At 40.9% G+C, this 144,179-nt stretch overlaps 1 protein-coding gene across 3 annotated transcripts; it reads left to right on the top strand.

Annotated features, from left to right (window-relative positions):
* Positions 1-27,586: 27,586 nt before the first annotated feature.
* LOC131246180 (oxysterol-binding protein-related protein 1D) lies at positions 27,587-115,851 on the top strand. Of its 3 annotated transcripts, none has more exons than XM_058246086.1 (9): positions 27,587-28,527; positions 38,176-38,532; positions 83,512-83,599; positions 102,006-102,484; positions 103,714-103,869; positions 104,405-104,713; positions 110,452-110,796; positions 112,646-112,809; positions 115,511-115,851. In XM_058246086.1, exons 1-9 carry the CDS (start codon positions 28,063-28,065, stop codon positions 115,581-115,583), a joined length of 2,436 nt encoding a protein of 811 aa, XP_058102069.1. In that variant the 5' UTR covers positions 27,587-28,062; the 3' UTR covers positions 115,584-115,851. The 3 variants fall into 3 exon arrangements, with proteins under 3 accessions (XP_058102069.1, XP_058102071.1, XP_058102070.1); XM_058246088.1 differs by lacking the exon at positions 115,511-115,851 and adding an exon at positions 113,334-113,549 and having other exon boundaries at positions 27,588-28,527; XM_058246087.1 differs by lacking the exon at positions 115,511-115,851 and adding an exon at positions 113,331-113,549 and having other exon boundaries at positions 27,588-28,527.
* Positions 115,852-144,179: the final 28,328 nt, after the last annotated feature.

Raw genomic sequence — 144,179 nt, 5'->3', positions numbered from 1 at the left:
CGTACTGTGACCGACGCGGATTCTAGATAGGAAAGAACAGGTGATGCGCAGTAAGGTTATCTCACCAGCGAAGGTATTATGGACGCATCATACTGAGGAAAAGGCTACTTGGGAAACAGAAGCCGAGGTTCGCAAGAACTATCCTCAGATTCTCGAGGAGTATGAAAAGGTACTAATTTTGAGGATAATTTTTTTTAAGGGGGTAGATTATAACGTCTCGAAAAAATCCATATAAAGACCCAAGTACCACCTCAGGCAGAAATCACTAAGGACCAAACCCATTAGAAATTAGACGAGAATTAACTAAGTGTTAAACTAGATTATCTGTGAAATTAGCTCTAACCACTTTAAATACGAACTACAAGACCCAAAACTAGCAGAATCGCTAACGCTACATTATCTAGAAACCTAGGATCAATCTCTAAACATAGTCGCTCTTGGGAGCACACCGAAACTCCGTATCGGACCTGGACCGCACGTCGAAAGTCTAATAACCGCAAAACTATACAGTTATGACCACCTTAATGGGCTTAACAACGATGCCAAAAATCAAATCCAAATAGTATCCAGAAGCGTACAACTTGAGCCCGGAGCAAAGTGTGTGAGAAACGCGAATATCTTTAGAAAAGGGACTCAAACTTAAGTGAATTGGGCCGTTCACATGTGGGCCAAATTTAAGGTTCCAGACCGTCAGATTCTGACCCAACTACACCCTCGGATCAGGAAAATTTTTCAACACAGGTCAGTGTACTTGTGGCCCTGATCGAGTGATGATGACCGTTGAACTGAAACTGGTCCGCCGCGGTTGATCCGTAAATCTGATCGAATCGAAAACTTAACCTGACCTAGATCCAATGTCAGGGAACTTTTTTCCAACCGTATGCAAGAAATGGGCCTCCAGATGAGCTCCGTTGGACCAAAACAGCCACCCTTTGGCTATATCCTAAGTATACCATGGCCTTGGGGCTATTGAGATCAGTTCTGGGCCTATATAAGACCCTTTACCCACCCCTCTCTCATTCCATACGAATTTCTAAACCCTAGGAGAGAGAAGAGAGAAAAGAGGAGGAAAAGGTGAGGAGAAGTGAGAGAGAGTGAGGGATAGTTGTAAGGATTCATCCCTGCCGCTCCACGTGCCGAATCATCTTACCCGTATCGCTATTCCGATGATTTCAACTCTATTCTTGGGTAAGAAATCCTAACCCTAATCTGTTTTAGGGATCTAAATAGAGTGAATGGTGAAATAGCTAACCTATTTCATGATTCAGGTTGCCGTTGTGTCGTAGACAAAGGCGTAGCATTTAAACTGAGTTCGTTACGAGTTTATCGACGGAATGTGCGGACTATAAATGTTTAAGTTATGGTTTTTAAGGCTTTCAATGTTAGTTAATGATTTATGACTGACTTGATTACTATCATATATGCCTGGATCCGATGTTTTCCGTATATTACATATATACGTAAACTAGGTTGATTTAAATGCATTCCATGTGTTTGTTGAAATGTCTGAATGATTATGGAATTATGATTTGTGCTTGTTATGATTGATGTTTGGGAATACATAATTGTTGTTTGTGTGGCAACTCCTGTGTGGAAGGATTTGCTATAGTATGTGTTTTAACTAATTTATTACATATATGTAATATGCGCAGCCTAAGTGTTTGATAAACTGCCTGAATGAGAAAATGTTTGTTGTAATGCATTTAATAAGGGTGTTAAGATAGGATTCTCGATCCCCTTATTTATAGTTACAGATTCTTTTATGTAACCTATCTTACTACTATGTGACTTACGGATAAAATGCCTATGAATGATAACATGTGTAGCATGTGTTTTGTTGAAATACTTAAATAAGATTTATATTTAGATTTGGTTGTCACATACTGTCTTTGACTATCACATGCGAATGTTATTGGTTAGAGTGTGATTGGGGCTACGATGTAGTCCAGGAGATCGGCAATGGATTACGATCAGTGGTCGAACTGTTTTCGCCATGTTGGACACGTTCAATGTATACGAGTCGTACACTATTTGTCGATAGTGGTTAAGCCACGCAGAGTGCTTATGCGCTCCATGTCAATTAATTCAACGTACGCTCGTACTAGTCGAGCTTGTTAGGTAACCCGATTGGGCCAATGTATGTTCACCATGTATGAATGTTACCGCTTGAATCTAAGGTCCAAACTTACCAGTGAAATGCCCATTTAACCTTGGAACCTCGATCCACTAAGACTCATGAGTCGGGCATGGTGGTATGGGACACTGTGGTCGAGTTGTCGGCCTACGCTAAGGTGACGAGCCTTTCCCGTAGTGACCTCGAGTATAAACTAAGGCCTACACTGATGGTGAAGAGCCTCTTCGTAGTGACCTGAACTTGCCTGTCCACTACTTTTCAAATCAGGGGTGACGTTACCCTATAACTTGCCTATCGTATGTAAATAACTAGGATTGACGACCCTAGATGGATCATCATTTGGGTCAAATGATGTAAAGGAGAGGTACCTTAGCTTCCTAAACCTGCTGTATGAATAAGCCTAATTAAGAACTTAGCTAACCACGTATATGCACCGCATTTACATGTGCCTTTGGCGTTGGAGTTGAGCACAAAGGAAGGGGTGCATACCGCGATCGTGAGATGATGTCGCAGAAAGAGTGCAGGCAAGGGCATGCATCATTATAACATATCATCCTTGCATTAACTAGAGTACCTAGGAATACTTGTTGTATTGCTTTATCATTACTGCTTTATTGAATTGATAACATGTTAACCTTTGCCTTATAGCTCCACTGAGTTGATCACTCACTCCCACTATGGGACGGTGTTTTAAAACACCAACCAGACTCTGTTGTAGTTTTAGGTGAGGACGAAGCTTACGAGATGGAGCCTGTCTTTTATGATAACGAGGAGTTCTCCTATTTGCAACTCTCGGGCGGGTCTTTGTAAACCTGGAGTTGCGTCACTAGGGCTACAGGGATATGGATTTGAAGATATTACACTTTATCATTTTGTATATTTTGGAACCAAATATGTAATTAGTTAACCTAGTATCATGTTCATACTGTAGGGACTTACATCCACTTATATGTTTTATATACTTATTATAGTCTTCCGCTTACGTAATTTAATTGTCTCTGGAGTATGATATGCTGTTTTAGTATAATCTCACTCATGTTTAATGCACTAATACGGACAACATTTAATCATCATTATCTATATGCATAAGTGATGTGTTGGAACTCAGGTGTTGAGCTTGTGCTCGACCCCCGATTTTCAGGGCGTTACAATATTTTTATACATCTTGCCCTATTTCTAATCAGACTTTGGGCTTAATTAGTGCACACTTGAGGCCCACCCCGGTTGGGTTTTTATCAGATCAATATTTATAGTTAATTGTTGGATTTCCTTAGGCCCTTTTGTCTTGGAACTTTCTAGATAGGCTCCCTGACCTTTGGGCCTATATTTACTACTTATTGTGATGGGCTTGTGGGCCGTAATATGCAAGTAGTTAGGCCCTTAGTTGCCCACCGAAATAACCTTGTACTTGGGCCAAGTTGTGAGGCCCAACTCACTTGAATTAAGTATAAGGATTACCCTCATGGTTAGATTATCAAGCTGCCCATTAGGCCCACCACAATATGTGAGTTTATGACCTTTATGTCTGGGCCCAAACCTTGCTTATGGGCCCACAATGTTGCCTATGAGTTGGGCTTTGTTTGATTGCCTACTAGGCCCATGATTAGTATAATCCTTGGGCTTTGATTCATATTTTGTTAGAGGCGGACTACCTCTTGAGAACCAGTTGAGGTTGGATGTCCTCCTTGGTGATCCTAAGGTAGGCCCATGGGTTTCTATAAGTGGTTAAAGGCTCACCGTAGACCCTTATTAAGACTGTTCATCCTTCTAGGCTCATATATTGTATTCTTTAGCCTTGTGGGCTACCCCAATCTATTGGGCCCCCACTTGAGGATTTCTCGTTAGAGTATCTGTCTATATATCCAGACTTGATCCCTCCTTGGGAAGGAGGAGTGTATTCCACGTCATCATCACCGTATGGCGCACCCATTTCACCCTCATGACCCATATGCATCATTGAGTAGCTGGATTGCATTATGTGTGGTCATTGGGTTGATATGATAGAGGGATGAAGTTTTTCCCTCTTGTGCACATTGAGTGCTTGGAGCTAGTGCATGATTGGTATGCGTGATTCATGCATCTGACATCGCATCTCATGGATATTATCGCCCTTGCTTCACCAAGGCCCTGCCTCCACAGGTATATTCGTGAATGGCTGTATGTGGACACCAGAAATATATTATTTGAGCATTTGGGGTGCATAGGATATCCCTAGGTGAAAGCCTCTAAACCTTCAAGGTACCTGGAAGACGCCTCAATACCGTGACCGAGTGGAATTTATGAGCGCCCGAGTGCCTTACACCGTTAGGTCGGGTCTCTCACTGTCATGTAGTCGATTGAGATGGGATGTAGCCTTATTCACTTGAGTAAGTGGGCATTTCTAGGCTGAGTCTGACCAGCTCATGAGTGGGTCCGCTACCGTCGAGTCACGCTGATGATTGGCTGTCCATAGGCGGGTAGTGAGGTCTCCTACGCTCATTTGATTGTGTGGTCTTGCAGAGCGACAATCATCCTGCAGTGTACTTGACCCTGGTGGATTCTTTATGATGGAACTATACTTGATATGTGGTTTGGATATGAGGACTGACATTACTTCGCATTGCATTTGCATCAGCTACATAAGCCTTATATTGCATCACCTTGGTATGGCGCCTAGTACTCATGTATTGTATTACATAGCCTTGGAACGACTTACTGCATTCATAGTTTGGCCTCAGTACGGCTAGTGATATTGGTATCATTCATTGTTCCTTCTACATCCTCCCCTATATTCTTCTAAGCAACGTTGTCACACACTTACACCTCCCTCTAAGCTTTCTATAAGCTTATGCACGATTGATGCGTGCAGGTGATTCTATATCGGCGCCGTAGCAGAGGAGCTTTGGCGAGTGTTGTGGATCTGTTGCAGACCTGTTCTTCCTTCCTTTCTATATCATGTATTTCTTTTTTAGCCATATATCTGTAAGGTTTAAATTCATATTGGATTTTGCAGTGTGTTCCTTGGTTTATTTCTGAGAATTACTTGCTATGATCTTGGGTGTGCTCGATTTGGTTTGGGATTATGATATGGAAATCCACCTTATAGGTCCTGGGATCGGAACCTGAGCCAGGAACCTAGAATGGAGCACTATGGAGGCTGTTGAGGCCAGAACCGGCTATCGGATCACTTGTGGGTCCGGTCACCGAGTCCGGGGCGTGACAATCGGCGTCTCAACCATCTATGATCTATCTACGGATACTTGTTCTTTCTGTGGAAAGGGAAAAAAGCGAGTGACTCCGGATCAGGTCGGATCGGATTCCGGATTGGATCGGTTCGGATCCACCCTGACCCAAATTCGATTCGAAATTCATTCGGATCTGAATTACCCAATTCGATCCTGACCGATCCAGACCATCGGATCGAGTTAGATCGAGTCAGATCCACCAGATCGGATCTGTTTTGCCCAGCTATAAGTAGATGCACGAGCAGCCACTGACATCTCTGCGCCACTTCAAGCACCAGTCGACTCACGAAAAACCAAGCAATATCCCGAGCAGCTGAGCCATGTGCCCTCCCACACCTTGGAAACTTCCACGCTCGCCGACTCTGACTTGTGTCGCGGGTTGGGGAAGAAGAGTCATGGAAAGGCTGTCGATGCGGTAACCGTGAACAAGGGCTCCTGGGAGGCCGAGCTCCTGGAGATCCGAGGATAAATCGAAGACATCTGACAAGCTTATCGCACCCGAGTCCCGACCTCAGTCGATGCTATGTTGGAAGAGACAAAGCTACCATTCACCGATGACATTATAGCATCTCTGCTTCCACCGAGGTTCCGGATGCCACAAATAGTTCCCAACTCTGGAACCACTGATCTGTCCAAGCATATAGAATCTTTCAGGGTGTAGATGGAACTACAAGGAGCAATCAGTTTCATTATGTGTTGAGCGTTCTCCCTAACTTTGTCAGGGACTGCATGAAAATGGTACGGGCAATTGGAGCCAAAGACCATCAACTCCTTTATTCAACTTAGCAAGGCTTTCATCACTCATTTCATCAGTGGTAAAGATAGGAAAAAGCCATCAACCTACCTCCTGACAATCACTCAAATGAAGGATGATCTACTAAGAGATTACATCGTCCGTTTCAACGTTGAAGCTATCCAGGTAGACAATTATTCCGACCAGATAGCTTTGTCTGCCGTGGTGGCCAGTCTTAAACAAGAAAAGTTCCTCTTCTCTATTGGTTAGAAACCCCTGAATACCCTCACCGACCTACTTAACCAAGGTAAAAAATATTTCAAGGCCGAGGAGTTCTTTAGTTCACAAAGAGCTACTTGAGGAGGAAACAACTCAGCTAAGGATAGGAAGCAAAGGGAAGAAGGGGAGCCATCTGACGCTAATGCTAAAAGAAAGTAGGAGGAAGCTGGGCTGAGTAAGAAAACCTAATGATCGAGCTGAACCAATCAACCAAGCTCGGTAATAAGGCTCATCGACCGACCTCTACCTCAAATACTAAGGGACTGATCGACTAAAAAACATGGAGGGTAAACTCTTACCTCACCCATGGAATGTTGATCATTTAAAGATCTACTACCCATAAGGAACTCCGACAGGTGAAACGACTGTGCTCGACTAATCACCTCGGTAGAAGATAATCATGTTCGACTATGAGAAACCTCCCTCAGTTAAAGGGAAGATGGTCCTCTCCTTTATTTTTACTGTTTAATCTACCATCGTACATCTCGCTAAATCAGGACATGATCAATAAGTATAACTTACAATTATGAACATAGATTGTTGTAGACACCCCACCCTAGTGCGATAAGCTGATTGAGTTTGAACCAATGGATGGTCAACCAAAACCCTTACCCTAGAGACCTAAACCCTAGGAACCCTAATCCTAAATCTAGAACTCGACCCAACTCAACCTAGGCAATCCAGTGAACCTAATCTTAAACCCTAAAACCCTATAGCCTTGAGTTAACTTGACGAGTCGGTTCACCCAATCAACTCATTGAGTTAAGTCATCCGGCTAAGCTATTTAGTTCAATAACCCAGTCAACTCACCTAGTTAAACCCAAAACCAAGCCCGAATTAAAGCCCCAAATCGAGCCCAATCGGAGTATAATGAGCAACCTCAATGCAACGTCCTTCACAACAGAGCCTCCATACGAGTGATGGAGGTGGCCCACCGAATGAGGAGTTCTAAGTGTGGATCAGTGGTTACTAGCTTGCCACCAGCCATGTCTCTCTTTGGGCTGGTGTCCCTCAAGCATGTGGAGTCTCTTTTTTATAGCCCATAAGTGTGTGGCTGGTGTGTATTTACTCCAACGACCATCTCCTTTCCAAAATTTACCCTTTTACCACTTCATCCAACACATGAGATGATGCCATGTGGTAATCTCCAATCCTAGCCCTTCAATGACCTTTTGTGTAAGGCCCATATCCTAAATCGTACCATTCCATAGGCTTCCGCGGTCCTCCCGGTCGAATTCCGGCAACCCGCGACCTGTAATCATCGTTTGCGCGCAACCCTAAGTAACATCCTAAAGATCTAAGTCGACTCGACTCGAAACTTGTACCTTAGCGACTGCGCCGTCACCGTGGTTCCAACGCCGCATCTCATGCGTCGATGCGATACCCAGACCAGGAGTTGTGGGCCCGCATTGCGAATTCCAAGAGAATCTCTACAAGCCATCACATCAATCAATCACCTCAAGTCAAGTACACATCCTATCACAAGTACAAGTAACCTATACCCTACCCATCTCTCTCCCATTCCTAAAGTCAACTCTCTCTCTCTCTCTCTCTCTCTCTCTCTCTCTCCACCCATCCCTTCCTTACACCCATCACCCATCACTCCACCTTTTCATCCCATCACTTCTCTCTCTCTCTCTCATTTCTCTCTTCACTCTCAAGCAACCAAGAGACCAACGTCCAAGCTATTCCAAAGAGCTAGGTGTGACCCACTTCTTACCCCCCCCCCCTCCCCCCCAACATCTCACCATCCAACCATCCTAACTTCATCATCCTCCATTAAAGAAGGAGCTTAGGAGATTAGCATTCCAAAGAGCTAAAGACAAAGGCTAGTTGGTGGGTGATCGTAGCGTAGGACCTTGATTTGTATGTAGGGCCCACTTGTGGTGGGACCCATCTTGATGTTTGTGTTGTAACGAAGAGGGGCCCATAGTGGTGGGGTCCCTCTAATGTGTCAATCTCTCTCTATCTCTCTTTCTCTCTCTCTTTTGTGACAGAATGTGGCCCACTTGATCTAGACCGTCCATGTGTTGGGCCCCATCCCGCTACCATGGGTGAAGTAAGAACACAAATATCAGTTGATCCAAAGCTTAGGTGGGCCACACTCTCATGGACCACATCTCGCCACATGTGGACCCACCATGATGATGTGTTGATCCACACCGTCCGTTGAAGCCAGGACGGTGGGACCCACGTAGCCATGTAGCTGTTGTATTACGTCAAGTGGGACCCATGCAGCTAGGAAGCTGCTGTACTGCACATCAGCAAGCTATGTGGGTCCCACCTGAAATTTGGATCTATCCCATTCTCTTTGAATGTGTACGTGGGACCCAGCCTAATATTTGGGTTCTATCCTCACCATCCAACTGTATGGACGGTGGGATGCACCATGATATATGAGTATTATCTCCACTGTCTAGTGGTCTGGACAATGGAAACCACTATGATGTAAGTGCTTTATCTGCACCGTCTATCTATGGACCCCACCTGACGTGTGTTGTGTCCAGCATGTGCACGTGGACGCCACTAGATGTATGTGTTGTATCTACATACCGTCCATCCACAGTGGGAGCCCACCTTAATGTAAGTATTGTATATCAGCACCGTCCTTCACTGGACAGTGCTGCATGGGGTGCATCGTGATGATTGTTGCAGCCACGCCGTCCATCTGCCAGGAACGGTGGGCCTCCTTTTGATGCATGTATTCTATATCCAGTCGTCCATCATCTGGACAGAGGGCCAGCAGCCCACCACTGCTGCTTTGACGTCAGTGAGGCCTATGGGCCTGATCATGAGTTATGTGTTAGATCCAAACCGTCCATCCAATCAGCGAGCTCGTCTTAAGGCCTAAGACAAAAAAAATGAGGCAGATCTATCAGGTGGACCACACTGCAAAAAATAGTGAAGAATTGAACGCCTACCATTGAAATCCTTAGGGATCACAGAAGTTCTGGATTAATATAATATTTATTTTTCCTCTAGATTCAGGCCCTTATAACCGTATGAATAGATTGGATGGAAAATAAATGTTATGGTGGGCCGTGGAAATTTTAAGGGTGGAAATCATTATCTCCACTGTTATTTGTGGTATAGTCCAGATGATCTTTCGATATGATTCATTTTTGGGTAATGCTCTAAAACGATCTCTAAAATAGATGAATGGTGTATATGGCGAGGCCCATTGGTGCGACCCGTGGATGTGGCCCACTTGATGTATACGAGGCCCATTGGTGCAACCCATGTGATGAGGCCCACCTTGATGTATTTATGGCCATCCATGAGGCCCACCTTGATGTATTTGTGGCCCATCCATGAGGCCCACCTTGATGAATTTGTGGCCCATTCGTTAAGGCCCACCTTGATGCAATTGCGGCCCATTTGATGAGGATCGATGTGATATATATTAGTCCATACGATGAAGCCCACTTGATGTATATGAGGCCCATTGATGCACCCCACTTGATGTATATGAGGCCCATTAGTGCAGCCCATTGATGCGGCCCACTTGATGTATATGAGGCCCATTGGTGCGGCCCATGTGATGTGGCCCACCTGATGTATATGAGGCCCATTGTGATGTATTTGAGGCCCATAGGTTAAGGCCCAATGTGATGCATATAAGGACCATGAGTGAGGCCCAATGAGATGTATATGAGGCCTTTGTGTGGGGCCGAATGTGATGTATATGAAGTCCATTGTGATGTGTGATTCTACCATGATGTATGTAATAATGTTTATAGCAAGCCATGCCTTGGGAGCAATGATGGTTTGACGTCCACATTGTAACTCTCCCTAGGGCCCATTATTAGGCCCATACTTGTTATGTGTAGGCCGTCTAAGCCCATCTTCGTTATGAAGATAGTTCATCACCATATAACATGCTTAGTATAAATCCATGATTCATGCCCATACGCATCATACGTATGCTTGATATGAGGAGTGACTGATCATAGCATATGTCATTGGGGAGATTATTTATGGGACTTACTGATAGAAGTTGCCACATGAGCGCGCAGTACACACAGGATTGCTGTATGACTGGACTATGTAATTAATGCATCTCGCATCTGTGTGATATAATTATTGTATGCCCTAACGACATCAGGATTGTGGCCTCCACCGACATATCATGGATGACATATTCAGACACCAAAAATATTGTTACTAGCATCAGGGCGTCATAGATGTCCCTGCGTGAAAATCCCTAAACCTGATGGTACCAGAGGATGACTCCAACGTCAAGAACGAGTAGATACATGAATGCACGAGGGCTGTATACCAGTAGGTCGTGTCTCCCACTGTGTCATAGTCGGTTGAAGAGGGGTGTGACTTTACCCACTTGAGTGAGGAGGCAATATCTAGGTTGAGTTTGACTAGATTGAGGAATGGGTCCGCTATTAACGAGCTGGGCCCGATATTGGCAGGCGGATAGTGAGGTCTCTTCCACTTACCTAATTGTGTGCTCGGATAGGGGTGGCAAGCTAGCGTAGAGTGTACTAAACTCCAGTGATTGTCCAGTGTGAGAATTGTACTGATATTTGATGCTCTAGTGATAAGTTGCATTGATATATAGATTCAGATGAGAACTGGTATGCTTGAGTTGCATCTCGCATCGCATGACATTGGTATGGCCGACATCATTCATGCCTTGCATCGCATGACCTTGATATGGCTAGTAGTATTCATAGATTCACCAGCATATTCCGCATTACTCAGATATTGCATTCTAAGCACGCTTATATTGCATACATACTCTCACCACCCTTTAAGCTTTCTATAAGCTTATTCACGATTGTTGAATGTAGGTGACGCTAAAACGCCACAGCAGCATTGAGATTGGAGCGTGCAGCGGACTTTTAGAGCTTCCGATTCTGTTATTATATTTCCCTTTATACACATTGTACCTTAAAGTTTTTATCATAGTGAATTTTGTGATGGTGTCTTGGTTATTCTTCGCGAGTTATGCTTATGATTATGCTTATTACAAATCAAATTCATGTTAAAAATCCTCCTTGTAGGATCTCAGGATCGAAACCTGGTATATGGGTGCCATGAGCCGGGAATGGGGTACTACAGAGGCTATCGGCACCGAATTCGGTGATTGGGAATTTTGTGAGCTCGGTTTCCGAGTTTGGGGCGTGACATTTTGCCCTTGGACATTGCAGAAATTATAAGAAATCTGAGTTTGGGGGATATTTATTGTCATGCCCTAAACTCAGAAACCGGGCTTACAAAATTTCCGATCGCCAAATCTGGCACCGATAGCCTCCGTAGTACCCCATTTTCGGCTCCCGGCACCCATACACCAGGTTCCGATCCTGGGATGCTACAAGGAAGATTTCAAATCATCAGTTTAATTATAATGAGCATAACCAAAAGCATAACCCACGAACAATAACCACAAGAACACCATCACAAAATCCACTATGATCAAAAACTTTTGAATACAATGCATATGAAAGGAAAATACAATGTAACGAAAGTAACAAAACTCCATAAGCTCGGCTGCACGCTCCAACTACCGCGAGATTATGGTTGCGACTGCGTCCTGGCATCACTTGCACGCATCAATCGTGCATAAGCTTATAGAAAGCTTAGAGGGTGGTGTAAGTGTGTGCGTAATATAAGCGTGCTCAGAATGCAAGGTCAGAGTAATGCGGAACATAGTGAGGGGTACATGAATGCAATCAGTTGTACCGAGGCTATGCAGTGCAAGATATGAATGCTATCGGCCATAACACGGCTATGCGATGCGAGATGCAACTCAAGCATGCCAATCCTCATCATATATCAGTATAGTTCTCATTCTGGATAATCGTCGAGGTTCAGTATACTCCAAATGGTACTGTCACTCTCCTAGCCGCACAATCCAAGTGAGCGTAAGAAACCTCACTATTTGCCTGGCCAATAGTCTGTCAATACCTATCCGGCACGTCGATAGTGGACCCATTCACGAGCTGATCAAACTCAGCCTAGTATTGCCCCCTACCCTCGGGCGAGTAAGGCCACACCCCTTTCCAACCGACCACGACACAGTGGGAGACGCGGCCTCCTGGTATTCGGCCCTCATGCGCTCATATATCCACTCGGTCTCGACGTTGGAGTCATCCTCTGGTACCATCGGGTTTAGAAATTTTCACCCAGGGACATCTATGGCGCCCGTATGCTAGAACCAAACATTTTCGGTATCCAATCCAGCCACCCACGATGTGTCTGTGGAGGCTATGGCCCTGATGTCACTAGGGCATACAATGAGCACAATCACACGAATGCAAGTGCATGAATCATACCATCAGACATGCAACAATCCTGCGCGTACCGCGCGCTCATGTAGGGCAACTCCGCCTATCAGGGAGTCCATAAACCATCTACCCGAAGGCATGTGTAATGATCAGTCAATCCTCACATCAGGCATACATATGATGCGTATGATCATGAATCATGAATCTATACTAAGCATGTTATGTGGTGATGGGTTCTTATCAAAACGAAGATGGGCCTAGACGGCCTACACATTACAGGTATGGGCCTATTAATGGGCCCTAGGGAGAGTGACAATGCGGACATTTAACCAACATCATCCTTGCAATGTGGACATCAAACCATCATTGCTCTCAAAGCATAGCCCGCTATAAGGGTCGACACATATACCATTGTGGAATCACACTACAATGGGCCTTATGTACGTCCTGTTGGGCCTCAACCCAAGGACCCAAATACATCAAATGGGCAGCATAGCATGGGCCCCATATCTATATCAAGGTGGGCCTCAACAACGGGCCACAAATACATCAATATGGGCCTAATCACATGGGCCCAAAATACATCATATCAGGCCTTAAGTGGGCCTCAAATATATCAAATCAGCCTCATCAAATGGGACCTAAATAAATGGGCTATACCAATGGGCCATACCAACTACATACATCAGCCGTTATTGGAGATTATTTTAGAGCATTATAAAAAAAATCATGTCTAAAGATCATTTGGACCATACCACCAATGGCAGTGGTGATATTGATTTCCACTATTGAATCCCAGTGGACCCCACCATAGTACTTATTTTCCATCCACTCTATCCATAAGGTCATAAAAACTTGGATTAAGAGAGGAATCAAATATCATATTGGTTCTAAAACTTCTGCAATCCCCAAAAGGGTTTCAATGGTGGGTGTTCAATCCACTGCTTTCTGTGGAGTGGTCCACCTGATAATTAGATCTGCCATATTTTTAGTCTCAAACCTTAAAATGATGTTTTAAAAATGGTTGGAAAGATTGGATGCAACACATGCATCATGGTAGGGCCCATAAAGGCCCACCATCATATATATGCGTGTATATATATATATATATATATATATATATATATATATATATATATATATATATATATATATATATATATATGTGTGTGTGTATGTATAAATATATCTATATATACACACACACACACACACACACACACACACATGCACTCACACGAGGTGCAGCCCCCACACCTGTGGTGGGTCCCATATAAATGAACGGCATGGATGAAACATATCCCTCATGGTGGGGTCCCCCTGCCGTCTAGCAGCCACCTAAATTGGCTGGACGTCCCAGGTAAAACACATACATCTAGGTGGGCTCCACCGTCCACGGCAGTGGATGGCATGAAAAACACTTACATCACTGTGGGCTCCACGTGGGGCCCACCATAATGTTTATAAGCCATCCAATCCATTCATAAGGTCACGCAGACCTGGATGAAGAGTAAAAACAAATTTCATATTGATTCAAAACCCCCGTGCTGACCCAAAAGGGGTCCAATGGCAGACGTTAAATCTCCACTGTTTCCTGTGATTTGGGCCACCTAAGCATCAAATTGGCCTAATCTTTGGAGGGGTCACAGCCCTAAGGGGGCCCATAAAAATGCACGGTGTGGATGTGTGTTACACATCATGGTGGGGCCCACGGCTGGGACCCAATGGTCCCAGCTGTCCGTCCGCCAAACGCCGCAGGCAGCGCATGCAACTCTGGTGTGTCAGTGGCAGTAGCAGGCATTGTTGCCTATTGTGTGTGTTTTTTTAAAAAAAAATCAGTAATTTTACGGTTTTTCTTATTTGGGGCCCGTGTCTTGAGAATCCACTCCGCCCATTGAACTCTATGGCCCATGACGAATCAAACGAGTCCAATATGCAATATTTTTTTGGCTGGAAGAGACATCAACGTGGGTTTTAATGGTATTACCGCTATTTCCTATGGTATGGCCCATCAGAAAATGGGATCAGCCATATTTTTCAGCTCAACGCCTAAAATGGGATGGAGAATGGAATGGATGGCGTGGATTAACTTCATACACTAAGGTGGGGCCTACATGAGCGGCTCACCCCAAAAGTAAAATTTTTTTTTTTTTGCTAGCTCGTCAGTATGGGAATGTCAGTACACGCACCTCATGTTACCCGCTGCTAGCACGTCCAGTGTCCAGAGACGCTGGACGGCATGGATAAATAGGGTAGCATGGTGGGTCCCACATGTACATGGCCCACCTGTTTGGATCCCCTAATACTTGTGTTTTCCTTCCATCTGGGCCCGCTAATGGGCTGGATGGTGTGGATCCAACACATTCACCCGATGGGTCCCACGTGAAATATATGATTCATGGTGGGCCACACTCACCCCTTTATCATCATCACCATTCAAAGAGAGAGAGAGAGAGAGAGAGAGAAACGGTAATAGAGGGGGGGCCCGCCACTATGGGCCCCTCATGAACATAATACATACATCATAATGGGTCCCACCAACAAGTGGGCCCAAAAGTTGAAATTAACAGTGGATCACCCACCTTTAGACCTTCTTCTTGCTCCCGTAGGCTTGTAAGCTCCCATACTCGACTTTTAACGGCGGATGATGGAGTTTCTATGGTGGGGATGAGAGATGTGGGGGTGGGAAAATGGGTCACACTTGTTGCTCTTGAAATTGCTTGGGAAGGTTGGACGTATGGAGCTTGGGAGAGTAGAGATAGAATGAGGGAAAAAGAGAAAAAAATATATTAAAGGGGATGTGTGATGTGGGGGTTGTAAGGAGAGGTATGGGTTGGGTTGAAATGTTGGTAAAGGAGGAATGGTGAGGGGAGAGAGAGAGTTGACTTATGGAAAAGGAGGGATGGGTGTTGTACTTGGGGTATGGAGTGACTTGACTCGTACTTGACATTGATTGATTAATTGATTGATGAGACATATCGTAGAGATTCCCTAGATATTCGCAACGCGCGGCGTTTCTTCGAAAAAAACACTGGCCTACATCTCCTGGCCTGGGTATCGGTTCAGTGCGCAAGTCACGGCGTTGGAATCGCGGCGAAGGTGCGGTCGCTATGATACAAGTTTCGGTTCGAGCCGACTTCGGTATGCGGGACCCGACTTAGGATCACGTGCAAACATCGGATATGGTGTGAAGGTTGCCAAAATTCGACCGGAATGACCGCGGAAGCCAACGGAACAGTACAGACTAGGATACGGGTCTTACTTTATATGACCTCATTTCCTTCCCATTTCCATCGTCAAGTAGTGTGGGAAATTATCCACTCCCATTTTGAAGCCTCATCATCCCTTGGGGATTTAGACATCTAATCATCCCATCCCTCCACCGAGGAGAATGAGAGTGAGAGAAAGAAGTTCAGCCCTGGTCTAGCTTAGACTAGCTAGAGTTTAAGTCTCTTGAGCCACTTAAGTCCTAATCTGAGCCACTCGATCTAGCCTCTGCGATATTACCGTCCATCCAACCATTCAAGCTTCAGTCAATTGTACCTAAGTTCGAGCATTAGCAATATGTAACACTCATTCTCTTCTCAACCCCCTTTCTCCTCAAATATACTATCATTGTATTATATTTCATTATTTTCTCGTATCTAATTAGAGGACATATTCTCTGTGGCTTGCCGATATAAATCAAAGTATGCCTACCAGAAACCCAACCAATTAATTGTCATTTTATCATAAGCATCAATATAACATCAAGCATCCTACACATTACATTTCCACATACATTGCACTTAGCACTCGGTCAGTTCAAACATATGCTCTACGGCTTACCGATATAATCGAACCCTGCTCATCAAAAATTAAGACTAATTAGTCATCGTCACCATTGCATTGCATTTCAATATTTTGTGTGTAAGAATTAATCTTATTCCTTAGAAGCTAGTCAAATCTTGTGAAGTAGAGACCGTACATCTGTACAGACAGAGTGAGTGCCTAACACCTTCCCTCTTAATAACCGTGGTCCCTTATTTAGAATATCTTTAAGCAAAATCAAGAGTCATCTTAGGGCTAAGGATCTTTAGATTCTCAACCCTAAGCATTTCTACAAGGTCTAACCGACCATAGATTCAAATAATTGGTTAGTGGCGACTATGGTCAAACATAATACCCTCTTAACCCTAAAATTCCCTGAGAGAGAGAGAGAGGCACCTCGTGGAAAGTGAGTAGATTTCCCCACCTAGGATCCAATGTCCACAATTGCATACGACCTCCTTTCAATCTCTACCACGTCTTCCATGATTTTAAATATTTTACATCAGGTTTCAACTTATTTATGGCAGAAATTATTACAGTGTTGTTTTTTGCATGTACTAATTCATTATATGTTCTCCGATGGGCAAGTTCTACGTTGTATTCATGGGCAGGAAGACATGCATCCTTTACCATTGGGAGAATGTCAGAGGTAAGTGATTGGGTATTTAGGTAACAATTATTGATCTTACACCACATACAAGGAGGCCCATGCTGCATAAGAGGCAGAATTTGGCCCATGGATACTGTTTCAGCATAAAATTTTATTCCACTGGTGAGTACTTATGCAGATAGATTGAGGGTTTATCTACATGTTGGTGGTTGTGTTCGTGTTCTGATTTGCGTTCAACATGATTAGTCGATTCTAAGCTAGGATCGCTTTATCTGTGTGTGGTTTCATTTTAAAACTGACTATATGTGTTGGAGATTAGTTATTTTGGATTTTTTTTAATTATTATTTTTACATTATTACTAGTATTAGCATGATATGGTATGGGGCAAACTTTTGTTTTCTTTTGCTACAAATAGCCTGACTCATGAAATGGCGTATAGGTATATAACCCTATACGATATGGTTGATCGGGGCCCAAGATGATGATTCAAAGTGGTCCCTTCTCATTCATGGTGTAAGGTGTAATTGATAGCTGTAAGAGTGGCGATGATAGAAATAGATGTTGTTTCATATCCAGTCCGTTGAAAGTGCTATGAAATGGTAATGCAAGTCATGATCTAAAGCTTAGTGGGCCACAAAAGCATTAGATGATCCTGTTGAAAGCATTAGGGAGGTAGAGTAGTGATCGAGTATTTGTTGAGACAAGTTTGAACTGACATGTATGAATTGATTGTATATATGGACAAATAATGACATGGTGGGCCATTCAAAATAAAACAATAGGAAGTCAATCCCCTCTACTTAAGGGTGTATACGAATCAAGCTAGCTCGGTCAACTCGCTTGAATCGGCTCGAAAAATCTCGATTCGACTTAGTTCGAAGCTCGAAGTTGAGTTCAATCCGAGTCGAACTGGTTTTTAGAGCTCAAAACTGAGTTCGAGCTGGCCCGAGCTCGATTTGATACACAACTCGATCACAGCTCGACTCGGATCAACTCGATTAGGTGGTATAAAAAGAAAAAAAATCCTATAATTACTTTACCCTTTCCCTTTTGTTTGAAAAAAAATTGCCCGCCCGACCAGCGACCCTAGCCTCTCTCTCTCTCTCTCTCTCTCTCTCTCTCTCTCTCTCTCTCTCCGCTCGTTGTGCTCGACCAGAGACCCTAGCCTCTCTCTTTTTCTAGCCTTTGCTCAACCAGCGACCCTAGTCCTTAACCTCTCTCTCTCTCTCTGCTCGACAAGCGACCGACCCTTCGCCATCGCCCTGCTCGGTTGTCTGCCCATCCATCGCTCTGCGCTATCTGGTCTCCGGTTATCCCTGCCTAGTCGTCTGCTCTGCAGCCTGCTACTCGCCCTCCTCTTGTCGCCACTCGCCAGTTCGGCCGTTGCTTGCCCTGCTCGCCGGTAAGCACTTGAATCAAACTCCATTTTTATAGCATTTTAATTTATTAATATTCTTTATATATTATAAATATATATAAATATATATTATATATAAAAACAATAAATAAAAATATATTATATATTATTTATGAAATAAGAAATTTATAAACAGTAAATACTTATAATACTATATAGAATTATAGATTATATTATAATTTTATATTAAGAAAATCATATATTATATTTATATATTACATATAAATGTGTGTATGGATTGATGATTGGTTGGATGGATGAATGGATGGATGAATGAAAATTAAGAGGGATGGATGGATGATTGGTTGGATGTTTGGATGGATGGGAGATATTAATGGATGGATTATGGATGGGAGGAATTGATGAATGCATAGATGATTGGTTTGGTTGGATAGTTGAATCATGGATAATAAATATATTATAATATATCAATATTATTATATATATTAAATTAATGTTATATATTATATAGATTATATTATATTCTTATATTATGAAAACCCTATATTATATTTATATATTACATATAAATATGTGAATGGATGGATGCAAATTGGGATGGATGGATGGGTGGATGGATGGATGATTGGTTGGATGTTTGGATGGCTGGGAGGTATTGATGGATGGATGTGAGGGATTGATGGATGGATGGATGATTAGTTTGGTTAGATGGTTGAATCATGTATAATAAATATATTATAATATATCAATATTATTATATATATTCAACTAATGTTATATTGGTAATCATATGACTTAATGTTATTATTAGACTAGTTATCATTTACAATTATTTGATTTTGAATGTTGCCTATTCCCCATAGTAAAGTAATGTTCGTTTTAGTGTTATTTTATTATTATTGCTAATTGTTAATTTGTAATTGTTAATGTTAGGTTTTCAATATTAATGTTAAATTAAATTAATTTAACATTAATATTAATGTTATTCTTATTGTTATTGTTAATTTAATTAGTGTTGTTGTTATTTCCAATTTCTTATTATTTAATCGATAGGTAATAGCATCATTTTTTAAAAATATTTTATTATTGTAGTGTAGAATAATCAGTTGCCCATTTGAGATTTTTTATGTTGTCAGACATGGATTCAGTGTATTTTTTTATGTATATAAATTCTCAAATTGTCTCTTTTGGACAGTTCAATGTTGGATAGATAATAATGTTTTTATCTATTCTAATTTAAATGCACATGCTTGTTTCGTTTCGTCTCTCCTAATTTTCTCCGGATATATTTTTTATATTTATTTTCTCATCAAATATCCACACTTAGTATGGATACTTGACATGTGAATTAAATACAAAATTAATATATTCTGGAGAGATAAGAGGAGATGCTGCTAAAATTCTAGCGTGACATTTAAATTGAATAATGAAAGCATTACAATTTATGCAACGTTGAATGAATGACTAATTTAAACACTTAGAAAATTATTAAAAATTTAGATGATATTTATACACACATGACATGCCACGTGTGTTAATAATAACCTAAATGTTAGTTTCATGTCTTTATATTTAATTATTTAGAGATTGCTAGTGAGGATGAAGTCTCAACTACCCTTGGTGCCGGTGCGTCAGCCACATCTCCTCTTATTATTGAGAGAGAGGGGTCTTCAGCTGTAACTGCAATTAAAGGAAAGAAACGATTAGCTGCGTGGGATAATTTTAAAGAAATTCTAATTAATGATGTGGCTTATATCAGATATGTTCACTATAAAGCTCTGTACAACAAAAATCACGGGGGGTCGATGTTCACAACCCCAAGTGAAGGGTCGTGATGTAGCAATAATCTCGGTGAGACTGAGGTTGAATCCACATGGACTTATCTCCTGTGTATTTTGAAAGTAACTAGAACTAGAACTAGAAGAAGATATGAATCTAAATCTGAATTAATTGAGAGAGTAATTGTGATTAAAGTGATTAAAACTAACAAATTCAAATGTGGTAATTAGGGTTTCCAAGGATCCACTTGTAGAGATTAGAGAGTCCTCTTACTTGATTCAAGTCATACAATTGAAATTGAAGTCCTATCCTATCCAATTGGAAGATATACAATTAAGATTAACTTGAACTTTCATTGACCTAATTCTCAATGGAGGAGAATTGTGATAATTGGAAGATATTCTATTACCAAACCATGCCCATGAGATGATGGCTAATAACAGGATTTACTAATCCCACAATCTCAAAATTAGGAAAAGAAGATACTCAAAGCTATTACAGATCTACTGTAATTTGAGTTACAATAAACCATTAAGAACTGAAAATATTCCTTTAAAATCAAACTAGAATCAAACAAGGTTCAACATAAACATGAATCAAAGTAAAAGAAACAGCCCACCACGCTACAAGCTTCACCTCTTAGCCCTAGCTAAGAGGTTTAGCCAACCATAGACATGATTGAACTAAAATCTCTTAAGAAAAGCATAAAAACAACTAGGGAAAAGGAAGAAAAACTCTTGGCGATGACTTTTCCATCCTTTTGTTTCACTCTTTAAACCCTAGAAGATGTTTAGGAACATCTTAGGGACTCCTATTTATAGTTTTCTAACTACAACTTTCGCACCAAGTTAGAAAAATTCGGAAACTGCCTCAAATTTACACAGTCCGTGTGCTATCTGCGTAACCTTAGATGAATCGGGGAAAACCTTTGACTGGTCGAGGATAACGGGAAATTAGAGGATTTTGTTGCTGGAGTTCGAGTCGAGAAACCTTCGGCTAGTCGAGTAGGAGCCTTAGACTGGTCGAATGAGGGCCTAAACTAGTCGAAGCAGACGGATTTTTAGGGTTCATTTTCTTCACTTCAAGTCTTCAATTCTCTTCATTCCTCACTTAGTTTTCTTAGATTTTTGGCATGTGAATTGTTCATTTTTGGTCTCATAAAATCCATCATTGACCTTGGTGATTCTTGGACGTTATATCCATGCTTTTAGTATCCTTTTCAATCCAAGCCTTTAAATTCACCTTGCAACAGAAACATAATTAAAATATGACATTAAACATCATCATGTTCATAAAATCAAGTAATAAATGGGGTCCAATATGCAATATTTGACTCTCAATAGTCGACTACTCATTTAAATAGACATAAGCAAAGTTGTTCAAAGAGACCAAGAATTCCACTTCCAAGCCAACAATTATTATCATTTAGAAAGTTTGAATGAGATACTTCTTAAGGTAAAATTTTCACTCATAAGTTTAAAAAGAGAGAAGCTGAAGGAGTGTTATGTAAGACTTTTGATCATTGATAAACAATCATTTAAAATGATAGAAAGTAAATTTTTCATAGGATATAATAAATTCCTTAATCCTCATGTTGAGAATGTCCCCCGTGTTACTGTGAAGAGGAAGTGCATGGAGATGTATACAGGTGAGAAAATGAAATTGAAAGTAGTTTTGGCATTGATCTTAACAATAAGTTTGACTTCTAATATGTGGATGCCGTCTAATCAAAGAAAGAAATACATTTCACCGGCTGCATACTATGTTGATGAAAATTGAAAACTTTGCAAGAGAATGTTGAACTTCCGCCACCTTCCACCTCCTATACCGGTTTGATTATTTCATATTACATTTATAATTGTTTACGAGATTGAGGCATTGAAAATAAAATCTCTTCATTGACTTTAGATCATGCTTTAACAAATGACAGTGTAATGTCATTCTTACATAACCAGTTCAAGGCAACCGACAATTTATTTTTAAGGAAAAAATATTTCAAGTTCGGTGTTGTACATACATACTAGGCCTAATTGTATAAGAAGGGCTGAAAATAATTGACTAAACTATAGAGAATGTGAGAGATAATGTAAGAAGTATATAAGGGGCTCATCTTCAAGATTGAGTATATGGAATGATATAGTTTAACGTTTGAATGTGAAGTCTTAAAAAACGTTGAATTTTGATGTATGCACACGTTGGAATTTGACTTTTGGAATTTTGAATTCAGCTAGGGAATTGAAACTTACATTTCTGGAATATGCAGCGTGTGATAGAACGTATGCTTAGTTGCCTACTGAAGAAAATTAGAGCAAAGCAAAAGAAGTTCAAAAGTTTTTAAAAGTTTTTTATGACTGCATGAAAATATTTTCTTTAAATAAGTTTCCCACAACAAATATGTTTCTTCTAGCTGTTTAGAAGATTAATGAAGCTTTAAGAAAAAGTGCTAATGAAGGTCTAGATTTTATGCAACTTATGACATTTGACATGCAAATGATGTTCGATAAGTATTGGGATGAATGTCATTTGTTAGTGTCCTTAGCGGTTGTTTTTGATCCTCGGTGTAAGATGAGTTATGTTAAGTTCATCTTTATGAATATTTATTCTGATGAAAAAGCAGTAACTGAAACCTTGAATGTTCATGACGCAATCGAAGCATTGTACAATATATACACAACCACAGGATCCACACCAAGTGATAAAGAAGTTAGATCGCATGGTGCTACAAGTTCTGACACTATGCTCGACGATGAATACATGTCTTTCTTAGTAAAAGAAAATATAAACACCGAAACAAAAGAATCAGAGTTAGACTTGTATCTCAAAGAGTTAGTCGTAATGCGGCAGGATTCAGACTTTGATGTTTTAGAGTGGTAGAAAATGAGAGTTAGTGAAGAAAAATACCCTACACTATCAGCGGTGGCACATGATATATTGTTAATTTTTATTTCAACGATGGCATTAGAATCTGCTTTTAGTACAAGGAGTAGGGTCATGAGCAAGATGCACTGAATATAGTTGAAGCATTAATTTGTACACAAAATTGGTTGCGTTCGAGTTGGGGAGGTAAAAGTTCTAATGTTTATAAGGAAGATGATGAGAAGAATGAGTTTCAAGACGCAGCACATGCAACAACAATAAAATGAATGGAGTTAGGTTAACATTTCTTGTTAATTTATGAAAACATGAAAATGATGTAATATGTACTTTTTTATTTTACGTTATGTTGATGGATATTATAAGTGCAATGCATCAATGACTTTTTATTTATTTATTTTCATCCATATAATACTTTTATTTTATGTCATATTTCATTATTGCTTTTATATCTCATATAAATATTTATTTTATCATATGTTTTCATACTTCATTATTGCTAGAATACTAATTTTTCCAACATAATATATAGATATGTCTTCAAGTGAACCATCGACCGACGTTTGGGACTATGGTTTCTTAGTCTATTCTCCAGAGTCTAGAAAATTGAAGATTTTGTGTCATTTGTGTTGGGCTAAGTTTGTTAATAAAACTAATCAGCTCAGGTTACATTTATCATGTCAGGGTGGAGATGCAAAACCATGTCTTAAAGCCCTAAAAGAAATTCAACTTATTTTTCAAGCACTTATTAATTTGAACAAAAAACCTTCCACTCCCCCATCAAAACTTTCTAAGGCAGAAGAGGAGGTAGATTATTAGCATTAGAAGAATAACAATTCTAACTCGCTTTAAATTGTAGTATTTAAAAAGCTTCTACACATCAATGATGTCCTCCAAGACAATATGATGTCGAAGTAGGTTTAAGCTACACAAATAAAAAGAAGAAGAGTAACAATTCATCTAAGTTTCTCTCTAGTCTTGGTGCGTTTTACAGGGCATTGAAAACTACATATGAATCTGCTCATAAAAAAAAGTTTAAAAAATCTAATTCAAACTATACAAGAGGACAATAAAAAGCTATCTCCACCTTCTAATTCGGGAGAGGTAAACAGTACGTATACGAAGAATTGGATAACAACTCGAGCTCGACAAACGAATTTCCTCTATAGTAGTAATTAGTCTTCCGTTTGTATTTTATTTTTTATTTTTTGTTTTATTGTGTTATTAAATGTTATGTACAATTATAATTTTAACTCGATACTTTCGAGTTCCGACATTGAACATGATCTCATCACGAAAACTAAACTCGAACTCAAATTCGAAAACTCGAAAACTTGAAAACTATAACTTGAACTCGGCTCGAAAAATTGAACTGAAACCCAGCTCGAAAGCTCGAGCTTAAACTTGGCTCAAACTAGTCCGATCTACTGACCGAGCCGAGTCGAGCTGGACATGATGGCTCGATCACCGAGCCGAATCGAACACAAGCTGGGCATGCCTGCTGACCGAGCCGAGTCAAGCTGAGGCTAGCTTGACTCGGTGCACACCCCTACCTCTACTTCGTGTGGTGTGATCCATGTGTGCCTTGATCCCCTTTGCTTCATGTGGTGTGATCCATATGTGCTTTCATCTCTGGCATATTCTATGGATTATAGTGTGCCTTTTTGTATGCCAATGTAGGCTTGGATATACTTTAGTTTTCGGGTCCTACCCTAAACCTGTAGGACGGCTTAGAACGGAAGGAAATACATGACAGTGGCCCTCGTTGTCAGGTTTATCACTCACATGGTTTGATACGAGGATACATAGAAACCGCGTCCACAAAAAGTCCACTTAGAAAAATTCGAGTTGACCAGATATGGTGGAGCACTGATTGGGATTAAAATCATGCTCGGTGCTTTACCAAACACCCCTTATATGCCACAATCATAATCAATGACCATCCACATTAGCCTATATAAACGCCATTGTAATAAGCTTGTAAGCCACCAAGTTCCACCTATAACTCCCTGACATTGCATTTATTACATGAATGCACCATACAACAATGCAAACCATAAATCCAAACACACCCTTACATACTCCTCGTTCCATGCACCATGAGATCATCCATTGACTAACTAGATTCGGACTACATAGTGTTGAACGTGAGCAAATTAGGTGTTACTCGGGTAACACCCACTAAGGTTGTGTATCCATGCCGTCCATCCCTTTTTTTTTTTTCCAGCCCATTGTAGGATGTGATCCTAAAAATTAAGCAATTTAAATCTCAAATGGACCACACCATAAGAAACAATAGTGATTGAACGCTCACCAGTAAAAAATTTCCAAAGATCATAGTAAGTGAATCCATAGTAGTTATTTGCCATTTGACCCATTGATAATATCAATAAGATGTCGATAAAGGGGAAATAAAATGTTAGATTGATCTAAAACTTTTGTGGCCTATAAAAAGTTTATAATAGTCATTTACCACCTTTTCCAATGTCATGGTCCAAGTTCAGACTGATCCAAAACTTCTGTGGCTTATAAAAAGGTTTTAATGGTTGTTGATGTAGAAATCTGATCCATCTTGCCTCACCTCTTGCGAGTCGTTGAGTACCTGCAATTAATGAGGAACAAGAGAATGCACTTAGAGCGCTGGTTAAGGCCAAGGATCCTTTAATGCCTAAGTCAGACATATTGACTGACAATAGGTGTAGTATAATCGGTATATTTGTATATAATCAGCTCTAACTTCAAGAATATATTCGACTTCCCCTCAATCGGCATAATCTTCGGTGAAGATCTCGGGAGGTAATCCCACCCGTATACGGAGAAGATTCTTCTTTCTACTACGAGGTCGAGGTCGGTATTTGAGGCCGACCTCAGAGTCCGAGGTTTATGGTCGAGGCTAACCTTCGAGGTTGAGGTCGTCCATTAAGACCAGGGTCGGTACCTGATGTAGGTATCCAAGGGCCAAAGTGACAACTGATGCCAATGTAGAAAGTAGTCGATACCAAATGTCGGGGTGATTTTTCGACCCTCAAGTAATCCATAATCATCAAATATGGGTTGCTCGGCTCATCGTTTCATATATTTGTTTAGCTTCATTTTACCCATAACAATAGTCATTCACCACTTTTTCTATTAGCATGGTCCATGTAAGATTTGAATTTACTTAAATTTTGGTTGGATTTATCCAAAACTTTTGTGGCTTATAAAAAGTTTTTAATGGCCATTCACCACTTTTTCCAATGTCATGGTCCACGGGAGATTTGGATCTACTTAAATTTTGGGACAACATAATTAAAATAAGATGAAAAAAATGAACGAAGGGTGCCGATATACTACATATTGATGATGGCCCAACCATACTGTATGTATTTTACCATGTCATCCATTCATTTTGCTGCTCATTTTTGTGCATGAGTTTAAAGGATGCATGTTCAAAGCTCACGTGTACTACACCGCTTAAACAGTGGATTGAATGCCTGCCATTGAAAACTTTTTGAGACTACATTCAATCTCATATTTGTGTTTTCTCTGCGTCTATGAACAAGTTAGAAAGGTTTAAACCATAGGCAACATTACCTTCCAATGGTGTAGTTTACTTAAGCTTTAGATTTACCTCGTATTTAGGCTCATGACTGGACCGAGGGGATGAAACACATGCATCACGGTGGGTGTCGTGTTCTACACCAAGCAACGGAGTCATAGCCAACGTCCCGCACTCGATTATACCGCGCAGCCAAAAGGCGCAAAGTCAGCCTGTACAGCAATCGTCATGTAGAGGAAGATGATAGATACGGTTGAGCGAGCCAAGTATGCACCAAATCTGCAGCGTCGCATATCGATCGGGACCGTTTACCTAGTTTCCCCTAATATAGATGTAATTGTTCCAAAATAATCATTCATCATATGATCCTGTCCAACCGATCAGTGGCCTTAAAGAGGAATGGATGGATGGGATTGCTGAAGATCAGTGACTTTTTGGAAACAAAGGCCACCGATGACTGGTTTCACAACGTGGACGGGTCCGGTTGCTGCATCATCCGGCCACGTGTACTGTGGAGAGATAGATGATGGCTCTACCATTATTCCGGTACATGTACTCTCCCATACATTCTCGGATTGGGTTTAACGGTTGCTAGGCGGCATCACATGCACACAATAATTCAAAATGGACTGTCGAAATTGTGAATTCCCACCTATACGTGTCATAAGCCAAAGATTACATTGATTCGATATTTCAATTAGCCAAATGATGGACATGAATGGATGGTGTAAATGTAATATATCCAACGGTCCTAATTCAAGCGATTATTTCCACGAGTCAAAGGTTCCTTCAATCCATCTAGGTTTTGGAGTACAAACTAAGTCCAGTGGGTCCCTATGTTTGGACAGTTTAAGTTTGGTTCCTGTGTGAAAACTGTCCGATCCTATGTGCCTGCGTATCAACCATTACTGTACTCCAGAGTATCAAATGATTCCTCATTGCATTAAAAAACGAAAAAAAAAATAAAGAAAAAAGAAAAAAGAAAAAAAGAAAAAAACACAAACAAGGCTTTATTAAAAGAATCCGGTGAGCGCTCTGAAGCCTAACCTACGCACACACCTTCTCAGCTCCCCGAACTCTACAGTCTACTGCTACTGATCAGCGTATTTAATGGATCTGTTGCTGCAGCAACAGCCTTTTTTATCGCCTGCAAGCTTAATTACAGCCAACTGCAACTACACCGGCACCCACTCATAACTCTCTTCTTCTCTCGTCGATTCTCGTGCGTCCGATCTTCCGATCCCCATTTCCTGCATCCCGTCTATGTCATTTCCGGAACACCTTTTGAGGTGGCCCGCGCTCTCCATCTCCGATCCGAAACCTACACATCTCAAATGTAACAGCCCGATACTCTCTATCCGCTACACTTTGAGATCGTTTCGGTTTCGGCTTCGCTTCTGATATCTTCCTGTCTCTCTCACTCTCTCTCTGCATTTCCTTTTTATTGATTTTCTCCCGAGATGAATCCTCTCTGCTGCATTGCGCCCGTCTCGCTCGATCGCGGAGACCGTGGCAATCCCCCGCCGTTGATGTTCGACGGTTCCGTTAGGAGTAACGGTTTCCGTCAAGTCCCGTCGACTGCTGACACGGAGCCTGCGGCGAATCGCGAGACGGAAGAGGCGGCGTTGGCAGTGGCAGCGACAGAGGGGAGGGATTCGAAGGGGTGTTGCAGCAACAATGGCGTCATTGCCGGGATTCTTTACAAGTGGGTGAATTACGGGAAGGGGTGGCGGTCGCGGTGGTTCGTGCTGCAGGATGGGGTGCTCTCGTACTACAAGATCCATGGGCCTGACAAGATCTCGGTGGGGGCCGCGAGCGAGAAGGGCGTCCGGGTGATTGGAGAGGATTCGTTGCGGTACATGAGGAAGCATGCAATGCGTGCGTCCACCAAGCGGTGGAAACCTTTCGGCGAGATCCATCTTAAGGTTCAATTTTTGGATTTTTTTCTTCCTTTCTTTTGGTTTTATTTTTATTTTCTGTTGATTTGAATGCTTGATGTGAAGGAAACGTGAGGAATTTAGTTTCATGGAAGGAAAGAGGGTGCTGGCTGGTTTTTGCTGTGTATTGTTTCTAAGAAATGGGAATTGATATTTACATCCACCATTTTTTGGTATATGCACCTTTTTTTTCACCCTATTTTGGCAATAAATGGTACAATGCACATGAGCTAACTAGCTACTTCAACTCAATTAGGGCAATAGCAGAGAATTTTACGATTCTCTAGCTGAAAGTTCGTACAATACTGTTCACGTTTTCGGTCTGCTCAAGTGGGGCACATTCTTCAGTGATACAAAACTGTAAATATTACACGAACAAGTATGGTGGTCCATGCACAAAAATCTTCCAGATGGAAAAAATCCTAAACATTTAAACAGGTGGCTAGAATAAAAAACAAATTTTTTTTTTTTTTTGAAAAAGAAAACACCTTGATGGAACGAACTATATAATGGTTCTGATTCAAACACCAAAGGAACAAATACTTATAGCTAGGGTCTTCCAATCTGGGAGATTTTTGGTGCATGGGCCATCCACAGTGAGTTCCCCCATATCAATGTTTAGGATCAGTGAATATGAGCCTACATGTAAAAACAGAAAGGCTGGACATAGTTTTCAATCTTTCGGCCACATCATTTATAGTACCTTTGTTTGTCATGATCCCACTGTTTACACCTTCTTTTGATACATCTACCATTTTTCTGCTACCTCTGTTCATACATTAGCATGACTGGTTACTATGTATTACTGTGAGTAAAAGAGAGGATGCATCTATCAAAGTGGAAGGATTTGAATAATGGCTTCCATGACGAATGTATCTGTAGGTATTGGCGCTGTATCTCTACTACATATAATGTCAGGAGCAAGGGGCAAAACTTTCCATCAATTAGTTTTAAAAAAGCACTATAATGTTGGGTTATTAAAGGACATGAGAGGGGTTTTAGTTGAAAAGAATGGGTATTTAAGTAATTCTATAGAGCCATATGGCCATCTGGCGTTCAGAGGCTCTTCCTTTCTTTTGCATTGAGAAGAGCTTCAATGCACTGGTGGGGTATGGTAATTATCGTATGCTAGAGCTTATGTTTGTGACATTCAACGGTGAATCGGTTGTCTTCTTGCACCATACATCCAAATAATAACCATTGATTTGAAACTTAGGTGGGAAACACCATGGGAAGCAATGTAAAATCATGCCTTAATCCTATATATTCACATAGTTTTGCTCACTTATGTTTTCAAATGGCCTTTGTTTGGGATGTCCCTTCATCTTGCTGGGGCTTTTCTGATGATTAGTAACATAAACATCATGGTGGACCTCACATTCCATCTGCAAGTTTCATTGGTGGGCATCACCTCCCCATTGTCTCCAATTGTTCCCTTTGGCATGGGCCACTTGAGCCATGGCTCAAATTGGGTATGGGATAGGCAAAGTATTCCAAAATGGTTATGTGACGGTTGTTACATAGCAATAACAGTGGTAGCCGTTACGCGTTAAAGGGCCGTAATAGCTGTTATGGAAAAATGGCCCGTAGGCCAAAACATGTTTAAAAAAGAGAGGCTGTTATGGACGTTACGACTTGTGTCGTAATGGTAATGATGGTGGTTGTAACGGTTATGGTTACCGTTGTGGAATACCTTAGATATTAGCCTAACATGGGGAAGTGTGATGCAGGATAAGTAATCACTTGCTCGAAAAGCTCAAACTAATAGAGTGCGGCGAATCAATCCCTTTATCTCATAGCACAGGCTCCACATCCCATGGGTTAGGTCCTCGACCGAACCCCCCTCATGGGCCCCACATTACATGGGTCTTGCCTCACATGAGTCACCCGCTTCACACGGGCTGCTTGCCTTGGGTGTGCCCTCGCATCTAGAGCTGTACATGAGTCGAGTTAGCTCGGTTAGCTCGCTCGATTCGACTCGGAAAAGCTCGACTTGCCTCGGCTCGAAATTGGATTCGGATTGAGTATCGAATCAGCTCAGTGACTCGGTTATTTTGATGTGAATGTTGCTCGCCGAGTATTTGATGAAATGACTCAACGAAGTGTTGGCAAGGAAGGAATGGATATACGTCGGCTGTTTGATTTTAATGTTGCTCGCTTGGGTGTTTGATTTTGATGCTGCTCTCTAGATGTTTGATGAAATACCTGTAAAATATTGTTACTGTTTTACATTTTGTGAGAAATTGAAGATGCATTCTACCTGTTTGAGAAAATCCCGTACAGGCTCGAACTGGCCCAAGCTGTTGACTGAGCTTAGTTGAGCTAGCAAGATAGGCTTGAGGACTGAGCCGAGTTGAGTTCGAGCTAGGGTTAGCTACTGGCTGAGTCGAGCCGAGCTGTGCCAAACTCAACTCGATTTGACTCGTGTATAGCTCTACCCGCATCCCATAGGCCACCTCACTTGAGCCCGGTGTGAAAATGCCCCTGCATTAATCACCCTTTGGTGAGGAGTCTCGTGAAATTGGATGTAGTGTAGGATACTATGGCTACACGCAAGAGCTTGGCGGAGAAAGAAGGGTACGTCCTTTTTTGGGGGGGGGGGGGGGGGGGGGGTGAGTAGGACCAAATAAAATTTATGCCCATTTAAACACAATTATTTACTTAAACTAATTTTCAATTTAGCTAAGGCAATTAACTCTAAGGCTTCCAAGCCAATAGAGGGTCCAATCACATACACTACAAATCATATTCCTACGAGGCAACTAATCTATAAATATGATGGTGTACATGTGTTTGTGGGATGTGCAAACTATCAAATCATTACATTCATCTAATCATGCATACATATAATTCATCAATTAATCACATAAGCATAATTAAATAAGTGCTCAAATGACAATCCCAAACACAAGCTTGTATAGTGGTTCGATTTTCCTACTCCACTCCCGGAGGACGGACGCAATCTACGAGTGTACTGGATTTCACTATCGGATGTTTTAAATCAGGTTCACCTTTAACCTTTATAAGCATACTGATGCAGGACGGTCTAAACTAGAATGCATGTGTGAGCACATAAATTATCCAGAGAAATAAACTAAGAAAATCAATTAAAATATTTACATTTCACATCATAGTAAAGATAATAACAAAGGAAACATGCGATGTTTGCAAACCATCATTACAATCCTGCAGTACCGTATTCAAATCATGCGTGGATTGGATTCGGCGAGGGATGAGACCTCCCGATCTTGCATGGTTTCAATCCAACAATCAATGCAGCCTCTCTAGTCCAGGAAATCAAAGGATTTCTGGAATAGGGATGGTCGGAAAATTTGAGAGAGGGTCGGGATCAATTCTTAGATTTTTAGGGTCTATAGCAATCAAAGAATACTAAGCATAGAATGAGAAGAAGAAGACTTCTATCGGAGGCTCCTGCAAGAGACTTGAATTAATTTTGTATTGGCTAACTAACAATTTCGGTCCTAATCCAAAGACCTACGTTTGCTCTCACCGGAGGCTCGCACAGAGATTAACATGTACACACCCATGTCCGGTGGCCTACACAAGGACTTATAAATGTACTTACCCGTGTTGGTGGCGATACTGTCCTACACAAGAATTTATGCGAGTTTGGGTAACAAACTCTACACTCAATCCTACACAAGGAAGGAGTGTGCAGACTCGTACAATTTGACAACTTGTCGAATTAAGCTCCTTTTGTAGCGCCTTCTCGGGTTGCTTGATCGATGATCTCCCGTGCTCCAATTAACTCCCCTTTTGCTCCCCTGATCGTGATGCCGATGCGTTGCCAATGCTTCAGCTCCAAGATGAAACACTTTGCATGCGATGCTCTTTTGAGGTGATCAAGGTGATGAGAGGTGGGTAGAATCTCATACAATTAATGCGAAATTGAATTCCTAGGGGATTCTCCTTCATGGACCCTGTAGAGGTTGATAGACACTAGGATTTGCCAATAGAATCTATGTCTAAACTTTAGAGAAGGCTTGAGACCATGATCTTCTTGTAGAGGAGCATGGAATGCTCATTAGAGTGAATAATCACTAAGAAGAAAGCATGAATCTCAATGGGATAGAGCTTACGAGGTTCGGTAGAGCTTGGAATGCAGTAAAGTCTCTAAAATGCCAAAATCCATCATTTGCCTAAAGATCCGAATGCAATATATATAACAAAAATGCTCTAATGGATCTCTAATGGTTAGGCTCGATCAATCGAGGCAGGTCAAAAATAGTCCAGAGAACTTGCTGGACTGTTTTGGCAATGTTCGATCAATCGAACTTGTGTCTCGAGTGCCCATACTAAATTATATTTGGGCCAATTGATTGCTGAACTTTTTTAGCCATGTTCGGTCGATCGACTCGATTGATCGATATTCGCTCGAGCACACTACTAAGACTGCTGGTTTTGGGCTGTTTGATTTCTAGCAGCTCGGGACTTCTATAGCCTATCTTATCATGTTTAATTAAGACTCCTAAGGCTTAGGGATAATCAACAAGCTATACCTATTAAGGTTGAGATCATCTAAAGGTTCAAGAGTTGTTTTGGGTTAAGGTTAGGGTTACCAAGGCACCTCATTTACCTTTTCTTCACTTCCTCTTCGGTCTTCATGTGTCTTCGGTCTTCAGCTTCCAAGGGCTCAACCGACTCCTTTGACACACAGACGCATGCGATTGACAAACAATGTGCACAAATCAATAACTAACATCTCGAACACGAGATCTCCTGCTCTGATACCACTTTGATGCAGGACAACTAACCACTTGCTCTAAAAGCTTGAACTGATAGTGTCTAGCGAATCAATTCCTTTATCTCATAGCCTAGGCCCCACATCTCATGGGTTAGGTCCTCGTCGAACCCCCCTCATGGGCCCCACATTACACGGGTCTCGCCTCACATGGGTCGCCCACCCTGAGTGTGCCCCCGCATCCCATAGGCCACCCCACTCGAGCCCGGTGTGAAAATGCCTCTGCATTAATAAAGTGCATCCAAGAACTTTTTGTTTTCTGCACAAACAACAACACATTCAGGAGGTTGAACTTTTTTAGGATTTTCTCTCTCGGTAATAGAATGCCTTCTCCCCGAACTCGTACATTTTTCATTCCAATCTCATTGCATTCATTAGTTCTCTTTATACAAATGGCCTTAGAGGTCTTTATATAGGCCTAAATACAAGAGAAAGATCTAAAGTGATCTTTCAAATCTAGATTATACTAATTTAGTTCCAAATCATAATTAAAGGTAAAAATTAAATTTCAAATCCCAAAAAGGAAATAACTTTTGCTAGAGATTCTAAATTGTAAAAGATCTTCCCCAATTAACCAAAGGTTTCAAGTATGGGCTGTTTTACAGCCAGCCCAGCAATCAAAGGTAGTCCATCTGATGTTGATGTAGCCTAGATGCATCAATCCCCTCAGCTTTGAAAAACTCATCGCCAAGTTGATAGTCGGTATCAATTGTTGGATTGACCTTACTTTATAGTGTGTCATCCTTTGCTTCGGTGGCAGTTCATGGTGAAGGCCAATGCGTTGGATCAGCACTCCTTGCATTGGATGGCGTTGTAGATGATGCCACCTCGTGGTTTCCACATTCTAGGCATCGGCTCCCACTTGTACAGTAATGGAGTTATGAGTCTATTGGCTCCTTCTTGACATGGTGTTCCTCTTGTTGCCATTGATATTCAATTTATTTATTCTGATTGTTGCTAGGTTGAGGCTAACATGTCCATCTCTACTTTGACATACACGTAAATGCGCTAGTTCTACCAATGAGCTGCTCATCTCTTCCTCCACTAATCTAACTGTTGGTCTGTTGTTTGTTGCATCAACTAATCCATCCATTGATCCATTTATAGATTCATCTATCAATCTGCTGGCAGGCTATTCACATGTCTATTCTTGTATTGTGGTGTTTTTGCACATGCCATCACTCAGATCTTCAAACACTTAAAATGAACTTGGATTTTTCCTCTTAAATTCTCATATTCTTTGTAAAACTTGAGCATCTCAAGTTTTATATCATAAAGGTAGTCATGATCTTCCAATTGATCGTCTCTTCTACCATGAGGATGATCGAATGAAACACTGTTGGAACCGTTAACATCCGATACCAGGGCGTTGCCACCTTCTTGTGCGTAAGAGGCACTCCCTGATCTTGTGTTGGCATTGTCAAATTATCCAATTGACTAAAACTGTTGTGGAGATTTCCTTCCATACTTTCATATCTCCTCTTTTTTTTCTTTTGCTCAAAGACATTCCATTCTTTGCCTCCATTTATCTCTCATACAAGCCCATGGCTGAACTTGTTCTAATACCAATTAGACGTATGATGGATGGGAAAAAACTTCAAAGGAGGAGAATGGATTTTTGCACAAATGATGTGGTTGGCATTTTTTTTGTTTAGGATTTTCTCCCTCTGCAAGAGAATATCTTCTCCCCAAAATCACTCTGTTTTTCATTCCAATCTTATTTCCATTGAAATATTAAATTTTTTTGAAGATTGAAATATTAAAATATCTTCGAATGGCTAAAAAGATAATAAAATCTTAGAGGTTCTTCCCAAAATAACCAAAATATATTTAGTAGGTGCTGTTTAACATCCAGCCCCACAATCGAAGGGGGTCCATCTGATGGTGATGGATTTCCTAGATGCGCCAATTGTCATCATCAAAAGAAAGGTTACATTGAGTTTCATTTTTAAGTATCTGAAATCCAATAGAAAGGCGCCTGAAAGCGTTGTGATTGACAATAATAATAAAGAATCAACTGCTAGATTTTTTAATATATCCATGTATTGGTCAATTAATGAATCTATTGATTGATTGGCTAGCATCCGAATGAAGACGAAGCTGATTGATAGGGTGAGAAATTTTTTGATGTTCATGTTGACAACTTCTAAGGAGATAATTAATTTGGGATAGAACCACTGGTCTTGTTCCAGTGGTGACCACTTCTATGGATCAAAGGCTCAGAGCAAGATGGATCACGATTAGTCTGGAACCACTGGCCACAGTCACCAATCAAGCTTTCAAGGCTAAGAAATCCACTTAGAAGTGAAGTCTGATGCCTTGGACCTGGAGAATTGTGAAGAAGCAAAAGCAGAAGTGGATGATCTACAACTACAACATTCCATGTAAGCGATGTAGATCGGATGTGTTGGATTGCATCATCACCTCATACCAAAGTCCCTGAAGGAGCCCTATAAAGGAGGATCATGGAAATGTACCAATGTAAACTTTAAACTTGAGGACAAGTTTTATCTAAGCAAAGGGGAATGATGCATGCAAGTCACGTAAGCTACACGAACTAAAGATCAGACCTCCTGATCCAAGGTCTAGATTATCCAACCATCTAGATTGATGATTTTGAGCACTTCGAAGGTCCAGATTGATCTGATGGAAGATCGATGGTTTTGATGGATGGCATCATCTCACTAATGTGCATCTTTGGAATCGTAACCACTCCATGTTATGGCCTATTGAATAGATTTTCCAAGATGGTGCATGGACCTATATTTTCCTCTACTCAATCTTGACTTGCAATTTTTAATGTTGGATGATATGTTCAGCGTGAATTTGCCTTCCAACAGTTGCAAGGAATGAATGGACAATCCGGATTGGTGGTTGTCTGACCCATGTATCATTTAACAGCTTTAGGGACGTTGGTAACATCCTGATGAAGTTGGGGATGTTAGCATTTCCAGAATATTGATTCTCTGAGATGGTGATTGGGCCTACTTACCTTTTTTCTTTTGCTCGTTCTTAACTATCCGTTCTCACGCTCTTTCTTGGATGGTTGGGATCATCTAATGTTTGTGAATTTGGTACCATAGCTTTCCAAAGTGGTATGGAACAAATGGGCAGTCCAGGTCAGTGATCGTTTAACCTACATATCACTTAAAAGCATTAGGGACGTCATTAATGTCCTGTTGGTGGGGACATTAGCATTTCGAGTTACATATATGTATAAGTCTAAGCTTGTTCCTTTGGTTGGCATAATGTTTAATAATCTTGTCCTCAACTCTCTGGAAATGAGATTAAAAAAGAAAAAAGAAAAAAGAAAACTCTGGAAATGACCTGTCGTATGAAGAAACTTCAGTTACATTTGGTACTACAAGGACGATCAACCGGCCTACATAGATTGCCAACCCCCTTGATGGAACAACTAATTTTGTTCATGGGTTACCTTTGTGTAACTGCGCGGGCGTGTATGTCTCAATTGGTAACTCTTACAGTTGGCAAGGTTCCTACCATTTGTGTTGTGGGGGATCTATAATTATCGAGTCTCTTTTCATGGGCAGTTGGTGAAAACGGTGGATTGAAGGTTGTTCTATCTAGGAGGATGCCTATGGTGGTTGTTTTAGGGGGAACTTGAATGGTTATTTTCACTCTGTCTCACTGGTTAAATCAGAGGTGGTGCTTGAAAGATGTTTCCATTTTTTAGAAATGTGGGAGGATCTCCAAAACTTCAATCCTTAGTTTCAGGATTCTTCTAACTAGGTGCCACTCCCGCATCGAATCTGTAAATCACACTTTGGACTCTCACTCCTGCTTCCACTTTCTACCCTTCTATACTTGTTTACATCTCAAAACAGATGCTTCCCTGCTCCCGCACTCGAATCTGTGCTTCTCTCAATGGCCGATGCTTGCAACTATACTATATCCCCTTGAGACCGAGTGATTGGAGCTTTGCGGCACTTCACAGCTTTGTCCTGTTAAGCTATAGAGACAAGGCTTAGAAAGCTGTGGATCTTTTAATTCTGAATGGCAACAACATATTTTATTTAAAAGAGAACAATTTTTATTAAAAAGGAACTAAGAGGTACTCAGAGTCTAAATAAAATACTGAGATGAGAGATTGCCCAGCTAGAGAAGTGAACCCAATTCGATTTTGTAACAGAAGGATCTATTATTTCTTTCTTTCATATCGAACTAACCCTTGCTAATAGACATAGAGTCCAGATAGCCTTTACCTTTTCCTTTTCCTTTTTTTTTTTTTTTTTTTTTCCACCTTTGCATTCTTCATGCCGTGCTTGGAAGGAAGAAACTTATGCTACTTGACATAACCCACTTGATCTCAAAGAGATCCATGAAGCCCCACCAAACCTTGGATGGGTAGCTACAATGCATAAAGGGGCGCTCCATGGTCTCCATGCACTGAACGTAAAGACTGCATGCATTGATTCAGTTTCTGTTTTGCAACTGGTTTACTGTAAGGACCCTATCCACATCCAACAACCAGCTGAAAGAGATCACCCTTGGTGGACCACGGTACTGATGAACACAGTGGGGGTCACCGGCTGTCCTTCATCTCCCTCGTAAGGATAGATTAGGACTTGATCGAAAAGGTCCTGTTCCTTTCTTAGGATCTTTCCTCTTCCCTTGGGCTAATTCCACCAAGAAACATAGGAGGTGAGCAAATTTCTTGATTTCTGCCATCCTACAACGAGGAGCTCAAACATCATGATTGATGGTCCCATTTCATGCTAGTAAACCCAAGTTGTGTAATGTTTATATGCACAAGAACACTTTTATAGTGCATGTAAAAGACCAAACTTTCAGTATATTATTATCAGCCTCCATTTTCTTACAATTTAATAAGCATAAAGTTATTCTGCTGTCAGGTTTCTTCAATTCGTTCGAGTAAGTCGGATGATAAAAGGCTTTCCATATTTACTGGCACGAAGACTCTTCACTTGCGATGTGAATCTAGAGAGGATCGGGGTACATGGATTGAGGCTCTACTGGCTGCTAAAGATCTTTTTCCTCGAGTTCTGACAAGCAGTGATTTTACACCTTCTGAGGATATCATTGTTTCAACGGAGAAGCTACGATGCCGATTACTGCAGGAAGGTCTGAGTGAAGCAGTTGTTAAAGACTGTGAATCTATTATGCTATTCGAGCTCTCTGAGCTGCAAAATCAGTTGAATTCTCTTCAACGAAAGCATATTGTCCTTCTTGACTCACTTAGGCAGTTAGAGGTATTGCCATTTGTTTCATTCTTGATATTTTGATGCTTCTGGTTAACAGCATGGATGGGTATCTGGATACTGTGATATCGTTCTTTGAGAGGGGATTTGCCTAAATTGTGTTCATGCATTTGAATCTTGTATAATTCCAGATTTGTATTCTTGGTTCCATTATTTATACTTATTTGTATTTGTTATGCTTCAACTCCTCTTCTCCTTGCATATTGCTATGATTGTACATGACCTGTCTATATCTTTTCCTTATGGCTTCCTGTTTCCAACATCATTTATGAAATGTTTTAATAGGCTTGTTCTAGGTAGATTTACACTGGAGTTCAGAGTATCATCTATTCATTGCCACATTAAGGTTGTACATCTCTAGAGATATTTTATGGATGCGATAGTGAAGTTCTGATGGCTAGAAATAGCGGCTAAGAATTTAATAGTGTAAAGTAGTAGATGTTCTCACTATGCTTTTAAATTGTTGCCTGAGGTGATAGAAGTCATTTTGCCAAAATCCTTTTTTTTTTTTTTTTTTCTCTTTTTTTTCAGTTTTGGTCACATATTTGAAGCAGTTCCAGGTGTTGATCGGGCCCTCTCTGAGATGCTGACCACTCATCAATCTAGTGTTTCGGTCCATTTTGTGAGACAATCTATAATATAGATGTATTTTTTCTGTAGCTTAGATTTCTTGGAGAATGTTATTCATTCGTTTCAGTCTGTTGCTTTAGACGATAGCACATTTTGTTCAATGCATATTTCTTGTGTGCAATGAATATTTGCTTTTAGTCATGGTTGCATAAATATTTAAAACACAAAATGCTACTCACCCTTTATCAAGGACTGATGTTTTTGCTAGACATAGTTTTTTTTTTTTTTTTTTTTTTTAATTATTTAAAAAAGCAAATAATGATGAATTTTATTGATAGAAAGGAAGAATCGTAGTTCCAGATTACGAAGCTGGGAAGAGCTCAACGACACCAAAACACATAGCTACCACAAAGAAACACACTAGGTTAACAAATGAGTTTGACCAGGTGTTACCCATATCTGCGGTAGATGCCTCTGAATCTTTTCGATAAGCGATTATGAGGGAGTTGGAATGAGAGATCTTATGTTTTTGCCAAAGATATTTGAGACACTATAAATTATAATCACCATCTTAGCTTTCTCTCAGCAGTTGGGATCGGCTTTTAATAGGTAGATTGACAAAAGTTTAACAATAGAATGCCAATCATACATCAACCTTGTGCTTTTATCCGGGCTTTGCTACTGGCCATGCTAGAGGCTCACACTAATAACACTTGCAAGCTGGCACAGTGCCATTGAATATAATCTGTAGCACCACTAGTACACACATCCAAAGGGCACGTAAGCTAAATAGGATCACGAAGGGGCAGTGGCCTGCCTACTGAGCATGAGGCACACACACATGGATAGTCATGCTCAAGTAGTTGGCTGCTCAAAATAGTACCCTCAAAATAGTAGGGAGTTTGCCAATATCTGTTTACTGAACACCACTCACATGCACTCATGGTTGTGCCGTAAAGGCCATTACGTAAAGGTAACAGTGGCAACCGTTACATGTTACGGGGTCGTAAAGGCCGTAACAACCGTTATGGAAAAAAAATGACCCATAATTGCCGTTAACGACATGTTATGTCCCCTATAAAGGCCATAACAACCCCGTATGATGCAGGACATGAAAATTAAATATGATATGCAAGATTTCAGGCTTTAGATCAAACTAATTCAGAAACATGCACATAAGATTTCCACATCCCACACGAAAGTTCAAACATTCAAACAAGGGAAATCTGTGCAGGTCCAGGCCTACACATGCTAGGGCTGAATCAATAAAAATTATTAACCAAACGATATTTGAAGGAAAGTGAAAATCATCCACACATGCACAACAATCAGTCCCTAATCCAAGGGATTCACCAATTTCAATTCAGAAAACCCTAGGATTAGAAAAGGGGCAAATAAACTGAAAGTATTGCAATCTAGGGTTAGTGTTAGGGGAAAGAGGTATGAGAGGGGTAAAATAGGCGAGAAATCTGAACCTGGAAATAGTCCCCGTGCGTTGACAGCGGGCCAGGCCTGTCACACGTGCGCAGGGGCTTGGTTGCACGTGCGAGGGGGTCCCACACCTGGAAACCGACTCCTTGAGTTTGGTCGGCCAGGGGTGGACTCCAAAACCCCCAAGTTTCGGGTCGATCGGAGCTACGGGCTGCGTGTGGTGCTCCGCCGAAGTTTTAGCCCTCCCGCAGGGCCATATTCTGGAATCTTGTTGAAGAGAGGAAAATTGATGCAATAAAGGACATTTGTAGCGCAGATGATTGTGGGAGATGAGAAGGGTGGATGGTAGAAGATGAGAGCGAATTGGGATAGATGTGGCTTCGCACCACATTAGTTTGCCCTTCAAAGAAGGGAGGGCTTCGCACCCAATTAGGTTTTCATAACTCGGAAAGGAACAGGAAAACGCATCAATTTTTATTAATCTTTATTGAATAAAAAAACTACAAGGGGTGCCTATTTATAAGAAAACCCTATACCCCAAAACTCGCGCCATGTGTGCAACCTATTACTTGGCGATGAAGTAAAATAAAATAAAAACTAATCAGAGAAATCTAAAGCGTCCATGATATTCTAAATAACATTAATAAGTAAAACCTAAAATATAAGATTAATCAGACTAGTGGGCCACGATCATGAGATCCCATGATGGGCTTTACTTGACTACCGGGCCCACTCCAACGAACCAAAACTCAGTTTTCTAATTAGGAGGCCCTTCCTGGACGTCGTCATCGATCCAGATCGATGGTGGGGCCCTCCGTCTTCTTGCGTGCGTGCATGTGTGGGAGATGTCCCCATCACCGTAATTGTCTGTTATGGGGAATATACAAGTTTTTCATACTTTTTAATCAACATTATGGGGTAAATACATGTTTTTGGGTGTTTTTTTTTTTTTTTTTCAATAAAAAGAGACCGTAATAGCCGTTACGGGGGCCGTAACAGCCGTTACGACCCGTATCGTAAAGGTAACGGTGGTGGCCATTACGACCACCATTACAGAACACCCACCCCGCACCTTACCCAACTATTATGCACTACTCACAGAGGATTTTGTAAACAGTTATAACCTAGAACATGCAGTTCCGGATGAGCTTGCTATGTGTTTTTGGAAACCATAAGTAACCAAGAGTAAAATAAAATAAGTCCTGTACAAATTTCTGTAAAACCTTTCGTTTTGAGTTAAATATTAGAGTAGAAATAGGTGATAAATTATCTTCCTTTGATTTTAGCTTAGCAACTTTTTAATAAAAACATATCTAAGATTTTAATGGAGCAGGTTTCAATCTTCATCCTAATTGAGGAAATGGTGATGAATCGCCTCAAGGGATAAAACTAGAGGTGTGACTTCAAGATCCAATAAGCATCTTTGCTAGGAGGATCAAAGAGATGGTTCAGTTAGAGGCTACAACAACATTCGTGAAGAAGAGTGGGGGAGATTGCATTTCTGTACTGATTTTAAAGGCAAATATGGAATGCTTTCTCCAGGGGAGGGGACAGTCGATGGCAGTTCGATGCTTCCTCTCGTAGGAGGGGAGTCCAAAGGGAAAGGGGTTGATTTTCCGAGCATGGATGTGTAATTAGATGACAAAAGAGAAGATGCTTCTAAAGTTTGGATTCCGGCTAGTAAGGGGAGAAAAATAACTCAGCTCAAGGGTAGGAGGAAAGGTTTCAATCCACTTAGAGAGCTTCCCACTCTTTTTGTGGATCGGTTCTCAGAAGAATGGATGGATTTGAACTTCTCTCGGGTTTTCGGCCTCTTCGGTAAGGTTCTCGCCGTTGCTATCCCTAGGGTAAAAGGATCTTCAGCAATTAAAGTCTTTGCATTTGTAAGGATGGAGAATGTTGTTTGATCTCTTCAAAGCCATCTAGGGCTTAAATGGTTGGAGATTCAATGGCAAGGAACTTAGGGTTCAAGTAGTGCATTATGGTCTTTCAAAGGCGAACAAAGAAAAAGCAGGATGGGGAGAGTGAGGCTCTGGTGCTGGAAGGAGAACTGGCATTCCATTGGACCCTCTATCTTCCGCATCGCTAGCGAGACCGGTAGTAGAAGGTAAGGTTACTAGGGGGTCTTCGGGCTCCTTTTTGGAGGCTTTGGTGGGGAGTCCCCCTCTTTCACTTCCGCCTTTGGTTGGGATCACTGAGGCTTCCCCCACTTCTCATTTGTTGTCGGAATGTCCCCATTCGTTCCCAGTGTCCTTGTTTGAAGGGTTTAGGATCTATTGTTCAAGTCCTTCCTAGTGTGTTGTCTAAGGCTTGGGAGGGACTTCAAAGGAGCTTGGTGGTATCCTTGAACCTGGGTTTCTTCTCCCTGTTGGATTTGGAAGTCCAGTTTGATCATTTATGTAGTTTGGGGTCGAACGATATACTCCTCAATCAACTTAACCCATCCTTTGTTTCGGCCTCATTGTTCCTAACAGAGAAAATTGATAAAGTTATCTTCACTATTCAAGTACATTGTGTTGGTCCGGTGGTCTCCATTTGTAAATGGGTTGATTGGTCTATTTTTGGGTTTTCAAACGTTTGGTTGCAGTTCTTGGATCTTCCTTTAGAACTTTGGTCTTTTGAGTTTTTTCTCACCTTGGGTTCCTGTATTGGCGAAGTCATTGTCATCAACTAGTCTACTGAGAAGTGGTAGGAGCTTTGCTTGGCAAGGCTATGCATATGGCTTAGAACCTTGGTGCGGGTGTTGGAGTTCATTAAGATTCTAGTGGGGGGTGTTTCTTTGTCTATCAAGGTGGTGTGAGAAGGTTCTATTGGTCTTGCTCCTTGGCCTAGGGATCCTTGCCCCCTATCAATGGCGGATTCCAACCATCTTCTTTTGCTCTGGTCCTCGGTGGGGTCGTTGAAGGAGCTCTGATGCTTGTGTCCTGTGGGCCACTTAGGAGCTGCCCTCGTGTGCGAATCGTCTTTCCCCAGGCATACTTGCAATCTTGCTTGGAGAGCTAGTTAGTACACATGGTTGGTTGGATCGCTTGCCCTTAAAATAGTTGTCCTCCCGCCATTTTCCACTCCTCAGCCTGCTGACTTTCTGTCCTTGGGTGTTGATAAGGATACATGGATGATCGAGATTCCACATTCGTTATAGCTTGCTGATGCTCGGCTCCAATCATTGCCACGTAAGGATAACTCATTTTCTCATCCCGATATCTCACCCATCTCGTCTTGAGTGCAAGAGCTAGGTGGCCACCCCTCTGTTGAGTGTGGCCTCTCCTCTCAACAGTTGGCTTGCACGATATTTGCTCCAAATTTGATCGCTTTTAATGCCCTTAGCTGGCCATCCTTATCGAGGCTTACCTCGAGTAGATACGTTGCCATGTGGGGGTTGGAGAATACCGCTCAACGCTCTCTTGTCAGTAGTGTGCCAGTTAAGGCTCCACGTGTCGAGTCTCCCTTTAATTCTTCTGAGGTGGTGGATCAGAGGTGGGAGGCTTTATAGGTGGAGTCTATCCTCCCTTTCCTTTTGTCTCCTCTAGAGATGTTTCATACTCCTCTTTCCTTGGTTACTCTCATCGACCATTCTAGCTTTCGTGTTGGTTTGGAGGAGTCGAGTCATCTTCTAGTGGAGGTTGGTCTTTTGGCGTTGGTAGCTCTCCCCCCAAATTGCTCTCATACAGTCTGCTATCTGGATGGGGAGACTTTAGAGGCGATGGAGTTGGGTTCTTTAGCCTCGGATATGCTTTTAGATGCTCCTCTTTTTGTTTAGATGAGGTTTGAGTCCCGTTTGGTAACGTTCTTCCTCTGTGTGCACTACTTGCTACCATTAAAAAGGAAAAATGGGTCCAGGATGCAACCTGCCACGTCGGCAGACTGCTTGGGGTCTTTTTTCAGGGACATGGATGAAGACTATATTGCCCTGTTCCATCTAGTTGTTGAGAGGGGTCATCAGGTATCCTCGGTTATGTTGCCTAGAGGTTTTCCTAAATTGCTCAAGGGGAACATAGAACTAGTTAATTTGGGGGTGTGATTTAAGATGGTTTGGTTGAGGCCATCCCTCATGATGAGAGAAGGGGTAGAGGGGTCAGACTGTTTTCTAAATGAAGATTCTTTGTGGAACGTTGTGTATTAGTTGAGACTTGGGACGAGATGTCTTAGTGGGAGGAAAGTATACAATGTAATCACCTTGGTTTAGAGCTCATACTAAAAGGTGTTCATGTTAGAACAACCTTGATCTATGTATGACTCTGGATCCACTCGTGTGGATGCACGACTTCTCATGATAGTATATATAGATTTAGTTGCTTATGTCAGTCTTATGGTAAACACTATTTGGTTCAACATAATGCATGCTAATCAGTTTAGTTGATTAATATAGAAGGGAAGAAAATGGAAGAAAAAGTGTAGGGGAGAATGAGAAGAGTAGAGGATAGGATGAGAACGTCCCTCCTATTTCTCTTATATTTTAGTGATAAAAAACCCTAAGTACTCCTACGCATTAAGAAATAAGGGTAAACACATAAATAAGACTAAACACTATGAGTAGGTCATGTTTGTTAACTCGCCCATTTAAGCTGGAGCATAGATGTAGTTGATTCCAAACTTTCAAGTAGACTAATTGTGATGAGAGCCTTGGTGAACACATCAAGAAGTTGATCTTGAGATCAAACATGTCATGTAGAGATTTCTCTAATGGAGACCTTTTCACGCATAAAGTGACAATCAACTTCAATATGCTTGGTTCTCTCATGATAGACTGAATTTCTTATAATATGGGAGGCCGCTTGGTTGTTACAAAATATCTTCATTGGTAGGTTCCCTGTAAAACCCATTTCCTACAACAGTTTTTTGTTCCATACAAGGTCATTTATGGTATGAGTAGAGTTGTTCACGAGTCGAGTTAGCTTGGTCAGCTCGCTCGACTCGACTTGGAAAAGCTTGGCTCGCCTCGGCTCAAAATTAGATTCCGACTGAGTTGAGCTGGTTTTTAGAGCTTGAAAAAAATTCGAGCCGAGTTTGAGCTTGGCCAAGCTCGACTTGACCCGAATCGAACCTCAACTCGAATCGATTCGGATCGAATCGGCTCGGTGACTCGGTTATTTTGATATTGATGCTGCTCACTGAGTGTTTGATGAAATGACTCAACGAAGTGTTGTTTCGGGTGCATACATTCTTCGCGGGATCGGCTGGTGGTGAGGAAGGAATGGATACGAAACAAATCACTACAAAAAAAAAAAAAATACATTATAATACTGGCCTCATATCTTGATTTTGATGCTGCTCGCCCAGTGTTGGTTGAAATACCTGTAAAGTGCTATTTCTGTTTTGCATTATGTGAGAAATTGAAGATACACTGTGTGTTTGAGAAAATGTCGCATAGGCTTGAACTCGGCTCGAACTAGCCCGAGCTGCTCACCGAACTGAGCCGAGCTGGCCAGTTAGGCTCGAGGACCGAGCCGAGTTCGAGTTGGGGTTAACTACTGGCTGAGTCGAGCCGAGCTGTGCCAAGCTCAACTCGATTCTACTTGTGTACAGATCTAGGTATGAGCCATCGCCCTATATTTTGCTTCAATATTTGATTGGGCCACAACATTTTGCTTTTTTCTTTTTCATGTAACCAAATTTTCTTCCACATGCACAATATCCAGTAGTAAACCATCTATTGGTTAGAGAGCTTGCCCAATCTGCAGAAGAATTCTCCATGACTTGAAGATGATTATTCCTTGTGTAGAAAATTCCCTGGTTGGAGCTCTCGTGAGATACCATAGCATCCAACAATTGCATCCATGTGAGGCACCTTTGGAGAGCTCGTAAACTGGCTAATCACACTCACAACTTATAATATATTTGGCATGTAAGCTTTGAGACCTATCTTCTATAACTTCATGAATCTTTAACCACATCTCCCTAATCACCAAGGGCCTGTTTGGATTCGCGTATTAGGGTGTATTGTATTGTATCCGGTTACTTTTCATGTATACGTTCGATGATTTTCAGAATACATCCAACTCAACATGTCATTAACCAATGTTTGGATAGGAGGTATTGTTTGGGCAAGTATACAGTTTCTTGTACAGATCAATTTTTGGAAATGACGTATGAGGGCCACATGTTAGAAATACAAGTTGTCACCAGACATTGCCATTGATCTCTTCTTGGATCTGCCATTGGGGCCATCATCTCTACGACCCAGCATCATCTTGATCTGCATCACCATCCATTTTTACAGCCATGGCTCCCAAAGTCCATCTTCCAAGATCTATTCTCATCAGCACCAGATTCCTCTGTCCACAATTGAAACCATCACACCAAGCCACATCTTCTCCCGAATCAGCAACCATGGAACCCTTTAGTCTCACAATCACCATTCCTGTTGCATCACCTCTTATCAGCCCAAACATAGCACCACTGCCAAAAAACCCATCTCATCCTGGCACAAAACCATTGACTGCCGCTGCAAACCATCTATCTCCAACGTGATCGACGCCCTCCCATCGGCCCCATCTCCACCACCATCAAATCATCTACCAGATCAGTCATCCATTGTTGCTTGTTTCCTTGCCTTCGTCCCTCTATGCATCTTGTAGGAACCAGCAATCTCATTGTCAGTATCACCCTTGCAATCCAAACCCATCACCACTAGAACTACAAATTTGCCACTGTAGCCCCTGGAGCTGCCGCCACTCTTTTGTTTATCGCACCTCTGTTTCTAGCCAGTTTATAGCCACGGCCAACTCTGTCTCCCCTGAGTCCTCTTCCGATTCGTTGGACTTTCTACAACGTTTTGAAATTCGCATGCATGTGAATACTATGCATTGAATAGGCTGTACAAGTGTCATTCCAGACGTTTGACAGTACATTACAATCGCTGCGATTTTTTGGCTCCATGCTGTATTCGCGCACATGGAATTCCACCTTTTTCAACTCCGAACCAAACATTGTACATTTCACATCAAGCCCCTTAATACCATACAATACACCCTAAAACGCGAATCCAAACAGGCCCCAACTAGTTTATGGTTAGATCCACGTTGTATCAAATAGCTTAGTACCCAGAAGGCCATTCTTTATGAGCAAATCCTAAATATATTTTTGTTGAGACAAATTAATTCTTTCATTTGATATGACAACTCCTTATGAAGAAAGTGTTGAAGATGATCTAGATCTCTCTTTAGAAAGTGACTTTGAAGATGCTTGTTAAGTTCTTCAATCCCCATATTGTCATTCCCTGTAACCACTTTATGATAAACATATACAATTAACACAATTAGACTTGAGGCGGCTCTTCACATGGAGATGAAATGATTAACATGACTTTGAACAAAACCATAGTTCAATACAACCTTATTGAACATATCAAACCATGCACACAGTGACTGCTTCAACTCATAAATTGCTTTTCTCAGTTTACAGACCTTACTTGACTCCCTTCGAGCAATGAACTCAGGTGGTTGTTCTATATAGACCTCATTTATGAGATCATCATGAAGAAAGACATTTTTGATGTCAAGCTGGAAGATGGGTTGACTATGATTGATGGTCATTGAAAGAATAACACGAACACAATTAAGCTTGGCAACTAGAGAGAGTCATAGTATAATCAATGTTGACTCGCCAAGTGTCTGAGTATACTTTGTGAGCAAGTGAACTTTCAATCATTCAATTGTGCCATCATGATGAAATTTAATGGTATACACCAACCGACAACTAACATTACGTTTACTAGCGGGAAGACTGGTTAGCTCCTAAGTGTTATTTCAATAAAGTGTAGTCATTTCGTTTTCTGTCGCCTACTTCTACCTCTCATGTGATAAGGCTTCAGGAACAAAATGAGATGACAATGATAGGGCAAATCTACAAAAAGTGGAAGACAAGTACTGAATGAAATATATTTGGAGATAGGATGGTTAGTACACACACGTTTACCTATCCTCAAAGCAATAGGAATATTAGATGAATGAGGAGATATAGGAGGAGGCACTGGATCAATAGGCTTGGAAAAAAAAATGGCGGATAGCACATCATGATTGGCCGTACTGTCCTTTAGTTTTTATCATGAGTAGACTTTAAAAGGCCAGTGGAAGTAGGCGACGCGATAGTGTCTTCTTCAACAGGAACATGCACATGTACTGATGGTGAGGCTTCCAAGTCAAGAGATTTACATGCTTTTGAGAAGAATGGAGTGGACTAAGAAAAAGATCACATCCGTGCATACAAATTATTTTTGAAGTGATTAGAATGTAACATCTATAGAGAATGCTAGTGTATTGTATTTATTGTGTGCCCTTTTAGTGTAAGTGCATGTGCACACTTCCTTATTCCCCTGCAGTGTACTATATGCTTTTTCATAATAAAATATTATGTGTTAGGGCATGCAAGCCTAACACATCATCTCTCCCAAACTCTCCTCCTCTCTCAATATTCTCATCTCTTCTTCACATTATCCTCATCAAATCTTTTTCTACTACATCTGCAACCCTTTTGCCTTCTAGAGCACCCAACAAAAATGCATTTAATAGCTCTTAAGTAAAAAATCTACCATGATCGCTATAAAGCCCGTCTTGTTGCTAAAGGTTACACCCAGACTCATGGTGTGGATTACTTCGAGACATTTTCTCCAGTTGCTAAGCTTAATTCAATTCGTGTTGTGCTCTCCTTGGCCGTTAATTTATCATGGCCCTTGTTTCAGCTTGATGTTAAGAATGCATTTCTCTATGGGGATCTTGCAGAGGAAGTTTACATGCATCAACCTCCTGGCTTTGTTGCTTCTCACAACCCTGATCTTGTATGTCGGTTGAAGAAGGCTCTTTATGGACTCAAACAATCTCCACGTGCATGGTTTGAAAAATTTAGTCAGGCTCTCTTGGAGTTTGGCTTTGTTCGTAGTTATGCTGATCATTCTCTCTTTATATGTCGTCGATCGACGGGCATTATGGTTCTCATTGTCTATGTGGATGATATTGTTTTGTCCGGTGGTTATTCTGCTGGAATGAGGGAGGTCAAAGATTTTTTGAAGACCAAGTTTGAAATCAAGGATCTTGGTCCTCTTCGCTACTTCCTCGGAATTGAAGTTGCTCGCTCATCATCCAAATTGGTCTTGTCACAATGAAAATATGCGCTTGATCTTCTCATGGAGACCGGCATGTTAGGGTGCAAGCCTGCTACCACTCCTATGGATACTTCACAGAAGCTTCGACCAGATGATGGTCCTCTCCTTACTGATCCCGAGATGTATCGATGACTTGTAGGCCGGCTTATTTACCTGACTATTACTCGCCCAGATCTGTCATTTGCAGTGGGGGTTCTTAGTTAATTCATGCAAGCTCCCTGTACTTCTCATCTCACGGCTGTTTACCGCATACTTCGGTATTTAAAATCAGCCCCGGGTCTTGGCCTCTACTTTCAGTTGCATGGTCATCTTCATCTTTCTGGCTATTCCGATGCTGATTGTGCAGGTAGTACTTTTGATCGCCGCTCTACATCCGGCTTCTGTACCTTCCTAGGTGGCAATCTTATAACCTGGAAGAGCAAAAAGCAGCCAGTTGTTGCCCGGTCCTCGGCTGAAGCTGAATATCGTGCTATGGCTCATGCGACATGTGAACTTGTGTGGCTTCGCAATCTTCTTGAAGAACTTGGCTATCCTCCTTTGGGTCCTATTCCTCTTCACTGTGACAATCAAGCAGCCATCCATATTACTCGTAACCCAGTTTTCCACGAGCGAACCAAGCATATTGAGGTTGACTGTCACTTTATTCGGGAGAAAGTCGCTTCTAAGGAAATTGTCACTCCTTTTGTTCGATCTGGGGATCAACTTGCTGATATTCTTACAAAAACCTTGAGTCGAGATGCTCTTCATCGTGTTCGTGACAAGTTGGGCATGATCAACATCTATGCTCCAACTTGAGGGGGAGTATAGAGAATGCTAGTGTATTGTATTTATTGTGTGTCCTTTTAGTGTAAGTGCATGTGCACACTTCCCTATTCCCCTGCAGTGTACTATATGCTTTTTCATAATAAAATATTATGTGTTAGGGCATGCAAGCCTAACACATCATCTCTCCCAAACTCTCCTCCTCCTCTCTCAATATTCTCATCTCTTCTTCACATTATCCTCATCAAATCTTTTTCTACTACATCTGCAACCCTTTTGCCTTCTAGAGCACCCAAGAAAAATGCATTTAATAGCTCTAGGATCTAATTTATCATGGCCCAACTCCAATTGATGAACAAAGCATACACATTTAAAAACCTTGGGAGGCAAAGAAAACCATGGAATATCTGAAAATAAAATCTCATGAGGCGAATTAACCCACTAAAATAGTTGAGGACATTTGATTTATTAGAAAGCATGCTGTTAGAACTGCATCACTCCAAAAACTTTTGGGAATATTCATATGAATCAATAAAGCATGTGCCCCCTCAAGCGAGTGACGAATTTTCCATTCTACAACCCCATTTTGTTGTGGAGTGTGTGAGTATTTGTGAGATAGAAGAGAGGAAGATGGATTAGATAAGAAATAAATATGCTTTGATGCCATGTAGATTAATATAGAAGAGAAAAGAAAGAGAAAAACGGAAGAAAAAATGTTGTAGAGAAGAGAATCAGAAGACTAGAGCACGAGGTAAAAATGTCCCTCCTCTCTCTCTCTCTCTCTCTTTCTCTTGTCTGTGTGTATAACATTATCGCTGATTTTCTGTCAAGGTTACCACGACCAACCCCACCGATAAACTCTCAACCATATTCCTCAATTCATCCTATTACCTTTCCCTCTATATGTCCCCTAGAATACATCCAGCATCTCCCTGAAGAAGTCTGTGAAAGTATCGCTCATCTCCTCTTTGAAAAAAAAGAACCCATAATCTCTGCCACTTTCTAGATATCAACCTCTTTAGAAACAACCTCGTGTTTGAACAAATCTCCCATCCTGAGTATCCATATCTTACTCTCATGAGCCACCACAACCTTTACCATTGTCTCAAAGAAGCTCTGTGTTTTCTGTGGTACCTCTTTTAAGCACATACAATTGCCTTTATCTTTGATGTTCCACGATTGACAACATACTTCCTTCAGATGCAGCTTGGACATCGCATGCATCGAGATGCTACCAATACAATGAAATGGTTAAGTTGGTTTCATTCTCTCCACACACGGAGACAAATGCTTGACGACCATTTCGAGTGCTATGTACAAATCACCTTTCATAATCCACAAGATTTCATCCAACCTGAAGGTGAAAATGCAAGCTTCTACGTTCCATTCCTTCCTCAAAACAGGCGAGCCATTGTTCAGGCATGACAACCATTTATTTTGGCCCAACCTTTCCGCATATACAATGGTGCATGGAATGAATTCAAGCAATTAATGTGTACTCTCAACAATGTTCAAATCAGTGGCATTCCTACACAAATATTGATTTACCCATTTGCAAGCAATTACTATGAAAATCAACTCAGCAAAATAGAAGATTTTCTTGAAAGGCATGGCCAGTTGGCTAACGTTGATGAAGCCCTGAGTTCTCTATACGCTGGAATTGGCACAGAATCTTCTAGCTCAAACAAAGAATGATTATTCGCCAGCTCACTCCATAAGCAATGGACTTCACAACTTGATAAGTCCGCCACACTCCAGTCCAAATGCACCAGTTAAAAAGCTATGATACCGATAAAGCAGTCCCCCCACTATTAAAGATAAGCTCGCTAGCTATCCCACACTGTTCGCACTTCACAAGGTCCGTTGATGCGAACATCAGGCCATTCAAAGTATATCAACGCAGGAGGCGTGCATTACCCGTGTCAATGTGGTTGGATGACGGATACAGGTCGGGTCGCTAGAGGTTGAAGACCTTACACATGTGTTCGTGACATGTGTAAGTTGCTTATAGGAGACACTTGGACCGTTGGATCGCGAGGATGGTGTGATCGGACCGTTGGATCGTCACGGCCCACCTTCATTACACCACCTTCACAGCGCTATCATCGAGGCCCATCGGGCATTTTCAATTTGCATTTAGTTTATGAACATTTGACTTATTTAAGTTTTGAGACAGTTTGTGCACAATTTTGTGCAAATTTCTTTTTTTTGAAACTTTTTTTTAATAGGGGTATTTTGGTAATTTTATGCAATTACGAATTTATAAGGGTTGCCCTAAACCCATAGCATGTTATGTTAGGTTTATGAAAAAAAGAGACCTTTTTTGCTTTTGACGATTTCGTCTTCGACTTCTAGTGATTGGAAGAGGGCGTGAGGCCTAGGTAAACGATTTCTCATCCCCTACTTCTTTCTCCTTCTCTCTTTTCTCAAGATACTCTTTTCTTTAACCCCAGTCTCTTCCTTTTCTCTTAGAATCTTTAGATCTAGAAGCCAAATCTTGTTTCTTTTTATCTAGATCATTAGATCTCAAAAGATTTTCATCCCCCCATAAAACCCATCACCCAAATCTAAATTTGAAGAACCACCATTTAAAATTTTTTTTTTTTTTTTTTTTCTGAATTTTCCAGATTTCCCAATCTAGGAAATTCCTATTTTTCTGGATTAAAAAATCCACTTGGATCGTTAGACGGACCTATTGCAAGACGAAAGTTCTATCTTTCGTTGGATCCAACTAAATTCAGATTTTAAGATTCAATATTTCGTGTTTGTGATGGATGGCCCTAATCAATACTATATTAACCTTATTTCTTTCTTGTGTTTATGATGTATAAAGCAGGCTGATATTTATTTGTTTTTTAAAGATTGCATGAATCTGCCCTTTCAAATACCATGCTCATTTAAGGTTGGATTAGGCCGTCCTACATCAATTTTTGGTATCAAAGCTTAGGTTCTTGCATTGGGTCGTCTTAGATCAAGTTATCAAGAGTCTAGAGTTTTATTTTATTTATTTTTCTAAGGTTTCATGCATCGCATATAGAGTCTAGATCTGAAATTTTCAGATTTGCATTAAAAAAGAAGTGTAAATCTGAATTTTTCCACATTTGCATCATTCTAAAAGTTAGGATCGTCGTTGTCCATGGTCTTGTGTCAAAACAATCTCCTAGAGTCGTGTTTTAGAAAACCTAAGTTAAGTCTTATTGTGTATGCCCACTTGGACTGGTAGAGGATTTGTTCTACACCTGATTTTCAATATGGAACAGTTGACTGAGATGATGAACAAGATCAACCAACGTTTGGCCGCCATTGAGGCACAATCTAGGAACACGAATACCCGTATGGATCAGATAGAAGCATCCCTAAGAGAAATCTCCGACATTGGAGGGGATGAACAGTCTCACGTAGGGGGAGTTGTTGAGGAACGGGTAGGAAATCGTGGTAGAGGTCGTGGAGCACGTGGCTGAAGGGTAGGACGTGGAGGGGCGCGAAATCCGCTGCCCGCTGTCGAGTATCATGACCGTTATGATGTCGATGAGAGGGTCTTAAAGAGTGTTAAAGTAGATGCTCCTAGTTTTGATGGGCGTCTTGACCCAAAATCATTCCTTGATTGGTTAGCGGACATGGACCATTATTTTGAATGGTATGAGATGGCTGAGAACCGACAGGTGCGGTTTGCGAAAATGAAACTTGTGGGTCAAGCTAAATTGTTTTGGACAAATATGGAGCATAGGATCGAGAGATCAGGTGTCCCAGTCGCACATTGGGTAAAGATGGAGTTATTAAAGGAAAAATATCTTCCTCTCTCTTACCGTCAAAAGCTCCTAGATCAACGACAAGCATTACGGCAAGGATCTATGTCAGTTGCAGATTACATCGCAAAATTTGGGGAGTATATGATGCGGTGTGATATTCAGGAAGATCCCTTAGTGACGCTGGTGCGTTTCAAGGTGGGTCTTTGCATGGATCTGCAGCGTGAGCTTATGACCCATGCAGTGAGTGACTTGGATCAGGCTTACCAAGTTGTACAGGAGTTAGAGCTTTACCTAAAGTCTTCTGTCATGAGGCGCTTTGAGTCCCGAGACTCTACTGTTAGATCTGGTTTTCAGGGAACCAAACCTAACATTGGAAGTCAGCCTAGGGCGCAGGCTAGTGCACCGCCTAAGCCTAAGGATGATAAGGGCAAAGGTGTCATTGGTGCCAATCCTTGCAGTGGTAGTCACTTGAGATGTTATGAGTGCGGAGGTACATTTCATTTCGCATACCAGTGCATGGCAAAGACTCGCAGGAAAGCCTTAGTCATAGACGAGTCAAATGAAAATGCGGATGACATGGGTGATTATGAAGCTGAGGAATATCACCCAGAGATAGGTGCTAGCGATTATGAAGAAGAAGAACCAGAGACTGCACCACTAGCTGTAGTTAGATGTGCTTTAGCGCAGGCCAAAGAGAGTGATGATTGGCACAGAAGCACAATTTTCTACATGTTTATCAAGAGCGGTGACAAAAATTGCAAAGTCATCGTGGATAGTGGTAGCTGCACCAACGTGTTCTCAGCTAGCACAATCACTCGTTTGGGTTTGAAGTCCATCCCTCACCCTCAACCCTATAAGGTTTCTTGGGTTGACATGTCTTCTATGCCTGTGTCCCAGCAGTGTTTAGTCCCCATCCAAATCTGTTCATATAAAGACATGTTGTGGTGTGATGTTTTACCTATGGATGTAGGTCACATCATTCCAGAGAGGCCGTGGTTATACGATAGAGATGTCACAATTTTCGGTCGCTCGAACGTGTGTACATTCACGCATGAGGGCAAGAAAATCAAGATTAATCCGTTGCACCCAAGAGCCACATAGACAAGGCTAGGGATGTGAAAACGAGTGAGTCAAGGACGGATGTGAGGAAATCTATTCCAAAGTCTCTACATATCATAAATGCAAAAGAGTTTGAGAAAGAGACAGGATGATTTGATGGTGTACGTCCTAATGGCTAGGGAAGTTACACCCGAGGTTCATGTAGAGTTACCCCCTGAGGTGACTTCGGTTCTTGAGGAGTACAGTGATGTATTCCCTGAGGATTTATCGGATGCCTTCCACCTATGCGGGACATCCAGCATGCCATTGATTTCGTCTCGGGGTCTACTTTACCGAACCTTCCTCATTACAGGATGAATCCTGCAGAGCATGCAGAGTTGCATAGACAGATAAATGAGCTCCTGCAAAAAGGTTTCATCCGTGAGAGCATGAGTCCGTGTGTCGTACCAGCGCTATTAACGCCAAAGAAAGATGGTACGTGGCGGATGTGTGTGGATAGTAGGGCCATTAATAAGATCACGATCAAGTATCAGTTTTGGATACCGAGGCTTGATGATATGTTAGACATGATGGCCAGATCCACCATTTTTTCCAAGATAGATCTCAAGAGCGGGTATCACCAGATACGCATACGCCCTGGAGATGAGTGGAAGACAGCCTTCAAGACGAAGGATGGGTTGTACGAGTGGTTGGTCATGCCCTTTGGCTTGACTAATGCACCCAGTACTTTTATGCGTGTGATGACCCAAGTTTTGAGACCCTTTATGGGGAAGTTCTTAGTGGTTTATTTTGATGACATACTCATATATAGTACCATTAAAGAGCTGCATCTCGACCACTTGAGGCAGGTCTGTAGTGTCCTGAGGGCGGAGAGGTTATGTGCGAACCTTAAGAAATATTCGTTCTTCTCTGATAGGGTTGTCTTCTTAGGGTTTATAGTGTCATCTGTAGGGATGCGAGTAGATCCAAAAAAAGTCAAGGCCACAGTTGACTGGCCTGAACCACGGAACATACATGTAGTGAGAAGCTTTCATGGCTTAGCCACATTTTATCGTCGGTTCATTCGAGGGTTTAACACTATTATGGCTCTCATTACTGATTGTATTAAAAAGGGAGAGTTCATATTCAAAGATATTAAGGGCAAGATGATAGAGGCTCCCGTCATGCGTCTTCCAGATTTTTCTAAAGTCTTTGAAGTAGCGTGTGATGCTTTAGGCCTAGGTATAGGAGGAGTACTAAGCCAAGAGGGTCATCCAGTTGCCTATTTCAGTGAGAAACTGAATGAGGCAAAACAAAAGTATTCCATTTATGACAAAGAATTTTATGCGATAGTGCAATCGCTACGTCATTGGTGCCATTATCTTCTACCGTAAGAATTTGTCTTGTTTTCTGATCACGAGACTTTGAGGTATTTGAATTCCCAAAAGAAGCTTAACCCAAGGCATGCCAAGTGGGCTGCGTTTCTTCAGGAATATTCATTTGTCCTGAAACATAAAGCCGGGATCGAGAATAAACCAGCCGATGCCCTTAGTAGGAGAGTGACATTGCTCAACTCCTTGAGTGTAGAAGTTGTCGGGCTTGAGCAATTGAAAGACGAGTATCCCATGTGTCCAAATTTTAGGGGAACATACGTGTCACTCTTAGGTGCCTAGCATAGTTCGGGTGAGTTCGTGCTGAAAGATGGTTTCCTTTTCAAAGGAGACCGACTTTGTATTCCCCGCACTTCCCTCCGGGATTTCCTTGTTTGGGAGCTTCATGCTGGAGGTATTGCTGGCCATTTTGGTTGAGATAAGACCATTGCCCTAGTGGAGGATCGATTTTATTGGCCAAGTCTTAAGCAAGACGTAGCCAAAATTTTAGGGCAATGTCGAACATGTCAACTGGCAAAACAGAAGAAGCAGAATACTGGACTGTACACGCCATTGCCAGTACCACACGCACCGTGGCAAGACATCAGTATGGATTTCGTGCTTGGACTTCCCAAGACAATTAAAAAGCACGATTCCGTTTTTGTGGTCGTGGACCGTTTCTAAAAAATGGCTCACTTTCTCCCTTGTTCTAAAACCTCAGATGCATCCAACATAGCCAAGATTTTCTTTGAGGGGGTAGTTTGATTACATGGTTTGCCTAAGACCATAGTGTCAGACAGGGATGTGCGGTTTACTAGTTATTTTTGGAAGACATTATGGCATATGATGGGTACGAGACTCCAGTTCTCGTCTGCATACCATCCTCAAACTGATGGCCAAACTGAGGTTGTGAATCGAAGTCTCGGAAATCTACTACAATGTTTGGTGGGTGAACACATTAAAATTTGGAACTTAGTCTTGCCAGTCGCCGAGTTTACATATAATAGTTCAGTTCATAGGTCTACGGGTATGAGTCCATTCGAGATTGTTAGTGGTTATAAACTTAGACTACCCATAGATTTGTTACCTATGTCAGTCACTCAGAGGACCTCAGAGTCAGCCGATGCATTTTCCCATCACATTCATGAGTTGCATGTAGAGATTAGGAGACGGATAAATGCTAGTAATGAACAATACAAAATTTCAGCTGACTTACATTGTAGAATTCAAGAATTTAATGAGGGTGATTATGTAATAGTTAGGATGAGGCCAGAACGGTTCTCGCAAGGTACCGTTAAGAAGTTACAAGCACGCAGTGCTGGACCATTTAAGATTCTGAAAAAGATTGGGTCCAATGCGTATGTGATAGATCTTCCACCTCGCATGGGGATTAGTTCAACATTCAATGTGGAGGATTTAATGCCTTGTTCAAGCCATCCCATAGACCCTAATTTTGTTCTACACCATTGGCCAATTTCTGAATTTTCTTCCCAACCTACACCACCTATGCCTACTATACTTGAGATAAGAGAAGAAATTGAAGGAATTGTGGATGAGCAAATTGTTTCCACTCGAGACGGTGGATTTCAGAGGTACTTAGTGAAGTGGAAGAACAGACCATCATCCGACTGTACATGGTTGACAGAAGCAGAGTTGCAGCGACTAGATCCAGATTTGTTAGAAAAGCACAAGAGTTTTATCTCGCTGGAGTCGAGATCTTCTCAGCCGAGGGGAGTTGATGCGGACACCAGGCCATTCAAAGTATATCAATGCAGGAGGCGTGTATTACCCATGTCAATGTGGTTGGATGACGGATACGGGTCGGGTCTCTAGAGGTTGAAGACCTTATACATGTGTTCGTGACGTGTGTAAGTTGCTTATAAGAGACACTTGGACCGTTGGATCGCGAGGATGGTGTGATCGGACCGTTGGATCGTCACGGCCCACCTTCATTACACCACCTTCACGACGCTATCATCGGGGCCCATCGGGCATTTTCAATTTGTATTTAGTTTATGAATATTTGACTTAATTAAGTTTTGAGACAGTTTGTGCACAATTTTGTGCAAATTTCTTTTTTTTTTTGAAACTTTTTTTAGTAGGGGTATTTTGGTAATTTCATGCAATTACGAATTTATAAGGGTTGCCCTAAACCCATAGCATGTTATGTTAGGTTTATGAAAAAAAAAGAGAGCTTTTTTGCTTCTGACGATCTCGTCTTCGACTTCTAGTGATTGGAAGAGGGCGTGAGGCCCAGGTAAACGATTTCTCATCCCCTACTTCTTTCTCTTTCTCTCCTTTCTCAAGATACTCTTTTCTTTAACCCCAGTCTCTTCCTTTTCTCCTAGAATCTTTAGATCTAGAAGCCAAATCTTGTTTCTTTTTATCTAGATCATTAGATCTCAAAAGATTTTCATCCCCCCATAAAACCCATCACCCAAATCTAAATTTAAGAACCACCATTTTTTTTTCCTGAATTTTCCAGATTTCCCAATCTAGGAAAATCCACTTGGATCGTTAGACGGACCTATTGCAAGACGAAAGTTCTATCTTTCGTCGGATCCAACTAAATTCAGATTTTAAGATTCAATACTTCATGTTTGTGATGGATGGCCCTAATCAATGCTATATTAACCTTATTTCTTTCTTGTGTTTAGGATGTATAAAGCAGGCTGATATTTATTTGTTTTTTAAAGATTGCATGAATCTGCCCCTTTCAAATACCATGCTCCTTTAAGGTTGGATTAGGCCGTCCTACATCATCCGTACCCTGAGAAGCTTCGGGATTTCAGCCTTCTTGAAGTCTGCCCTCAGCCTGTCTATAAATAAAGGATTTCTCCTCCTTCAAAAGGCAGAGAAGTTAAGACTGTAATACTAAGAGTTCAGTGTTGAGTATCTGTTATCTTCTAATCTGTTGTGTGGTAGTTTGCTACTGGTTGTGTAATTACATATGTTCAGTGTAATACATAGTTTGCTACTGAGTTGTGTAATACATATGTTTTGAGTCTATGATATCTGTGATAATAGCTATCGTTGGGTTTATCTTGTTCATGTTCCTTTGTATGCAAAAAAGAAAAAAAGAAAGAAAAGAAAAAGTGGATAGATGCAAGGAACCGGAGTACTTCAAGGAATTCGCCATGTCTGCGGGTTGTGTAATTCAAAAGAAAATATAGCTATCTTGTTCATGTCATCATATTCACACACATCCCGCCAGTTGTGTTGGTTTTGCCATTGACGTCGAGCATTATAGTGAGCTCCACTTGGATCGTTGTCAAGCGGGGCCTGAAAAATCAAATTGATTTCAGGCAATGGAGTTGGAAAGGTGGTATTAGCCAGGGATGCCGACGGATCAAATCAAGTTTCAATAGTGTGATCTTTTCTTCTGATAAATAAAGGCATATCATTTTGGATGACTTGGGATGCCTCATATACCTTTTCATAATTAGTAATCCAGCTATCCGGAAGAATTTCCTTGAATTGAGAATTAAAAAGCTGCTGTGGAACAAATGTACACCTGGGAACCTCATTATTTTCCACTGAAATGAGGAGAGCATCTTGATGATTTTCATGACCAGGAATTGGTAAATCAAGGGCATGGTTTTGAAGCCGGAAGGCCACTTGGTAATGGAGAGTGGCGGCAATGGTATTTTCTATCTGTGGGGTACCCGTGAGCTGAAACTGAACTTTTAGAGCATAAAAAAGATGAGGATCTCTAAAAGAGAGATTGAAACTTGGGTACAATGTTATGAATGTGGTGCCAACGTTGAGGGTTGTTTGAACTGTACCAATGGAGGCATGTTGATATTCTTTGAAACGAGTGTCAAGCAAAGCAATTCTTGCTACAACCGGAAGACCTTTTCGACCATGGAAGGTGAGAGCTAGTTTCACAGCTCCAAAATGGGGATGTGTATAAACATCCTTTCATTTAGGATAAAGCTCTTTTGGATGAGTAGTACTAACGAAAGATTCAAGCTGGTTGGCAACAATTGGACATTGATCAAATTTGGAGGCTAAAGCATATTCTTTTATGAAAGAGGCTTTGGGAGATATAAGCCTTCGTAGAGTAGTTTGGACATTATTTTTAGGTTTTTCAAACACCAGATAGGGATTCGTTACAGGGTACTCAATTACTGGAATTTTAGATAACTCATGATACTTACCTTCATACAAGTATTCTAACTTAAGAGGCAGAATAAGAGGGAAATTCTGAGACTAAGGAAGAAGAAGATGAAGCTATAATTTTCTAAGTGCTAGTTATTAGTAAACTTAATATTTTTGCTATAAAGGGCTCATGGAAGAATTAATGCTGTAAATGATAGTGTGTGAAATGTAAGACTGTTAAGTTGGTGGTTTATCCTACGGCTCTCGGCCAACAAAACCCGAAAACAGTCTTATAAGTAATAAACAGAGAATGCCTTTGATCTTGTCTCATGATCGAAAAGATCAAATTATACACAAGTACTATGCATTCAGTTGTTCCTTCAAACCTAGTGTTCTGATACAGAAGATCCCATGGGAGGGCAACTGTAGAGCATACTAATCAAGGCACCATAATAGAGCCTACTAATCATAGTACAATATAATTGAGACATTTGAAGAGTATAACAAGAATTAAGCGTAATAATAACTAGCAAATGAACTTACTTACACATGGCTCTGATACCAAGATACAACATACAAAGGAACATGAACAGGATAAACCCAACGGTATAAATACACACACACACACACACACAAAATACCAGAGTACTCCTAAACATTAAGAAATAAGACTAGGTGGGTTGTACAATTGTACGATCCACACTCATGTTCGCTAACAAGTTCCATTGTGATCCAAGATGCATAGGATTTTTTCTCTTAGTGTATCATGGAGTTCGTAAGTGAATTGGGAAGGTGTCATATGATCAAGTTATGATCATGGGATAAAAGCATGATATAGATGTGATAATTGTGAAATTGATGTTTTTCGTAGTCTAGTCCTAAACTATGGTTATCTACCATCATTGAAAGTTGGGGTTTACCATTATAGAGATTTAGTGGACTTTCAAGAGAGGATTAATATGACTCCTTAATCTTCTTCGTTATTGCTATGAAGTTTCGTTCAACACGTGGGCTTTAGGTTCATGCGCACAATTGATTTTAGAACAAGTGGGAGATTGTTGGAGTTGTGCCCTGGAAAACTGTAACACCTTGATTCTCATAACCTGAGGACGGTCGCTCGAGTACGAGAACCCGAGGGTTCTGTCATGAAGTAAAACTACCATTCAACTAATTTCCAATACAATCCATAGCAACAAGATATAACCATTGTATAAACTAACCAAAGGAGTTCAACACACGTGAATAAAGGTAAAGGAGTAAAGCAAGATCCCATAGCAGGGGATTTTTAATTACAATTCCCAAAGCAAGCAAAACTAAGATAATGTCTGAAAGCATAAAAATAGATAATTCCTATATCATCAGTGGAGCTCTATCGGCTCAACCAGGTCAGCATACTGTCCTTCCTCTCCATACTCCTCATCAGCTACACCAGGGGTGTCGCCATAGGCGCCGTCTTCCTTCGTCATACTTGTGTCTATTTGGTCCAACCATACCATTGGGTGAGTGAAAACTCAGTGAGAATTTCCCTCATAGATTCAACCATAACACATCATTCCAAATTAGGTTAACAATTCATATTTGATTCATAGGACAATATAACTACGTATGCATTTGCATGAATGTATGAATGTATGTTCAAGTCATAGATCTGGTTATGCACATCCAGCTGTCAAAATAAAAGATCGCCCGAGGTAGATAAACTACTTGGAAAAGGCCATAAAGGTGAGTGCTCCCAAGGATGACCTGACTCCTAGAATAATACACGGGGTACGCCCGATGAGTGTCCGATCCCGGAATAGCCTCATATAAAATAAGAGCGCCCAAAGTGACTCAAATGCACAACTCTAGTCATTTAACTGATCTAATAGTAAATTGAGCAGAATGTGGCTTACGTTAAACACTCGGAAAAGCTCACATGTCATGCGTGAACGTCATGCATCATGATACTTACGTACATTCAATAGAATTTACAAGATTATTCTCATAGACATGATCAAGGTTCAACTGAGACCCATAAACGTAGTACATCATATTAAGTTCTCACAACATCCCACCAAAGGTGGCATTCCACACTTAGGCCTCAACCTACAACTTTGAGAATAGATGGGAACATCAAGTCATATGTCGTTATTTGGTTGAATGTAACTCCAAGTTGGACTATTACTAATATGACTTGGAGAGTACAATACCAAGTCCTAATCACATGTTTGTCACACATAGAGATCAAGTAATTAGACATTTGCATATTAACTCATTCTCAACATAACCAATTAAGAATGAAAGGAATAGCGTATTAGTTCAAGACTCGATGATGCACATTAGCTTCAAATCAAAAATGGTTCTAGCATATGAAATGAATTATGGAGTGAATTTACCAATTAGATAGAAGCAAGATTTACTACTTCTTAACATACTTAATGAAATGTACATATAACTAAGCAAGTCTAGGTATGGGACCAAGAGTATGATGTGAATTTCTACAAGAATAATAAGATATGAATATTTCCACATGGTTAGTGAAATTATTTCAAGGGAAGCAAGACTAACACATGCACAATTAATCTTTCTACAATTTAAAACTTAACACTATCTTAGAATTCAGTGTAATGAAGAAGCTATGGGGGATATCCCTCACTTAGATTGGAAGTCCCTCGTGTTGTGAGATGTGGGTGCAAGGATCCTAACATTCCAAGCGAATGTATAATTAATCTTCTAATTCCCACAATCTACTAGCTATATGAACTTAGACCTTTACTTACTTGATCGAACCGATTGCAAGTAGGAGTGCCTTCTAAGGTAAAATAGTTGTTGATTGTACCTGAAGGAATTGTCATAAACACTAGTGAGTCGGGACTGAGTTGACTCAGTTGGGACTTTCAATCTGTAATGAGTTGAGTAGTCTCAAGAGTCTAGTCTGCTACAAGGCCTGATTTATGATTTAATTAAATCTAACGTTGCTCACATCATACACGGATGATTGGAGTCCCCTAACTCGGTCGGAAAAACTGACCGAGTCAGTCTATTAATGAAAATCGAGTCGACCCAGTCAGGTAAACTGGTCGAGTCAATTTGCCATTGAACACTGAGCTGGCTCCGTTGGGAAAAACGGTTGGGTCAGCCCTTAATCGGGCGAGCTTTGGTTGCCTGAACTAGGTTTAACCAGGCGATATGCTCCCCAGGCCCAACCGAGTTGGGATCCATCCACCTGACCGGTTCCTGAGTCGCTGACTCGGTAGAGCCACCATGCAACCGGTACTGCAACCTTTTGCAACTGGTAACCCAGAGCACGACTCACAGTGCCGGTCCCAGTTCTAGGAGGAAAACCGGCCATTGCCATGGAGGCAGTTCGGGTTTTGCACATTGGAATAGTGCAGGAATGGAGCTGAGTCACTCAACTCGTAACTGAGTTGAGGTGACGGTAGGCGTAGTCAGCCCAAACAGAGATGTTCATCAGTAGAAGAGGATTGAGCATTGAAGGTTACCTGATTCGGGACAATCCTTAGTTGCTGACGGAAGGCTTGGGATGATCGACAACACCAGCAAATGATGCAGCTGGCCGTTGATTGGAGAGCGACTTGGCCGACCCAAAACGAGCTGAAACAGCTGCTGAAAACGGTCTCCAGCAGCCACTCTCTTTCCGATCTCACCCACGATTTCCAACCTCTCCCTTCTAATCTCCCTCTTCTCTCTCCGCTTCTTCACCGAACTGAACGAATCAAGCTGAGTCGAGTTGTTACAGTGGCATGCAACTCGCTCGGCTGCGCTCCTCCATTCTCTCTTTCTCTCCTATCCTATTTCTTCTCTTTTTCCTTCCTTGAAAGTCGCCCTAACACAAGGCTCTTTATAGCCGTTTCCTATTCTGGAAACATTCGTAGCTAATCAGAAGGGATTAACGTGGAGTTTAACAAAGAGGCGTCGGGAAACCCATCATCAGTGCTCTCACAAGGCTCTGATCACATGTATGGGCCCAATTAACATTCACCGATGGGTTTTAGTGGAATGGGCCACACGGTGGACGTTTTAGATGGGAGAAAATGTCCACCCATCAAGATCCATTAACATTGGTCAGATCAGGGAAGATGACCCGACGATTATGGTGAAATTGAAATCAGTGGTTGATTCAAGGATTGGTGGCCTTTAACTGGTTTGGATGAACCTCAAGAGGCTTGTGGGGTCCATTGTGCAGTGATAGATGGCTGAGAAATTGCACACCATTAGCCATATTTAGGCAGTTTGTGTCGATCCATCATCTCGTCCAGTTCTCTTCAATTTCTTAGCAGGCTCTGAGATTTTGAAAGGAAACCTAACGTCGACGACTGAGATGCGTTTTAGAGGGATATTTATCAGCAAAGGTTGGCTGAGATGGATAGTTCCCATAAATGGGATGATTCTTTCCGCCATTAGCTGATGCCATGGCATTACCGGAAATGGAGGGGGTAACGGTGCATTACATGTTGTATATGCACAAGGTCTCGAGCTTACCTGGCTGTCCGGATCGCCAGGTGGAAGTGCGTTTTAGGAAGCTTCTTCATCCAGACGTCGCGTTGGGGTGGTCTCGTTATTCCGTTGCTTGGGCGTCCCAGCGGCCCACACGATTCTAATCTCGACCTAGGTTATGGTCGATGGGACTATCAGATCACGATAGACGGTTTGGATCAGATGAGAACAGCTCTGATTACTTACGATGGTGGCCCATTTAAGGTTAGGCGGACGGTTCTTTTCAAATTCCGCGTGCGGTGAGAAATCGGGTGAAATCCCATCTATTTTGGAATTGTATCGGGTCATACTCTGTTTGACCCGGTTGCTTGGTTGGTGTACAGCATGTGCAGTCTATCTACACACGCGCACGGGTTCGATGTGGGGTCCACTTGGAGTTCTAGGTCGATCCACGCCGTCTATCCGTCTTGAAGGGTCCCTAGACACCTAAGGTTGGAGTTCTGGTAAGTTTTGACTGTTTGGGATTGGGTTTTGAGTTGACTATTCCTCATACAGGGCTTGTGGATTTCCCTGGGCTGAGGATCGGCCCACTTTTGTTTCTGTAGCTACTGTACTTAGAGATTTTTGAGTGTTTGATCGTTCTCGGTTATACAGTTTTATTTATTTACTTATTTATTTATTTACTTATTTATTTATTTATTTTTTAAGTTTAAATTCACTATGAGGATTTTGAGGGTTGTCACAAAAACCAATGTGAACCTTACCCAATTGTGATGTGGATGTGATATCGATGATCTTAATTGTAGATCATGATGACCATGGGTCTTCGGTACTCGTGTGATTATGCCATAGTTAATATGCACGGGTATCAGTTAAAAGTTGGATTAATGATTTGAATGGGATATCTCGGCTGATATCGTCAAGACTTAAAACATTGTGTATCGGTTATCGCACGTTATATATCGTTTGTATTGGGTAATTTATCGCACTTTTTGGGAAACATGGGGAAACATTGGGAAAATGGTTGAATTTTTCAATGAAACTTTAGGGATTGTTAAAAAGGACCTTAATACATACTTTTAAATCATAAATCTTAGAAAAGAAACGCATGTAATATGTTTTCTTTGTATAGAGTCCTAAGCTATGCGCTGTCTGATTGAACTAATGCAATTATATTTAAATTGAATGCATAACATTTAGAGTGTATGTGATGATCATTTAATCAAACACTCCTAAATACTTAAAAATTAGTCTCACAGTTGGTTGAAGGGAAGTTAAAATTTTAATTTTTTTTAAATTAAGAATTATTTTTATTTTCGAAAATTGTCAAGGACTTAACAAATCAGTAGATCAACCCTCATACATTCTTGATTTCATGTTTGGAGTGCAACATTGCAAGCAATTTGGGAGAGATTGGGAAAAAATTGAATATTTCCAAAATTTCCCCAAATGGGATCATCTACGCTCAAAATTTAAATATAGAGTGTATGTGATGATCATTTCATCAAATACTCATAATTACTTCGAAATTAGTCTCAATTGACGGCTGGTTCAAGGGAAATTTCGAAAAAAAAACAAACATGGTGAACATGAAGAACCAATGTGGATATCGAAATCAAAGCTCCAACTAGGGTTGTACACGATCCAAGCTGGCTCGAAAAGCTAGCTCGGCTCGGCTCGATCACGCTTGCCTTGACTCGGCTCGAACGACGACTCGAGGCGAGCCAAGCTTCATTCGATCATAGTGGATCTTGACTCGACTCGAACTCGGCTCAGCTCGAAGCTCAAGCTCAAGCTCTGTTTGACTCGAATATATATTATATTATATTTAAAAATAAATAAAAAAAGAGTTAAAACTTACACCCTACCCTACCCTACCCGTCCGTCCCTTTCTTACCCATTCCTTTCCTTACCCAACCCTCCGCACCCGAGCTCCTCTCTATCCCTCTCTTGTGGCCAAGCTCCACAATCCCCTCCCATCTCTCTCTCTCTCTCTCTCTCTCTCTCTCTCTCTCCACTTGGCCACTCCCCCGAGCTCGACTTAGTGCCTGCCCGACTCATCTTAGCCGTACGGCTTGCACTGGGCCACTCGCTCGAGCTCTCTTTCTCTCTAAGCACCAACAACAAGGTACCTTTATAGCTTTATCTAATATTTTATATATTATTATTATTATTATTATTATTATTAATTGAATATTTGATTTGGGAGTTGGGTCGGGTGTGGGTTGGGTCAGTTGGGTCGGGTGGCTAGGTTGAGTCGGGTGTCGATTGAGTTAGGCTGCTGGGTTGAGTCGGGTGCGGGTTGGGTGCTGGGTTCGATTGGGTTGGGAGTAGCTCGACTCGACTCGAGGTAAGCTCGCCTCGACTTGATCCACTAGCTCGCCTCGAGCTCGACTCGAAAGGTTTGGCAAACAAGCCAAGCTCCAATGGTAAGCTCGAGGCCGAGCTCGAGCTTGAGGAGAGCATGGACGAGTCAAGCCAAGCTTGGCCCACCTTGACTCGACTCAGCTCGATGTACAGCCCTAGCTCCAACTCCATGATTTTTCATGCAAAACATGAAGAACCAATGTATTTGTAACCATTTGACATTGATTTAACATAATTTCAACAAAAAAGGATCAAAAATTAAAAATGTTCACCGGATTGAACACTACCTGTGCGTTTTGTATCACATGGGTGAGATACAAGATATATTGTGGGATATATCGGTCGATATCGTTGGTATTTAAAACATTGGGCCACACCACATGAAGTTAGAGGTTTTAGGCATGATTTTACATTGCTGCATATGTGTGGTGCACCCGAGTTTTGGATTGGCCTGATTACAGGGCTTAGAGTGAAAATGAGGAGGAAACATGATGGTTGGAGTGGGTGTCATGGGGTGCACAGATGACAGTGATGTATGCATGACAGGGCATTCATTTCTATGTTAGTTGCACCCTCGCAAGCCTATAAATACGTTGATCTAAAATTCAGGTGGGCCACACCTTGGGAGGGAATGTCCACCATTAAAATCTTCTAGATGCGTGGCGTCCATTGTGGTGTGTATATGCTAGGCAATCTATTAATCAGCTGTGCTCCACTAGGATTAAGGGAACAAAATCAGGCATTTCCAGAATTCAGATATGCCATTCCAGATGAACTTGAACGTTTTAGGCCTGCCTTTTTCCCCCTTTTCATAGGTAAGTTGGACTTGAACCCAAGACCTAAATGCTGAAATGCAAGCTGTCTACCAGTGAGCTTATGGCTGTTACCTTTTCTCTCTTAAAGATTGTGTTTCGTATCTCCCAGTTTACATGGTGTTACCTATTCAAACGCTCTTCCAAAGTTGTAGGCTGGATCAAATCAATCCAAAGAGATTTTTATGCAATGATCAAGGATGCCTATAAATTTCACCTTGTGCATTGGGAAATTGTATGCAAGCTGAAGAAACAAATGGACTAGGAGTTAGAAGCATAAGGCAAATAAATACTGTACTTTTGGGTAAATAGTGGTGGGTAATTGGTGATAGGCAGACAGTGCTTTGGAAAAACATTGTTGCTTCCAAACATGGTATCTTGCATTTGTTGTGGTCCAGGTGCGAAATCAATGTCATGAATTGTAGGAAGGGATCTGCTTTGTGGTCAACAATATTGTTCGTAAAAAGCCTATTTTGAAGTTCATCAGATCTAGAGTGAGAGAAGGAAATAGAGTTTTGTTAATGGTGTGGGAAGTGGGAACTCTTTGGCAGCCATGTTTGAGCCCTTGCTAGGGGCATATTTTGAATGTGGCAAGTTAGTGCTGGACTTCTCTTGTATCGCGAGGAAGTAGTCTGGGCCCCTTGTTTCAGAAGAAATTTGCACGAGAGTGAATTTTCTGGTGCAATTGTTGGTGCAATTGGGAAAAAGTCTATGTTCCATCATCTGTTGAAGACAAGAATTTGGGAAGTGACAACATATGATATGTTCTCAGTTTGATCTTTCTATGAGGCATTTGTGGCATCTAGTGTTCGTAATATTGATACTATCGGCTGATATTATCGTTATAGCTGGCCAGCCATACGAAAGCCCTTAGAACTCATTCAGAAATGCAAAACAAATACGGAATTCTGTGTATCGTGAGATATATCACAAAATATCATGCAATATTGCCAATATATCGCAATTTACCGTGATTTTTAATTGATTTTATACATAATATCGTTGATATTTGTCACCCCTGGTATCGATAAAGCAAGCATCATTTTTGGCGACATGAGGCAAAATCCTCTCTACCACCCCACAAATTCCAATATATATATATATATATCTATAAGAGAGAGAGAGAGAGAGAGAGAGAGAGAGAGAGAGAGAGAGAGAGAGATCTTGCGGAGTGTCCTTCGACCGGATTTGGTGGGCCATTTGTCGAGTGCTCCGGATCAGGTAAGAAAAGCTCAAAACCTTTTTTTTTTTTTTTTTTTTTTTCTTTCGGAGAGAATCGCTTTGAAAAAACCAGATTTCGGCCGAGGTTTTGGGGATTTGGGTAGGGATTTGAAAAAAAGATGAAATTTGGGTGAGATTTGTAGGGACTTGCAGAGCCTGCGACTTTAACGGAGAAGAAGATGAGGTCCTGAGAGTTTCGTCGACTCTCTCCCTTAATTTAAGGAGTGGATTTGGTGCGACTCCGGTTGCATTTAAGATGGTGCGGCCCTTATGGTGGGGCCCACCTTAATGTATATATTTTATATCCATTTTGTCCATACGTTTAGAGAGATCAATTTAGGTCATGATACAAAGAATGAGACAGATCCAAAGCTCAAGTGGACCCCATCATGGAAAACGGTGGGGATCTAACGCCTACCATAAAAAACTTCTTGAGGGCCATAAAAGTTTTCGATCACGTTGATATTTGTGTTTTCCCTTCGTCCATATCTGCCTGGACTTATGAACAGGCTGGATCACAAATAAACATCATGATGGGCCCCTAGGAAGGTTTCAAGTTTCAACGATGATTGTCACTATCCCCGTTGTTTTCTATGGTGGGGTCCACTTGAGCTTTGGATTGGCCTTATTCTTTGGCTCATGCCCTAAAATGATCTCTCCCAATGGATGGATGGTGTGGATACAACACATACATCATGGTGGGGCCCACAGTTAGGGTCCCACTCACATCGCTCCTCCGTGTGTAGCACAAACTAGGGAGTACCCTAACTTTGTGCGGAAGCGGATTTCGGAAGTTCCTGCACTGGGAACGTATGTGGGGCCCACCATGATTTTTGTGATGAATCCACCTCGTCCATCCGTTTGCGCGATCATTTTAGGACATGCGACCAAAACTGAGACGAATCTAAGAGTTAAGTGGGCCATACGAGAGGGAAACTGGGAAAAGAAATTCCTACCGTTGAAACCTTTATAGGCTCCAGCTTGATGTTTAAATGACATCCAAACCATTTATAAGGTTATTCCCACTAGGATGAGCTGAAAACACTAAAAGCTTAGCATGATGATACAAAACTTTGTGGCCATACGAATGTTTCAACGGTGGTTGCTCAATCCCCACTGTTTCCTCTCATGTGGCCCACTTGGCTCTTAGATTCGGCTCAGTTTTGGCCGTATGTCCTAAAATGATCATGACAAATGTATGGAGGAGGTGGATTCATCAAAACATCACAGTGGGCCCCATCTAGGTTCCTAGTGTAGGAACTTACTGGGAAAGGATTTCGCAATAAATCCGTGTTCACTCTGGGCGCAGTTTTGGTGGATTCCTAACGTGGGGCCCACTATAATGTATGTGCCTTACATCCACACCATCCATCCATTTTGAAAGCTCATTTTCGGGCATGATCCAAAAATGAAGCAGATCCAATTCTTAGGTGGACCATAATGCAGTTAACAATAGTGATTAAATCCCCAACATTAAAATTTCATGGGGTCCACCGGAATGTTTATTCGCCATCCTACCTGTTGGTAAGGTCAGAAAGACCTGAATGAAGAGACCATAAAAATATTAGCTTTATCCAAAGCTTTTGTGGCCCATGAAAAGTTTTTTAAGGTCGATTACCATTGTTTCCTGTATTATGGTCCACCTGAGATTTGGATTTGCTTTAGTTTTGGGACCATGCCCTAGAATGAGTTTTAAAAACATATGGACGGCGTGGATATAAGTAAAATAAATCACAGTGGACCCTGCGATCAGGGATCTCACCCACCTCGGTAGATCAAGGATCCACTGAAGCTACCCCCAAGTCCGTAGGAAGCGGATTGAGTGCTGAGTAATTCAAACCATAGTAAACTGTGGGGGCCACTGTGATTTATGTATTTTATCTACTCCGTCCATCCTGTTGAGGAATAAAAATAGAGATTCAAGAATGAATAAAAAGAAAGATTAAGAAGAAGAACAAAGAAGAAAATCAGAAGAAAAGCTGAGAAGAAAGAACAAGGAAAATGATGAAAGAAAAATAAAATTCATGGTGTTGCGCAGGTGCGCGCAACACCATGCCATTGTGCCGGTCAGCGCAACGGCGTTTTTGTGTAGAAAAGATGGACGGTTGAGATCTAGTAATAAGTGGGCCCCACAGCACGGATATTGAGGGTTTGCACGTGTGAAGGCCTATGAATACCCCACTCCCCCTCTCATTTGGACATGGCGAAGATTACAAAGAACATCAGAGCTCTAGAGAAGAAGAAGACTTTAAAGGTATCAGGAGGAGAAAGGAGGAAGAAGAAAGAGAAGGCTTTGTGCCGGACCACGCAACAAGCATGGTGTTGCGCGGGCCCGCACAACACCATGGTGTTGCGCGACAATGAATATAAGGAGCCGAAATGCTGTCAAAATGATCGGATGGAATCAGGTCTTCTCTCCATATAGGAATATGAGCTCAAGAAGGAGATATAAGATGATCATATCCGCACAACATTCCTCTCAATGAGATGAACAAATTACAAGGAGTCAAAATGCTGCTGGATTTGATATCCAAACTCTTTCTATACTTGTATTCTTGAATATTTTATTTTGGAATCAAGGGAAATCAAAGGATGTAAATGAACTCAGAATGAATAAATATGATGATTGTTCTCTTTTTATTCTCTCTGTTATGATTAAATAAGATACTCCTCCAAATCAAATGCATTTGTTTCTTGTTGAAACAAAATGGTGACTCCACTGGGGATTATTGTCTTATTTAAGATTAACATAGAGAAAGTTTCGAGAACTTTATCGAAGTTCGCAGTTTTACCGATGCCAAAATGGCGACTCTCAACGGGAACATCCTCCCCTTCATCTCTAAGATAGAATATTTTATCATTCAAATACTAATTTTGATTTCATATTGTTGTTCGAAGGTTATATAAGGTGAAACTTTAAATTACGATCAATGGCAAATGCAACAAAGAAGACGAATTTTTACTTTACAACGACCGGATTTGTGGTAGAATATGCAATGAATCAACTTGTAGATTAGGAAGCTCATTCTATTTTAAGCAAAAACAACAAACCCCGAATTATGGCCGGAGTCATAACTGCTTTGCCACTGGCACAAGAAAACAATATCGATTGGGTTGTAGTATCATCTCGAAGAACAAGGGCCCGAAATGCAGCAATTGCCAGGATGAATTCATCTCCACAAAGTTAGGGGCCAATAACATGGAATACAACTAAAACTAATCCTGAACTCGCTCCTTTGGCTTTGTACCTGGGGAAATATCTCCCCTCTTTGACATCACAAGATTTCCCAGCACTGCCTGTTATGAAGACTCGATGGATGAGAAAAGAGAAAGGCAAATCACCGATGAATAATATAGTTTCTGTGTCACCTCAAGATATGCCTCAGCAAGAAATATCGCAGTCGGGTGAATTCTGTGAGAGTACGGAAGATTTGAACGGGACCCCTCTCTCAATAAGCCCTATCATACCCAGATACGCTACTCCTATGACTGCCTCTTCAGACAATGCGGAAGCCGCCGTATGCGTGGCAGAAGCTAGCAAGGGCCCTCCACCAAGTGTTGACGAACGTATGGCTGAAATGGCCAAAGCTCAAAGAACCCTAATGGAAGAGTGTCAAAGCCTTCGAAAAGCTTTGGCTACTCTCGCTCATAATGTGGCTCAAGCGACGGCTCTGCCAGTAATGGCCGCTATGAATGAATAGGAGCAACCACCCGAGGGTTCATTGCCACATAGAGCAGGATTGCACGGGTTTGCTCCAGTTACTAGAGCGTTAACGCAACAAGAGATGCGACAGATGGTTGTAGAAGTCGTCAGGGAGCGTGAACATACTGAGAGATTCCGATACAGAACATCGTATCTAAGAGAAGTAGAAGATGTTCCATTCCCAGCAAACTTCAAACTACCAGACTTTCAGAAGTTTAATGGAGATGGGTCTCCAGAAGAACATCTCGTACACGTCATCACCACCATGGGGAACTTCTCTACTGTTTCACAATACTGTTTACGGCTACTCAATTCTTCCTTGATAGGTAAAGCATTTCTCGATGATATTCTAATCTGACACTGGAGTCGATAAGAACTTGGGAACAAATGCAAGACGCATTTATATCCAATTTCTTCTCATCAGATTGCGACGTTAGCATTGCAAAATTGGCCTTTGTCAGACAGAGAAAATGAACCTGTGGAAAAATTTATCGACAGGTGGAAGACTTTTGGGGCTTCATGCAGGCAGCTGCCAGAAGAGAGAACAAGTAAACATGTGTTTGAATTCTATGGAGCTAGGAATTGTCTTCGGGCTCACAAGTGCTAATATAAAGACTTTTCGAGATCTTGCAATGAAAGCACATGCATTAGAATTGATGGCCAGGAAAATGCCAGCATTTCAGATCAAGACGGAAAGAAGAGGATCGAATAGATCAATGGTGAATACTGTTGATCGAGAAAAGAAAAGAAATACCTTTTACAATAAGCGAGAAACAAGGAAGAGGGAAGATTCGAATCGTTATAAAGATCGAGTAAATGATAAGCGGACTCGATCGTACGACTATCATAAAGAATACGATTTCGAGAAAGAAGACGTTATACCAATGATGGAACAATTACTGGTCATCGGGACCATTCAATTACCTCAGCCTAGATGTCTAGAAGAAGTTGAAATGACTAAGGAAAAGAAATATTGCCGTTATCATTGTTATGTGGGACATCCAACGGAAAATTGCTTTACACTAAAGGACATGTTACAAAGGATGATAAAACAAGGTGAGATAATGATGAAAAAGAATGAGAAGCGAGACAAGAAAGTGATTATGAATACAACATCTGCAAGAGATCTGTCGAAGATCTGGAAAGATAGAGGGAAGATTGCTGCGACAAGAGAATGGCCGGTTGCGATAAATTTCATTAAAATTTCTTGTTATCGTTCGCGATTTGCTAAATCATCCTCTAAAGAAGTTAGTTTAAATGATTTAGTTTCTATTCACTAGAAAGAGGATGAGTCGGTAGAAGAATTTATTAATTGATGGAGAGTACTGGGGGTATCGTGTTTACAGTCGATAAAAGAAGAAAGAGAACAAATCAAATTATGTATAGAATGTATTAGGCCAAATATTGCATTAAGTCTTGTCGGTCCGAATATATAGACGTTTCAAGATCTGATCGAGAAGGCTTGCAGTTTCGAAAAGATTAGTGCAAAAGTGGTTGATTTTTATATAAGCCAACTGTCCCAAAATTTTAAGAGAAATTCGGCCAATACGATCGAAAAAGAAAGAAAAATGAGGAATCGACAAGATGGGTGAAGAAAATCTGATAAAGGAGATATGAACAAGCCTGCGGCTAAGAAAATAAAGAAATAATTCGGATAGTCCAAGAGCTATGGAAGGTATTCGTTCGAAGAAGATGATATACTCCCTATGTTAAACAAATTGTTGGCAGCAGAGAAGATCAAATTGCCATGGCCAAAACGTCCAAAGGAGATGAAGAAAATAAGTGAAAGTGACTACTGCTATTATCATCGTTTCCTCGGACATCGAACTGAGAATTGCTTCAACCTAAAGAATATATTACAAGAAATGGTTGATAATGCCGAAGTAGTTATAAGGAAAGCATATGACATAAAGGAGGAGATAAGAGCACACAGGCCTGATTGAAGCGATTTTTTTCCATATCTTCATAATCGGGATGCAAAGCTATAAGACAAATATATTCATGAAACTGGGGGGAAATTTTAATCTCAGATATTCCGTACGCAATGATAAGGCATCAGTATATCTGTCAAAATTCGCTGCATCAAGATATATTCTCTTAAGATCACTGTGATTTTGATTATGAAGATTATCGGTACAATACTTCCTAATCAAAAGGGGGCTAGACATGAAGAATAATGGAATAAAATCAAAAGGGAGTGCCATGTATTCGTTCCCAAACATGAATGAATATAAGGGTAGATTATCAAATATATAAAGTTCAGGCGTATCAATCCGATTACTGGTTATCGTCAAACGCCGATGATGGTTGTTGTTAAACGCCACTGACATTATCGTACCGCTGATGTTATCGTCAAACGCTGGTGATGATTACGGTTAAACGAAGATGATGATGATTATTGTCAAGCGGATGGTATCGCCATTGCTAATCACTACCGACCACTATTAAAAAAAAGAAGAAACCATTATAATCGAATTAATATCATCGGCAGGTTGATGCACTATTTTGACTACAAATATTATCAAATACATTATCAACAATGCCGGTGTATCATGTCGATTTATTGGTTATAGCTAATTATATAAGCCCTATGATAGCAATGGCGATTCGTCAAATATTTTACGATCAACATTTCAGCGATATATCAATTATCAACTCACCATTCATGGCAGTGGAATAGGCTTATATGGCCAACCACATGTAAATCTTACGACAGCGATGGCAATTCATCATTTATGGCGGCATAGCCAAGCCTTTATGGCCAACTACGCATAAGACCTACCATCATTGACAATATATAAAATTATGCGAGCAGTAGTGAGAAGCCAGTGGCCTTAAAAAGCCCGCGAAGGCCATCACATGCTTAGACCCATGCGGGCAGCGGATGAAGCCAATCACTACCAAAAGCCATAAGCGGCCAAAGGTAGGAGCTTAATCATGCGTGGGACCAATGCCGTCTATATAGCTTCTGACAGCGTCACGAGGGATGGTGAGAGAAAATGCCCTCTTGTGAATGGGTCCGACCTTGCAGCCGAAGAAAAGCGGGTTGTAGTGTGTGCTCTTTGGCTTGTCCATAGATAGGTCAACCATGCATCAGACCCCCCAGATTCCTGTTTGATTCCAGTAGAAACTCGTGAGGATGGGTTTTTAGCCTCATTGATGGACTGGTGACCTTGAATTTGGTACCCTAAGGTAGCCTTGCGAGCCCTGTGAACTTTAGAGAGTTACTGCGGCCAACCCTGTGCGTAAATCCCACCGAGTTCATGGCCCCGGTAGCTTCATTGGGCCCCTCTAATGGATTGCGGTTTGTGGACTCCCCGACTATGATAAATCTAGCGAACTTATGAGAGTTACAGAGATTGTTCACGTAAGACCCTGACTCTGATTATTTGAGAGTCCAAAATTATGATTGCTCCACTACTCATGAGCTTAAACTGTGTGTGAAAGTGTTCAGTCAAGTTAAGTCAAGTTCAGTCCAATTAAGTTAAGTTCAGTTGTGTCCAGTCATGTCAAGTCAAATCAAGTCCAGTACAGTCAAGTAAAGTCCAGTCAAAATATGTTTAATCAAAAGTATACCAGCTCCACTGATCAAGAGCTTAAACTACGTGTAGCATCAAAATGCTGTAGATATATATGTTCGCCTATTCTACTTAAGATATGCTCAAATATGCAATTGCCTGATATGATGATATAAGTCATGAAAATTTCAAATATTGATTAAAAAGAGAAATAGAAATGTATTTTTCTTTAACAGGTACAAATCGCAACAACAGTAGATGTATTCGGAATGTTTACAATATTCTATTCAAAAGTTAAATCTTCTGGATCAACTATTAGTCTTCGATGATAATATATTTATCCTTTTGACGAGAGCTATGGGATTTTTCTGTCTCTTGTTTCTTTGAAGATGAAGGAAAATTCTCTCGTAAAATTCTCAGAGGCGGTAGAGAATGAAATCGCAAAGGTTCATCATCTTCTTCTGGAAGGTTTGATGACTTGAACATATTCTCCGAATTACTCAAAGGAATTCCAAAAGCTATCCATCCTTCAAGGGTATCATTAGGCTTTGCTTCATGAATAGTATCTTCTAAAGAAATTCTTACACAAAGTTGACTGGACAGGGGGCATGATTTGTCTCTTCAGAGTAACATATGCTTTGGTCTTTCTGATAACTCCTTAGCTGTGGCGGAAGAATGTGTATGGCATAATCTATTGGATAATATCTATGTACCAGGTAGTGTTGATGAGCCCACCAGCGCATCCATGAATAAGAAGTATGGACTGGATAATCATAGCCAGGGCTTTAGAAGCGAGATCCAGTATTGACGTTTAAGAGTTGTCTCCATATCAGAGCCCAATTATAGGGCCCGATGTCACAACTTCTCATGGGTCTTGTGACAATGTCACAGGTCTCCGGTATTGTTTGGTCCAAACCAAATTGACGAGCAAATCTGCTCGGGTGATATGGTTCACGCTAGAATGTGCTACCTTCTCTCAGTGGAAGAGTACTAGATCTGATAGAAACGAGAAATGAATGTTCGCCAAAAGAGATGGAGTCATCATCCACGACTTCTATACCTTCCGAATGGCTGGTGAACGGAATTTGATAAAAGTCGATAGGATCACTATCCTCTATCTTTCGAGTGACCCAACCGTTCGACTTCTCAATCATCTTCCTTAGTTAATAATGCTAAAGGGGGAGCCGATGAGGGTTTCAATATGCTCTTCCAGAGTCAGTAAAGGTCTAAGGGAAGTACACTCCTAGCTAGCCTATAAAGAAATGCCAGGGAGCACAAACCGGAAAAGATTTGATCGTTGAATCTCCAGGACCAGAGATGACGTCCCCAAAAGCATGATACAAAGAGCACAGAACTGGAGGAGCTGGCGAATATTTCTGACCCTTCGCCATTGCACCCGCGACTACAAAGAGAGATGGTCTGATGACATCCATCTGTTCTGAGTCGGGAAATATCACTAAACTCAGCCAGTAAGCTAAAAAAGCGGCTAATTCGCAAGAGCTGTATTTGGTAGTATTCTTAATATTCTCATGAATAATCTTGAGCTCCCGATGATTATGGCCTGCAAAGCTGTCAAAGCAAAATAATATGGTTATTAGAAGAAAGATGAAGACTCGCAAAGAGAAGAAGAAAGAATGAAAATATACCGTAATTTTTGAGAAAAGTGAGCAAGCCATTCAAGAGAATTAACGTGCTCAGGTTGAGGGAAGTTGGCCAGTTCTTTGAAGAGTTCAAGTGTGGTCTTTGAAATCTCAGATTTATTATCTCCTGCAGAGATAAGAGCAAATTCTTCATTTGAAGGAACATAGGCATCGAAGATATTGCCCATGATAGGGAGACTTGATATGCAAAGAAGATCCCATAAGGTTATACTCATTTCGCCAAAAGGAAGGTGAAATGAATTGGTGATTGGGGACTAGTGATTGAGGAAACCCCTGAAGATAGCTGCATCTTCGTAAAAATGTTTTGATGTGGCTATGATTGCATTGAAGAGGTTAATCTGTTCCAGGATGGCAGTATGTTTTCGAGTAATGGCCTGAGCCCAAGCACTATAAAGATCTTGAGGATATAGAAGACCGTTGGCTGGAAAGTCGTCTGTCCTCCAAGTTGTATGACTGTTGAAGAACTATTGCTGAGCGGTTTCGAAGAAATGAGTAGGGAATGGCTGATGAGGATTATGACATGGACTCAAAAATCACATTTTATAGATCATGTCGACCTTCTGATGAGATTCATTTCCCTCCAAACGTCCTTCTAGAATTCTTGGTTCCCTCATAATCCAATTATCTATGGAAACTAGATTTGTTCGGACCATTTGGTCAACTGGTTCATTGTGTAGAATCGACCAATGATGCCACAAATTGATTGGGATAGTGATTATCTCATTCTCAGAAGGATCATGAAACTTCAAGACATGTTCATTTATCTCAACGCAATCCCAAGTGTGTTGGAAACTTTGCTTAGATCTTGAAGAAGATGAATCATTCTTCTTTCTTGAAGACGAAGCCTTTGAGTGTTTGCATATTTTCTGGACGAAGATGATTGCGCAGGAGCGCACAATGAACAATTGTTGCGCGGGGGTGCGCAAGAGGGAGTTTGTTGAAAGGAGGAGGATGTGTGTTGCGCAGGGACACGCAAACATAGTGCTTTGTGCGGGGAGTCACCAAATGGACAGAGCTTCCGCAAAAATTGAATGGATGAAAATGAAGAGTTGGCTCTGGTATTTATAGAAAATTTGGACCCGATTGGTGGACCCGATTGAGTCATTGTGCGAGAGCGATAGGTGGTAGTTACGCAAAAGCATGAAAGAAAACATATTGATCCTACTTCTTCATCCTAGAAAGGATAAACAAAGGATCAAGGGGGCATCTGTTGAGGCATAAAAATAGAGATTCAAGAATGAATCAAAAAGAAAGATTAAGAAGAATAACAAAGAAGAAAATCATAAGAAAAGCGGAGAAGAAAGAACAAGGAAAATGATGAAAGAAAAATAAAATTCATGGTGTTGCGCGGGTGCGCGCAACACCATGCCATTGCGCGGGTCCGTGCAACGACGTTTTTGTGTAGAAAAGATGGACGGTTGAGATTTGGTGATAAGTGGGCCCCACAACATGGATATTGAGGGTTCGCACGTGTGAAGGCTTATAAATACCTCACTCCCTCTTTCATTTGGACACGACGAAGATTACGAAGAAGATCAGAGCTCTAGAGAAGAAGAAGAAGACTTTGAAGGTATCAAGAGAAGAAAGGAGGAAAAAGAGAGAGAAGGCTTTGTGCCGGATCGCGCAACAAGCATGGTGTTGCGCGACAATAAATATAAGGAGCCGAAATGCTGTCAAAATGATCGGATGGAATCAGGTCTTATCTCCATATAGGAATATGAGCTCAAGAAGGAGATATAAGATGATCACATCTGCACAACATTCCTCTCAATGAGATGAACAAATTACAAGAAGCTGAAATGCTGCCAGATTTGATATCTAGATTTGATATCCAAACTCTTTCTATACTTGTATTCTTGAATATTTTATTTTGGAATTAAAGGAAATCAAAGGATGTAAATGAACTTAGAATGAATAAATATGATGATTGTTCTCTTTCTATTCTCTATGTTATGATTAAATAAGATACTCCTCCAAATCAAATGCATTTGTTTCTTGTCGAAGCACATCCATTTTATTAGATAATTTTAGGGCTCGAGCCCAAAAAAGAAGCATATCCAAAGATCTAGTGGAGCACACCATAGGAAACAGTGTGAATTTAAGGTCTTCCATTGAATGTGGTGTGGTCCATATGAGATTTGAATCTGCCTAATTTTTAGGATTATGGTCTAAAATTATCTAGGAAAATGGATGAATGGAGTGGATAAAAAACATACTTTATGGTGGGGCTCACAGAGCACCATCCAATACATATTGGCTATCGACAACGTCAGTAGGCAATCTGCATCCTGCCAGTCACATCATTGATAGGTATGTTTCTCAATTTCTAGTTCTACTATTTCTTTTGCTTTTGAACAAATTGGTTGTGTTTTCATACATATTTTGATACATTTATAAATGTTATGCATTATATTTGAATATAGATGCCTTAGTTCGGTAAGACAGCATAGCTTAGGACCCTATACAAAGGAAACTTATTATATGCACTTTTTTTCTTCTTTTTCTTCTTCTTCTTCTTCTTCTTCCTTTTTTTTTTTTTTGAGATGTTATGTTTTAATAGTGTATTAAGGTATTTTTTAACAATCCCTGAAGTTCATTGAAAAATTCAACCATTTTCCCAATGTTTACCCATGTTTCCCAAAAAGTGTGATAAATTACCCGATACAAACGATATATCCCATGCAATAACCGATACATATCTGTATCCCAAGGGTGTGATACATTGCACGATACTGATATTTCGAACATTGGTGGCATCATCATATTCTTGCTCCAAGGTGGCCCAAGTTTGGTTTTTGGGGTCCCTCAAAAAATAATTGGATTCTGTTGGACAGTTTCCATTGATAAGATACTAATGTTGGCCACTTAATAAATTGCGGCATTGCTGGTATTGAACAGATGCATGCTGTGTATAAGTTAAGAGGATTTTGTTCCTCACTTTCAATTGCTTTTCATATTTTATTGGAAAGTTTGGTCTAAAGATGCTGGGAAAATTGGTTTTGTTGGGTTATGCCATCCTCTGTGGAGGCCAGTTTCTTGGAGAAATAGGGGTTTTGGGCCAATTTGAGCTCATTATGTGCAAAATGCAGCATTTGGATTTTTGGTATTGCTACAAGTTCCACTGGTTGGGGATATGGAAACAATATTGATATCGTTGATAATATCACCAATAACCAGAAATGCAGGAAAACATGGGAAAAACAATGGAATTTTCAGGGAAACTTTAAGAGAAGCTAAAATACACATTTGCATTTTTAGGAATAAAAAAATTACAAAAAGAATGCATTCATAATAAGTTTACATTTAATGGGGGGCTGAAAGCATGTGCTATCGTAAGAAATCATCCAAGCCATCCCATCTAACCATCCAACCATCTCATCAATCCATCCAACCTTCCATCCAAACGTCGATCGATATTTTAGAATATCGACAACACATGATATTTCGCCGAGAAATCTTCGACAACTGGAAAGGAAATGAAAGATTGTGGACTCGATACCCCCCCATGTAGCGATAATGATAATATTATAATATTATTGTCTACAAATTGAACATTGCATACGGCCATGCGCCCATAAAAAAATTTGAAATGTAAATTTTTTAATAAAAAGATTTTCGGTGATATTGATACATTACACTTGTGATGCAAGAGACACCTGGAATTTACACAATCGAAAATATTGGCGATACAATGGCGATATCGATACGTTGGCAATACAAGCAACACTTGGAATTTACACAGTCGAAAGTATTGGCAATGTCAATACATTGGCCTTTTTTTTTTTCGAAGGATTACATTGGCCATACTTAGCGATACATCATCGATACCTGGGATTTCTAATACTACCGGTGTTATCGGTTTCGCTACCAGTTTTATCGGTATCCCTGAGCTGGAGATGCATATAATATTGGGGATACTTGGAACAATGGAAAAATGACATTGCAAGCAGTTTTGTTGTCACTCTGCCTTGAATATTATGGCAAGATTTTCCATCGAAGCTGTAATGAAGATAAAGTCGTTGATAAAGTTTTCAGTTTGATTCCAGAATGTTGCAGAGGAAATAGTAAATTCAGCAGGATCCTGCTCAGCTTTTTAGATTGAACTGGCAAGAGGTCATTTTGGGAGGCTTTGGGCCATCCTCTCTTCAGTTGGATGGCGCCTGCTGTTGGCTGGGATAAACTGTAATTTTGATGGTAACTTGGTGGGTAATCCTGGTCCAGCGGCTGTTGGTGTTCTTTTCAGGGATCAATCTGGTGTGTAATTGCCTGAATTTTCTGGTCCTCTGGGCTACCACAACTCAGCTGTGGCTGAAGTGGCGGCATTACTTCAAGGATTATTCAGTTGCTTTGTCTGGGCAGTGGCGAACCAGTTGGATGAAATTCTTCCCATTTTTGCTAATCGAGCAGTAGCCTTATCCCATGCTTGTAGAGGTTAATTGTGATGCATAAAGTTTGGCACAAGGTTACCTAAAACACAGAACCCCCCATATTTTCCATTCCGGATGAAGTGTACCGTATTATGGGTCATTTGCGATTTGCGATGCTGATCGCTATTTTTAGCAACCCGAAGTTATGGTCTTTATTCTTACTATTGATTAGGTTAATGCAAATTTCTTTTTACGATGTAGAGATTTATACCTCTATTTATTTAGTTATTAGTCATAATATAACACTAAGAATGTGGGGTCTATAATAATAACATTCATACATAAACTGCAATTTGAGTTCATATGTGGAACTATATGTATTGGAGTGACACCCATGATCCTACCCCTAGCGTATCACGTATTGGCGGAGGTAGTGTATCATGTACCTGTTCCCGTACCATGTTCCAAAGTGGCCCATGATCCAGGAAACCTTTGTTTGGAAAGAGAGGGGAGTGCTGGAGAGTTGATTTGCATTAATGTGTTGATGTCATCTTGCATACTTGTGTAATAAATTCTCTGGTAGGTGCTTATGCAGTTTTGGATGTGATTGCATGAACCTATTGTTTTCCATCATATCCACACAAGCATGCATCAATTGCTCATGTTAATCAGTTAATGCTGTTTGTATGATTATATCCAACAAGCAGGTCACTAAAGATCCACTGTTAAAAAATATTCATGTCTCTGTGTTCTTGTTTTGCAGACAGAGAAAGTAGAGCTGGAAACTACTGTTGTAGATGAAACAAAGGAGCGGGAATCTTATATAGGACAAGGGAATGGAAGATTCAGTGGTCAGTGAGGCATAATAGATAACTAATGACTCTGTGATCTGTCAAATGATTTGTCTACAAAATTTTTGTCCACTGTCATATTTGGATACTCTTAACTGATTATATTCAATTTGCTCAAACAATGCTTATCAAGTTTTTGACTGTTATAAGCTCCTTATAAATCACAGCGTTAGACATATTACCAGATCTGACACTAGTTCTTATTAATGCAGTGCCTGTGTATCTGTGGGCGTCCCAAATTTTAAACTGTCTTGTTAAGTTTGTGTCTTATTGGAAAGAAAGGAAGTAAGGAACAGAAGAACTTTTGACAAAATAGGAGCATTGTTAAAGGTAATAAAGAGAGAAATTCAAGGGATGTCTTGGGCTGGGCTATGCATAATCCAGAATTCAGGGTGGTGTCATTTTCCGGCATTCTTAGCGGATTCCTTCAGTCAGGATGCTTCTCAGGCCCATTTGCATCCTTTTTTTTTTTTTTTTTTTTTTTTTTTTCTGGGAATTTTTATCTGCTGAGTGGGTAAGTTAAAGTTTGTAATTCTGGGTGGGATGTTTTCTCACCATCTTTCTTGCTCCTTGGTGGTTGTGTTTGCTTTTCGTTAATTTAATAAATTTGCATTGCCATTCCATAATGAAAAGGCTCGGATGAGTTTTGAACGGTACTCAAATTTGCATGTGCTAGTCAAGCAGTCAGCTGCATTTTAATCACTGTAGCATGTGTTTTGAACTTCCAAGTTACATGCAGTACATCTCATTATGAGATTTGATGTTCTGGGTAATTAGATTGAATCCTTGTGCAGTTTGAGTGGTTGAGCCTATGATTCAAATACCCGAGAAATCCAACTCAATTTGATGGCCTGCCGGGTTGGGTCAACTCAAAGACTTGATCGATTCTTTGCATGACTCGACTTGATATTTAAGGATTTAAATTAAAATATTAGGGATATGTGTTAGTATTTACAATATGATAAATAATATAAAATAGCAAAAGACAATAACAACAACATGTTCGGTGCACTGGTTTGATACCTTGGTTCTCTTAGGAGGGGTTTGGTCTTCGAATCTCTCACACCAGTGTTTGGAGTATTAGTATCATTATGTGTATCGATAACCGGGGATATGGAAACATGTATCCATTTCGCCGATATTATCGGCGATACTTGGAAAAATATCGCTTTCTGAGGGAAAAATTGGGAAACTTTGGGAAAAATGTGGAATCTTTTTTAGTGGAACTTCAGGATATGTTAAAAGACACATGTTTACACATCTAGCAATGAAAATATTGCGAAAAAAAATATACATAATAAGTTTTCATTTTATAGGGTCTAACCATATGTTGTTGAAAAAATAGTATAAAATAAATATAAATTATTAAATTTGTAGCCCCATTGTTAATATATAAAATTTCCATATTAATTACTAGTGAAAAACATATTTTCCAATATAAAAATAGAAAAAATAGGATTAATTTCCCTCAATTTTCACTTAAATGTTAATTTTTTTGCCGCAAATTAATGTGAATGCATAGACATGGATTTTCATTGCAATCCATCTTAACATTTGAAAAAGAAGTTTCTATGGATTTTTCATCACCTTTGAGTTCTGGCCAATCTTTGTTTTGAGTCGAGGCTTCTCCCCAGATCCAAACTTTTGTTCAATGAAAACCAAGGGTGATCGAAATCACCTAACGAAAAAATTCCAAAAAACAAAAAGTGCAAAAAAAAATGTAGATTTTTTGGTTTTTGGAATATTTCCAAAATTTCTTTCAATTTTTGTCTATTTATGGACGTTTCCGTGGTATCAGGGATATTATGGTTGGTATCGGGGATATTATTGATGATATCGCTGATGCTAGGGAAGTTTTAAAGGGATTCTTCTCAAAATATCATTGATATTGATAATATCACCAAAAATCACTGCTATTATCGAAAATATAAGCGATATTGGAAAATTTTGAACTTCCAGCAGTTTCGGTATCCCTGACTTGGCAATATCGATAATATCACGGATATTTGGAACACTGCTCCCACCACCATAATATTTTTAATGTTGCTTGACTAAGTGAGTTACTAGGCCAAGTCATTGCTAGTTGCATCGAGTCGATTCAATGAGTCTCTATAAAACTCGCCGAGTCACATTTGAAATCATGTTTCTGTTGGCTCTATTTTATGGCTGCCTTTAAATGGTCTAGAATAGGAGAATTTGAGTGTATGTGGCGAATATGAACAAAAATATTTTTCCATATGAATATGTACGTCTTTACCTTATCACAAAAATCTTATATTGTGATAAACTCCCAAGATGAAGGGGAGTTTACTTTGTAAATGGAAGTTTGTAGAGAAACAGGCTATGGTACTTGAATTAATTACTTGTTGGAACTTGAATTGAGGGTTTGTTAATGGACAAAAGTTTAACTTTATGAATGGCATTTTATAGAAAGAGGGGCTATAACAATTGTTTAAATTTCTTATTTTGCTAAATCTTGAGGTGAATAATCTTTGAATTGTGAATAATCCTTTTTTTTTTGGTTTTTGTTTTTGTTTTTGATAAATCCTGTATTGTATTAGAAAGAGTAGTAGTTGGTGCTTTTGAATCTTAAAGAACCATTGAGATGAGGGAGGAGCACACGCATATTTTGAATGTAAGATCATTTTTTCCTTGTGATATTTAAGAGGTGTAAATGGCATAGAAGTTTGTAAAGTCGGATGAGTCACCTTCGGCACCTTCGACGTGGTCAAATTGGGCTGATCCACCGCTTGCTTGGCCGAGTTGCGACTCAACTCAAGACTAGGGGAGTTGGTCTGAGTTACCGAGTCTTAAATCCATGAGCTCAAGAACAATGGGTTTAGTGTCCTCAGCAACCCTAGAAATCGAAATGGACTTTATTGATTGTTGATTAGAACTTGGTCTTTAGCAACTTTTATTGATGAATGGAACAGGGTCAGGCGACCCATTATGTATGTGCTTGAATCATGTGATTGGAAACTTGGATATTTTAATAGGTTGTAGGGATTCCATTATGGAATTTCTTAAGGTCCTTGGGGAAGAATGAAGTAGACATAATGACCCAGATGGGTTATTGGAGAGTTGATGCTTCATGATTATTGAGTACCCAAAAACTCCATGACCACCCAACGAGTTTTGGCAACCCGGAATCTGTCTGTGGTCATCTCATGTGACATGAACCGATGACAAGTTAGGATGGATTAATCTCCACCATCAGGCATTCAGTTGCTAGCGCATTCACACCTGGGAGCAATGTTGTCGAATCGCATATGCGATCATGTGCGATCGCATATGCCTATGCGCACATGCGATCGCACAATCGCATATGCGACCACATATTTTTTGTTGTTTGTTTGTTTTGAAAAATAAAAAAAAATAAAAAAAGATGGAAAAATTAAAAAAATTGTAAAAAAGAAGAAATTAAGGGTAACTTTCCTAAGTTAATAAATAACTATTTTTACATATTTAAAATATATTTGAGAGAAATAAAATCAATTAAACAATGAATTAAATAACAAGTGCTTGAATCTTGATCTTTCAACTTCCAAGGGAGGGAATGTAGGGGAGAGAGAGAGAGAGGCCACTTGGAAGTAGGAAACATGAGAGAGAGAGAGAGAGAGAGAGAGAGAGAGAGAGAGAGAGAGAGAGAGAGAGAGAGAGAGAGAGCACTTGGAATTAAGAAATGTAAAAGAAGAATAAAGCAAAAGAGTTTTGGAGTGAGAATATTGCAAATGGGGGAGGTTTGGAAGCCTTCTTATAGACAATTTTTTTTTTTTTTTTTTTATACAAAAAAGAATAAAATAAATAATGTGCCAACATATTTTCGCATATGTTTTTTTTTTTTTTTTTACAGAAAAGAATAAAATAAATAATGTGCCAACATATTTTCGCATATGCAACATATGCGATCGCATATGTGCCAGATCGCATATGCCATGATCGCATATGCGATTTGCATATGGATATGCGCATATGCGGTCACACATGACAACAATGCCTGGGAGTATGGACATTCATCTATTGATCGGTACTAGTTCTAGGCTTTATTGCATGAATCACATCCTGTCCTAGCCAAAAGTGATCATTATGCTTGGATTGGATCGACCGGATCATGCATTAGCTTAAGTCTTCCTCTAAACTGAGATTGCAGAGCGACTTCACGGTATTTAATATGTTAGCTTTTTGCACTGTTTGATGCTATATTAGTGGCTGACAAAGGTGTTATTGGATCCGCAATTTAAGATCCAGTTGCAGCTCGATGTACTTCAATAAGGGATCCACCTGTCATTGGGGGCTATAATTAGTAGCAATCTTTAGATGCTTCATCAAACTCATATTAGCTGGTCAACGTCTTTATATGTTTTCAAAAGGTTTTATGATGAATTTCAACCATTGGATCCTTTATTTTCTCCGAAAATTTGATTTTATCTAGCTTGATGAAAATTTTCAGTCAGATTTGCTAACGTCCATTTTAGAGCTTTGCATTGGGTTTTAGATTTTTGGATTGGATCCCACAATATGTGGATGGACATCGGTCTATGTGGGTTTGTGGTGTAGGCCGTAAGGGCTTTTGATGATGTAGGACATATATAAGTCTATAGGGTAGTGGAAAACCAAAACAAGTGCTCTCGCAAAATCCTAGCTCCCCTTGTATATAAAATCCTACTCCCAAGGGGAATAGGACCAAGCCTAAATTGTCCTCCTTGTCCCTTGCATGGGACATCCAACACCCAGAGAGAGAGAGAGAGAGAGTCCATGGTGGGCCAAGGGCCTAAAAATCAGGCCAATCCACGAATTAGGTGGGCCACACCATAGACAACAGTTGAGAGTGGATATCCACCCATTGAAACCTTCATGATCGTTTATAGGGCCCACTAAGATGTGGTTTAGAAATCAAGTCCATCCATTGTGTGTCCCACTTGGATAAGGGGTCACAACAAGTTTACGCCATATCCAAAACTCAAATGTGCCCCAACAAGTGATTTTAGATGTTTTAGGGCAGGATTTCACACGTTTGTAGATGGTGTGGCCCACTTGTGTTCTGGTGGGGACCCACCAAATGCACAGTGTGGATGTCTGATACACATCATGGTGGGGCCCACAGAGCTTGACCTCATCGGAAGCTCCCATGAGGTCGACCTCATAGTATCATCTCAGAGCTAAGGATTTGGTGAGCACGTTGAGCTTCTGAGTTTACATACTCTGTCGGGACTTCTTTGGGGGCAAATTTCTCTCCATCTATATGTTTCATTTGTTTGTGGAATACAGGATTGCTCGCAATATGTGTTGCAACTTGGTTATCGCAGTAAAAGTGAAATTGCCCTTTCATTACATAATCACAGCCTCTGTTGAAGGGATTGGACCCATATCAGTTCACATATTGCGTGTCCCATAGCTCTGTAGCGTAAGATCTCCTACGTCAATTGATGTGTCAGATTTGATAGGAATGAAGGGCCGAGATGATTATCAGATTTGGTCCATTTCAAAGCTCTAATACCATGAAAAACAGTTCAAGGTGGAGTGTTTTACAGGAACTGATTTGCTGCCCAATGAAAAGAAAAGAACGGGGGGTGGGGGTTGTGCTTACATTGCCACCTCACAGCCCTAGCCTTTTATTGATTGTGTTACCGTGTACAGTTTGCGTGTGGCCTTTAATGGGCCTGTCATGTAGGCCTGACCCAACAAAACCTACTCCACTTCTTCAGTTTATTCATCTTAGTTACATCAATTATTCAACCATTTGCTATTTTTCTTTCAACATCTTTCAAACTGGAGAACGGTTTTTCTGGTGTGTGTGAAGACACAACCTTTGTAAAGCTACTAATAGAAGCAGAGGCACAAGCCTGATGAGAGAATTTTGAGAAGAGGGAGAATGACTGATAAACGATCTAAGGTTTTGGATCGTATTGACAGGGTCGTTGAGTAGAGCAATATGGGTGAAAGTTTGAGGCTACCATTACATGTGTGTGACAATAGATGTTTAAGGTGATCGGTTCATCTGTTGGGGTGGTGATGCAGATTGATCGACGATGGTTTGTAGAGAAATTTTCATATGAGAATGTTCAAGGTGCTGACATATGGGAGTTTACCTACAAAAATATTTGTGTTGCTGATTGTAGATGGTACAAAATACTCTATGAGGATAAGAGGAGAAGGGGAATCATCTGGAGAGGTGGGAGGACTCTTGAGGGAGGTAGGATGACCTTTGTTGGAAAAAGAATGAATTTTGAAGATCGTTGTGGATTGGAGTGTCATTGTTGGAATGGAGAGATGCTTATCAGATGAGCTTAAAGGAGGAGATGAGGTAGCAAAGGGAAGGCAGGTAGGATGCATATGAGCATTGGTGGCAATGGGAAGGGAGGCTCTCATCACCAAAATGTGGAAACCGACAATGGTAAGGTGGAGAGGTGGTGCTACTAGGTAAAAGGCATCGAACGAAAGGGGTTTGCAGATCATCGTAGCGTGTATCCTTGATGAAAATATTTGAGGACAGGTGTCTATAGGAATGAAGACGGGTAAGGCAGTATGTTACCTGCCACTTTAACTTTTTTCTTGAAAGAGAATTGACTTTTATTAAAAATGTAAAAGAAAGATATAAAGCAACAAACGGAAGAGATGATAAGACATCAACTAATCAATACAAATACCCCGGCAAGTATCCTCAATTGAGTCCAATGTGCAATCCGCAAGCGCGCAGTTTGTTTGAGCCCATTCAATCACCTGCACTTAGCCTTGAAGTCTCTATCACATAACCTGATTTGTGCGATATTGTCATGTAGTTATGTTCAAACAAAATAGGCAAAATCTCAGCAATCAAGGTAACGCCTAGTGTTTTAAATAGCTACGCTGTGTAGCATGTAGTTTACGTATGCTGCACGCAAAATAGACTATGCTACAAGCTACATAGTACATCACAAGTTATTTTTCACGACAACATTAAAATCAATTAATGTTTTCATAATTGGTTACATTTTTGTATTTTCAATAAAAATCAATTAATCTTTACAATGCTTTTAGTAAAATAATATAAGTAACAATGTTAAATCAGTTTCGTTGCTCTTTGTTTACCGTTATATTTAATCATTGCCTTTTCATATTTCCTTAGGGTGTGTTTGGTTGCACCAATTATCATGATTTTTTATTTTTTATTTTTTAATTTCATTATTAATCAGTCTAATTCGGTGCAGAATATCATGAATTGGTGTAACCAAGTGCAACCTTGATTAAAAATATAGAAGTAGCGTGTAGCTTACGCCTCACGCTTCAGAGGGGTGAACGCTATGCTACACGCTATTCTCTATTTAAAACACTGGTAACGCCCTAGAATTGTAAACTTTTACATGCTGTCCTCTCAATAAATGACGAGAATTTATTGACTTTCTCAATTGCTCATCATTTTGCTTCAAAGTGCAAGTTGGCGTAAAAGAGAATTCAAGGAGGTTTGCAATGTGGTTTTGAAATGGATAGAGACAAAGCTTCAAATCTAGATGGACTTGCCATTGCTTTTTCCCAACATTGTTAGGATGTTATAAGAGGTGATGTATTGGAGTTTTTGTTGGGAAATTCATAGGCATTCGAGGCTAATTAAGTTTAAATTCCATGTTCTATTACATTGATTATGAAAGTGGAAGGGTGAGAATCAAGGACTAAGAGCCAATTAGCTTGACTGGTGATGCTTACTTTTGGGAAAATTTTTGTCTATTAGGTTGAGGGAGGTACTGAGCCCTATTGGAATCATCAACTTCTCTCTTCTCTTTTTCTTCTCTTTTAATTCCTTACCACCTACTATTGTGTGTCTATAGTAGTGACTTGCTACAGTGCCATGCTATAGTGCCGTTGTAGTATTGTGCTGCAATAACAAGCAGATTGTGCTACATGGCATCAAAGCGTTTGTGTTCTTGATCCAATTCATCTTCCTTCTATTCTACTTCCATTCTCTCTTCCTTTGTTTTTGGTTCTTCTTATCCCTCTTGTGTTGGAATTTGTTTTTTTAGAAACCTGGGGTTTCATTTTTCTCTTCGGTGTGCCAGACCTTTGTGATGGTCTGTGCATGAGAAGTGGATGAAGTGTTCATGACCATCCCTCGTGTGTGGACGTGTGTGGGCTGATTGGCGTCGAGGTGTGGGCTGGTTCTTCTCTTCAAGAGTGGTGTGCATATTGTGTGAAGCCTACAAGCTGGGTATTCCTTGGTCTTGAAAGGTAAGCTCGTTTTCGTATAAGCTTAAGGTATATATTCTAGTTCCTTTTATCATATGGAAGTGAAAGGCGATGCGAGAACTGGATTCATAAATCTATCTGATTTTTTTTGGGTCTAAATAACCTCAATCAAATTAAATGGAACAAACAATATCCAGTGATCCAAATCTATCCAAGTTTTCTTAATAGTCAATGGTTAATTAAAATACTCGACCATGAAGAAACTTGATGAGCCCATGAGGGTGTCGGTATTTATGATCAGTGTTCAAAATATCAGTATTGCGTTACGTATTGCACCCTTCGGATACAGATATGTATTAGTTATCACGTGGGATATATTGGTTGTATCTCGTTATGTATTGTTGTTGTTGGAAACATGGGGAAACATTGGGAAATTGGTTGAATTTTCAATGAAACTTTAGTGATTGTTAAAAAAGACATCAATACACACTGATAAATCAAAACATTACAAAAAAAGTACACATAATAGGTTTTCTTTGTACGAGGTCCTAATCTATGCGCTGTCTAACTGAATTGATGCAAGCACACTCAAAGTCTATTCATATAATTTATAAATGTACGAAGACGTGTGGAAACTCAAGCAGTGCGCTGTCTAACTGAATTGATGCAAGCATATTCAAAGTCTATTCATATAATTTATAATGTAAGAAGACGTGTGGAAACACAAGCAATACATTTAAAAGCAAAGGAAGATTAGGTTACATGTTTGATTTTATGTTTGGACATAGATTACAACTGATTTGCAAGAAATTGGGAAATTTTGATTTTGATTTTTTTTTTTTTTTTCAATTTTCCGCAACTCGGCCCATCTCCTCCAAATCTCGAAATCGAAGCTTCCAATCCATTATTTTTCATGCAAAACATGGAAAATTATGGATTTGCAACAAATTGACAATGATTTAACATGATTTACAGAAAAAAATGATTGAAAATGCTCACTGAATTGAACATGTGGGATATCCCACTACTTGTGCATTTCGCATCGCATAGGTGAGATACAAGATATACGTGGGATATATCAGCCGATATCTTTGATACTTAAAGCATCGTTTATGATCAATGGATTCAAGAGAATCTTTAAATTATGACGTGGTTGTGGAATAGTATGGAACCATCCATCAGTGCGAACGCAATGCTTTTTGGATGCTGGAAAGGAAGTGTGGGATGCATTATGAGAGAGATGTATTCATCTGATAAAATTTTTTCTTGTACATATCAATTATATGAAGAAATATTTGAGCTCCAACAAGGCGACAAGATGGTAGGTGAATATTATTCCAAACTTATAGGAATGTGGAAGGAGTTGAATGTGTAAATCCTTTACTACTGATTTAGATAAGCTACGTCAACAACAAGAGGAGTTTCATGTAGTTAAGTTCTTATTTGGCTTGAAGCATTAGTATGAACCGGTTCATGCGCAGATTTGAATGAGGTGTATGCTCGCCTTCAACGGGCATCTTTTGGCTCTATAAGTAGATCCAATAACAACTTTGCTATAGCATCCTTTATTGGTTAAGGCCGCTGCGACGGTCGCAGTGGTAGATGTAATCAAGGTGGTGGTGGTGAAGTGGGAAGAGGTTGTGGATGTAGAAAGTGCACAAATTGTGGGCCCACAAATTACTTAGTTAAAAAATGCTGGGATCTTCATGGGAAGTTGGCATGGGCTAATTAGGCATCTTATGTTAGAGAGAATAGTGGGGTCTTTTTTCGGCTAATTCTACGTCTATAACTCAATAGTCACCAGAGACGATTACACTCATTTAAGAGGAGTATTCCAAGTTCTTGATAAATCTGCAGAATTAGCCTGCTCTTGTTACTTTTGGAACTACTTCTACCATATGACTACATTTATGACCTTAGTTATGGCTAGTTTAGGTTCCAAGTTCCATTGACTTTGGAGTATTTAACTATATAAGGTGACTCCAATGTGTTTTCTTATATTAATACATTGTTAATGGGTTCATCTGTCACTCTAGCAGATGATACACAATCTAGAGTATGTGAAATGGGTATTGTTCACTTTAGTTCTTCTCTTTCATTATCATCCATCCTTTAGTTCCTAAATTTTCTGTGAGTCTCCTATCTATTAACGAACTCTCTAAATCTCTTAATTGCTTTGCCAAGGTCAACCAAATTGGTTATGTATCGGCTGTAACCTTCTTAATGGTAATGACTGAATTCGTTACGCGATACTGGGGTTGAAACGGTGACCCCCTAGTTTTTGGCTCAAATCGGCCGTTACGCCCCATAATGGCTATTACTGCCCCGTAACGGTAAGGGCGTAGTGACAATGTATTCAATATTAGTTACGTATCGACTGTAACGGCCGATACGTAATGGTAATGGCCTGTACCATTACCCAATACGTAGCTGAATTGGTGACCCCTTGTTTTTTGGACTCCAATCGGCCTATACGGGCTCATATCTGGCCATAACGGCTGTTATTGCCCCGTAACGGTCATGCGGTGTAATGGTTAGAAAACGACTAGTTTTCTAGCTTTACAAGATGCAATTTTTTTTTCTCCATTTTTGGGGACTTTTGTCTTCCAAATTCTTTCCTAAACTGTTCTACAACAAATTCTAACCACCCTTAGCTTGAATTTGAGGATCAAAATAAGTTATTGCAAGGATTTGGGTGAATCAAAGCTCTGCAAGCCATTTTTTCTAGAAAAATTTTCAAAATAGGTATTTATACTTTTATTTTTTGTTTGAATATTTGCTGTTATGGTTGAATATGATGTGTTAATCATAGTAGAGCATATCAATGTGCATTTTGCAGATTATGTAATTGATTTTTTTATTTTTATTTTTTGATTTTTTTGGACTATTTTCGTACTATTTTTTAAAATTAAGAACAATTATTTTTTTTTTCCCAATCTTTTTATGTTTTAATGGTTGAATATGATGTGTTAATCATAATAGAATATATCAATGTGCATTTTACAGATTATGCAACCGGTTTTCTATTTTCTTTATTATTATTATTTTTTAAATTGGACTATTTTCGACTGATTTTTTAAAATTAGGAAAAGTCACTTTGTTTAAATCTTTTTTTTATTGTTATGGTTGAATATGATGTGTTAATCATAGTAGAACATATCAATGTGCATTTTATAGATTATACAACTGGTTTTCTTTTTTTTTTTTTTTTTTTTTTCTTTTTTTAATAAATTTTGAGCTATATAAGATCACATGATGTGCTTGAATGTCATTACTCATTATTGAATTTTTTTTTTCCAGTTTCGTGACTTTATGTTTATATTTTCTTATTTTGGGTAGGTTTTGGAGCTTTGTTAGGTTTAGAACTTAATTTCTTATTTATTGATTGGATTCAGAAGTTCGAACTTTATTTTATTAATCTATTTACATCTGGTTATAAGTTTTGAGATTTAATTAATTCATTCTCCTATAAAAATAAACTTTGAGAATCGAGTAGACTCTCACATAGGCCATATCTACCTAAGAAAATGTCTGGGTTTGGCCAACATGGAAGTGGAGATGTTGGATGACAACATTATCAGAGGGTAGGTGGTAGTAGTGTTTTAAATAGCAGTAGCGTGATGCGTAGCGCTCAACCCTCTATAACGTGTAGCGTAAATACGTAGCGTGTAGCGTAAGCTACATGATACTTATATTTTTTAATTTAAAAATAGGACAAATATAATAAATAGTGAAAAAAAAGGAAAAAATATAAAAATGCCTAAAAGATGATTCATTTTATCAATTATAAGCATGTTCAAAAAAGTTATTAGTTTCATTTATCAAAAGCCAATCCACATATATAAGCCAAATCAAATAATTATCATATCAACAACTTTCTAAGCAAACCACTTTAATTAATAATGTCTAATTGAAACCACAAGTAACAATTATGAAAAGAAATAAAAAACTCATGGGTTAAAAGTATCAAGTACAATACAAGTGTCACATTCCTCAACATTAGAAACAAAGAAAACGTGAAAAAAATAATAAAAAAATAAAATAGTAAAAAAATACATTGTAGCTTACGCTACGGACGCTACGCATTACGTAGCTGTGGCGTACGCTATAGGGGATTTACACTATTTGGGACGCTATGTAGCGCCATGGCCATGCTACCGCTACGTTACAGGCGCTATTTGAAACACTGGGTGGTAGTAGGCATCAAATGAAGTGCAACTATTGTGATAGACTAATAATTGGTGGAATTACACGACTCAAACAACATTTGACACATCGAAAGGGTGAAGTTGCAGTATGTACCAGAGTGCCAAAAAAGATAATGATCTTGATGCAAGCTAGTTTGGATGAGTTGAAGGGAAAACGAGCTGCAGTGTAGAAGAAGAAATATGAGATTCTAGAGGCGGCCCGACAGGAGGTGTTTGGTCCTGAATATATGGGCATTCGTGATGAAGATATATCTATCATTGATATTAGATAGTTAGAAAATTAAATGTATGAGTTATGAAGTCAATTCCAGGTTGTCAGGTTTATAAATTCATCAGACAACCCGATACAGTTTTCTCACCATAGAGTGGATCGTTACACCACCATAAACATGTTCAAAATTATAAATGAATGCATATTAGGAATATTTAGAATTTTTTGGATTTAATGGATATTTTTTTCAATTTTTTTGACCATTTTTTTTAAAAACCATTATAGGGGGCGTATTGGCCGTTACGACCCTGTATCGGCCTATACTCCGTTAAGGTAACAGTGGACACCATTACTGATACGGAACACCTTATGTAGCGGTCATAAACAGCTAGGTTTTTTTTTTTTTTTTTCTTTTTAAGTTACGATTTTTCTCATTTTTAGCCCTTTTCTCTTGCAAATTTTTTCCTAAATTATTTTATTACAAATTCCGACCACTCTTAGCTTGAATTTGAGGATCAAAACAAGTTATTTCAATGATTTTGTTAAATTAAAGCTCCATGTGCCATTTTCCACAAAATCTTCAAAAATAGGTATTTATACTTTTTTTTTTAATTGTTTCTCTGTTGTTATGGTTGAATATGATGCGTTATTCAAATTAGAACATATGAATGTGCATTTTACAAATTATGCAACTGATTTTGTTTTTGTATTTTTTTTTTTTTTTTTGTATTTTTTTTATTTTCGGACTATTTTTGGTCAATTTTTAAAAATTAGCAAACACTTACACATGTGAGATATTTTGATATTAAATTCATTCTAATATATCTATCACTGGTATTACAGAGTTAGAAAATTAAGTCTATGAGTTTTGCACTCAATTCTAGGTTATTAGGTTCATAAATTCATCAAACCACCCAATACAGCTTTCTCACCAAAGAGTGGACCGTTACACCACCATAAACATGTTCAAAATTATAAATGAATTCATATTTAGAATATTTAGAAATTTCTAGTTTTAATGGATATTTTTTCAATTTTTTTTAGAACCAAAAAAATTTCTGACCATTACAAGGGGCATATGATTACGGGGCCATAACGACCTATAGGGCCCGTAACCGTATCGGTAATGGTGGGCACCGTTACGCCTATTGTTACCGCAACGGTACACCTTATTTGTGACCTTCTATTCCTCACATTGTGTTTTTTATGATCTAAATACGAAGAAGAAGATTAATGGAAGACATTAACATGATGTGTTGTATTATCTTGATCATGGCGTTGTTGGTGCAATTGTATAGAAGAACATCTCTTCGTAGCAGTGGCATTGCTGTCATGGTCATTCATCAGTGAAGATTCTTAAAAGTGCTATTCTTTCTTGTCTGTGTCAAGTCTAGATTGTGAAGTGTGTGAGTTGAGTATATATCAGGAAGTTTTTTAAAAGCACTATTCCAAAGTCATATAAAGAAGCATTGTTACATAAGGGGTGGAAGCAGACAATGGAAGAGGAAATGGGTACTCTTCATCGGTATAAAACTTGGGAGCTCAGCAATCAAACTTAAGGTATATGCTTAGACTCTTGGTAGCCTATGCTCATGCATAGGGTGCTTCTTTGCAACTTTAGAATGTTATTTGTCTTTATCTTGTGCACTTGTGGACCACATGTGGGGTCATCACATGCCACATGTGGTGATGCGTGGTCTTGATAGTCTTTCCAAGATCTATCATTGTACTATCTGGACAGTTTCAACATTTATTGGACATTGTATCTGGACAACGTCCACATTCATTGTACGTTCAATCTAGACAACATCCACATTCATTGTACATTTTATTTGGACAATGTCCATATTTTCTCATTTGTATGTATACTCTCTTGATATAGTATAAAGTAAGAAGAATTTTCTTCTTTTTGTGTCTTTTATCCCTTCTTGTCTCTACATGATTTATGACATGGTATCAGAGCGTGATTGATCCAGTACCTTGCTTCTCTCTCTCTCTTTTCCGTTCTTCTTTCTTCTCTCTCTTTTTTTCCTTGTTGTGAAATCCTAATGTGTTTGGGGCTAAGTTAAATCCATTCTCTCCACCTTTTGGTGGGTCATGTAATCATGTTCTATGAAGGTGTGTAAGGTCCACTTTTATTTTTTACCACTGTGATGTATCAAAGTGTACCATCGATCATCAAGAGTTGGATTTACTGTTTGATTTGAAGTCAAATGTTAGATTTGAAGATGAGTTTTGTGTGGGGCTTTTTGATGGCCAAGATTGAAGATCAAGTGCACAAATGAAATCTCTAATTCAAGTAAAGAAGTAATTGTTTGTGCTTGTGGAATCGTATCATCTTGGAAGTTTGGTTGTGTTAAGTTGGAGGTTCTTCCCCCTTAAATGTTTAAGTTTCTTATTTTACGGAATATGGCTGCCAAGAGTAAGACAAAAAAATAATATAATGTCTCCATTTGAGTCGATGACTCTGCAAATCACATCAATAAACTTAACGGGGGAAATTACCCAATGTGGGCCATGTTTGTAGAAGTCTTTGTTACGGGAATGAGAAAGTTAAAAGTATTTAACTTCTACTAAATCTGCTGAAACTTCGACAAAGTATGAAGATCGGGTGGCTAAAGATGTTCAGATTAGAGCATTATTTTGGAACAACATGGAATCACATATCAATATGAATGTCATCTTCTTCAAGACCGCAAAAGAAGTCTGGGAAAACCTGAAGGAGATGTATTCGGGTGAGAAGAACTTGACCCGCATCTATAAATTACTCCAGAATATTTTCTCCTTCCAGCAAGGAGATAAGAGTGTGGGAGAGTACTCTGTGTTGCGAGGCATGTGGGAAGAACTAAATGTGTATCGGCCGTTGCCAACAGCTTATGAGACTATGCGACGACATGGAAAGGAATTTTGTGTGGCTAAATTCCTCTTAGGCCTCCACCCTAAGTTTGAGCTTGTAAGAGCTCAGAGCCTTGGTGGTAGTGAAATTCTATCCTCCACTGAGGCATTTGCTAGAGTTCAACATACGGCTAGTATGAATTTGCAAGCTTCACCGTTATCCGATCGATTTGTTTTTATCTCTGCATCTGGTAGAGGAGATTGGGGGAGCCGAGGTGGTTGTGGTAGATAGTTTGGCAATTGAGATTTTGGGGGAGGTCGTGTTGGATGCAGAGTACATGGGGTGGTAGTGGCACAAATTTTAGTGGTGGCTGTGGTAATTGACAACGTACATGGGGTGGTAGTGGCACATATTTTAGCGGTGGCTTTGGTAATTGACAATGCACATGTTGTGGCTGCACCAATCGTACAATCGACACATGTTGGGATCTTGTTGTAAAGTTGATCTATTTGATGATTAGACGACCAGATATCTCTTATCCAGTCAGTGTAGTGAGTTAGTTTATGTAGGCTCCTTGGGTGTCTCGTTTGGAGGTAGTTCTTTGCATATACTTAAAAGGAGCCTTTGGTCATGGAATTCTTTACAAGCAGAATAGACATCTTTGAATATAAGGATATTCTAACACAGATTGAGCTGGTTTACCTTCTTACAAGCATTCAACCATAGGGTATTATATGTTTGTGGGTGGCAACTTGGTTACGTGGTAAAGCAAGAAGCAAAGTGTTGTTACTCAATTAAGTGCATAAGCATAGTATAGGTCTATGGCTCATGGAACTTGTGAACTCATTTGGTTGAAGACATTAATGTGTGAGCTCGGTTCGTGGTGGAGATACCGATGAAGTTGTATCGTGATAACCAGGCTTCGTATGACATTGCCAACAATCCAATTTATGACAAAAGAACCGAACACATTGAAGTTGACTACTACTTCATTCAGGAAAAAAAAGGTGGCTAACAAGGAAATGTGCATGCCGTATGTCAAGTCGCAAGATCAAGCGGCAGACATGTTTATGAAGGCTCTCGGTCGTGCTCATCTAGATTGGTTCTTTGTCAAGATGGGCATTCATGATAATATGCTCCAACTTTAGTGGGATTGTCATTTATCCTTATCTACATCATGTGTGGACCACATGTGGGGTCCACACGTGCCATGTGTGGTGATGAGTGGTCTTGATAGTCTTTTCAAGATCTATGATTTGCACATTGTATTTGGACAATGTCCACATTCATTGTACATTGTATCTCGACCATGTCCACATTCATTTTACATTGAATCTGGACAATGTCCGCATTCATTGTATACTGTATTTGGACAATGTCCACATTTTCTCATTTGTATTTATACCTCATGGATACAGTGAAAAATAAGAAGCATTTTCTTCCCCGACTCTTTTGTCCCTTTTTTTTTTTTTTGAAAGGTTACACTACCAGGGAATGGACTGAACCCTGGATCACTCACACACCACATGTCTCTACTTGCTCACCTAACTAGTGGGAGACCATCCCTTCTTTTTTCTACATGATTTATGACACAAACCTTTCCTAGTTCCATGCAAACTGAAGTTTCCAAAGTTAATAAAGAGAAAATAAGACTCCTTAGACCTTTGTACTATTGATGTGCATGGCATACGGCCATATACACATCCTAAAATAACCGCCAATTGAGAACTTCCTCCTACAGTATAGTTATACACCCTATAGAATGGGAAATAACCCAAATTAGGCTAACATGTATACTCTGTATAAACTGTGGGGGCAATACACAGCCGTATGGCTGTGTATAGTGTATACATCTGTATACACCCATCCGAAAGTCTAATTACTGCCGTATACGCAAACCATATGAATATTCCGCATGAGGATACCAAATGCGTCCTATTTTTAGCATACAAACTGTTTCCCAAGTTGTTTGGCTACATTTGTGACCAGGTCAGGGTGCACTTTGTGTTACTTGCATGTGGGCTGGGGTTTTTCTTCATCAAGGACCCGCTTATTACATGGCATGACCTCGTGCATGCGTGCCCTGTTGGTACATATGCCGCTGCTAGCCTCTTCAATATATGCTGCTGTGGTACACTCTTGAGAAAAAGGACATCCAGAAGTGTCATCCAAACATGATCTCAGCATCCATGGACTGCCCTTTTGATGCATCCAAACACAATCTCAACTTTCATGGATGTCTAGGTCCAGGATTTAAAGATCCATAGACATGGACTTTCCTTACAAGCCCCTGTCCACACATCCAACCAATCCCAAGTATTAACCTCTCTTGGAGTTGTAGTAAACTGTTAATTTCTAGTTATACTTTTCTGTTTACGTCTTATGTCCAAATTCACCTTGGATTGGTGGAATCCTCTGGAAAACCGTGGAAATGAAATCAATTTCCTCAAATGTGATGCTTTCCCCTGTTTGCAGAATCAAATTTTATCTTTGGAAATTGTTTTCCATTTCCAAGGTTGTCCTTGATTAACGGCTATCTGCATTAAAAATGAAAAGAACCAGTCAAATCGAGATTTCATGGTTATGAGAGAACTCTTTCTTTATGATCGTTGACATTTTAACATTTCCATGGAAATTACGTGTTAAAACAAACAGGTTAACGTGGATTCTTTTAAACACATTTCCCATTCCTCTGATGCGTTGTTTGGTTTTTAATTTCCACGTTTGGTTTCTACCAAAGAAGTTAAGGGAAAGTTGACATGGGATAACATCTAAGGGCTGCACTAGTGACGCATGGCCAAGAGGCAAAGGATTTGCATGCCCACAACACTGTTGTCTTCGGATGGCATGATTGAATAAGGAATATTTTCTGTATTTTAACTTTTCAAAAATATCTTTCTCAGACTATAAATTGCTGGAGCAATGTTATTTTAATTCTAATACTTGCAAGTTTATCAGTTTGTTAAAAAAATTCCCTTTCTTTTGATGCCACAGATTTCTATTCGATCTTGTCAGAGGGCAGTGCTACTGATTCTGATGCAGATAATGAAAGTCAAGATGGCGTGGATGGAGAAACAGATGAGGATGATAGGATATTTTTTGATACAAGGGATTTTCTGTCTTCAGATTCTCTAAGAAGTGCTTCCTATCGTAGTAGGGAAATTATGGGACATGCCTTCAATGGTTTAGCATATGACAAGGAATCCTGCTTCTCTGACAATATAAATGAGGTTAATGCGATGATTAAAACCATTGAGTATCCCTATGTTAAAAGAAGAGACAAATTACCTGAGCCGAAGGAAAAAGAAAAGCCAGTTGGCCTATGGTCGATAATCAAAGAAAATATTGGAAAGGACCTGTCTGGAGTTTGTCTGCCTGTTTATTTCAATGAGCCACTTTCTTCCTTACAAAAGTGCTTTGAAGATTTGGAGTACTCCTACTTGGTTGATCGAGCGTTGGAATGGGGCAAGCAGGTCAGATCTTATCCAAATTTTCATTAGTGAGAAAGCAGCCATGGCATGATTTGCATTTTTCATTTCAAGTTGAGTAGTTGGTTTCTAGCCTTAGTGAAAGGGCATGCAAGTCATTGAGAACTTCGTTTGAGTTATTAAAATAGGTTCTTTAAGTTCACCTTCTAATGCAGATAACATGCCTTTGGTAACGTTTCTTCTTCTCAAAGTTTATATTCAGGACTCAACAATTTAAATTTTGTTTCTTTAGTTGTTTTGTTGATCCCTTGATTCAGATTTACATTTTTGTTAATTCGTACTCGGAGTTATTACTGATGAGGAATTTCATGCAAGAATGGCTAGTAATAACTTTTATAGTGTGAGAAAAGATGTATGATTGGGAAGTTGCACTATTAAGAACTTTTGCAAGTTTAACCATCAAAAGAATCTGAAACCCTGTAACAAGAGTGTTGCCTTCTGGATTTGCTTGTAATTGAAATGAAACTTTGACAGTCTTATATTAAGGATCTCTATTTGGTTTTGGCAGTCTCCATGGATACTTGTTACCTCACTTACCCATCAGATGGCATTGTGATGTGTGATTTTAGAGAGTCACTTTCCCTTACATGGAAGCTGATAAATGACTAAGCACAGAATTTCCTTTTACTGTTTGTATATCAATAGGTACCCTGTTGTTATTATTTATTTCATGGCATGTTCTAATATCGGAAAGTAGCAGATTTGTTGGGTTTCTATCTCTTGTTTGGCATTCTGTTTCTCTGCCTGGCGTTTGCAAAAGGAGCTGAGTAAATGACAGTATATTTCATAGTGAAATCTTTAATATGAACTCTCCACAAAAGAAGAAGAGGAAGAAAAAAGAATAATAATAATAATAATATGAGCATTCGGATGCATGGAGTAAAATGATGCATACATGAACCCAGAATTTCTTCCTCACTCACATGTTCAAAATTTCAAAGATCATGAGGTTCTCGTCACTTGAAGGTAGTTCATCAAACATAATTTATTCCATCCAAAATTCCAAAATAAAACTCTTAAATTTCCATGACAGCAAAAACTCTTTAAGTTCCAACTTTGGAGAAGTTGCTTTCAACTATTCAATGCAATTGGTGGATGGATCGATGATAGCATCGCTCTCTCAATGTGATTGATTAATTGGTCAATGACCCTTCACTATCTCATCATGAATTTATTGAAATATAAGACTAAAGACACTGTTGGATGTGATGCAGGGGAACAGCTTGATGAGAATTCTAAACATAGCAGCTTTTGCTGTATCTGGTTATGCTTCAACTGAAGGTCGTCAGTGCAAGCCTTTCAACCCTCTTCTTGGAGAGACATATGAGGCTGATTACCCTGACAGAGGTCTCCGCTTCTTCTCTGAAAAGGTATACTTCTCTCCTTTACTTCCGAAAGTAATTTTGCGATCTAATGCCCTATTGTTAGAGTCAAGAGAGCATATTCCAGCAGGCAAGAGGGATTCTTAGTTGGGTGCCAGGCTGGATTGTAGAAGTGATCATTTTACTCTTTGGCTGGGCTTGAGTTTGTTTTGGTCAAGATGGTCTCCCACCATCTTGAGATGTTTCTTGCTTTTGGTGTGTTCTTTTCATAAATTATCAGTGCCTCTCAAGAAAAAAAAACAATAAAAAGAAAAAAAAACACTTACATAAATCTGCTTTTGAGCTCTCATATGCCAGCAATTGAGCATGGCCCCTAAACCCATATCTGACACTTAAAATATAAAGATTGTACTGTAAGTTCCAATTTTCTTGTTGTTTTCTCAAGCTTTTAGAACCTGAGGCATCCTCTTTTCAAATGTCGAAGATTTTGGCCATGATGAAGCAAAGGTGAAATATTTTGCAATGACGTGTATATAAAACTACTTGCTACTTGCAATATAATGACGAATGGCTCCCGATGCAGGTGAGTCACCACCCGATGATTGTTGCTTGTCACTGTGATGGCAGAGGGTGGAAATTCTGGGCAGACTCTAATCTGAAGGGCAAGTTTTGGGGGCGATCTATCCAACTTGATCCTGTTGGTGTTCTCACCCTCCAGTTTGAAGATGGAGAGACATTTCAATGGAGCAAGGTCACCACATCTATCTACAATATCATACTTGGTAAGATCTACTGTGACCACTATGGTACCATGCGCATCCGAGGCAATGGCAATTATTCCTGCAAGCTCAAGTTCAAGGAGCAGTCCATCATTGACCGAAATCCGCATCAGGTATGTGAGCTGCGTAAAAATACAATTAAGGACAAGCTTCCATGCCTTGTTTCTCCAGTAGATTTTTATTTTGGTTGCTTGAATAGTAAGTTGGCACCAATATGTTTTGATTTCCAGTTATCTTCTAATATTTGGATCAATCTTGACTGATGGTATAAGTGGTACGTTGTCCTAATGCACTTCCCCAACAACAATGGTACAACGAGAAAGAGATAATGGCCTAACTAACTGCATTTTCTCTCTGCATAACTGTTTTTTCTTGGAAATATAACTTCTATGTCATTGTTATGAGATTCATTAGTTACATGCCTGCCTGCATGTGTGCCTATGTGTGTGCATGCACTTGTGAGCATGAGTGTAAGTGTACATGTTTGTGATTTTCTTCATTTATTAAAGATAAAAGGAAGATTTACAAAGGAGTATATATTCATGTACAGCTCTGTGTATGTATATATGTATATACGAATTTACAAATATATAGATTTTCAAATTAAAAAAAAATCTATGTATATGTATATATGTTTGATTTTCTTCATCATTTTTTGATGTTCTTCATCAATCATCATCTAACCCTTATCATCATCACATCATCAATGTCATCTATTAATCATGATATGATGATTTTCATTCATCATATCATCTATCATCATCATCATCTAAGCCTTATCTCGACCATTTGGGGTCAGCTACACGAATCTTGTTCTACCATTCTAATCGATCAAGGACACGGCGTTCCATAACGACGGCCACCACTATTATTGTTATGACATGGGCTGTTATTGTTATTCATCACCTTCTTGACAATAATTTTTTCTATCTTCTTAGCCCCTACTTCTTCCAAAGATTTCTTCTCGTCACAGCGACTGGTTGATGAGCCAGTTCCCTGGACTTTGACTGAGGACCTTGCTACCCGTACTGTGTCATTGGGTGGTGTTGAGCTTGGAGAGGATGCTTCTCAATTCCAGTCAGCTTGAAGTGACAGTTGATGAATGGTTGAGAAGCCAAGATGTTTGAGCCCTTGGGGACATCCTTGGAGAGGTGTTAGAGATTGCTTCACTCCAGGTGGCCAATAGGGGATGTGGGGATCTCAACCTAGCGTTAAACTAGTCAGACATCTCAGCGCCGATCGATGAAACATCTTTCAGGGAACAAACGGCAAGTGCTAGCGCTAAAAGGTAGCTTAGGATGGCGATGCATCATGTAGGTAAAATTGGTTTGTGTGACGTCTGGTAGCAGAGTCACATTGTTCTTGCTCGTCAAAGCTCGAGGAAGCCCACTACCTTAGTCGACCCCTCTAAAGAAGGCCCAAAGACCTCTTAGAGGTCAAAGAGAATTTACTCCACATGTGAATTTCTTGTGCGGAGACCAGCAAGTGGGAGTTAGGAAGGAAGGGGTAGGCTTGTGTCCAGATGAAGATCTTATATTAGAATGTTAGAGGGGGTGTTTGCAGAAGAGGGATAAAATAAGGGATATTTGTCGCAGATGGAAGCCTCACTTGGTCTCCTCGCAGGCTGTTGATAGGAAGATAATGGATTCTCTGTGGGGAATTGCTTCTAAAAAGTGGTTGGTCATAGAGTCTATAAGATTAGGAAGGGGCATTCTAGTTGCTCAGGACTCCGGCATTTGGTTAAGGAGGCTTTGTGCTGGGGCTTTTTCTTGCTGTCAGTGGTCCTGAAGGAGACTAATTTCAGCTTTAGGAGGTGCTTTACTTCAGTTTGTTGGTCGAACCAAGCAGCAAGGAGACAACGTTTTTGGGAAAAGCTAAACAGTATGCGCTAGATCTTCGTCTATCCATGTTGTATTGGTGGCGACTTCAATGTGACTAGATTTTTCTACAAGAAATCCAGCAGGGGTAAAATTACTCAAAAGTATGGAGGAGTTTTCAGTGTGGGTAGGAAGTCATGGCCTTGTGGATCTTCCTATATTAACGGTAAATTTTCTTGTTCTAACGGGCAGTCTGCCTAATTATGTCCAGGCTGAACAAATTCTTGCTGTCAATTGAGTGGGCTGGGTGGAGAAATTCCCCATTGCCACTTCCAAAGGATTGCCTAACCCTGTCTCCGACCATTGTCCCTTCTTGTTGGAAGTGGTAATGGTGGGTTGGTGGCCCAAACCCTTTTTGTTCAAGCTGTTTTTTGGTTAAAGGTTGAAGGCTTCGCCGATTGCATTAAGGAATAGTGGGAATCTTTCAATATAAAAGGCTAGGCTGGCTTCCATCTCAGCCAAAAGTTGAAATTGTTTAAGGGCAAAATCATATCATGGAAGCGGGATATTTTAGGGAGGCATGAGGCCAAGATGGATGAGTTATTGGCGAATATTCAAGCTCTAGATTTAAAGGCGGAAGATTTGGCCCGAGGAAGATAGGGCTAGAAGGCCTTCATTGGTCCAAGAATACTTGAACCGTCTTAACGAAGAAATCAAATGGATGTAAAGATCAAAAGCCACTTGGCTGAAGGGGGGGTTGAAAATATGAAGTTTTTCCACAGTATTGCAAGTGTGTGGGCAAGATGCCATAAGATTGGCAATGTGGCAGTGGAAGGTAGAAGATATAAGATGAAAAAAATTAGGCGTGCGCTTCGGTGGTTGAGTTTTATAAACTTCTCCTCACAAGTGAGGGATGTGATAGGCCTGTTGTGGACGATTTGGAGATAGTGACCTTCCTAACGTTTCTCGGAGGAGGAAATTAGAGTTACATTGACATCCTTGCGAAGGTTTTGGGAGGAGGCCTCTCCCGGCTATTATGGCTTTCCAATGGCATTTTTTTTTTTCATGAGTTTTGGGAGGTGGTCAAGAAGGATTTTATCAGTTTTATGAATAGGTTTTACGATAGGGGTCACTTATCGATGAAGTTGGGTGCTTCCTTTATTGCCATTATTCTAAAGATTACGAGAGCAGAATGTTTGAAGTATTTTCGCCCTATAAGTTTAATTGGTAAGCGATATAAGGTTCTAACAAAAACGTTAGCTTTAAGGTTCCACTCAGTTTTAGGGATAATTATCTCTAAGAATCAGGTCATTTTTGTTGAGGAGGGGGTTGGCAATGTTGTGTAAGTTGGATTTGGAGAAAGCCTACGATTACGTTAATTGACACTTCTTAGACTATATGTTGTGGCGCATAGGTTGTGGCTAAAAGTGGAGAGATTGGATAAGAGTGTGTCAGCTCAGCTAAATTCTCTCTCCAAAAGGCTTTTTCAAGCCTACGAGGGTTTTTAGGCAAGATGATCTTCATTCCTCCTATTGTTTGTGGTAGTGGTGGAGGCACTGGGTAGGATGTTAGCGGAAGGGCAAGAAGCGGGCATATGTCAAGGGTTCAAGGTGAATAGGGGGACCCCTCCTATTTCTCATCTGGAATTTGAGATGACACTCTCCTTCTTTGCAAAGCTGATGAGGGCATGGTGGAAAAGTTGAGAACAATTGTCTTATGCTTTGAAGTTGTTTCAGGGCTTAAAGTTAACGCCACGAAAAGTGAGATGATAGGAGTGTGTGCGTCTTGAGAAATGGTAGATCGGTTAGCAAAAGTGTTTGGAAGCACGGTGGGAGCATTTTCTTCGACCTATCTCGGGCTCCCATTCTGCATTGGAAAGCCCGCTAATCATCTATGGAACATCATTGTGGAGTGGTTTGAAAAGAAGCTGGCTAGTTGGAAATGCTGTTACTTATCTTTTGGTGGTGGTATAACTCTTCTTAAGTTGGCTCTTTTGAATCTTCCATTGTACTTCATGTCCCTTTTAGTTTCCAAAATCCGTTTTGAATCAATTAGAGAGGTTGAGAAGAGACTTCTTGTGATAGGGCCAAAAGATAGAAATTTCACTGATTGGGGTGGGGCGAAGTTTGCAAACCATTATAGGAAGGGGGTGCAGGTATAAGAGTGCCTGAGGTGATGAACGGTGTGCTTTTGGGAAAATGGTTGTGGAGGTTTGGAGAGGAAGAAAACTTGTGGAGGAGAGAGGTCATCACAGGAAAATATGGTTGCTACAAAGGAGGATGGCACATTAAGGATTCCTCTCTATATAGAGCCTCCACTACATGGAAAGGAGTTTCATTGTTAGAGGAGGATATTAGACAAGTGACTGGTTTCTCACTAGGTGATGGGGTGAGGATCTGATTTTGGTAAGATGCGTGGGATGGGATTCTACTCTTCAAGATGAGTTTCCAACATTAGCGTGCCTTTCACTAGGGAAGAACATTTTGGTGTCTGAGTGCATCTCAAAGCTGGGAAACAACATAGTTTGGATGTGCTTCTCTTGTACATTACGGTGAGAGAAGATCGGGACAAGCTGATTTGGTTAAAGGACAGGTTGGGGCGATTCTCAGATCGACCTCTCTACAGGTGGTTTGGTGGTCCGATCAAGTATGAACAAGGGAACATACGTCTTTTGTGTGGCACTACGGGCCCCCTTTGAAGGCAACTGCTTTTTGTTGGTTCGTTGGAAGGAAGAGAGTTCTCGCCATTGATAACCTCCAAAAAGATCTATGGTTCTTCCTAATATTTGTGTGATGTGCATGGAGGATGCGGAACAGTCAACCATCTATTCATTTATTGTAAACTTGTTTTGAAGCTATGGTGTCAATTTATCAACTCCTCTGCTATGTAGACCATTCCCAAATATGTTGAGATCTTACTCCCAAGTTGGCATGGCGTGAGGATAGGAAGGTGGAAGAATACTCTTTGGAGACTGACTATTCTAGCTATCTGGTGGTGATTTGGGGAGATAGAAATAGTAGATGCTTTTGGAATATCTCTATCAAGGATGTGGAGGTGTTAATCTTTTATCTTGGAATTGGCTTCGTGTATAGGTCCTTCAATGATTGTAGTTAGGATCCAAGATAATTTCTGGCTACTCATCTTGCTAATTTTTAGTCGTTGTTCGGAGATTTTTGTGACAGTTAGATTTGATTCTTTTTTTTTGAAAGGTATGCTAATCCACAGTTACCAGTGAGGTGCATATGTACAATAGAAGCGTCCATTAGGTTGGCCCTAATGCGTATATGATTGACCCCTGGATTCAGGCCAATATACTCATTAGGTGCACCGCAAAAATAAGAAAACAAACCCAAAATCAAGCCTTTGATTCAGATCTATCAGCCCAAAAGGGGCCTGCCTATTGGATTATATATCTAGTTCTATTCTAGTTAAGAAAGTTTTTGTTGACTACAAAAAAGGAAACAAAAAAAAAGAGGATGAAACAAAGAAGTGCATACACTTGACTCATCCGATGACAATGCACTAGTCTGATTAGAATCCATGTTTTCTAAGAATGGACGTCTTTGATAACTGTACTAACTACGAACCCTCATCCTTGTCTTATTTTTACCAGTTCTATTGTTGTTATTGTTACTGTTCTTACCATTCATTCTCTACTTAACTGAATATAGTATCATTTTTTGATATTAGGATTTAAATCTGTAGGCAGACATTGGACTTTAGGGCGTCCTAGGAATTACTGAATCCAACTGCTTAAATGTATCTTGGCAATGCTGTACTTGTTGTGGTGAAGCTACATTGGTTGAGGATGCATGGAGGCTTTTGGTAAACTTGTTCTGAAATAAGTTGTCTCTGTGAACTTTTCATTGCCTATTGTTTCCACATGTATCACTGAAATAGATTGAAAGATGTCTATATTCATCTTATTACTGTTTCATTGAATCAAACCAACTTGTCATTATTTTTCAGTCTGTATTTGGTTTGCTTCCTGGATTAATAAAAAGATAAATGAACATTACTATAAAAACATGCAGGTGCAAGGATTTGTGCAAGACAATAGGACAGGAAACAAGGTGGCAATGTTGGTGGGGAAGTGGGATGAGGCCATGTATTATGTGCTGGGAGATCCTAGCACTAAGCCAAAGGGGTATGATCCCATGTCAGAGGCTGTACTTCTGTGGGAACGACACAAATCTGTCACCCAAACACGATACAACCTCACGCCGTTTGCTATCTCCTTGAATGAGTTGACTCCTGGCCTGCTGGAGAGGTTGCCTCCAACTGATTCTAGGCTCAGGCCAGATCAGAGGCACTTAGAGAACGGTGAATATGAGATGGCAAACACAGAAAAGCTCAGGCTTGAACAGTCGCAAAGACAGGTATCCTCTAGATGCTCTTGATCTAATATGTTGATATTTAGTGGTATTGTGTCTTTTCGCCATGCAAGCTTGAACATGGCCAATTTTTAGTCTCAGATATGGGTACAGGGGGTTGGACACAGCTTCTTTTAAAATTCAGATTCACCAACACGTCGCTACAAATATGTAAAATAATTAGTTATTATGTTTTATGAAGCATATTATAATGATTTATTTGTGAAAAAAATCTTCAAAATCAGTAATAATAGGAATAAACCTTAGTTGATTTATATATAAAAGCAGCACCAAGCTAAAATGATAATAGTAAAAAATGAAGAAGAAGAAGAAGAAGAGAGATTAGTTCTTTGACGAGTCATGTCCAGGAATGTCTAACACATGGACATTGACATGGTTCAACTTGTTGCACGATTCTTCCAATCTGGTGCCGCTCCCGCTTTTAGTCATGCTTCGGAATCACACTTCTGCTCCTGCTTCCTAGCTGACTATTCTCACTGACATTTGGAAACATCTCTTCCCAGCTCCTGCACCAGAATCTATTTCTGCTTTGCTTCATGCTTCATGCAACTGTAGTTTCAACGTGGTGCAATTTAAAAAATTTCTATCCTTCTCATAGCTTTTTTTCTTGTGGATATTCTCATTACATCAGCATGAAGATTGATGTGCTAGTCACGGCCACAGTCTTGGTTTTGGCTTTTCCTGCTTCTGTTAATTAGATCATTGTCTGCCATCAGATAATAATTTCAAACATTTTCTGTTCTCTTGCAAAGATCAGCTCATAATCTTTCAACTTTCTACTCCAAACAAGCCCACATGGAAGTAGGAATGCAATAATGCCAGTCAATTTATAGTAATGAAGTTGTTAACCTCTTTTATTTTCGGTTCTGTCACTAGGACTGTCAATGGGCCAGGCATGCGTGAAGAAGAATCAAAATTTTGAGTAGGGCCACCCGACCAGTTCAACATCCAAGCCCAAACCAACCCCGAGTCAGGCCTGCTGACAGCCCCATGTGTCACATGTGATGTGACTTGACCTGAAAGCTAACTTGACCCACCAGCTAATTCTTTGTTCAGGGTGATTGATAATGCAGTACTGTCAATTTGTATGTGGTTTGGTACCTGCTGCCTAATCTGTTCGATGTGGACTGGCAATGCGCCAGGGTGGCACGTTGGGCCTCTGGGCCTAGCTCACAAGAGGTGGAGCTTTGGCCTGTTTTTAATCCTTCAGCCCAGGCCTGCACCAAGGTCTGACAGTGGCCTGCCCAAGGCCAGTTATGGTCCTTTTATAGCTTTCATGGGCTGGGTTTGGAATTGAATTATATGCCAAATATAATTAAACAGTCAGGTTTGAGTTGACATAGACACAGCTCGGACACACCCTCATTGCCAACCTGGCTTTTCTTCTGTCCATTGAGCACCTTGACTAGGAAGGCTGGTCCCCAAATGGGAGACCCCCCCCCCCCCCCCCGCCCCCTCGCTCCTCAGTCTTATATTGATAAACAGCAAGATTCTGAACATTTATTGAGACAAGAACAAAGAATCGCTGTCCTGACTAACAAAAGAACATGGCCAATGGAAGGAAAAAGCTTCCAAATGCATCACAATACAATCAACATAAATCTGTAAAATATTGTAGTTATGTATATTTCTCTCTTAATTATTCTTAATGGAATTGGTAGGAGGGTAGAAAGAAGAACCCATTTGTCCATTTACTTCATGGGTGAATCTTTTGTTGAATTCTGTCTGTGTGTGTGTGTGTGTGTGTGTGTGTGTGTGTGTGTGTGCGCGCGTGTTCTTTCCTTTGTTTTCCCCCCATGTTTACTAAGCAGAACAATTTAAATTGCCCATGCAGGCGAGGAAGTTGCAGGAAAGGGGATGGCAGCCTAGGTGGTTCCGGAAAGATAAGGATGATGACTGTTATCGGTATGTGGGCGGGTACTGGGAAGCAAGAGAGAAAAAGAAATGGGATGGGATTCCCGATATATTTATCCAGAGTGATGGTCCCACATGTGTAGAGTAAGACTACCTCCCAATGCTCTGCTGTATTTTCAATTCCCTAAGCTGTATTTTATGGGCTGTTTGGGGATCTGCGAGTTGTATCTGCTGCTTATATGAGACTATTACGAGCCTTTTTGCATACTAGTGATTAATCGGCACGGAAAAACAACATATCTTTTATAATTCCCTTGCTAGTGATAAGTGCAAGATCATCATTGATCTGTGGCTGATTTCCCCAAGAAGCCTTCAACAGTTTTAACCCACGGCTAGCACTCAAAAGTTGGCCATAGGAACAGGAAATAGCATATCTATCCATCATGGATTACTAGCTTAACATATCGGTGTATTAACTATGCGAGACTGGCATTTCAGCATATTCTGAATGTTGTATTTCTTAAATTTCAGCATTTCAATAGTACACTAGCTCATGCCATTTTATGTAATCTAGCCTGTGAGGGATCACACATGTATGATATCCTTGGCGATTTGCTTGGTGGTTCATGTTTGTGTTTCTGTTAGTTATGAATGATCATGTGAAGTAGGTGAACTTCTGGATAAGTAGCTTGGAGGCAGACATCTTGCAAGATTTCATGGTGCTGATGTCATTGACTGGAACTGCTTGCATTGGGACTCGTCCTTTATTGGTTTTGGTAGGAAAGCATTTGTTCATTCAAGTTAATTTATGTACGACTATTTGAAAATGTAGCACCATGATTTTTGATATTGTAGTGATAATTTTTGGGGTTGTTGGATTAGCAGACACTGTTTTAGTACATCAGGATCATCTGCTCATTGGGCTGGTCATGTGTATATTGAATGGAGACGCTTTTCTCATCTTGTTATAGTAGAATAGGGAGGTTGTTTCTTTTTCTGTTGACATATGCATCCGTTGAGATCTCTCCACATCTCTCTCTCTATGGAAATGTACCATGTGGTCTGACCTCATGGGAAGCTTCCCATGAGGTCGAGCTATGTGGGCCCCACCGCGATGTGTGATGGACATTTATTCCATTAATCAGATACCCTTCCGTGGTGAGCCATGGGCCAAAAAATCAGGTCGATCCATGACTTGGGTGGGGCCACACCACAGATAACAGTTGAGAGTGGATGCCCGCCCATTGAAATCTTCCCAAGTGTATATAGGCCCAATGAGATATGATTTAGACATCCAGCCATCCATTGTGTCCCACTTGGCTAAGGGAAGGTCACCCCAAATTTCAGGCCATTCCAAAACCCAAGGAAAGCTTTCTATGAGGTCAAGCCCTATTGGCCATGATATGTGAGGGGCATCTATACCATTAATCAGATGCACCCTTCCATGGTGAGCCGTGGGCCTAAAAATCAGGCTAATCCATGACTTGGGTGGGCTACACCAGAGAACAATTGAGAGTGAATGTCTGCCCATTGAAATTGACTCAGGGATAAATGAAATTCCATTTGAAGTTCTCCATTGGAGTTCACCCTTTTCTTCTACAAAAATTATCTATCTTTCGTTGATGTGCAATTATTCCATTTGAGGAAACAAGGCCCTAGTGCCTGTCTAGATCAAACTCCAAATGCTGTGCCTAAATTCATAATCTGCACTTGCTCAATAGAAGGATCCTTTTGTAAGCATATGTGTAAAGCGTGGAATTAACCATGCCAGTCTAATAGGCACTAAGCTTAAGCACTGAGCACTTAACCTTTTCTACAGCAGCTGCTAATCTGTGTGGTTCTCATGATTCAATGGAATTGAGCTCTTCTCGTGCATTAGAAGGATAACATTTGTTCATAACCATGTAAGAAACTCGTGGAGGAAATCAAGATCCTCATGTAGAGATCTCTCACTCGCCTTTCGACTCTCTGAACTTTTATCTCTCAATAGAAGAATTGACCCTTGGCACATGTCGACAAAAGTCAAATTACCCCAGACACGTGTGGTCTTGCCCACTCAACGAGATGTGCCCGGGCTGACACGTCCCACTCAACGACAATCATCGCTGCCCTTCTCAAGCTTATGTCTCACTCATTTTCTTCTTTCTTTCATATTCAATCTTCATCTTCTCTTTCATGTTCTCCCCACACTCCACCATTTTCTTACCTCCTCAGCACCATCCATTCATCCGTTCTTCCACTAAGATTTCATCATCATTTTTGCCTTCTTTGACTTATTTACTTATCTTCTACCTTTCGTTCAGGTAAGCGACCACTTTTCCTTTATTTTCCACTTTGATATGCCTTTGCTATGCATTTCAAAATGGAGCCCCACCGGTGGCGATCGTGGCCCTGTTGGCCAATTTGTTCCGCTAGAAATGTCGGGGGCCCTCTCATGCACACATAGGATTTTGATTTGATGAAAATGACCACCTGTAACTCCTGATCGGGTCAAATTATTGTGGAGTTCACCATGGGTGATCTTATGGTGTCTCATGGCTCTCTTTCACTTAAGTGAACCTGCCACAACCCCTTCCTAATGCTACTATCCATTTAAAGTGAGCCCCATTTTTGCATGATAGATGCGTTTGTTGGCGTGATCCATGCTATCTATGTGACTTGTGGCCTGCTTGTGCATGATCTAAAGCTTTTGATGGCGTGATCAGTGGGTTGTATGGGCTGGATTGGACCCGCTTGGTTTGATCATCTTTCAAACACATTGTTAAAATGGGCCCGCTTATGATATGTGCTATTAGATTATTCATTTCATGTCATAGAGCTAAATGGTTGATTTTTAATTTTGTAGGATGTCGCATCATTGCGAGGAGTCATCTAGTGCTTCCTCAAGCCATGCCATCTTTTCTTGTTGTTCCTCGTGACCCCGAGATCCCTGTCGGTGGGCTTCTCCACAGTGTTTCAGATCTGGCGATCGTCCCTTGCGACATGCGCGCTCATTGTCCCACCATGCCACCACTGGGACCACTGCTCTGAGGTTGCACTTTAGGGGCTTATGGCTTAGATTGAATTATTAGACTGAGCCCTTTTATATGCCATTATGGGACGTGTTGGACTGCTCAGCATTTGTCTGCCTCCTCTATGTTCGGATGTCTTAAGGGACAACGATCTTCTTACTGTGTTGCTTGAATGGTGGCGCGCTGATACGCACACCATGTAGCTGCCTATCGGTGAGTGGGGGATTACTCCACACAACGTGCTAGTTCAAACAGGCTTCTCGTGACTGTTCCCAAGCGGCCTACTGATGATGACATACCCGTCCTGGTAGAATAGTCCTACATTGATTAACTTGGTGTCATTCCCTTGACCACGGAGCTGGCTGTATGGTACATTTGTGCATCGGGTTCCCATTACTCCAGTTGACCCTTGTTGCTCTACACCTTGGGTGCCACCCTATTCAGCTAGGGAAATGAGCGGGTTAACAACTACTTCCTTTTTTGCTGACTTGGTTTTCTTGATGGAGTATTATTACGCCCCAAACTCTGTGAACAGGATCATATAATTTTTGGGCTCCGAATTTGGTGCTGATAGCCTTTGTAGTACTTAGATTTTGGTACCCGATGCTCATACTCCAAGTTTAAGAAGCAGTGTCCCACACGAAGGATTTTAGACTGTATTTTCTTTTTTTTTTTATTTTTTTTTATTTTTTGCTTGAGCATAACAATTAGAACTCCACAAACCACGTAACATCTTATACATAACTATTTGGTAATATATTGCTGAAAGGGAAATACATATGATTGAAAAAAGATAAAAGTAGAGGAGTGAGCTCCAGCATCACCCTGCACTTTACCATAATCTGAAACATAAACAAACGTGCATGAGATTCCTGCCGAGCCTAGTAGAGTGTGTGTGCGCACACGCAATGCCAATGCATATGACAAGTATAAAAATATCAGAGTAAGTTGAAAAGAAAATAGAGAGCCATGATGCCAAGTCCATTAATCTAATTAGCCGTACTAAGGCTATTTATATATGTTATGCAGAGGCCTACAAAGTCGAATGTCATATGCAACAATGCAATGCAATATGCCAATCCCCAATCCCTAAACTACATCTAAGAACGGTTCCTATCTAGAACATTACTAGGGTCTAGTACACTGACCTCACTACCTGCCATGGTGGTGGAAGGCTCATAGCCATGCCAAATCCCATCTGACACGCCAATAGCGGACCCATTTCTAAGCCAGTCAGACTTGGCCTAATTTGTCCCCTACGCTCTAGGCAGGTGAGGCCAAACCCCCTTCTAATAGACCTCGACATAGTTGTAGATGCGGAGTACTAATGTGTGACACTCGGGCGTGCATGATATCCACTTGGTCCAGACATTGGCGTATCCAAAGGTACATACGGGTCTAGAGACTTTCACTCACGGACATCCTATGCGGACTGTAACCACAACTAATTTCCAGTGTCAATATCTGCTGACCACGATGAATCTATGGTGGCCAGAACCCTAATGCCACTAGGGTGTACATGCAAGTATACCATGAAAAATGCGTGAATGCATGAATCACATCATCCAAGTCATGCACCAAGTCATGAGATCCATGCATACATGCGGAGCGACCCTGTCTCATACGGGTCTCCTAAATACCCTAAAGCCATAGGGTTACCGATGCATGTCTGCCATACATTAGGCAAGCTATAACAATGCCATGTGTACTTACCGAGGCCCCACAACTAGGTGTACACTATCATGTTTAAGTCACCATATGCTAGTCAAGCATACATATGATGTGGATGAGATATGAATGGTGTATAATATCTTACCACCTAAGGATGCATTATAAGCGTAGCGCCACATTAATCGGCCTAGCATGGTAATCAAAAGAACTAGTACACTACAACATACATGGGTTGTATCATAGACAACATACATGGTTTATATCATGTGAAAGCACAATTTCGAGGGAAGAGGTGAGGCCCATTTAGAATCCACTTTAATGGGCCCCCACAAGCTTCTAAATGGGTGGACTTTCAAGCCAATGGGCCCACACTATACCAAGCCATGTGGACACATTGACGAGACCTTATCTAGGCACAAAGAAAAGCGGGCCGACCCATTCAGACAAGAGTGGTCAACCAAGGCAAGAAGGGAGAGGGTCCCACAATTGATCATGTTAGGCCCTAAGAAAGACATCAAAGTGGGCCCATGGTGTGGATACAACACACTATGGTGGTCCCATGGTGTGACCACAAACATGCATCAAGGTAAGCTACATGGTGTGGTCCACAACTCATACAACAAGGCGAGTCCCAATCGATGGAGGACAAGTTACATTATGGTAGGCCTTAGAAATGTCTCAGCGGTGGGCTTCATCATACCCACTATTTCATGTGGTGAAACCCACTTGGGCTTAGAATTTGCCCCATTAATGGGCCCATGCCTTAAATTGATATGGTAAAACGGATGGTCTAATAACTAGCAATTTTAAGGGGTAATTTTTTTCCAATTATTTAATCATAACTGATCATCAAGTAGGTCATTTAAACCATTTAAACCAAGATATGTGACAATAGGTTCGTTGGATCACCAATTCAAATCATGAATCATCGATCCAAACTATCTAAATTGAACAGTAACTAATTGATTTTCAAATCTACCATTAAAATTATCATATGACAGATGTATCAACAAGATCTTGAGAATTTACCCATTGGATCACTTATTTATAGACCAGTGTTTAATATGTTCTTTGGCACAATATCAATAACACCATATAAAAATCTTGACTCGAATAAGGATAAAAAACTGAGATCTAAGGCCAAGAGTTCTTGGACCGTCAATTTTAGCATGTTTTGTGGACTCTAGCAAGTATACTAACTTCTTATTTCATGACTCTAGTAGATCTTCAAAATAGAGATTTTAAATTATTTTAGCATGTGTAAAATCATAGAAATTATCCATATCTATTATAATCATACATTTAAGCATGACCCATAGTATTATACACTTATTTTTTTACCTTGAAATTATTTTTTCTACGATCTTTGGAATAAAAACTTCGTTTTGATATAATGATTGGATATAAAAACTTTTGGTATAGCCTACATGATTGTGGCATGTACACACTCAATTAATACACACAACTTCACATGAATGCATGTGTACAATAATTGGTGCATTGCTGCCTCTACGAATACTTGTGATTTTTCCACAATTAACCATGATAATTTTGATAAAGAAATCATTTTTATATGAGGACATAAGGTATAAACAATCTAATCATGCATTTAGATAAATGAGGCTATACTTATGGGATTCACATCTTCATGATACGTATGAACATATTGTTTGTACCCTCATCCACCTTAAAACCTCTCCTCATTACTCACACCCTTAAGATGAGAGTTACATGTGTTTACTATGTGTTTGTCACGTGTTTACCATACATGTGTATTAATGCAAGAGGGCTTTGGCTCCTCTATATAAAGCATGTCAAACCACTCTTCGTAAGCACTCACACTTTAAATAGAGATGGATGGAGTGTCACACCCCAAACTCGAAAAACGGGCTCATAGAATTCCCGATCGCCGAATCCGGTGCCGGCAGCCTCCGTAGTACCCCATTCTCGGCTCCCAGCACCCATATGCCAGGTTTTGATCCTGGGATCATACAAGGAGAATTTTTTAATGTACATTTATCTCGTAAGAAGCATAACCACAAGTTTACCCAAATCACAAAGGCAACATCATCATCACATATCCACTAATACAAACAGTTGAATACAGTGCCGAAAGGGAAATACATATATTGAAAATCAAAGCTCTAAAAGACAGCTGCACGCTCTAAGCTCAACGCTGCTACGACCTAACGCCACCTGCATGCATCTATTGTGCATAAGCTTATAAAAAGCTTAGAGGGTGGTATAAGTGTGTGTACGAGGTAAGTGCCAAGTATGCAATATCAGAGCAATGCGAAAATATACTGGTAAGTCCATAAATTCCATCGGCCTTATCCAGGCTATGCGATACAAAAACATAATAGACCAATATCATATACTGAGGAAGCAATGTAGATCAAATATACAATACGAAGACATAGTGAGCCAAATATCATATATTGAGGATACAGTGCAATATGTAAATCTTGACTAGTCCACGAATACCGTAAACCTCATCTAGGCCATAAAAATGTAGAAACATAGAAACCCAAAATGCCATATGCCGTGGATGTAATGCAATATGCGATGCGAATGAAATGACCAAGCTGGAGTGTGACGTCGGGATGATAGTACGTAGTATCACAGGTTATGGGGTCCATCATAAGGGACTGCTATCTAAACCAGTCTCATACCTAAATTTGGATAGCCAGACTCAATGTGGTTGACTCCTGATCTCAGGTTGGTTGCGCGCCCCAATCAAAATCCTGGCCATTATGAAGGTACACATAATAATTAGTTGCGCACCACCAGCACGAGTGGATAGTGAATGAATGAATGAATGAGTAAAATGCTGAGTATGCAACTCATGCTCACTGTACATCTCTGGGATCATCACCGGGGTCTAGTATACTTTATGCCACCTGCTGCCCCATTAAGTGCATAATTGGGTAAGTGGAAGAGACCTCATTATTTGCCTACCAATATCGACCCAGCTCGTCAATAGCAGACCCATTTATGAGCTGGTCAGACTCAGCCTAATATTGCCTACTCCCTCAGGCGTGTAAGTCCACACCCCCTCTCAACCGATGTCACGCCCCAAATCCGAAAATCGGACTCATAGGAATTTCGATTGCCGAATCCGGTGCCGACAGCCTCCGTAGTACCCCATTCTCGGTTCCTAGCGTTCATACGCCAGATTTTGATCGTGGGATCCTACAAGGAGGATTTTTTTTTGTACATTTAACTCGTAATAAGCACAACCGCAAGATTACCCAATTCACAAAAGCAACATCACCATCATCACATATCCACTAATATAAACGTTTTGAATACAATGCTGAAAGGAAAAAACATAAATAAAAATCAAGCTCCAGAGGACCACTGCACGCTCCAAACTCAACACTGCTGCAACATAACATCACCTGCACACATCTATCGTGCATAAGCTTATAGAAAGCTTAGAGGGTGGTGTAAGTGTGTGCACAAGGTAAGTGCCAAGTATTCAACGCAATGCTATAGCCATACAATACCGAAAATACTGGTAATCCGTAAATCGTACCATATCGGAATAAGAAGAAATATTGACAAGGTCATGAATCATCAGGGTAAACAGAAATACTGACAAGATCATGAGAAGATCATAAATCATATGATAACAAAGTAAGCAGAAATACAAACAATTCCATGAGTCAATCAATATTAGAATATGCAGTATAGAACAGCTATGCAAATGAGGAGTCGAAAAGAGCCAGGTATCAGATGCCGAGGATGCGATGCAATATGCGATTCCTAATGAGTCCATGAATAGCATCGGTTGTATTTAGACCATATAATGCAGAAACACAGTAACCCAAAATGTCCTATGCCATGAATGTAATACAATATGCGGTGCAAATAGAACGACCATGCTGGAGTGTGAAGTCAGGATGATAGTACGTAGTATCGCAGGCTATGGGGTCCATCACAAGAGACTTCTATCCAAACCAGTCCCATACCTAAATTTGGATAGTCAGACCCAATGTGGTAAACTCCTGACCTCAGGTTAGTCGCGCGCCCAACCGAAATCTTGGCCATGCGAAGGTACACAATGATTAGTTATGCACCACCAGCCCGAGTGGATAGTGAATGAAATGAATGCATGAGTATGCAACTCCTACTCAATAAGTCTACAAATCAGTACGGTTCTTCTCTGGGATCATCACCGGGGTTTAGTACACTCCAAATGGCACTGTCTCTCTCCCAGCAGCACAGTCCAAGTGAGCGTAAGAAACCTCACTATCCGCCTGGCCAATAGTCTGCCAATACCTATCCGGCACGTCGATAGCGGACCCATTCACGAGCTGGTCAAACTCAGCCTAGTAATGCCCCCTACCCTCGGGCGAGTAAGGCCACACCCCCTCCCAACCGACCACGACACAGTGGGAGACGCGGCCTCCTGGTAGTCGGCACTCGGGCGCTCATGTATCCACTCGGTCTCGACGTTGGGGCGTCTCCTGGCCTCGGAGGTTTAGAGATTTTCACCCAGGGACATCTATGACGCCCGTATGCTAAAACCAAACATTTCCGGTGTCCCATCGGCCATCCACGATACGCCTGTGGAGGCTACAACCCTGATGTCGTTAGGGCACCAAGTAATCATAATGCAAGATGCATGAGTCGCATACCGTGCGCTTATGCGAGATAACCTCCGCCTATCAGAGAGTCTCATAATAACACGCTCAATGATATATGCAATTATCACCCACATCTCATAACAAACATGCAGATGATGCGTATGGGCATGTATCATGATGCTATGCTATCACATACTCATAATCGGTATCAATAACCAGCATCGACAATTAACCTCGACAATGTGGACATTTAACCGACATTGCCTCAAGGAATGGCCCACATAGATCCTAACATATAGTGGACCCATGACCTCACACAAGGGACAAATATACAACATTATGGGCCTCACTCAAGAGCTTAATACACATCACAGTGGGCCTTTCAAATGGGCCTAACATACATCATAATGGGCTTTGTACAATCATAATGGGCCGCGTCACATGGGGCTAATACGCATCCCATGGGCTACATCACATGGGCCTATATGCATCGGATGGACCACATCCAATGGGCCCCGAATACATCACAATGGGCCACAACCCATGGGTTTCAAGTACATTGCAATGGGCCTCTCACACGGTCCATTATGCATCACATCCAGATGGGCCTTAATGGATGGCCATAGATACGTCACATTGGGCCTCATATACATCAAGTGGATCCATTACATGGGTCACATATACATCACAATGGGCCACGCCCATGGGCCTTTATACATCACAATGGGCCTAACCCATGGGCCCCAAATATATCACAATGGGCTCAACCCACGGGCCCTAACACCCCACAATGGGCTCTACCAAATGGGCCCTAATACATCACAGTGGGTCTCAACCCATCGACCCCAAATATATCACAATGGGCCGCAATACATGGGCCCCATACACATCACTATGGGCTGCATCATATGGTTGGATATACATCATAGCGGGCCTCATCATATGAGTTGAAAGTATATCACAATGAGCCTCACTCGTGGGCCTTAAATACATAACAGGTGGGCCCAACACATGAGCCTCAAATACATAGCATGTAGGCTACATCAAAGGGTTACACCAATGGGCATCATATCATCAAGTGGGCCGCATCCATGGGCCGCACCAATGGGCACCATATATATCAAGTGGGCCGCATCCATAGGCCGCACCAATGGGCATCATATACATCAGGTGGGCTGCATCCAGGGACCGCACCAATGGGCATCATATATATCAAGTGGGCTGCATCCATGGGCCGCACCAATGGGCATCATATACATCAGGTGGGCCGCATCCAGGGACCGCACCAATGGGCCTCGCGTGCATCAAGTGGGCCGCGACAATGGGCCGCAATACATGGGCTTCAAATACACAATAGGTGGGCCCTGCACATAGGCCTCAAATACATCAAGTGAACTGTATCAACGGACTACACCAATGGGCCTAAGTGGGCTTGAGCCACACTAAAAATCATTTCAACAGTAGTTGTAGGTGTAACATGTGTATCACTGCAGACTATCATTTCATGGGGCACATGGCCCACTAACAGTGATCAGCACTGTCCAAACATTGCCCGAGTAAAACAGCACCATCCAAACATTATCCATGTAAATTGGCACCGTCCAACCATTGTCCACATAAATCAATCACCACCCGAACGTTGTCCAGCACCGTCCAGCACAATCTGGACGGTATGGATGAAATAAATACATCATGGGGTCCATGCTAGTGAAACAGATGGACGGACTATATATAACACATACATCCCACGGACCTACTGATGTCAATACAGCAGCTATATAGCTGTTGTAGGCACATCAGCCAATCAATTTCCCTCAGAGACGGGTCCCATGTAAGGCCCACCATAATATAAAGATATATTATAGTATAATCTAATACAATATAACATAATATTATAATATAATATAATATAATATACTATAACATCAAAATGTCCAGCCACAGCACGTTACTGGCGTACTTACAGCAACTGCATAACTGATGCGAGGTACACAACCCAATCCTCTCCCACCGTCCTTGGATTGGACGGTGCGGTTACAACTCAAATAAATCAAGGTGGGCCCCACGTCCTTGTGGATGGTGAAGATAAAACCCATGTAGCATGGTGGCTTCCACAAAATTTACAGACTGCAAATACTGCAGTTGCTGCTGGAGGTAGGTCATCCATCAGATGAACGGGTGGGATCTAACACATCCCTCATGTTCAGCCATAGTTTACTGACGTGGGCCCAGCAGACTATTGGCCCAGGTGAACAGACGGCATGGATTCCACCACATAAATTATGTGGGCCCCATGGAACTTGCTGACTTTTAGCAGCTATAAAGCTGCGTGCCGGCCCACCGTCCATCAGATGGACGGTCTGGATGAATAACAGGTGGACTGTGGGGGTATAAAACGTGCCACACGGTGGGGCCATAGTATTGCTGACGTCAATACATCAAGGTGGGTCCCACCGTGATATTTATCAGCCGTCTAAACGGTCCCTATGGTCACGTGGACCAGGTAGGGCCCACTGTAATATCTATTTGCCACCCAAACTGTTTATATGGTCACACGGACCTTAGGGGTCCACTCTAATACGGTTTACAAATCCAGTCCACCCATTATGTGGGTCCCACTTGACTGAGGGTTCAAGCCAAGTTTCAGCCGCATCCAAATTTCAGGTAGGCCCCGCCATGTGTTTATATATGTTTAGGCATGTCTCCACATGATTTTAAATGGTGTGGCCCACTTAAGTTTCCGATACAGCTGATGTTTGGGGAAGCCTCCTGGTCTGAGGGGACCCATCAAATGCACAGTGTTGATGGTCGACACACGTCATGGTGGGGTCCACAGCTGGAGCCGTGAGGCCCAGCTCACCCCCCCGTCCGTCAGCGTCTGCAGGCCGTGGCGGCAGCAGCGTCAGCGCTGCTGCCTCCTTTGTCATCTTTTTTTTTTTTTTTTTAAAAAGGTTTTTCTGCCGATTTCCTATGGTAGGGCCCACATCAGTCCGATCCGATCCAGCCATAAGATTCTACGACTCATAATCGACGAAATGAGACCAATATATAATGTGTTGTTGGCGAATGGAAGGGTCAAAATGGGTTTCAATGGTGATACGTCTATTTCCTATGGTATGGCCCGCTTGATTGTCAGATCAGCCTCATCTTTTGGTTCAACGCCTAAAATGATCTGAGAAGTGAAATGGACGGCGTGGATTTTATACATACATCAAGGTGGGGCCTGCACAAGCGGCCCACCCCAAAGCACTCTACCCTTTTCTTCTTTTTTTTTTCTTAAGCTTGCTAGTACACCACCATTTCATTTCACACACTCCTGATGCCCGCTCTCAGTCCAGCGTCTCATGGACGTTGGACATCATGGATATAACACAATCATCATGGTGGGTCCCACGTGTAGGTGGCCCACGTATCATCAAGGTGGGTTTAACATGAGCGTGACCCACCATTCTTAAATCAAGCTGACGTTTGTGTGTTTCCACCACCATAAGATAGGGTCCACATGATTTGGACGGTTTGAATGAAACATACCTCAAGGTAGGGTCCATCCAAGTGGGCCACACATCACAAAAAAAAAGAGAAAGAGTAAGGAAGGAGCACCCACTTCAAGATCTCTTCGTCCTTCTTTCGCTAACATGAACTAGAGCTCCAAGGGGACGATTTCAACGGTCGAGATGAACTTTGGAGGGTGGGGATGAGAGATAGGAAGGTGGGCCACACCAAGGCTCTCCATGGAAGCCATGGACGTTGGAGTTGCTTGAGCTTGCCTTTTGGAGAATGAGAGAGAGAGGGTGAGAAAGAGATGGGTGATGGGAGAGAGGGATGGTGGAGTGACATGAGAGGTAATGTACTTGTTGACTTTTTGTGGGGTTGCTTTGTACTTGGGTATGGGGAGAGTGATGGGTGTACTTTTGACAAGTGATGTGATTGATGTGATGGATTTGATAGATTCTCTTGGAATTTACAACGTGCGGTGTTTTCCTCAAACTGAACGCGGCCCACACTTCCTGGCACGGGTATCGCCTCGGCAAGCAAGACGCGACGTCGGAACCGCGGCGACGACGCGGTCGCAAGGGTATAGGTCTCGGGTCAAGCCGACTTTGGAAAATGGGATACGAGCTTGGGTCGCGCGCAATTGCCGATTATAGGTCGCGAGCTGCCGGAATTCGAACGAGAGGACCGCGGAACCCTACAGAACAATATGGGCTAGGATATGGGTCTTACAACCGACCACGACACAGTGGGAGACGAGACCTACTAGTATACGACCCTCATACGCTCATATATATCCATTCGGTCTAGATGTTGGGGTGTCCTCGGGTGCTAAGAGGGCTTAAGGACTTTCACCTAGGGACATCTATGACACCCCACGTAGAAAAAAATTTTCAGTGTCCCATCTAACCATCCATGACATGCCTGTGGAGGCCACGACCCTGATGTCGGTAGGATGTACGATGGTCATATCACAAAATGTGAGATGCATGAGTCATACCATCCAGTCATGCATCAAACCTGTGTGTATCGCGCGCTCATGTGGGGCAACTCCGTCTCTCAGGGAGTCCCATAATACTCCGCCCAATGGCATGTGCTATGATTAATCACTCCTCATATCAAGCATACATATGATGTGTATAGGCATGAATCGTAGAGCTATACTAAGTATCTTACATGATGATGATGTACTCTCCTCATGTCAAGGATGAGCCTAGACGGCCTATTTATATCAAGAATGAGCCTAATGAGGCCTAAGGGAAGCTTACAATGTGGACATTTAACCATTATTGCCCATCAATGTGGACATTCAACCAACATTGCTCCCAAAGAGTGGCCCTCATAGGGCCAAACATATAGTGGGGCCCATGACCTCATATAAGGGCCTCACATATAACATAATGGGCTTCATACAATCACAATGGGGCACACACAATCTCAATGGGCCTCATACAATTACAATGGGCCACCGACAATCTCAATGGGCTTCATACAATCACAATAGGCCACCTACAATCTCAATGGACCACATACAATCATAATGGGTCTCACATGGTCACAATGGGCCTTACACAAGGGACTCATACATCACAATGGGCCTCATATACATCACATTGGGCCTCACACAAGGACTTTATATACATCGCATTGGGCCTCACTCATGGGCCTCATATAGATCACATTGGGCCTCATACTTGGTCCTCAAATACATCACAATGGGCCTCACTCATGGGCCTCAAATAAATCACAATGGGCCTCATACTTGGGCCTCAAATACATCACAATGGGCCGCATCTCATGGGCCTAATACACATCACAATGGCCATATACAATCACAATAGGCCAAATACATCACAATAGGCCAAATACATCACAATGGGCCTCACGCACGGGCCCCAAATACATAACAATGGGCCTCATTACATCACATCGGGCCTTGCTAAATGGGCCACAAATATATCACATTGGGCCGCACATATGGGCCTCTCATACATCACATCAAGCCTCATCAAAGGCCACATATACGTCACTATGGGCCACATTCATGGGCCTCAAATACATCATGGTGGCTTCCACCATCCAGATAGCTGGACGGTGTGGAAACAAAATACATCACGGTGGCTTCCACCGTCTAGACAACTGGACGGTGTGGATACAAAATACATATATCATGGTCACGGTGGCTTCCACCGTCCAGACAACTGGACGATGTTAATACAGTAGCCATAATATCAAGGTGGGCCCCACCCCCACACGTCCAGGGTGGGTCCCACTTGAAATTTAAATCTATCTCATCTCTTTGTAATGTCATAAAATGATTTGTACAAATGGCTGAACGGTATGGATTTAACTCATACCTCATGATTAGGGGCTGTTCAGGCCTTGAACGGACGACCTGGACATAAAACAAATGGATGACGTGGAATGAAATACATACATCATGCGGGACCCATAGAACTTGCTGGCGTCATCACAACAACTACATGCTGCTGAGGCCCACATAGATGGACGATTTGGATGTAACACATGCCCCATGATTAGGGGACCGCGTCAATACAACAGCTGGTTGGCTGGTAAGGGGTCCACATCCCATGGATGGTTGAAATATAACACCTACCCCATGATCAGGGCCCACAGAACATGGTGATGTCAGTCCAGAAGCTATATAGCTGCTGTCCATCTAGTAGATGGATGGCCTAAATATATATAATATATTCATTAAGGTGGGCCCACACGTGTGGGACCCACCAGCTAGGATTAAGCTGATATCCATGTTTTCACTTTGTCCAGGTCTGCTGGACGGTGCTAGCAGCGCTGGACGGTCCAGCCACCTACTGGACGTCAGCAAGGTGGGCCCCACGGGCGGTTGATCAGGTGGGCCACACTCCGTCACAAAAAATAAGAGAGAGAGAGAGAGAGCGAGAGAGAGAGAGAGAGAGAGAGAGAGAGAGAGAGAGAGAGAGAGAGAGAGACGGCGTAGTGGAGGGACCCCACCACTATAGGCCCCTCTTTGTTTACAACACATACATTAAAATAGGTCCCATCACAAGTGGGCCCTCAAATGAAAATTAACGGTAGTTATCCTAAAATCACCCACCAATTTTGCTCCTTCTTGGCTCCTTGGAATACTAAGCTCCTAAGCTTTCTTTTTGATGGTGGAAGATGAAGATTGAAGGGTGGAGATGGGAGATTAGGGGGTAGGAAGTGGGCCACACCTAGCTTCTCCTTGGGAAGCTTGGACGGTTTCTCTCTCTTGGTTGTTGGGAGTGAAGAGAGAAATGAGAGAAGATAGGGTGTTGTAAGAGGAGGTGACATGGCGGGTATGGGTTGCCTTGACTTTTTGGTAAGAAAGGGATGGGATAGGTATGGGTGTTGTTGACTTTTGGGTGAGAGAGGGATGGGTTGGTACTTGACTAGTGATTGATTGATTGATGTGATGGGTTGTAGAGATTCTCTTAGTTTTTACAAATGCGCGGCGTTTTTTTGAAAGATGCGCAGGCTCACAACTCCTGGCCTGGGTATTGCATCGGCGAACGAGACGTGGCGTTGGAACCGCGACGACGGCGTGGTCGCTAGGGTACAAGTCTCGGGTCAATTTGACTCAGATCTACAGGATGTGACTTAGGGTCATACGCAAATACCGATTACAGGAACGGTATGGTCTAGGATACAGGCTTTACACAGAGAGAAAGAAATAAAAAGAAAAGTTCTGTGAGCTAAGCTTCTGATCCAAACCGTTTATCAAGTGAGTACTTTAATACTATATCTCTTATAGGTTTTATATTAAATCTAAGTGGACCCCACAGAGTGTAAAACTTAGATGATCCATGGGCTAACCATGAAGTCAGCATGTGTGGGCCTCACACATTGTCAAGTAAGCAACATCGTGGTACCTCACAGGTTACTTCAAGTGGGCAAATGCATGGGCCCCATGTGTGGACATAATGAATGATAAGGGTGGGCTGCACCCTCCTATAAGGTTTTGTACATGTGGGTTTTTCCATTTAGATTTGAATTTTTATTTGTTTATTTTTGTGATTTTGAAAAATATAAATGAATTAATTGATTGCAGGATCTCATCATTAGAATTATGATGGGCTTCTAATGATGGGCCAACATAAAAGAAAATTGATATCTTTCTAAAAGGACATCGCCATAAGATCATGATGATTAATAGTAAACCTATGTGTAATTAAGCTTAAATATAAAGTGTAATTTAGGAATATTGTTGTGATGTGAAATCTTTACCTTAAAATGTGGTGTGGGCCCCACATAAATTGAACACATTCCATAGATGGGCCCCACCACCAACCTTGATGTATAGGGTGAATCATTTTATTGTAAATTTTTATATACTATTAGCTAATCATGATAAGATCATCGCCTGATCGTGTGTTGGGACACATATGTTAAGAATGCCTAGAAAATGAACCCCACTACACTATCATAGCCGATTGATCTCAACTTTGATATTTGAATAGTTGGTTAGATTGTTTAAAATAATTGGATATGTGGTTTGACCCCAAGATATTTTTGTTGGGCTCCAAATATTAATAACATCTAAAAGTGGGCCCCACCACAAGATCATATCTATCAGATTAAATCATTTGTGTTTTCCATATATTGTATTATGTTATAATCCTGTAAGTGAAAAATCCATCATAAACACTTAAGTGCGAAGGTGGGCCCCACATAAAATTAATTGTACCTATAGAGATCTTATTCATTAAGTGTAAATATAGATTGAAGACCTTATAAATTTAAATCCAAATTATTGAAATTAGAGAAAAGATCATAATAATGATCTAGATGAAAGTGCCATTATTTGTCAATATACATGAATGTTTTGTCCGTGTGTCAAGTGAGCCCCATATGAAGACTAGAAGACCAAGGCTCATCAAGTTGAAGAAGTTCAAGTGCACTTTATAGGTATATTAAGCCTCACTTCCCAAACCAAACCCTATCAAGTAAAAGACCCACTTGGAATACATCTAAACATGCCCAAAACCATCTTTGTAAAACCTTTGGTAAGCTTATATTAGAGTTTGTTTAAAGCCTGTGGAGATAGAAACAAAATAGGAAAATTTCATATTCTGTTGATTGCAATTGAAGTGCAAACGAGACAACTTTGATGGCATCAAACACATGTTCGATGGCATCGAATTAGAGGCCTTCAAGTCCAGCAACCAACTGTGAAAATTTTGGATAAATTTGATTGAATTGAAGGCAGTTTCAATGGCATTTAATGCATTTCGATGACATCGATATAAGGCCTAATATCTCCAGTAAGCTTTGAAATACTCTAAGTATACTCGATGTAATTGAATCACTTTTGATGAAATCGAAGTAAGTTAGTCGATGGCATCGAACATCGTTTGATAACATTGAAAAGAGGACCAAGTTGTCCAGTAAGCTTACAAGGAAAATCACATATTCTTGATTGCATCGACGACCATTCGATGACATTGGAATTCAAATTTTGCTGACATCGAAAGGTTGTTCGATGACATCAAAATATGGACTAAACTAACCACTGAGCTTTCATAGGAAAATCTATTTATTCTCTATGAAATCGAAATGACTTTGATGACATCGAGATTCAAATTTTGATGATATCGAAACTTGTTTGATGACATCGAAATTGTGTTCAACACGTCTAGCAACCAAGTGATATTTTCAAAGGGAAATCTCGATGGCATTGAGCCATCTCTTGATGACATCGAAGGGCCCTTCAATGGCATCAAAAGATGTTCGATGGAATTGGACATAATATGTCCTGCGCTTATTTGAAAATCATAGTGCAGAGAGTCGATGCAATCGAAGAAGGTTCTGAAAGTGCCCTGGTTTGTCAGTTAGCGTGATGGTTGAGTCGGTAAGTCAAGTGAGCCCCAAGTGAAGACAATACAAGATGCTGCCTCAACTGGATGTGTGATTCAAGAATGTCAAGGGTAAAATTAAACCTCACATCCCATGTTCAAAAGACCCAGGTATATAATTCCCTTTAAAAATGGTAGAACAACAACGGAATTTAATGTTTGAAAACTTTGGAAAAATAGGTAAACTTTCTAAAGTTCTTTGCATGTCACTACGAGTCATCGAACTTGATTCGATGACATCGAACACTCGTGTTTGATGACATCGAAAATGACTCGCTCATGTCCAGCAACCAAATGAATATATGAACAAAAAATTCGATTCATCGAAAGTAACTTTGATGACATCGAACATAGATATTCGATGACATCGACAGTGCTTCGATGACATCGAAGAAAGCAGAGTGTCTGTCCAGCAAGCTTCCAGGAAAATCCCCTGGAAAATTCGAGGAATCGAACCGAACTTGATGATATCGGAATTCAAACTTCGATGACATCGAAAAAGGATAAGGTTCTGTCTTGCAAGCCTCTAGGAAAATCTTCTGAAAAAAATTCGAGGAATCGAACCAGACTTGATGACATTGAAATTCAAAATTTGATGACTTTGAAACAGGTTCGATGACATCAAAAAAGGTCCAGCAAGCTTTCAAGGAAAATGCCCTAAAAAGTTCAAGAAATCGAACTAGACTTGAAATCATCAGAATTCAAACTTTGATGACATTGAAATAGATTGATGACATCAAAAGAGGACAAGAAAATGTCTAGCGAGCTTCTAAGGAAAAACACTTAAAAAGTTTGAGGAATCGAACTGGGTTCGATGACATCGAGATTCAAATCTTGATGACATCGAACAATATTCGATGACATCGAATAAGGTTTAAAAAACGTCCAGCAAGGTTTGAAGATAAATCACGCATAAAGTCGAGGAATAGAACCAATTTCGATGACATTGAGATTCAAATCTCAATGACATCAAAATATGTTCGATGACAATGAACGTAGTCAGATTCTGACAATTATATTACTGTTGGACTTTTTGCCTTTATAAACAAAAGCTCAGTTCTAATAATGCATTAAGAAAAAGAGAGAGCTCTAAGGTGGTAAATTCTTACCTACCATTTTTAACCTTCTTTTCATAGAAGTTCATTCCCCAATCCCTTCTTATTCATTCAATATTTTATAGATTGGATTTGAGAACGAACTTCAGCATTTAAGGATCCTCTAGCAACCTCTTCATGGCAAATCATTAGGCTGGAATCTCTTGAATGCACAAACACTGAAATTACTATATCTCTTAATGATTCATATTTAATGGAGTAGATTCCACCTTAAAAACCTTAACCGAACCCTTCTACTCATATTGGAGCATCTTCAAGTGTTGGGGTTCAAGGGAGCTGAAGAATCTCCGTCATCAAGGGAGATTGTCTTCATCATGTGATAAACGGGGCTTACCTACTTTCAGGTAAAGTTTAAGAGTCCACAGACCCTGGGGACCCTTCCTTGTGTAGTGTTAAGCCCCAAACTCAGAAACCTACAAGGAGGATTTTCCAACATACATTTATCTTGTAAGAAGCATAACCACAAGTTTACCAAAATCACAAAGGTAACATCATCATCACATATCTAGTAATATAAACAGTTGAATACTGTGCTGAAAGGGAAATACATATGTCTAAAATCAAAGCTCCAGAAAACAGCTGCACACTCCAAGCTCAATGCTACTGTGACTTAACGCCACCTGCACACATCTATCGTGCATAAGCTTATAGAAAGCTTAGAGGGTGGTGAACGTGTGTGCGCAACACAGGTGCCAAGTATTCAATACAATGTCATAAATCATACAATGTCAGAAATACTGGCAAGTTCATGAGTCATACGATAACAAAATAAGCAGAAATACTAACAAATCCATGAGTCATACAATAATCAGAATATGTAGAAATACTAACAAGTCCATGAGTCCTACAATATCAGAGTATGCAAAAATACTAACAAATCTATGAGTCATACAATATCGGAGTATGCAATGCAGATCGACTATGCAATGCGGGGTCGTGGTAAACTAAATGCCATGTGCCGGGGATGCAATGCAATATGCGGTGCGAAAGAAATGACCAAGATAGGGCGTGAAGTCGGGATGATAGTATGTAGTATCGCAGGCTGTGGGGTCCATCACAAGGGACTTATATCAAAACTAGTCCCATACCTAGATTTGGATAGTTAGACTCAATGTGTTCAACTACTGATCTCAGGTTAGTCATGTGCCCAACTGAAATCCTATCCATTGTGAAGGTACACATATCAAATTAGTTGCGCACCACCAGCCCGAGTGGATGATGAATTCATGAATGAATGAGTAAAATGCTGAGTATGCAACTCCTACTCAATAAGTCCACATATCAGTACCGTACTTCTCTGGGATCATCATCGGGGTCTAGTACACTCTACGCCACCTGCCTCCCCATCAAGCGCATAACTGGGTAAGTGGAAGAGACCTTACTATCTGCCTACCAATATTAGCTCGACTCGTCAATGACGGATCCATTTATGAGCTGGTCAGACTCAGCCTAACATTGCCTACTCCCTTGGGTGGGTAAGGCCACACCCCCTTCCAACCAACCACGACACAGTGGGAGACATGGCCTATTGGTATACGTCTCTCATGCGCTCATGTATTTCCACTCGGTCTAGATGTTGGAGCGTCCTCTGGTACCCAGAGGGTTTAGGGACTTTCACCCAGGGACATCTATGGCACCCTATGTAGAAAAATATTTTCGATGTCCCATCTGGCCATCCACGATATGCCTGTAAGGCTATAATATCGCTAGGGCATACAGTGGTCATGTCACAAAATGCGAGATGCATGAGTCATACCATCTAGTCATGTATCAAACCTACGTGTATCGCGTGCTCATGTGGGGTAACTCCATCTCTCAGGGAGTCCCATAAATAATCAGCCTAATGGCACATGCTATGCTCAATCACTCCTTATAACAAGTATGCGGATGATGCGTATGGGCATGTATCATGATATAATACTATACATGTTCTCAGTGTGTCCTACTAGACTAAGTACACTTAGCATGATTATCAGATAAGGCAGATAATGATAAACCACGATCGACTTTCACTGGTATGTCACATACCAAGATTATGAACTAAACAACATGCTTTTTCTATAACTATGAGACCCGTATCCTAGCCCGTACCATTCTATAGGCTTCCGCGGTCCTCTCGGTTGAATTTTGACAACTCGTGATCTGTAATCGGCATTTGCGTGTAACCCTGAGTCGTACCTTGTCAATTTAAGTTGGCTTGACTCGAGACATGTATCCTTGCGACCACGCGTTGCTGCAGTTTCGATGCAGCATCTCACGCGCCGATGTGATACCCAGGCCAGGAGATGTGGGCCCACATTCAGTTCGAGGAAAACGCCACGCATTTATAAACCCAAGAGAATGTCCTATCAATCAATCACACCACATCCCATCATGTCAAGTACAAGAGCAACCCCAAAGTCAACTCTCTCTCTACAACCCATACCTAGTCAAGTACACCCATCACTCACTCACCCATCACTCCATCCATCACTCACCATCCCTCTCTCTCCTTACATCACCTCTCTCTCTCATCTCTCTCTCATTTCCTCTTAAGCAACCGTCCAAGCTCTATGAGAGAGCTTTGTGTGGCCCACTTCCTATCTCCCATCTCCACCATCCAAGCTTCATCTCAACCCTTAAACCTTGTTCCTTTGGAACTAAAGATGAGGAGAAGTCCGAGAAGATTAAAAGTGGGTGATTTTTGTGTGATTTGGATGATTAGAGGGCCCACATATGGTGGGACCCATCTTAATGTATGCATTGTTTAAAGAGGGACCCATTGTGGCGGGGTCCCTCCACTACTCACGTCTCTCTCTCTCTCTCTTGATGCGTGGCCCACCAATGATGCATGCATTTCACCCATGCTGTGGGGCCAACCACGATGTTTCTGTTGATCCAAGCCGTCCATCTATTTGGACGGTGGTGGATGAAGCCACCATGATTTATGTATTTTATCCCTGCTACCCATCTATTATGGACGGTGGGGCCCGCTGGTATGTGTGTGTGGCACCCACACGTGGGGCCAGCAATATCTAAACCATCCATCTTTGCATCCACGAGGAGCTTGGCTGCTGTATTGATGCCACTGAATGTTTAAAGAAAAATAAATAAATAAATAAATAAATAATATTATAATATATAATATATATGTATATCATGGGTGGGCCACACCATGTGGACCCACCTTGATATATGCATTTCATCCTAGCCATCCATCAGTTTTTAGGATGGTGGGACCACTGCACTGACGTCAGCACTAGGGTCTGATCGTTCGGACCGTCCATCTTGTGGACCCCCATCGTAATATATGTGTATTATTCATGCCGTCCATCTGCTTGGGCCACACCCACATGGACCCACATGATATGTGTATTGCACCCACCACCGTCCAGTAATGGACGGTGGGGCCACTGATGTATGTGTTGTACATACATGCTGTCTAGCATGTGGAGCCCACGTGTGATGTATTTGTTTTATCCTAGCCATCCATCATTTGGACGGTGGGACACCACTGTGAGCTATCTGTTTAATCCATACCGTCTAGAATATTTAGACAGTGCTAGACAATGTTTGGACGTGCTGTCCAATGTTTGGACAGTGCTGATTTACATGGACAATGTTTGGACAGTGCTAATTTACATGTCCAATGTTTGGACAGTGCTAATTATCATTAGTGAGGCATGTGCCCCATAGAATGATTGTGTACAGTGATACACATGTTACACCTGCAACTATTAAAATGATTTTTGGTGTAACCCAAGCTCTCACTTGAGGCCCATCGGTGCGGCCCATCCATGAGGCCCATCTTGATGTATTTGCGACCCAACCATTAAGGCCCACCTTGATGCAATTGCAGCCCATGTGATGAGGCCCATTGTGATGTGTATTAGGCCATGAGATGTGGCCCATTGTGATGTATTTTTGGCCCATATATGTGGCCCAATATGATATTTGTGCGACCCATTGAGTGGCCCATTATGATGTGTATTATGCCCATGTCATGCGGCCCATTGTGATGTGTATTAGGCTCAGGTATATGGCTTGTTGTGATGTATTTGAGGCCCAGGTATGTGGCCCGTTATGATGTATTTGTGGCCCAGTTGATAAGGCCCATTGTGATGTATTTGTGGCCCGTATGGCGAGGCCCGATGTGGTGTATATGTGGCCCTTGAGTGAGGCCCAATGCGATGAATATGCAGACTAATGTAATGTATGATTTCACTATAATGTATGTAATGATGTTTATGTGGGCCACTGCTTGGGAGCTATGTTGGTTAAATGTCCACATTGATAGGCAATGATGGTTAGATGTTCATATTGTGATCTTCCCTTGGGCCTATTGTGAGGCCCATTCTTGTTATGAGTAGGCTGTCTAGGCCTATCCTTGATATGAGGAAAGTACACCATCATCATATAACATGCTTAGTATAGCTTCATGACCCATGCCCATGCGCATCATATTATGGCTGATATGAGGAATGATTGATTATAGCACATGCCATTAGACAGATTATTATGGGACTCCCTGATAGGAGTTGTCCACATGAGTGTGTGGTACGCACAGGTTTGATGCATGACTGGATAGTATGACTCATGCATCTCGTATTTTGTGATATGACCACCGTACGCCCTAACGACATCAGGGCGTAGCCTCCACAGGCATATCGTGGATGGCCAGATGGGACACCAGAAATCTGTTTTACATGGGGTTCTATAGATATCTTTGGGTGAAATTCTCTAAACCCTCTTGGTTCCAGAGGTTGCTCCAACATCTAAACTGAGTGGATGCATGAGCGCATGAGGGTTGTACATTGTTAGGCCGCGTCTCCCACTGTATCGTAGTCGGTTGGAAGGGGGTGCGACCTTACCTGCCCGAGAGGAGGGGGCAAAGCTAGGCTGAGTTTGACCAGCTCGAAGAATGGGTCCACTATCGATGAGCCGGGCCTGATATTGACAGGCGGATAGTGAGGTCTCTTCCACTCACCTTGTTGCGTACAATGGAGCAGCGATCTGGTTTGGAGTGTACCAAACCCCGGTGATGATCCCAGAGATGTATAGTACTGATATGTGGACTTATTGAGCAGGAGTGGTATACTTAGCATTTCACTCATTCATTGATTCATTCACTATCCACTTGGGCTGGTGGTGAGTAACTAATTGTTATGTGTACCTTCGTAATGGCCAGGATTTCGGTTAGCACACGCAACCAACTTGAGATCAGGAGTTTACCACATTATGTTTGACTATCCAAATTTAGGTATGGCACTGGTTTGGATAGAATTCCCTTGTGATGGACCCTAAAGCCTACGATACTACGTACTATCATCCCGACTTCACTCCAGCTTGGTCATTTCATTCACATCGCATATTATATTATATCCTCGGCATATGACATTTTGGCTTGTTACGTTTCTGCACTTATATGGCCTGGATGAGGTTGACGGTACTGTGGACTTAGCAGGATTGCATATTACATTACATTACATCCGTAGTATATGATATTTGGCTCATTATGATCTGCATTGTGTACTCTGATATTATATGACTCGTGAACTTACCAACATGTTTCCACTTACTTTGATATCATATGATTCATGATCTTGCTAGTATTTCTGGCATTGTATGATTATGGCATTGTATTTATGTGCTTGGTACTTATCTTGCGCACACACTTTCACCACCTTCTAAGCTTTCTATAAGCTTATGCACGATAGATGCGTGTAGGTGGCGTTAGGTTACAGCAGCGTGGAGCTTGGAGCATGCAGCAGACTTCTGGAGCTTGATTATTGATATATGTATTTTCCTTTCAGCACTGTATTCAACTGTTTATATTAGTAGATATATGACGATGATGTTGTCTTTGTGATTTGGGTACACTTGTAGTTATGCTTCTTATGAGATAAAAGTACGTTAGAAAATCCTCATTGTAGGATCCCAGGATCGAAATCTGGCGTATGGACGCTGGGAGCTGAGAATGGGGTACTACGAAGGCTGTCGGCACCAGATTTGACGATAAAAAATTTTGTGAGCCCAGTTTCCGAGTTTGGGGTGTGACAATAACTATAAGAATCCATGCGACATGTCCCACGTTAGCCTTCTAAGGTACTGATATATCATATATTCTAAGACTGGGTCCACTAGAAGGATGGCGGATCTTACCCATACATCGAGATGGGCTCTACACAGAGGATATACTAAATCTGGTACCACATATTCTCCCATATACGGCAAGAGGTAATGGTGTACTAGCGTCAAGGGTAGGCCTCACACTTGTCCCAAAGAAGTAAATGGACAGTGTGACGATATATACGTGACACTGAGGTCCTAGCAATTGGATACAAGGATAAGATATGTCTCATGGGGTGAGTCAAGTGGGTATACAACAAGTGGGCTTCCTCGCTTCCTTTATCATGACAACTGGGTTTTCCTATGAGGGCCTGATACGAATATAAGGTGGCCCTTGGTAGGATCCACATATCCAGGACTACGTAACCCTACAAAAGGTCCTCCTCATCATCTAAGTGGGCCTTGGGTTTGGGTCACTAAGTTTGGATAAAGATATGCATCTAGGTGGGCCACATTCCCTATGGAAGGCTCGGTACGAATACAAGATGGGCTCCAAGGCTTGGGTTGTCCTACAGGGTATGGTGGAAAGCATCATTATCAAATGGGGGTCCAACGAATTGGGATAGCCTAATCAAGGGTGGGTAATATAATCATCAATGGGGGCCCAACGGTTTGGGTTAGCCCATTAAGGGGAGATGAGGATGGGCCTAACAATGGGCCTTAGGGAGAGTTACAATGTGGACATTTATACATCATTGTTCTTACAATGTGGACATTAAACCATCATTGCTCCTAAGACATGGCCCATTCAATATCAACTAGGAACATGGATGAGTATCATAAACATCATTACATACATCGTGGTGGAATCACACATCATAATGGGCCTCATATACATCACCTTGGGCCTTACACAAGGGCTTTATATATATCGCATTAGGCCTCACTCATGGGCCTCATATAGATCACATTGGGCCTCATACTTGGGCCTCAAATACATTCCAATGGGCCGCATCACATATGCCTAATACACATCACAATGGGCCTCATCACATGGGCCTAATACACATCACAATTGGCCACATCACATGGTCCGCATCACATAGGCCTCACTCATGGGCCACATATACATCATAATGGGCCACATCCCATGGGCCTCATGTACATCACAATAGGCCCCAACACATGGGCCGGGTATACATCACATTGGGCCTCATGTACATCACAATGGGCCTTAAAGATGGGCCGCATGTTCATTATAATGGGCCTCATACACGGGCCTCATATACATCACAATGGGTCTCATACACGGGCTGCGAATACGTCACAATGGGCCACATCCATGGGCCTCAAATACATTGCATTTGGCCTCAAATATGGGCCTCGAATGCATCTCATTGGGCCTCAAACAGGGCCGCATATACATCAAGTGGGACCCACCATCCTAACTGGACTATCTGCACCATTCATCTATTTTTAGAGATCATTTTAGAGCACCCAAGAAATGAATCATATCAAAAGATCATCTGGACCATACCACAATAGCAGCGGAGATGGTGATTTCCACTATTAAATAGTTCACAGGGCCCACCATAACATTTATTTCCATCCAATCTGTTCATAAGGTCACAAAGACCTGAATTAAGAGGAAAACAAATTTCATATTGATCTAGAACTTCTGTGACCCTAAACAATTTCAATGGTAAATGTTCAATCCTCCATTGATTTTTGCAATGTGGTCCACCTGATAGGCGGATCTGTCTCAATTCTCGTCTCCAGCCTAAAGACGAGTTCGCAAAGTGGATGATGGTTTGGATATAACACACATCATGCGGGACCCATAGAGTTGCCCACATCAATACAACAACTATATAGCTTGTAGGGTCCACTAATGGACGATTCAGATGTAACACATACATCATACGGGACCCACAGAGTTGTTGACGTCAGACAACAACTATGTAGGTGGTGTGGGGTACTCCAGCCAATCTGCTTCCCACCGTCCATCATATATCATGGTCATCCCCACAGATGGACAGTCGGATGAAACAATACATCTGGTGGGTCCCACCGTCCTTGCTAGATGGTGTGGACACCACACATCAAGGTAGGCCCCACTTCCAGATGGACGGTGAGAGTATCACACATAGCTCAAGGGTCCACACATGTGGGCCCACCAGCGTTGCAACAGGCTAATATATGTGGTTTTCCCACCATCCAGACCTGCTGGACGGTGAGGATGAACCATGTATTAGGTGGGTCCTACGGATGGTCGGTGTGAATATAATACATACAACATGTGGGTCCCACGTACACGTGGCCCACTGCTGTGAATCAGGCTGCTATTTGCATTTTCCCATGAGGATGATACACATCAATCACGGTGGAGTCCCATGTGGATGGGTTTAAAACCAAAAAATCAAGGATCCTACCACGTGGGACGTTATGGATGAAACACGTCCATCATAGGGGGTCCCATGTCCATTAGTTGGATAGTACACACACACCTCATGATAAGACCTCAGGTCTTGTGGATGCCAATATAGCAATTATATAGCTGGAGTGGGATCCATGTCTAGATGAATGGACGGTTAGGATATATAACATCAAGGTGGGTCCACACATGTGGGACCCACCAGTTTTGAATAAAGCTGACATTTGTCCAGGCATCCTGGACGTCCATCGGACGGACGACCTGGATGGAATACATCATCAAGGTGGCCACATATCCGGTCAAATGGGCGGACAATTTGGATGTTTGGACACATCAGATGGGCCACAAGATAAGGGGGAGAGAGAGAGAGAGAGAGAGAGAGAGAGAGAGAGAGAGAGAGAGAGAGAGACGAGCGGTGACGGAGGGAGCTCCGCCACTATGAGCTCCCTTCTAAAAATGATACGAACTCTCTTAAAAATTATTCCAGAAACTTTTTGATAGACTATCGATGATATCGAATCGAATTTGATTTCATCGATATTTGAATTTCGATGTCATCGATTCACGTTTCGATTCCTTGACATTATAACACAAGAGCTTGTTGGACATTTCAGAGTTGACCATGATGATATCGATACTGTTTCGATGTCATTGAAATTCAAGTTCCGATATCATTGAAACCAATTTCGATTCCTCGATCTTTTTGTAATATATTCCTTGAAAGCTCGCTGGACATATTTTGTCCAGATTCAATATCATCAAGACTTTCTCGATATCACCAAAGTTTGAATATTGATGTTATCGAGGTTGTCTCAATTCCTCGATCAATTCCATTTGATTTTCCTATTAAGTTTGCTGGACACAATTTGTCTAGATTCGTTATCATTGATCAACTCTTGATGTCATCGAAGTTTGAATTCTGATGTATCGAGGATGATTCGATTCCTCAAGTAATGTCAGAATATTTTCCAAGGAAGTTCAATGGATAGTACTGTAAGTCCTTTGATATCATCGACTAACCTTCGATGTCATCGATATTTGAAATTCGATGTTATCGAAGATACTTTTGATTTATCGAACATTTTGTCCAAAATACTTTGTGGTTGCTGGACATATAATGGCTTAATTCGATGTCATTGAGTACAGTTCAACGTCATCGAACACTCCTGTTCAATGACATTAACACAGACTCGATATCATCGAACTTACCTAGAAAACTTAGAAAAATTTTCTATTTAAACTTAAGTTTTCAAACCTTTTCATCCTATGTTGTTCTCAGTTTTTTAAGGCTTTTGTTTACCTCGGTGTTTTGGGATTTGGGATGTGAGGTTGATTTACCTGTGACGAGCTTGGAACACAAGCTTGATCAATCTTCATATGGGGCACACCTGACTTACCGACTCAACCTTCACGCTAATTGACAAACAGGGCACTTTTAATCTCCCCCTTTGTCAATTACGTGACAAAACACAAAACACCTAGAACAATACCTAGAACAACATCCTAAATTGTATGTACTTGAACTTTACACAATTTTACAAATGATCTATTTGAGTTCACACACATTCTTTATTTAGCTTCTCCCCTTATCTTGCAGCTGCTGCTATCCCTATCACCTGTATCACCATGCATATAAACCATACACAATTGTTCCCATGGTGGGATTTGTTCTCCCCCTTTTTGTCAGTCATTGGCAAAGGTTAGTATGTACCAATATCAGATTTGACTGAAGTTTGAACTTGAAGAACATGGGAGAATCAAAGTGATTATATCTCCAAAATGCATAAAGCCGACATATATCAGTTTAAACCATGTAATTATATCTCCAAAAATGCATAAATAGATAGCAGAATATTCAACATTTCGAAGAGCACATTTGCATTTGAATTTAAGGTACCAAAATCATTAATGAACATTCATAATTAAACACTTTCATGGGCATGCAATAAATAGTAGTCAGCCTATCATCATGTTATATGTATCATTTATCCCATAAACACTCAATACTAAGCTTAAAGAAAAATCATCATTCATCCATAAGAGCATTCAAAAGAACTGCCCAAGCTTGGCAGAATTGAACTTTTAAAGCATCCAAAAATCTAGCCCATCCTTGGGCACATAAAAAAAAAATTCTCCTCATCCAGAGGCAAAGTCAAACAGTAAATCCAAAATATTCTTCCCAACAAAGGGCTAGACAACTAAAACAAATGTTAATCTGTCCAAGTTTGTTGACCATCACATACACTCATAAGTACATAAGACATTCAAAAAGATACTCATGTCCTAAGTATGAATGAGTAATCAGTGTATGTGATGATAAAAATTAACATTATGGTGCTGGGGCCGAGTGAGATGGAGCCATGTCATCCCGACGGTACGTTAATAGATTGATGATCTGCTGTGCCGTATGTTGTAATCTAGCCACCATCCTCTCCAAGCCTGAGAGTCGTTCATCCTATTTATCAAGCCTGTCCTCAATCTGCGCCACTCTTCTCAAGGTTGCCCCCGACCTGATCCTTATGTAGCTTGTGTCGCTGAGTTTGTGCAAATTCAGGCATGGTCGGAATAACTCGTGGCTCCTGAGGTTCTCCTTCAGTTGGCACTGCTTCTTCCCCTATGTTTGTTTCTCCTTGCGTCCCTCCTCAGTCTGTCCTTTTGTAAGTGGATGGAACTTGAGGTCCATCTTTTGGATGTTGACCTTGTTGAAATGTTGCAGTGGTCACTCAAGATCATTCGTCATGGGCAATCCTATTTCATTTCATAGTATATGGATGATATGTGGGAAAGGCAGATGAGTTGACCTGGAAGTGTGAATCACACCAGCTAATTGGTGGACTATTAAAGTGGGCAAACACAACTTAACACCAGACGTGATGCTGTATAGAACAAGAACCATTAAACATGTAAGATCAGCTCGATTCATCCCCCTAGGGTATACCTTTGTGGAGAAGATCTTGTGCAAAATTCAGTATTTAGGGAGCTTGTACTTCGCTTTTAGCGTATTCCCTTGATACTAAGGCACCTCTCTTTCGTTACACAGGAATTTTGTGACCAGGGATCGAACCATTGGATCATCAAGGTCAAGACTAGATAGACCAATAGGAGACAGAGTAAGACCAAGTATGTTTGCAACAGACTCTGCTGTGATTTCAACACTGAGTTCCCCAACAGTGACAGTTACAGATGGAGGATCAAGGACTGGAGAATGACAATAGGTGAGAAACCAATAGGTCCTTTCATCATGACACGGGCCGCCAAAATCCAAAATAGGCGAC

This window comes from Magnolia sinica, chromosome 5, assembly GCF_029962835.1.
Source record: "Magnolia sinica isolate HGM2019 chromosome 5, MsV1, whole genome shotgun sequence".
In the NCBI taxonomy this organism is placed as follows: Eukaryota; Viridiplantae; Streptophyta; class Magnoliopsida; order Magnoliales; family Magnoliaceae; genus Magnolia; species Magnolia sinica.
The sequence above is the reverse complement of the archived record's forward strand: the minus strand, read 5'-3'. Positions and strand labels throughout refer to the sequence as shown.

Coding starts and splice junctions, on each gene's coding strand:
- LOC131246180 (XM_058246086.1), top strand. CDS start 28,063: ATGAATCCTCTCTGCTGCATTGCGCCCGTCTCGCTCGATCGCGGAGAC. Junction 38,533..83,511: donor ACTCACTTAGGCAGTTAGAG/GTATTGCCATTT, acceptor CTTGTTTTGCAG/ACAGAGAAAGTAGAGCTGGA. Junction 110,797..112,645: donor TTGAACAGTCGCAAAGACAG/GTATCCTCTAGA, acceptor TTGCCCATGCAG/GCGAGGAAGTTGCAGGAAAG.